Source organism: Saccopteryx leptura, chromosome 3 (genome assembly GCF_036850995.1).
Source record: "Saccopteryx leptura isolate mSacLep1 chromosome 3, mSacLep1_pri_phased_curated, whole genome shotgun sequence".
Lineage (NCBI taxonomy): Eukaryota > Metazoa > Chordata > Mammalia > Chiroptera > Emballonuridae > Saccopteryx > Saccopteryx leptura.
In genome coordinates, this window is record NC_089505.1 from 72,859,251 (window position 1) to 72,968,815 (window position 109,565).

The following is a 109,565-nucleotide window of genomic DNA, read 5'->3' on the forward strand; positions in this document are numbered from 1 at the left end:
TTTCTGTCTGTCTCTCTCTCTTCTCCTTCTGCATTCAAATCTCCATTTGAGCAAATTTGGCCAGGGTGCTGAGGATGGCTCTGTGGCCTCTGCCTCAAGTGCTACAATGGCTCCGGCTGCAAGGGAGCAATGCCCCATATGGACAGAGCATCGCCCCCTGTTGGGTATGGCGGGAGGGGGGGTGATACCAGTCGGTAGCATGCGGGAGTCTGTCCCTCTACCTCCCCACTTCTCACTTCAAAAAAAAAAAAAAAAAAAAGAAAAGAAAAAAGATGCCATATCATGGGACCCAATGCAGAGCTGCAGAACCACAACCTGGAGTGGAGCCCTCATCCCCAAGGGACCTGAAGACTAATCTGTCCCCACCTGTTTCAGATTACATCATTTCAGGAGTTTTAACCCTTTGAGTAGTGAGATTTTTTTTCATGTTCTTTGACCCCTGGTACTGAGTTTTTATATTTTTTCAAAAAATGAAGTTAGTTCCAGTTACAGTTTTATTAACTTAACTCCTGTTTCATTGATAACCAGTTTATCAAACAAGGAGAACACATACTTTTGCCTTTTTTAATGTTGCCTGATACATTTTAAAAATAAAACGATCGTACTCTGGATGGTCAGGAGGCATGCGAACGCTCATTCACATTTGTACTGCTCTAAGGGCTAAGAAAGGACTTTACCTGCGTCCTTCCCCTCAGGCTTGGCAGCTCTGGGTGGAGTGCATTGTTCTAATGAGTTGATCCAGTTGATACCTTTGGTGCGTCCTGAGATTTGCAGGAAGGTTCCTGGGTGCATTTGTTTTGTTGCTTTATTTTGTCTGTTTTGAGAGAGAAACTCTCAGTCCTTGAAGCTGGAAGACCCCTGGTCCCTTCTTTGGTGCATCTTTTGTCTGTGATTTCTTTCAGAACTTGTGGCGCCTTCCACTCGGGACTGTCTTTCGCAGAGTCAGTCTCTGCAAATGTCACCCAAATAAGTTCAATAAAAAAGAAAAAGCTAATAAAAAATTAGATTAAAAGATACATTTTATGATTAAAAGGAGTTGAGAAAAGTACATTCTTTAGAAAAATCTAAGTGACAGAGTATTTGGCCCATATCTTATAATTTTAATAAACCTTTCTAAGTTCAAAGTCATATACAAAGTTTTCCCTGTGATTTCTATTTCTCAGCTATTCCAAAGTATGTATAGCATGTGGTCCGGAGACATTGGTGTCCCAGATAGATGGGAGCGTGATAAACATGTGGAAACACTGGCCCCATTTCAGAACTTCTGAATGGGACTCTTCATTTTTTTTTTTTTTTTTTGTATTTTTCTGAAGCTGGAAATGGGGAGAGACAGTCAGACTCCCGCATGCGCCCCACCAGGATCCACCCGGCACGCCCACCAGGGGGCGATGCTCTGCCCCTCCGGGGCGTCGCTCTGTTGCGACCAGAGCCACTCTAGCGCCTGGGGCAGAGGCCAAGGAGCTATCCCCAGCGCCCAGGCCATCTTTGCTCCAGTGGAGCCTCGGCTGTGGGAGGGGAAGAGAGAGACAGAGAGGAAGGAGAGGGGGAGGGGTGGAGAAGCAGATGGGTGCTTCTCCTGTGTGCCCTGGCCGGGAATCAAACCCGGGACTTCTGCACGCCAGGCCGACGCTCTACCACTGAGCCAACTGTCCAGGGCCGGGACTCTTCATTTTATAGAACTGCAGTTCATTGTTGTGCGTGTTAAAATTGAAGAAGTACTTAGTCTTCCAGTTCAACATGGCCTTTTTACCTGAGCTATAAACACACCTGACCATGAGTAATAAACTCCAACCCTGACAGATCTGAATGCCTGTGTTGATGACTTCGTTTGAAAATTTCATTTTTGTGAGAAGTAAAATCTGTGTGGTGCTTTTTTTGTTTTAATTTTATTTATTTATTTTTTACAGAGACAGAGAGTGAGTCAGAGAGAGGGATAGACAGGGACAGAGAGAGATGAGAAGCATCAATCATTAGTTTTTCATTGCGCGTTGCAACACCTTAGTTGTTCATTGATTGCTCTCTCATATGTGCCTTGACTGCGGGCCTTCAGTAGACCGAGTAACCCCTTGTTGGACCCAGCGACCTTGGATTCAAGCTGGTGGGCTTTTGCTCAAACCGGATGAGCCCGCGCTCAAGCTGGCGACTTCGGGGTCTTGAACCTGGGTCCTCTGCATCCCAGTCCGACGCTCTATCCACTGCGCCACCGCCTGGTCAGGCTGTGGTGCATTTTTGATATGTGTCTTTCCCTTATCACAGTGACAGACAATACCTTAGACTGTTACAGGGTCCAAATGATCTTACTGGATAATTCAGGAGTGTCTCCTTGGTCACAGCCACTTCTAACACTTTTCATTTTGGGTGACATGTACTCTGCCCATGGCCCTTGGTAAATGTGTCTTTTTTCCTTCAGGGATAATTGACCTTCAGGGATGTGGCCGTGGATTTCTCTCAGGAGGAGTGGGAATGCCTGGACCTAGCTCAGTGGAAACTGTACACAGATGTGATGTTGGAGAACTGCAGGAACGTGGTGTCCCTGGGTGAGGATGACTTCCTTCCCGAGCTTATCCTCCCCCTGTAGGGTTTTGTTTCCTTCATTAGGAGAATATCTCAGGGGGACTTCTGCACTGGATAGTAGATTTTTCACATTCTTTCTCTCAAGGAACCAAATTGGGGTTTGCTGCTGATAAAAGGAAAGGTTTTATGATGTACGTGTAATGGGAATCCAATGTCTAAAAACTTTATATATTGTCTAGAATAAATGAGGTGATGTCAGAAACAGTATTTTGGAAATCATTTTCTAAATTATAATGTTCTACCATGTCTACTCATGTGAGCACAAATTGGATTGGAAATTGAAAAATCTCTATCAAAAGTTAGGTTGGGCCCTGGCCGGTTGGCTCAGTGGTAGAGCGTCGGCTGGGTTCGATTTCCGGCCAGGGCACACAGGAGAGGCGTCCATCTGCTTCTGCACCCCTCCCCCTCTCCTTCCTCTCTGTCTCTCTCTTCCCCTCCCGCAGCCGAGGCTCCATTGGAGCAAAAGATGGCCCGGGCTCTGGGGATGGCTCCTTGGCCTCTGCCCCAGGCGCTAGAGTGGCTCCGGTTGCGGCAGAGCGACGCCCCGGAGGGGCAGAGCATCGCCCCCTGGTGGGCGTGCCGGGTGGATCCCGCTCGGGCGCATTCAGGAGTCTGTCTGATTGCCTCCCGGTTTCCAGCTTCAGAAAAATACAAAAAAAAAAAAAAAGTTAGGTTGTATTTTTTTCTGACAAACAGATCTTCGTATTTCTAAGCCAATCCGGGTCATCTATTTGGAACAAATGAAGGAGCGCTGGGATGTGAACAGGACAGACACAGTGTCCTTCCACCCAGGTAGGTGGGATGAGGAGGCACTGCGGAGGGGTCCCCAAACTTTTTACACAGAGGGCCAGTTCACTGTCCTTCAGACCGTTGGAGGGCCGCCACATACAGTGCTCCTCTCACTGACCACCAATGAAAGAGGTGGCCCTTCCGGAAGTGCGGTGGGGGGACGGATAAATGGCCTCAGGGGGCTGCATGTGGCTGCAGTGGAAAGGGCTGTGAGAGGCCCAGGTGTATCCCTGTTGTCATAGAGGTACAGCTGGTCTCCCAACACGTCCCGTGCATGCAGGTGTGTGTTTCTCTGCCTCCCCTCTTCTCACTTCAGAAAAATACAAAAAAAAAAAGGCATCAATTTGTAGATATAGCAACTTAGTTATTAATTGATTGCTTTTTCATATATGCATTGAGGAGAGGTGTTGGGAAAGGCTCCATCTGAGCCAGTGACCCCTTGCTTAAGTCAGCGACCTTGGGCTCAAGCTGGTGACCATGGGGTCATGTATATATTCCCATGCTCAAGCTAGCAAAGACCACGCTCAAGCCAATGATTTTTTTGTTTTAACTTGGGTCCTCAGTGTCCCAGGCTGATATCAATTGTTGAGTTTTGGAATGTAAACAACCAACTTTATAAACTTAGTTTCTTTTTCTCTTATTATTTTTTGTTTGTTTGTTTGTTTTATTGATTTATGAGAGAGGAAAGTAGAGACAGAACAATAACATCTATCTGTTCCTGTGTGTGCCTTGACCAAGGATTGAACCAGCAACCTATGCTGGGATGAAGCTTTCACCAACCAAGCTATCCAGCAAGGGCTGAACTTGTTTCCTGCAGGAGAAATCGAATAACAATCACCTGTGTAGAAATTCTATCTTTTGTCAAAACTTTTGGAGATGGGTCTGACTGAGTAGCTCAGCTGGTTAGATTATTTCCCCCATACACCAAGGTAGTGGATTTGTTGCCTGGTCAGCGCACATATAGAATCAATTTAGATATGCATATGTAAGTGGAACAACAAATCAATGTTTTTCTCTCTGTGTGTCTAGCTCTCTCCCCATATTACTTTTCCATCTCTCTAAAATCAATAAATAAAGCATGACAAGGTTGTTACACAGTGGATAGGGTGTCGACCTAGGATGCTGAGGATCCAGGTTTGAAATCCTGAGGTCGCCAACGGAGCACTGGCTAACCAATGTGACTGGGGTTGCTGGCTTGAGCTGGGATTATAATCATGACCCCATGGATGCTGACTTGAAGCCCAAGCTCACTGGCTTGAGCAAGGTGTCCATCTCAGCTGGGCAAGTCATGTATGAGAAAGCAGTCAATTAACAAGTAAAGTGCTACAACTTCAAGGTAATGCTTCTCATCTCTCTACTTTTCTGTTTCTCTGTCCCTCTCTGTCCCTTTCACACTCTCTCTCTGTTTCTCTTACTAAAAAACATAAATAAATAAATAGTAAGAGAAAACTTTGTGGATGTGTGTTCTTTGTATATAAGTTTCACATTTAAAATATTTTCTGTTTTTTCTTTACAGCCTGTTATCTTTCTGTCCATGATATTTGTCTTTAGTACTGCAGTCTCTGTGGTGTTGGAACAATTACGTTTTCTCTTTAGTTACCACTACAATGAATCCAACAGGTACTGCTATTCTTTTAGCACTCTGTGTCATGCAAAACAGGAAAAGGGTCATCAAGAAGCTGCAAAACAACAAGATCATTGAACACAGTGTTCTTCTCCATTTATTTATTTTTCTTTCTTTCTTTCATTATATCCAGCAATTTTTTATTGATTGTATTGTACAAATCTTTTATCTCCATTAAGTTAACTTCTGAGTGTCTTATAGTTATTTTTTTAGAGAGGTAGACAGATAGGAACAGAGAAGTGAGAAGCATCAACTCATAATTGTATCACTTTAGTGGTTTATTGATTGCCTTTTTGTATGTGCCTTGATCGAGAGGTGGGGGGGAGGGCTCTAGCAGAGTCAGTGACCTCTTTCTCAAGCCAGAGAACCCAGCAGAAGCTGGTGAGCCCGCGCTCAAGGCAGCAATTTTGAGGTTTTGAACCTGGGACTTCATCATCCCAGGCCTATGCTCTATCCTCTGTGCCACCAACAGTCAGCCTAAGTGTCTTATATTGTTTGTTACTGTTGTTAATGCCACCGTATTGTTAATTTGTTTTCAAAGATTATTTGTTGTCCTGGACAGATAGCTCAGTTGTTTTAGAGCAGGCGTCCCCAAACTACGGGCTGTGGGCCACATGCGGCCCCCTGAGGCCATTTATCTGGCCCCCCGCCGCACTTCTGGAAGGGTACCTCTTTCACTGGTGGTCAGTGAGAGGAGCACTGTATGTGGTGGCCCTCCAACGGTCTGAGGGACAGTGAACTGGCCCCCTGTATAAAAAGTTTTGGGACCCCTGTTTTAGAGCATGGTCCCAAAGCTCAGAGTTCACCTGTTTGATCCCCAGTCAAGGAACATACAAGAACAGATTAATGTTCTTCTTTGTCTCTCCCTACCCCTCTCACCAAAATTAATAAAAAATTTTAAAAAAATTTATATTGCCCTGGCAGGATGGCTCAGTTGGTTAGAGCTTTCTTCCCAAAACAAATAGGCTGCGGGTTTGATCCTTGGTCCACGTACATACAGGAACAGATCAATGTTCCTTTCTCTTTCTCTCTCTCTCTCTCTCTCCCTTCTCTCTCCATTTCTCTCTCGCTAATATCAATGAGTAAAATTTTTTTCTTAATTTTTAAATTTTATTTATTTATTTTTTACAGAGACAGAGAGTAAGTCAGAGAGAGGGACAGATAGGGACAGACAGACAGGAACGAAGAGAGATGAGAAGCATCAATCATTAGTTTTTCATTACACGTTGCAACACCTTTCATGGATTGCTTTCTCATATGTGCCTTGACCGTGGGCCTTCAGCAGACTGAGTAACCCCTTGCTCGAGCCAGCGACTTTGGGTTCAAGCTGGTGGGCTTTTGCTCAAACCAGATGAGCCCACGCTCAAGCTGGTGACCTCGGGGTCTCGAACCTGGGTCCTCTGCATCCCAGTCCGACGCTCTATCCACTGCACCACCGCTTGGTCAGGCAATGAGTAAAATTTTTTTAAAAACCATTATTGTTATTGTGTGAAAAGAAAACTATTTTTTTTTATTATTATTTAGTGCGAGGACAGGAGGCAGAGAGACTAACTCTGCATGCACCCTGACTGGTTTCCACCCCAAACTCAGTAGGGCAGTGGTCCCCAATCCCCGGGCTGTGGACCGGTACCGGTCTGCAGAGAAAGAATAAATAACTTACATTATTTCCATTTTATTTATATTTAAGTCTGAATGATGTTTTATTTTTAAAAAATGACCAGATTCCCTCTGTTACAATTGTCTAAGACTTACTCTTGATGCTTGTCTCGTAAGTTTGACAATTATGACAATTATATTTAAAAATACCACAGTTTTTACGCCGGTCGCATAATTTTATTTTGTGCATTTATTCGTCCCACCCTAAAGGCCGGTCCGTGAAAATATTTTCTGACATTAAACCGGTCTGTGGCCCAAAAAAGGTTGTGGACCACTGCACTAAGGCACATTGCTTTTTAGCTCAGCAACCGAGCTCTTCTTTACCACCTGAGGGGAAGGCGGTGCAGCTTCCCTCAGTGCCTGGGGCCAACCTGCTCCAACTGAGCTATGGATGCAGGAGAGGAAGAGAGAGAGATAGGGAGGAACAGAAGCGAGAAGGGGAAGGGTTGAGAAGCAGATTAGTGCTTACTGTATGCCCTTACCGGGAGTCAAACCCAGGACATCCACACGCTGAGTCAAATGACCAGGGCCAAAGAAAAGTGATTTTTATATGTTGGTTTTTTTATTATGCCTTTTCCTTCATTTCTTGGAATTGTGTTTTCTTTAATGTGGATTACTTAAAGTTTTTTTTACAGAGACAGAGCGAGAGTCAGAGAGAGGGATAGATAGGGACAGACAGGAACAGAGAGAGATGAGAAGCATCAATCATCAGTTTTTCATTGTGGCACTTTACTTGCTCATTGATTGCTTTCTCATGCGTGCCTTGACCATGGGGCTACAGCAGACCCAGTAACCCCTTGCTGAAGCCAGCGACCTTGGGTCCAAGCTGGTGAGCTTTGCTCAAACCAGATGAGCCTGTGCTCAAGCTGGCAACCTCGGGGTCTCGAACCTGGGTCCTCCGCATCGCAGTCAGACGCTCTATCCACTGCGCCACCACCCGGTCAGGCGATTACTTAAAGTTTTTTAATATAAGATCTGTCACCTGTCAACAGAGATCATCTTACTTGTGTGTTTTTCAATTTGTATGGCCTTTATATTTTTCCTCGCCTATTTGTCGTGGCTAGGACTAGTAATATGTAAGATCAAAGTGGTAACAGAGAACGACAACCTTACATTTTTCCTGATGACAAGAGGAAGCTTTTCATCTTCTATTATTGATTATGTTGTTCATTAGGGCTTTTTATTTATGATCTTTATTACATTCAGATATTTTTTATGTCTACTTGGTTGGCTAGTTTTATGAAAACAATATCTTTCTTATATTCAGTTTAAGTTTTTTTATTATTTAACAATGCTCATGTGGTTTTCACTCATTCTGTTACTGCGCCCTTAGGTTTTTTTTCCCCATGTGTTGAAACAACCTCCCTTCCAGGAATGTTTCCACTCTTATCATGGTGTATAATTTATATACTCTGACTTTGAATTCAATTTGTTAGTATTTTATTGAAAACTTATGCATCAGTGTTTTTCAAGAATTTTGTTTTGTGGTTTTACTTATTCGTAGTTTCTTTATTGGTTTCCTTTCTTTTTTATTTTAACAGAGAAAAAGAGAGAGGCACAGATAGGAACAGACAGGAAGGGAAAGAGATGAGAAGCATCAATTCTTCTTTGCAGCATCTTGGCTGTTCATTGATTGTTTTCTCATATGTGCCTTGACCAGGAGGCTTCAGCAAAGAGCAAGTGGCCCCTTGCTCAAGCCAGCAACCCTACACTTAAAATGGTGAGCCAGTGTTCAAGCTGAATGAGCCAGTGACCTTGGGGTTTTGAACCAGGGACCTCTACGTCCCTGTCCAACACTCTATCCATTGTGGCACCACCTGGTGAGGCTCTTTGTTTTGTTTTACTTAAGTATTTTGAAAGTTCTTTTATTGTACTAACTTTTGGGCTTTGACTTTTGTTTGTTATTTCCCTGATGTGTAAAGTTGTGTTATTTCATTTCTTTTATTTTTCCTGTAAGAAGTTATCTATATAAAATTTTCTCTTGATGTTAACTACCCTTTGAGTAGCATGAACGTTAATGTACATTCTCATGTCTCCTGACCATTCAGAGTATGATCGTACATGTAAGACAACATTAAAAAAAGGCAAATGTTTCTTTTTCCTGTTTCCATAAATTGATTATCAAACATTCATGATTTTAAGTTAATAAAACTATAACTGGAACTAATTTCATTTTTAAAGAAACAACTCACTCCTTGGGGTCAGGGAGCATAAAAAAACTCACTACTCAGGGTTAATTTCTCTGAATCTCATGATATTTGGCATATTGTGTTATATTTCATTTGTCTCAATTTATTTTATGATTTCCTTTACTTTTTGATCCACTAGTTTATAATATTATTATTATTATTATTATTTTTTTGCATTTTTCTGAAGCTGGAAACAGGGAGAGACAGTCAGACAGACTCCCGCATGTGCCCGACCGGGATCCACCCGGCACGCCCACCAGGGGGTGATGCTCTGTTCACCAGGGGGCGATGCTCTGCCCACCCTGGGCGTCGCCATGTTGCGACCAGAGCCACTCTAGCTCCTGAGGCAGAGGCCACAGAGCCATCCCCAGCGCCCGGGCCATCTTTGCTCCAATGGAGCCTTGGCTGCGGGAGGGGAAGAGAGAGACAGAGAAGAAGGCGCGGCGGAGGGGTGGAGAAGCAAATGGGCGCTTCTCCTGTGTGCCCTGGCCGGGAATCAAACCCGGGTCCTCCGCATGCTAGGCCGACGCTCTACCGCTGAGCCAACCGGCCAGGGCTTAGTTTATAATATTATTTTATAGTGTACTAATATAGGGTGGCCATCGAAAGACTGAATGATATAAAATGAAAATAACTGTTACTTTTTTAAATTTTTTATTATTTTATTTGGAAATACAATGAATAAAATTTTTCAGTATTATATGTGGAAAACAACATCCCTCAGATGACCACCATTTTACTGCTCACAAATACAGGCTTCCCCAAACCCTTCAGTTTTTCAGTGTCCACCCTCTGTTTGTGTCACTTTCATTTTCATGTGCTAATTTTTCATAGTTTCATTGCTCTGTGGTCAGATGATACCTGTCCGATTTGCATCTTACTAAGTTTACTGAGCCTTGTTTAGAGGAATAACCGGTTCTGTACACAGGAGACTATTCTCTGTGATTGAGAACATTGTGTATTCTATCTCAGGCTGGGTGACTCAGTTAGAACATCATCTTCATAGGACAGGTTGTCAGGTTTGATTCTGGTGAGGGCAAATACAGGAATTAACCAATGACTGGAAAAGGAAATCAGCATTTTCTTTGTCTTTTTTCCTTTCTGTAAAATCAAAATATATAAATATTTTTTAAAATTTAAGTTCAGTTATTGATTTTAATAAGACACACCCCAGTATATTTCTGAATGTATCCTGACTGGTGATCTAAATCGCAACTTCTGTGCTCAGGAAGACTTCCACTCCTGCCAGCTGTCCAACCAGGGTGAAATATGTTCTCTTTTCTTTAGAGCTGTTGAACCATCATTTACTTCATGTCTGTCTTTCATACTGCAGTCCCCATGGTCTTTGAACAGTCATCTTTTCAAAAAAATCAACCCCATAGTGCATTCATATTGTCCTGTCATAATTTCAGTGCTCTGTGACCCAGAAAAGAGAAACCAGTTTCTCAGGCAGTGACAAAAGCACCAGATCATTAGACACACAGTACACTCATTTATTTCGCTCCAGAAGAGAAGTGGGAATTGGGGGTTTTCTCACAGTATTGGCATGGTGCATGCAGGAGTATGGTCTGCTGTTGGGGACAGATATCAGCATCTTATCTTTCTTTGTAGATATTCATCTTTTACTGGGGCTGATGTGGTCTGATTGACTCATGGAATCCTCAAAAATGTCTATTGTGTTAGTGATTGTTTCTAAATTTACTTCTCCATTAAGGAGTGAAGTTTTGATACTTCCTATTGAACCATATTGCTGAAGTCCTACACTAAGTACTAATTTTGTCCATTAGAATTTAAGGTACATTTACTTGAGTATGTTATAATTTATTTTGTATCTTTCAGTTATTTCTTCTGAAGGGACCCAGGGTTTGTTGCACAAGATGGGACTGGTAAGATATGGAAGATGTGGCCCAAAAATTAATATTTAATGAAAGATTGGGAATATTAGTTCAAGTGCAAGGTCAGAAGATGTTATGATGCTCATAAGAACAGGAGGAAAATTACTATTAGTAATATTTTTGTTTCCAAAAGAAATCAAAGATAAAAAACACCTGAAAAACTGCCTCTTTAATTGCATTATGTTTGGAGAACAGTGTCCTTTTATTTTTATTTATTTATTATTTTTTTCCTGAAGCCAGAAACGGGGAGAGACAGTCAGACAGACTCCCGCATGCGCCCGACCGGGATCCACCCGGCACGCCCACCAGGGGCGAAGCTCTGCCCACCAGGGGGCGATGCTCTGCCCCTCCGGGGCGTCCCTCTGTTGCAACCAGAGCCACTCGAGCGCCTGGGGCAGAGGCCGAGGAGCCATCCCCAGCGCCCTGGCCATCTTTGCTCCAGTGGAGCCTCAGCTGCGGGAGGGGAAGAAAGAGACAGAGAGGAAGGAGAGGGGGAGGGGTGGAGAAGCAGATGGGTGCTTCTCCTGTGTGCCCTGGCTGGGAATTGAACCCGGGACTTCCGCACGCCAGGTCGACGCTCTACCACTGAGCCAACCGGCCAGGGCCAACAGTGTCCTTTTAAACACAAAGTTGCAAAACAACTTTTTTAACCAAGAAAAACAGAGAGGAAAGAAGAGAGGGACTGATAGGGACAGAAAGATAAAAAGGATAAATACGAGAAGCATCACTTTTTCATTGCACCACCTTAGTTGTTTATTGATTGCTTTATCATCTGTGCCGAAACTTGGGGTGGGGAGGCTACATCCAAGCCAGTGACCCCTTGCTCAAGCCAGCGACCTTGGGCTTCAAGCCAGTGTGACCTTTGGGCTCAAGCCAGCAATCGTGGTGTCATGTCTATGATCTCAGGCTCAAGCTAGTGACCTCACGCTCAAGCTGTTGAGTCTGCACTGAATCCAGATGAGCCCACCCTCAAGCCAGCGATCTTAAGGTTTTGAACCAAGGTGTCCCCTATGTCGCAGTCCAATGGTCTATGCACTGCGCCACCACCTGTTCTGGCTCAAAAAAATTATAAACATACCTATTTTCTGAAAGGAATTTGGTAAAATCTGCAGAGTTAACTAGTCAGTGTTAAAAATAAGTACTCATTTGGACCTTGCAAAATACTGTGTTGGGTTAAGTTTTTATGAAAATCAGAGATTACAAATGAAAACAGGAATTCCAAAGGATATTATTTTGAGAACTATTATTTATTTATTTATTTATTAAATGAGACGTGGGGAGGCAGACAGATTACCACACAAACCCCAACTTGGATCTACCCAGCCATACCTCTGCCAGGTGATGCTGTCTATTAGGGGCTGTTGCTTTGTTGCTCAGCAACCAAGCTATTTTAGCACATGAGGTGAAGCTATGGAGCCATCCTCAGCACCCAGGCAAACCTGCTCCAACAGAGCCATGTCTGGGGGAGGGTAACAGTGATAGAGAGAAGGGAGAGGAGTAGGAGTGGAGAAGCAGATGATCACTTCTGTGTAACCTGAATGGAATCAACCCCGGTCTTCCATCTGCTAGGCTGTTGATCTGCTGCTGAGCTAACCAGCCAGATCTGAGAATCCCTTAAATGAGGATTCATTATGCTTTTTCCTAGAATTTCTCTTAGATCCAAAGTTTATAATTTAATAAACTTGGAATCATCTTTATACAAATATCATGGTTTCATCGAATACTTAATTGGGAAAAACTTTTATGTTTAATGAAATTAAAGGACTTACTAATGTTTTTATGATTACCAGAATACATGTAATGGCAAGAGAAGTTATCGATTTAATGAATATTGGAACAACTTTTACCAGTGCTCAAATCTGGAAAGCTAAAACTATGCCCAGAGAACCATCACAAAAGTAAGAAAGTTTTTGATCAAACCTCAAATCTCAATACACATCAGAATAGTTCTGTTATAGAGAAGACAAACCAATATAGTGAATGTAACAAATCTTTGAGCCAATATTTCAATATTAGTCAATTTGAGAATATTGGTATTGAGAATGAAGCTTACAAACGCTATCAGTGCAGGAAATTCTTTAGTCACTTATCCCATTTAAAGACACATGAAATCCATACTGCAGACAAATATTACAAATGTAAAGAATGTAGCAACACTTTTCATTTCCATTCACACCTTATTAATCATGAAAGAAGTCATACTGGTGAGAAGACATACAAGTTTGTAAAAGATGACAAAGCTATTATTCGCCATTCTGAACTTATTCAACACGAGAGAATTCATATCAAAGAGACTTCTTACATGTATGAAATATGTGGGAAAACCTTTAATTTTTGTTCAGAACTTACTGGTCATGTGAGAATTCATACTAGAGTGAAGCGTTACAAATGTAAAGTCAGTGGCAAAGTATTTAATCAGCAGGTAAAATGTAATATACATGGAAAAACTCATACCTTAGAGAAGCCAAATGTATGTGAAATATGTGGCAAAGCTTTTTGTTATCCCTTAGCCCTTACTGAACATGCAAGAATTCATACTGGAGAGAAGCCTCAAAAATGTGAAATATGTGGGAAAGCCTTCACTAAGTGGTCAACATTTACTCAACATATGAGAATTTATACTGGAGTGAAGCCTTACAAATGTGAAATAGGTAGCAAAGTCTTTAGTAGACAATCAACTCTTAACATGTGAGAATTCATACCAGAGAGAAGCCTAACAAATGTAAAATATGTGGAAAAGCCTTCACTCAGCGATCAGAAGTTACTAAACACAAAGTACTTCACATTAGAGAGGAGCCTTACAAATGTGAAATCTGTGGCAAAGCATTTGATCAGCAGGTAAAATGTACTAAACACGGAAAAAGCATACTTTAGAGAAGCCACATGCATGTGAAATATGTGGCAAAGCTTTTAGTTATCCTTCAGCTGTTACTCGACATGAGAATTCATACCGGAGAGAAGCCTTACAAATGTGAAGTCTGTGGCAAGGCATTTAATCAGCATTCAAATGTTACTGAACATGAGAGAATTCATATCAGAGAGAAGCCTTAGAAACTTATACATGAGTATGCAACATAATTGAATGACAAGATAACCTGGAGATGTTTTCTTCGAACATACGTACCCTGATTTATTGATGTCACCCCATTAAAATTAACAAAAATTTATTTTAAAAAATGGGGGGGAAAACATACAATCTTGTAAAACTTTTATTCTGCATTCATAAGTTAGTCAATACATGAGAATTCATACTAAAGAGGAATGTTAAATGAAGAATGTAGGAAACATATTAGCTTGAACTACAACCTCTATATCAGAGAATGTAACCGGCTAAAATGTTTGTGTTTGTAATACATGGTTGTTGAGGACCGAAAAATTAACAAGGCTTTAAGAGTTTGGATTTCTAGGGGACAAAGTTGTGGGGACCTGGCTTAAGCTGACAGTCTGCGCAACCCCCCACCTTGCTTGCAGAAAGCTGAGCCCTGCCCCACATCTCCATGTTAGCTGTGATGCTCGTCCTGCCCCCCATGTTCTCCAGAAAAGATTGGAAGCAAGTTTCCTCTTTATGTAAAGTTAGGATGTTAAGTACTGGTGGGGGTGTTTTACACTTGTTGGAATTCTTGGGCTGCCTTGGAAACTGTAATCAGAAAACTTACTGATTTGCTAATGTCCCACTTTGTCCTATAAATAAAGGAAGATGCAGTTTTTGGGGCTGCGGCCTGCAGCCATGTTTTTCTTCTAGGGCGGTCTTTTTCTGCCATCAGTAATTTCAGAGCCCTCCGACCCCATCTTTTATTCTTTAATTCTTTAAGTGTATTTTTCTTAATTCCACACCATTTTCACTCGAGAACTGAAGGTACCAGTCGCGCAGGTTCGCGACATGGTGAAAGTTTATTTCAAAATACACGCTTCAGAAGCCAATACAGAATTCCTGCTGACAAAGAGACCATAAAGATACACACACACACACACACACACACACACACACACACACACACACACACACGTGGGAACCTATTGAATTCAAGTCCCATTGGAGGCCCTGGCTGGGGGCTCATTTATCAGAGCATCAGCCAGGAGTACAAATATCCCAGCTATGAGCCCCTTTCAGGACACGTGAGAAGCAACCATCTGCTTCTCTTTCCCTTCTCTCTCTTCTGTTTCTCTTTCCCACTCACAGCAGGTGGCTCAATTGGATCCAGCATTGGACTGAGGTACTGAGAATAGCTTGGTTGATCCAAGATTCATCCCCAGGGGCTAAGGATAGCTCGTTTGGTCAGAGTGTGCGTCCCCAGGCACTGAGGCTAGCTTGGTGGATTTCAGCCCCAGACAGAGTTTACTGGGTGGATCCTGGGAAGAATACATCTAGAAGTCTATCTCCTCTCACTAAAAAAATAAAATCAAAACTGAAATGTCAACAGTTTTCACATATTACTTTAAAATATTATAGATAAGCCAAGATTACAACCTCAGTTAACTTTCCTTTGATTGTGCTTTAGTAAACCATAAGTTGGATATTTTACTTATTTAAAATTAATTTTCTGTTGACAGCATTTGAGATATTATGAGAAAATATATTAAAGTGATTCTATCGCAGTGGTCAGCAAACTCATTAGTCAACAGAGCCAAATATCAACAGTACAACGATTGAAATTTCTTTTGCGAGCCAATTTTTTTTTAATTGGGTACATGTGTATTTTCTTTTTTTTTTTTGGATTTTTCTGAAGTTGGAAATGGGGAGGCAATCAGACAGACTCCCGCATGCGCCCAACCGGGATCCACCCGGCACGCCCACCAGGGGGCGATGCTCTGCCCATGGGGGGGGGTCGCTCTGTTGCAACCACGGCCACTCTAGCACCTGAGGCAGAAGCCACAGAGCCATGCTCAGTGCCCAGGCCAACTTTGCTCCAACGGAGCCTTGGCTGCGGGAGGGGAAGAGAGAGACAGAGAGGAAGGAGGGGGGGAGGGGGGGAGAAGCAGATGGACGCTTCTCCTGTGTGCCCTGGCCGGGAATCGAACCCGGGACTCCTGCACGCCAGGCCAACACTCTACTACTGAGCTAACCGGCCAGGGCCGAGAGCCAAATTTTTTAAACTTAAACTATATAGGTAGGTACATTACTTATTGGGGTAGCGCCGGCACATGGTATTTTGTGGAAGACTCAAGGGGCCAAAAAAGCCGCATGTGGTTCATGAGCCGCGGTTTGCCGACCACTGTACTATCACATCACTTGATGATGTGTTTTTATTCCCTATGTGTGTGGGAAATCATGAGTTGTTGCCTTGGAGTTTTATGACCTCCTTCTACAGTGGTACCTTGACACACAAGCACTTTAAATCACGAACAATTTGAGAGACAAACAGTCACGCGCAGGATTTTTTCTTTAAGTCATGAGCGGATATTTGAATCATGAGTGTTGGGCAAATGAGTTTATAAAATTTGTGTTTTTTTAATTTGCTCACTTTTATTATTAAAAATGGTGCTGGTCTGTGACATTGCTAATTACCTTCCTGCTTGGGAAGGGCCATTGTTATGCTAATGTTTGTTGGAGGAGGGATTTTGTGCCAAAAAGTTTAGAAAAGAACAGGGAGAAGAAGAAGGAGGAGAAGCCAAGATGGTAAGGTGCTGAAGAAGCCAGTTTGTGCATAGAGGAAAAGGTAGAAGGTGTGCAAATGGGGTACCAGAGGTGACTGAGACTGGTGGGGCCTTTGATTCTAGGAAAAACCAGATGTGTCAGTAGCTTTTGGGGCCCTGGATGGAATGGAAGTGTTCTCCTCTGTGTTTTTCTTGCGGCTGGTGCAAGGCTAGAATAAAGGAATGGCCCACCATTTTTTGGCTCCACTGTTTATTGTCTGCCTGAATCCAATGAGAACCTGCAAGTGAATGGCAGCAACAGCGGCTGCGAATACTGGCCATACATCTGGCGTAGTTTGTGGCAGGATTCGGATCAGATCAGTATGGAGCCACTGCCACTCTTGAGCGGCAGGGTAGAGGACTGGTTGTTGTTATGGTTCCCCGTGGCTGTTCTTTTGGGGACCATGGACTGGCTGATTTTTATATTCCTGTGAGAGGAAACCAAGAGGGCTATGGAAGAGGCTGCCCTAAGGCCTGCAAACCGAGGAGCAGAAGGAGTTGTAATGGCTGTGGGAGATAAAGATATGGATCCTGGAACTGGAGCGAACACTGGAGAAGGAGGCCAACCAGGTTCGCCAGTTGTGCCTGGAAATGAAGCAGTCTCTGGACAAGGAATTACGTGTTTGTGAGTTGCAGTTTTCCCTGGAAGTTGTGGAGAGCCAGCCGCCGCAGGAGCCTAAGTTGGAGCCATGCCGGCAGAGTGGCTCTGAGTCGGCGGGAGCAGGCATTTCCAGCTCCTCTTCTGAGGATGAGGAGACTGGGGCTGGAGTTGCCATCCACACTCTGGAAGGTAAAAGCCCAGCAGCAAGGAGTACCTACTAAGCCCCTGGTAGGTTTGCTACAATTATGGGACATAGGGTGGATGGCTCTGGAGCATAGGTGGAAATGTTGGCTGCCATTGCAATGTGCCCCCCCTTGGGGCAATGTCTTAGCTGCCAGGATGGCAGGGATGAGGAGGGAGGCCTGAGGCCCCCATGTGCATGGACTGAGTCTTAGACTGCAACCAGAGGGGCACCAGCTCCCTTGTTTGATGGACATGTGGCTTTTGGACAATGTGAGAGACCCTGATGGGGGCAGGGAGCTCTGGTGAAGGGCACCTTTGTGATTGTTGAAATTGTATGACTTGTGATGTTGCTGTAATTTGTGTGATGTGCCTACTACCTTGCACAGGAATGCCTGTGGTGTGGATTGCAAAGTGAGCAACAGGGGTGGAATGTTGGGCAAATGAGATTATAAAATTTGTGTTTTTTGAGTTTGCTCACTTTTAATGTTAAAAATGGTGCTGGTCTGTGAAATTGCTAATTACCTTCCTGCTTGGGAAGGGCACCTGTTATGTTAATGTCTCCTCCCTTCCACTAGTATCTTCACCTGACCTTGAATATAAATACACCTCATAAAACAGTTTATTTCTTTACATTCTCTCATTATGTATATGTATATGTATTTGTAATTTATAAAGTACATTTTCTTTTTTTTGTGTGTGGCAGAGACAGAGAGAGTCAGGGAGAGGAACAGATAGGGACAGACGGGAAGGGAGAGAGATGAGAAACACCAATTCTTTGTTGCGGTTCCTTAGTTCATTGATTTCTCATATGTGCCTTGACGGGGGCGGGGGCTACAGGACACCAAATGACCCCTTGCTTGAGCCAGCGACCTTGGGCTCAAGCTGGTGAGCTTTGCTTAAACCCGATGAGCCCGTACTCAAACTGGTGACCTCGGGGTTTTGAACCTGGGTCCTCCACGTCCCCGTTCAACACTATTCACTGCGGCACCACCTGGTCAGGCTAAAGTACATTTTCTTATTTAAAAGCATATAAAACAAAAAGTTTGTGTGGTTTCTGGGGCCAGAGCAGATTAATTGCATTCCCATTCACTGAAATGGGGAAATTCTACTTGACACACGAGCAAATTGAGTCACAAGCTCAGCCATGAAATGGATTAAGCTCGTGTGTCAAGGAACCACTGTATAAGGCTGTGGGTGCTTGCCTTGGGTGGCTATTCCCCCAGATCGCTCTCCTACCACCATGAGGTGCAGTTTTCCTTGCTCCCTTACCCTTACTGCGAATAGCAGATTTTCCTTTGTTTACCAGCTCTTTCCCTTTTGTTGTTTATTTGCTCACCTGTTTTTGCAAGCCTCCAACCAATGGGTATGGCCCAACACTCTGACTCTGCAGTTTCTCTACCGTCTGCCCGAATCCAACGTGAAGCAGCCTGGCCTCAGCCAATGGCATTACAGCCATGGAAGAAATTTTATTTAGAGTACACAGAGGAAGAAAAAGTGGACTCAAGCAGTGATGGGATTCAAATAATTTAACAACAGTTTCTCTGCCCTAATAACCATTTTAAGTATAAAAAAATGATATATCAAAAGGTAGTTTATTATTTCATGCATTTGATATGTAAATAAGAACAATAAAAGGTACACACAAAAAAGAACCTGACAAACGACAAAACTTAAGATATTTCCATATTGCTTCTTGATTGGGAAACACCAGCACACTGATAGTATCTCAGGGGAATTTGGGGTGTAACACAAAGCTGAAACAAATGACAGCTTGTCACCCCGTGGTGGTTTGGCTCTTTTTGTCTTTACATTACATATTTATTAACTGAAGTAACAAACACAAGGGAATTAAAGTGTATTTTATCAAAGGAATAATGGGTTTTGTGAAATGAAGAAATATAACAAGCATAGTTCTGTCAATTTGTTTTTTACCTATTGATGGGATGAACATTACTACGGGCCCTTAGAAGAAGCTATTGTGCAAACATTAAAAAAGAGTAAGGAATGTAAATTTGTAATTTCCACAAAAGGCGGCTGCCCAGGTACCAACCTTAGACAGAACCCAGGTTACAAGTGCATTTTAACAACCTGTTAACCAAGGTCAACAAAAAATTAGAAATAGGTTCTGTGAACTGGTGTGAACCGGCTGAATCCCATCACTGGACTCAGGGAACAAGTTTCAGAAGCAAAAGGGTGGTCTTCGGAGCTTAGCGTAGAGGAAGACAAAGATGAGTGGGAGGCACAGACGTGCTCCAGAGAGGAGAGCGCCCGGGATGCATTAGTGAGAGTGGGGAGCAGGGATGGTCAGGGGAGGTGACAGGGTGTTGTGTTGGGTTTGGGTGTTCAGGAGAGCAGCGCCCGTTCTCATTGCTGTGGGAATGTGTGGACGTCTGAGGGAGGACAGACAGGTGAAGACAGGAAAATAATACAGTGTGGTCTCCCTGTAGGAGCTCATTAGTCCTGACTTGTGAGGAAGGACAAGAGAGTGGTCTTTTTGTCACTGGTGAAGACCAAGTTGAAGGAAGCTTTTTCCTCCTCGATTCTTGTTACCTTCTCAAAATAGAATCCAGGTAAGCCACAGGGTGCAGTGTTCAAAGGCATACTTGCGCGAAAGGCAAAAGCATTCAAACTCAGCTAGCCTGAATGCCCCTACTTCTTTGAGTGTTAGAGATGATATACTTTTCAACTGTTAAGTTTCAAGGCTTCCCTTCCCTGATATTTGGACTAATATACAGGGTTTCAAGATCATGTGAGGTTCTGTTGATTTTGTTTGGCAGACTTGAAATTGCCAGCTCCCTTCGTTAATGAGAGGGATAAACCCTAATTTTTTTCACCCTCCCCTTTTCATGCGTTGAGACTTCCATCCGTTAAACGTGATTGTAGGTTGGTCTTAACGTTCTTTAGATGTGAGAAAGACTGACTGCTCACATACATATGTAGAGCCAAACATTGTCAGTACAGCAATACTCACGCGCTGCAGCGTGTGGTATGTGACGGGAAGCGCATTCCAAGTTTTGACAATTGGCTGGTCTGCGGGTTAAAGTTTTTTCATTTCTCCCCACTTGTGCAAGTCTTTCCAGATCTTCATTCAGTAACTTGAACTTATTTACCCACATGTCTGAGGCCTTCAGGTCAGCGGCTTGTAGCTCAAAATCTCTGACAGAGACACCAGGATGTAACTCAGGTCGGCGCTGTCCACTGCACACTCATGTGGATGGGTGATGAACTTAAAAAGACGAGTGCGCTCACAAAATTCTCAAAGCATGTTCTGAATGACTGCAGGAGATAAGATGTGAAGCCCACTAGCTGCTGGAGATCAAGATGTTGAGCAGGGTCACTTGCTGTGTATGCATATTTAAACTCTCCCAGTTTTTTAAAGTCTAGTAAACGACCTGTTTCAATGTCTGCGATGAAGAGTTCCAGCTTGTTTTCAAATGCAAACACTACTTGTTGAAAGGATAAGACTGTATTTCCAACGCCTTGCATTTTCACATTGAGCTGGTTAAGATGTTGTCATGTCCATGAGATAATAGAACTTCAGGAGCCACTCAGTGTTAGTTAACTGAGGATGCTCGACGGTTTTCATTTCAAGAAAAGTCTGGATTTTGCTCAGACAAGCTGTGAAACGGCTGAGCACCTTCCCTCTTGAAAACCAACGCACATTCCTGTGCAGAAGCAGACCAGGATAATCATTCCCAACTTCATCCAGCAGTGTTTTAAACTGGCGATCATTTAAAGCTCGGGCAACAATAAAGTTGACCACCAGAATGACCAGCGACATCACCTCACCAAGCTGCTCACCACACATCTAAGCACAAAGAGCCTCCTGATGTAGGATGCAGTGAAAACTTAGGATGGGTCTCTTTTCATGTTCATCAAGAAGCGCTACAAATCCTCTGTTTTTCCCCACCATGCATGGAGCATCATCAGTACACACTGAAATAAGTTTATCCATCAGTAGATTTTTTTCTTTAGCGAAGTCAGTGAAAGACTTGAATAAATCCTCCCCTCTTGTGGTCTCTTTCATTGGCAAAACAGCAAGACTTTCCTCACGTAGTGTGTCACCCAGAGCATACCTTGCAATCACACTGAACTGGGATAAATGGCTTACGTCTGTTGACTCATCCAAAGCGAGAGAAAAGAATGGTGCTGCATTTATGTCCTTCACTGTGTTGCCTCAATTTGATTTGCCAATCATGATGGTATAATCGTGAACAGTTCTTGCCAACAGAGGCATGTCTTGTATTCGTTTGATTGTCTTTATCTGAAAAGTCATTAAAAAGTTCATTGGCAACATCAAGCATGAATGTTTTGGCATACTCCCCATCTGTGAATGGCTTTCCGTTTCTCACAATTACTAAAGCACCAGCAAAGCTAGCTGAATTCCAGTCACCTTGTTGGGTCCAAACACGGAGTTGCTGCTGACTAGCTTGCATTCTGCACAGCAGCTCTTGACATGCTTTCTTCCTGCTGTCCCCTGCTGGATATTTCTATGCAAATATAGTATGGCGTGTGTCAAAGTGCCGCTTCATATTTGACCATTTCATCGATGCAGTTTTATCATTGCATATTGGACACACTGTAGAACCTGCTCTCTCCACAAAGGCGAATTCCTCTGTCCATTCCTGCTGAAAAGTACAGATACTCCTCATCTTTTTTTCTTTTAGCCATCTTCTTCATCAAAAAGGTTTCTGCAATTAGCTAGCTGACTTCTTTTTTTTTTTTTTTTTTTTAAGCTGGAAACAGGGAGAGACAGACAGACTCCTGCATGCGCCCGACCGGGATCCACCCGGCACGCCCACCAGGGGCGACGCTCTGCCCACCAGGGGGCGATGCTCTGCCCCTCCGGGGCATTGCTCTGCCGAGATCAGAGCCACTCTAGCACCTGGGGCAGAGGCCAAGGAGCCATCCCCAGCGCCTGGGCCATCTTTGCTCCAATGGAGCCCCGGCTGCGGGAGGGGAAGAGAGAGACAGAGAGGAAGGAAGGGAGGGGGGTGGAGAAGCAAATGGGCGCCTCTCCTATGTGCCCTGGCCGGGAATCGAACCCGGGTCCCCCGCACGCCAGGCTGACGCTCCACCGCTGAGCCAACCGGCCAGGGCCGCTAGCTGACTTCTTGATTAAAAGGAGGGAAGTTTACTTCCTGACCTCACAATAACCCTTGTACATTACACATTATCCAATAAAAATGTGGTGTTGTCTAAAATAGCACTTCTTCATCTTATGCCTGTTTGAGAAGATAATTTTTCACATTTGACAGTGAAATGTCATAATACGTTTATAAAGTTACTTAACATGTTTATGTAGATAATTCAGTACATTGCTCACCCAGTATTTTTTTAAACTTGAAACTTGTTTGGGTTCCCACCACCTTTAGGTAGTCACATGGAAAATTAAACGGTCCGCATTTTTCATTGGGATTGTAAACCAAGGGAAGAACAAGTTTGAGATTATTTAAGATGACACTTTTCGAGGGAAGAAATGTTCTATAAAAACGAACCAGGAAATGTTACATTTTTCTCTTTGCAAGGATGTCTTTGTAATGTGTTTCACGGATTAGAATACCCAATACAGATAAGCTGACTTGAATTGTTTAGAGCAATTTTGCCCTGTGTGATATGTGTTATGCACATATTTGCAGTTGGATTTTCTCCAACAGAAAGTGGTTTCACTACTGGCACATTAACAAGCACCAATAGATATTTATTCCAACTTCAAGCACTGTGGTTGAGTAACATCACCTCAATTTTTTATTATCCTTAAAGATAATTGCATTTTCATATTCTTTATTTATAAAGGAACAATGCTGCTGTAAATACAGGTATTTTTAATTTCATTCCACCACCATCAGACGCAGTTCCCTATTTTGTTTAATGAAGGGATATATAAGCTTTCTAATGGTGTCTTCAAAAATTTATAAAATGTAAATACTGATTTCATTGGTCTTTACGATGTGTTTAACTGTGAGGCTATTTAACTGATAGTGTGGATGTGATTTGTCATCCAGTATTCTTAGTCATTGATTTTTGTGTTAAAAATATAGGAAAGAGGGAAACTGCAGCTTTCATTACAGAGTTCTTGACTGGTAAGCTCTCCAAATGATAAGTTAGTCAACTCTTATCATGCTTCTGGATAGTGGATCTTGATTGAGCATTTCTCTCGGGCTTTAATTTGCTAAAGCTGTGCACATATGTAAAAATAATAGATTATTTTAGGGGAGATGTAGGTGTAGAAATATTGCTTATGTTATTTCTTAAGCAGTTATGCTCTTAATGCTTAAAAGAAGGCTAGCATTGTTTGCACAAAAAGTTGGTGATTCCCTCCCCCAAATAGTAATGAAATTACTTCTGTTGAGTAAACTTTTTATGTCATCTTATAATAAAAGCTGAAAAAGTCCCTTTGTTTCTATTTATAAAAAAATGCTTTTCTATATGTACCCTTGATAAGAGATTTTGAAGAAGTCATGTAAGATGATAAAAGCATTTGAATGGTACAGTAGATGTAAAAAAAATCAGTTTAAAAAAAAACATTTGTTTTTACATTAAATGTTTATTTGAAAAAAAAAAAATGTGGTGTTGTCCCAGAGGACAGCTGTGATTGGCTCCAGCCATCCGCAACCATGAACATGAGTGGTAGGAAATGAATGGATTGTAATACATGAGACTTTTATATTTTTAACATTATATTTTTTATTAAAGATTTATCTGTGAGCCAGATGCAGCCATCAAAAGAGCCACCTCTGGCTCACAAGCCGTAGGTTCCTGACCCCTGGTCTAAGATAATTTATAGTAAATTTTTCAGTAGGAATGTGGTTCCCATATTTCCCGGTCGATGAGAAGTGTCCATTTTATAGGTCCCTGGCTGACTGTTCATTTGATTAGAGCGTCTCAAGATATGTCAAGTTGGCTGGATGATCCCCAGTGAGAGCTCATGTAAGAATCAAACACTGAGGGGAGTGGTACATGTACAAAACCGGAAAGCGGGGGATAAATGGTGATGGATGGAGACTTGACTTGCAGTGGTGAACACACAATACAATATACAGATTATGAATTAAGGAATTGTGCACCTGAAACCTATACAATTTCAGTAATCAATGTTACCGAATAAATTCAATAAAATGAAACAAATGCCTGACCAGTTGGTGGCGCAGTGGATAGAGCATCGGACTGAGATGCGGAGGACCCAGGTTCAAGACCCCGAGGTCGCCAGCTTGAGTGCGTGCTCATCTGGTTTGAGCAAAAAGCTCACCAGCTTGTACCCAAGGTCGCTGGCTCTAGCAAGGAGTTACTCAGTCTGCTGAAGGCCCACGGTCAAGGCATATATGAGAAAGCAATCAATGAACAACTAAGGTGTCGCAACGAAAAACTGATGATTGATGCTTCTCATCTCTCTCCGTTCCTGTCCGTCTGTCCCTATCTGTCCCTCTCTCTGACTCTCTGTCCCTGTAAAAAAAAAAAAAATGAAACAAAGGAAAGAAAATCAAAGCTTATAGAAAAAAGTTAATGTAGCCCTGGCTGAGTAGTTCAGTTGGTTGGAGCATTGTACTGAAGTGCAGAGGTTACTGGTTTGATCACCAGTTGGGGCGCATGCAGGATATTCCTGTGTCTCTCTGTTTCTCTCTCTCTCTTTCTCTCTCATCTCCTCGCTCTCTCTTTTGCTCTCTAAAAAATTAATTGATAAACATTAGGAAGAAAAATTAAAAATAAAATAAAATATATTTTATGATCAACAAAAATAGAAAAAAATGCATTCTTTAGAAAAATGTGATAAATATATATATGATGAAGCATAGAAGTAAAATAGGTGACTTTGGATTCTGGGAAAAACAAATCAACCAACGAATGCATAAATTTAGGGAATAGCAGTCAATGTTTCTGTCTCAATAAAGATCAATAAATAAAAAATTTTCAGGTTATATAAACCTCTTTCTGTTCAAAGTCATGTGCAAATTTAACCCTGTGATTTCAATTTCTGTGCTATTTAATTGTATGGCATGTGCCTCTCTATCTCCCTTACTCTCACTTAAAAAAAAAAAAACTAGTGTGCGGAGGACCCGGGTTCGATTCCCGGCCAGGGCACACAGGAGAAGCGCCCATTTGCTTCTCCACCCCTCCGCCGCATGTTCCTCTCTGTCTCTCTCTTCCCCTCCCGCAGCCAAGGCTCCATTGGAGCAAAGATGGCCCGGGCGCTGGGGATGGCTCTGTGGCCTCTGCCCCAGGCGCTAGAGTGGCTCTGGTCGCAATATGGCGACGCCCAGGATGGGCAGAGCATCGCCCCCTGGTGGGAAGAGCGTTGCCCCATGGTGGGCGTGCCGGGTGGATCCCGGTCGGGCGCATGCGGGAGTCTGTCTGACTGTCTCTCCCCGTTTCCAGCTTCAGAAAAATGAAAAATAAATAAATAAATAAAATAAAAAAGTATGTTGTGTGACCTAGAAACATTGGTGTCACTGATAAAGTGGGCGCGTGTTGAACACATGGACCATGGGCCCCATCCGAGAAATTCTCCATGGGAATCTGCATTTTTACATAACTGCAGTTCATTGTTGTCCACGTTAAAATTGGAGAAGTATTTTCACTTCCAACTCACCCTGAGTTTTCTAGCAGAGAAATGAACACAACTCATTGTAAATGATACAATACAACGTTGACAAATCCATATGCCTGTGTTGAAGTCTTAATGTTAAAGCTTTTTTTCCTGCAACGTAAATTCTCTGCAGTGTACTTGTTGACATGTGTCATACTCATTTCTCAGGTTTAGAAAATACTTTAGAGAATATTGCTGAGTCAAAATGACCTTACTGGATAGTTCAGGATACTCTCCTAGGTCAAAACCACTTCTAACACTGTTTTCATGTTGGGTCTCTATTTGAACTCTGCTGGCATCCTTCAGTGAGTGTGTGTGTGCATATGTGCATGTATGGGTGTGTGTTTCAGGCACCATTGACCTTCAGGGATGTAGCTGTAGATTTCTCTCAGGAGGAGTGGGAATGCCTGGACCCAGCTCAGTGTAAACTGTATGCGGATGTCATGTCGGAGAACTACAGAAACTTGGTCTCCCTGGGTGAGGATGACTTCCTTCCTGAGTTTATTGTGCATCTGCATGTTGCTGTGTTCTTTAACATCATTTGTGGGCTTCTGCTTTGGATGGTAGACTATCAGATTTTATTTCTCAAGGACCAAATTGGGAGTTTGCTGCTGAATAAAAAAAGGTTTATAATGTACATCGAATAAGAAGTCAATGTCTGAAAATTTTACATGTTTTCTAAAATAATTAAGGTGTTATCCAAAAACAGTATTTTCAGGGGAAAATTTTCTTAAAGATTTTATTTATTGACTTTAGAGAGAGAGGAGGCAGAAAGGGTGCTTCTCTTATGAGCACCCTTTGACCGGGAAAGCACAGGGTTTCAAACTGGAGACCTCAGCATTCCAGGTTTACATTTTATTTACTGTGCCACCACTGGTCAGGCAGAAGAATCATTTTCTTTTTATTTTTTGTATTTTTCTGAAGTTAGAAATGGGGAGGCAGTCAGACAGACTCCCGCATGCACCCAACCAGGATCCACCCTGCATGCCTGCTGGGAGGCGATGCTCTGCCCATCTGGGGCATTGCTCTGTTGCCTTGGGAGCCATACTAGCACCTGAGGCGGAAGCCATGGAGCCGTCCTCAATGCCTAGGCCAACTTTGCTCCAATGGACCCTTCACTGTGGGAGGGGAAGAGGGAGAGAGAGAGAGGAAGGAGAGGGGAACAGTGGAGAAGCAGTTTGTCGCTTCTCCTCTGTGCCCTGATCGGGAATCAAACCCACGACTTCCACACAGTGGGCCGATGCTCTATCACTGAGCCAATCAGTCAGGGCCTTCATTTTCTAAAATATTATCATATTCTACCATGTCTCCTTACCCAGCATTGACTGGATTAGAAATTGAGCAATCTCTATCAAAATTCATGTTCCTTTTTCTAATAAACAGGGCTTTCTGTCTCTAAGCCAGTCCTGATCACCTTTTTGGAGCAAGTGAAGAAGCGCTAGGATGTGACGAGAAGAAAGACACTATCCTTCCACGCAGGTAGGTGGGATGAGGAGGCAGATGACACAGGTGAGAGATCTAAAGGTCACGGAGGAGGCCAGACCTTACAGTGTGGTTGGGAAGCTGCTGCAGTGGAAAGGGCTGTGAGAGGCCCAGGTGTATCCCTGTTGTCATAGAGGGACACTGGTCTCCAACACGTCCCGTGCTCCTGTGTCCTCTCGGGACTCTGCTTTTGTTCCAGTGACCTCCGTCATCACATTAGCAGTGGGGGCGGGGTCCTCCCCATGGACTGTGAGGGCCGCTGTAGTCTGGCTCCTCTCTCCTTGCTGTGGGGACCTGGGGAAACTTATGCACGTTGCAGGTGAATCGTAATTAGACCATCTTTTTTCTTAAGTGTTGTTTTTGTCTCATGTAAAGAGTTTATGAAGGAAATGGTTGAGATACCGGAATTTACTACATAAATTTCAGGAACAGTATGAACAGTTGCCATATTTTGTGGTTTATAATTTCTAATCCTGTGGAATTTTCCTAAAAGACATGCACTTAGACTCAATTCATTCATCACAGCACAATGCACCTCACCAAAGAGAGAAAATCTAATTTTCTGTTTTACTTCAAAATGTCCTTTGGCTGCCTGACCTGTGGTGGCGCAGTGGAGAAAGCATCTACCTGGAATGATGAGGTTGCCATTTCCAGACCCTGGGCTTGCCCCGTCAAGGCACGTAAGAGAAGTATGTGATACTTCCCATTTCTCCCCACATTCTTTCTCCCTATCTCTTCTCTCTAAAATCAACAAATAAAACCTTTTTAAAATAATTTCCTTTTACTTCATATGAATCAGCAAATAAATTTCTAGTCTGTGTTCCACTATTTCTCTGTGTCATAATAGTTTATTGTTTCTATGTATCTCATAGAGTCCTTCAGGAAGGTACTGCCATAGGTGACCTCAGAGTATTACCAGCAGGTAGAGAAGTGTCTACTGTTACCTGCTGCCGTGAGCCAGCCGCATCGAGTATATTCAGGTCCTGAGCGGGAATGGTACGGAATTGATGAAAATAGACATAAAGAATTAAAGATTATAAAAGATGGTTCTGGGAGGGTTTCACAGCTCCTGCTAGCAGAGAATTACTGCCCTAGTAAAGCTGCAAAACATGGCCGCACCCAGAAAAGCATCCTTTTTTATTTACAGGGCAAAGTGGAAATTAGCATGCAGTTTTCAAGGCAAATCAAGAACTCCATCAAGTGTAGAAAACCCACACCAATACATAAACATACACAAAGAAGCCAGTCTTTTCTTCCGGGGAACATGAGGGGAAGGATGAGCAAATACATGGAGGTGTGGGGAAGGGCTCCAGGCATCCCCAAACTACGGCCCCGCGGGCCGCATGAGGCCCCCTGAGGCCATTTATCTGGCCCCCCGCCTCACTTCCGGAAGGGGCACCTCTATCATTGGTGGTCAGTGAGAGGAGCACTGTATGTGGCGGCCTTCCAACGGTCTGAGGGACAGTGAACTGGCCCTCTGTGTAAAAAGTTTGGGGACCCCTGGTAGCCTTTTACAACTTAGGTGGGGGACTGGGCAGCAGTCAGTTCCCCGCACCTCTGTCCCCAAAATCCAAATGGCAAAATACCCTGTTAGTATTTTGTTACCCAACAACCTGCTTTCGTCATCACTGTCATTCTGTAATTCTCTCATGTCCAGTCCAGAGCTGCCTGGGACTGTGTCTGGTGTGTTTTTACTTTCTGGTTAGATCTTTGTCATAGTTGTGATTTGGGACTCACAAGTGCTGATACATCATGCTGCAATGTTCTCTTCTGAAAAGAAGTGTGTTACAGAATTATTAGGCACTTGATATATAGAAAAATATTTTGTTTCTTCATTGAAGTTTACTTCAGGCAAAAGCAATAATTTGGTTTGTCATTTGCATTCTCATCATATTACTTTTTTTCCCCCCTGAAGTGAGAAGTTCGGGATGGCAGAGAGACAGACTCCTGCATGCACCCGACCAGGATCCACCAGGCATGCCCACCAGGGGCCATTGTTCCGTTGCAACCGGAGCTATTCTAGTGCCTAAGGCAGAGGCCATGGAGGCATCCTCAGCAACTGGGCCAACTTTGCTCAAAAGAAGCCTTGGCAGTGGGAGCAGAGGAGACAGAGAGGAAGGGGAGGGAGAAGGGTGGAGAAGCAGATGGGCGCTTTTCCTGTGTGCCATGGCTGGAAATCGAACCCAGGATCTCCACACACCAGGCCAATGCTCTACCACTGAGCCAACTGGCCAGGGCGTCACCATATTTCTTGATCATGGTGTACTGAATCTGAAATGTTTTATTTCAACATTAGTCTTTCCATATTTTACAACTTTTTAATTTTTTATGTTAGAAACAAATGATTTTTTACCCTTTTTTTTTAAAAAACAACAGTGTAACAACTTAAAAAAATTTTTTTTTATTTATTCATTTTTTTTAGAGAGGAGAGAGAGAGGGAGAGAGAGACAGAGCGAAAGAAGGGGGAGGAGCTGGAAGCATCAACTCCTATATGTGCCTTGACCAGGCAAGCCCAGGGTTTTGAACCAGCGACCTCAGCATTTCCAGGTCGACGATTTATCCACTGCGCCACCACAGGTCAGGCTGATTTTTTATTCTAAGGTGTATTACAGCCTAAATGTTTTCTGTAAGAGTAGCTGAAATAATTTTCTCATGTTATTTAAATATTTCTTTATTGTCTGATCAGGCAGTGACACAGTGGATAGAACATCAGCCTGGGATGTGGAAGACTCAGGTTTGAAACCACATTGCTGCAGGCTTCAGAGCATGGGCTTGAGCATGGGCTCACTGCCAGGAGCGTGAGATCATAGCCATGACCCCAGGGTCGCTGGCTTTAAGCCCAAGTACGCTGGCTTGAAGGAGGGGTCACTGGCTCGGCTGGAGCTCCCGAGTCATCTCACAAAGGAGAAAACAGTCAATGAACAACTAAGATTGCTGCAACTATAGGTTGACGGTTCCCATCTCTCTCCCTTTCTATCTGTCTATGTCTATTTGTGTGTCTGTCTCTCTCTGTCCTTTTAGGTTTTATTAATTTGAGAGAGAGAATAGCAGGGTTTGGGGGAAAAACAGGAAGCATCAACTCATAGGTAGTTGCTTCCTTTATGCGCCTTGAATGGCCAAATGGATTTTGAACTGGTGACCTCAGTATTTCAGGCCGATGATCCATCCACTGTGCCACCACAGGTCAGGCTGTCTCTCTCTCTTCAAAAAGAGAGAGAATAGTAGATGTCCAGAAATTGGCACTACATCATTGAAAATACATTTATTACCTGAAAAAAATTCAAAATAATCATCTTAAAAAAGTTAGGGCCTGACCAGGCAGTGGTGCTGTGGATAGAGCATTTGACTGGGATGTGGAGGACCAAAGTTAGAAACCCCAAAGTCACCGGCTTGAGTGCGGGCTCACCAGCTTGAGGAGGGGTTTGCTGGCTTGGGCGTGGGTTCATAAACATGACCCCATGGTCGCTGACTGGAGCCCAAAGGTCATTAACTTGATGCCAAGGTAGCTGGCTTGAGCAAGGGATCACTTGCTCTTCTGGAGCCCCCTGATCAAGGCACATATGTAAAAGTAATAATGAACAGCTAAGAAGCGCAACAAAGAGTTCATGCTTTTCATCTTTCTCCCTTCAATTCTGTCTATCCCTTTCTGCCCCTCTCTATGTCTCTCCTCTCTGTCACACACACACAAAAAAAGATTCAATTTTCATATGTGCCTTGACCAGGAAAGCCCAGGGTTTCAAATTGGTAACCTCAGTGCTCCAGGTTGATGCTTTATCCACTGCACCACTACAGGTCGGCCGTAGAATAATCAGTTTTGTATAATATCTATCCATCCTACATTTGGATTTTCAAAAATTCCACAGTGTTAATATTATGTATTCCATGTGTATTTAAAAATGAATAGTATGCCCTGGCCGGTTGGCTCAGGGGTAGAGCGTCGGCCCAGCGTGTTGAAGTCCTGGGTTTGATGCCTGGTCAGGGCACACAGGAGAAGCACCCATCTGCTTCTCTATCCTTCCCCTTCTCCTTCCTCTCTGTCTCTCTCTTCCCCTCCCACGGCCAAGGCTCCATTGGAGCAAAGTTGGCCAGGCACTGAGGACGGCTCCATGACCTCTGCCTCAGGCGCTAGAATGGCTTTGGTGGCAACGGAACAACGCCCCAGATGGGCAGAGCATCGTCCCCTGGTGGGCATGCTGGGTGGATCCCAGTCGGGCGCATGTGGGTGTCTGTGTGACTGCCTACCCGCTTCTAACTTCGGAAAAATTAAAAAAAGAAAAGAAAAGAATAGTATGTGTTTTTGTGAGACAGAATTTAATTCACACTAGTGTTCTTTTTCCAATTTTTGAAATCCACAATAGTTTTGACGTGTTTAATAATTTACATCTTTTATAATATTACAGGAAGACATATGTCATAACTTTTCCTGTTAAAATGTTCAGTTCACTCCCTTGTCAATATTTCAGTCCACAAAAAAGGCAGAGAAAGAGAAAGAGAAGCCTCAACTCATTGCTCTGCATAGTGGTGCATTAATCGTTTCTCAAACCTACCTTGCTTGGGGTCAAACTGTCAACCTCAGAAACAAGCCAGTGACTTCATTGTTGAACCAGTGACACCATGGCCAAGCCAGTGATCCCAGGATTGAATTGGTGATGCCATCATTCAGCCCATTACCTTGGGATCACACTTGGGAGCAATTTCAGTTGATGCTATATCCACTGTTCTAGAACCAGTCAAGCAAGAAAATAAACTCTTGACTTTAACATATACTTGGCTGTTCTCCAGCTGTTTTAAATTCAATGAAATTTTCCCATAGCCATGTAATTATTTGCTTGTGAAGATACTTGTAAACGTTGAAGTCACTTTCATCCCCACAGAACTAGTTGCAATATTAGATAATAATGTATAATCTCCATAATCTATTTTCTAAATATTCTGAAAATTATCCCCAACATTGTATTTAAAAAAACAGAAACAAAAAACCTGTGGCTCTGGCCATTTAGCTCAGTTAGCTGAAGCATTGTCCCCATGTGCCTAGTCTGCGGCGCCACTCAGGGAACATAGAAGAGACATCCAAGGAATACATAAATAAGTGAGATAAATTGATGTTCACTCTTTCTTGCTCTCTGTGCTTTCTTCTTTCTCTACAATCAAAGAAAAAGCCTGACCTGTGGTGGCGCAGTGGATAAAGCGTCGACATGGAAATGCTGAGGTTGCCGGTTCGAAACCCTGGGCTTGCCTGGTCAAGGCACATATGGGAGTTGATGCTTCCAGTTCCTCCCCACCTTCTCTCTCTGTCTCTCCTCTCTCTCTCCCCCTTTCTCTCTCCTCTCTAAAATGAATAAATAAAATAAAATAAAAAAGATAAAAAATACATGTTCAGAAAACAAATGCATGGAATGATTTGATAAAATAATTGGATTAAGCTGCTGTTACATCAGGGTCAACCATGGAGATTGAAAATGACAATTAATAGTATAAGGGTAATCGAGTAAGAAATTTATCATAGTTCTACCTTAATTTTCATAACTGGAAAGAATCCTTCCTAGTTTGTATAGCAAGTTTTCTAATTAAAATGGAAATGTTTTAATTCATTGTTCATTGATAAAGAAATATTCAAATTATACTCAGAGAAAACCTACAAATATAATGAATTTGGAAACATTTTAGGCAGGTGATAGGCATAAGCTAAAAGTTGTTTCCAGCACCTGCCAGTTTCAGTTAAAATTATGAAAATAACTTATCCTAACTAATTCATAATAGCTTAGCCACATGCCAGTTTCAGTGAAATGTAAAATATCTAAATGGACATGAATCATAATAGTTTATGTAAGGTTTTTATTTTTATTTTTAGTGTGAGTACAGGAGGCAGAGACAGAGTCCTGCATGCGCCCTGACCCTGATCCACCCAGCAAGCCCTCTAGGGGGCAGTGCTATGCTCATGTGGAAAATGGCTCCATCGCTCAGCAACCGAGCTCTTAGCACCTGAGGCAGAGGCCTTGGAGCGATCCTCAGAGCCCAAGGCTAACTCTCTCCAGTTGAACCATGGCTACAGGAGGGGGAGAGAAAGAAAGAAGTATGGGAGGGGTGGAGGAGCTGATAGGCTCTTCTCCTGTGTACCTTGAATGGAAATCAAACCTGGGACTTCCACATGCCTGGCCAAGGTTCTACCACTGATCCAACCGGCCAGGGCAAGTGATAATATTTTAAACCTTCAAACAATGTGTAGTACTTGAATGCTTTATCCCATGACCACTAGCAGAAACCATAGTTTCTGTTTAACATTTTCATTTCCTGTTTTTTTTTGTTGGAGTCAGAGAGAGGGACAGATAGGGACAGACATGAAGGAGAGACTTGAGAGGCATCAGTTCTTCATTTTAGCACCTTAGTTGTTCATTGATTGCTTTCTCATATGTGCCTTGACTGGGGGGCTACAGCAGACTGAGTGACCCCTTTCTTGAGCCAGTGCCCTTGGGCTCAAGCTGGTGAGCTTTGTTCAAACTGGATGAGCCTGCTCTCAAGCTGGCAACCTCAGGGTCTCTAACCTGGGTCCTCCACACTGCAGTCCGATGCTCTATGCACTGCTCCACCACCTGGTCAGTCCCGTGTATTTTTTAAAAGATTTTTATTGATTTTTATAGAGAGGAGAGAAAAGCAGGGGGAGGAAATGGAAGCATCAACCACAGTTACTTCTCCTATGTGCCTTGACTGGGCCAGCCCAGTGTTTCCAACTGGCGGCCTCAGTATTCCAGGTCAACACTTTATTTAGTGAGTCACCAAAGGCCAGGAATCCTGGGGCTTTTTGTAATATATTTTTATGATTTTCTTTTATACTTTTAAAAAATTTCCATCCCCAAATCTCTCACCATGGCTATCCCTAGCTACTTCTTCATATGTTTCTCCCTCTCTCTGTCTCCGCCACAAAACAAAACAAAGAAACAAAAAACAAATTTTGCAATAAAATTGGGAAAGTTTGGATTCATTATTGATAAAAATTTTGATTATACTCATTAGAGAGAACATACAAATATAATGAATTTGGAAAAACTTTAGGCAGATGTTAGGCATAACCTAAAAGTTTTTTCCAACACCTGCCAGTTTCAGTTAAGATTATGAAAATAACTGACCCTAACAAAATCACAATAGCCTACCTAGCCCAAGCCAGTGTCAGTCAAATGTGAAAATAACTCAGGCATGAATCATAATAGTTTCTGTAAGTTCTAAGCGCAGGCTGAAAGGAACATTTCAAACCAGAGGGCACAAAAGAACCAAGAAACCAAAATGACCTGTGAGAACATCTGCCAGACAGACAGATGGACAAACCTAACCGGATGCCAGCAACCTTTGCAAACCATTTCCCCATATATCCTCTCCCCAGAGGCAGATTATAGTCGGTTATGGCCCTGGATGCAGAAAAAAATATTGAGCCCCTAAAAAAGGGGGGGAATATAAAAATACATGTTAACCATATTTTTAAATAAAAATAATAACATTGCACATATGAAACCAAACTTGGTGTATTAGAAAAAAATGTAAAGTTAGGGTTTTGTGGGACCCTTTGGAAGTTGGGGCCCAGAGCACGCACCTGGTTTGCCTGTCATTAAATCTGTCTCTGGCTCTACCCTACCTCTGCTCAGGGAAGTCGTGGTACTTAGACACAATTTACAACCGATTAAACAAGCCTCAAATATTCATCTTGATCAATTTTGACCCCCACGACTTCTTTCTGGCCCTAATAACGGGATGAAACTTCACTGAGCACCAGAAATTTACACTGGCAGAGACGTTAAAATATAATCAGTTGGACAACGTATTTACTGAGAATGTAACTTGGAATTTTAGTAAAGATACATGTAAGAGAAATCTAAAAAATGTAATGTGTGTGGCAAAGATCTTACGCCACTGAATCCTTGGAAGGTTCTCGTAAATTTTATATTGATAGAAATCATTTAAATTTTAGGAATAATCGCCTTGGCCAGTTGGGTCAGTGGATAGTGTGGCCCAAAGTATGGACGTTCAGGGTTTGATTTTTGGTCAGGGCACACCACAGAGTGAGCATCCACTTCTTTACCCCAAGTCTCTCCCTTCTCTCCCGGTAGCCCTGCCTCAGGCAGTGTCTCAGTTGGTTCCCAAGTGTTCCCGGAAGCTGAGGATAAATTGGTTGGTCTGAGCCCTGGCCGGTTGGCTCAGCGGTAGAGCGTCGGCCTAGCGTGCGGAGGACCCGGGTTCGATTCCCGGCCAGGGCACACAGGAGAAGCGCCCATTTGCTTCTCCACCCCTCCGCCGCGCTTTCCTCTCTGTCTCTCTCTTCCCCTCCCGCAGCCAAGGCTCCATTGGAGCAAGGATGGCCCGGGCGCTGGGGATGGCTCTGTGGCCTCTGCCTCAGGCGCTAGAGTGGCTCTGGTCGCAACATGGCGACGCCCAGGATGGGCAGAGCATCGCCCCCTGGTGGGCAGAGCATCGCCCCTGGTGGGCGTGCCGGGTGGATCTCGGTCGGGCGCATGCGGGAGTCTGTCTGACTGTCTCTCCCTGTTTCCAGCTTCAGAAAAATGAAAGAAAAAAAAAAAAAATTGGTTGGTCTGAGCAGCCAGTCAGCCTCAGGCGCTAAAAATAGCTCAGTTGATTCCAGCACCAGTTGCGGAGGCGGGGTGCAGGTGGATCTCGGTTCCGTGCATGCTAGAATCTATCTATCTCTACTCCTAACACTTAAAAAAAAAAAACAGTGGCAATAATGATGTGAGGAAGTCAAACCAATGAATAGAGAAAGGCTACAAGCAATGGGAGCAGGTGGAGGGGAGCCCAGGCCCAGCCATGCAGCCGCCCCTCGCCATTTCGCTGTGTGGGTAGAGACCCGCCTCTTGTCACGCTCTGCGCACTGAGGAAGCGGTCTGTTTGGCGATAATCCCACTCGATTTTTGAGGCAATGCGCACGCGCACCTTTTTACAGACCCGGAAGCGGCTGTGGAGTCGCGAAGGTCACACGGGTTCCGTGACGTTCTTCCCGGTTTAAACCTGAGGCTCCCCGTCCCAATTCCTGCACGCGGGGCGCCTGAGGGTCGCTGCAGATGCCGAGAGCCCCGCTCCAGAGCCCCCAGCGGTGAGTGCGGAGTCCCAGTTAGAGGCCCCGAGCCTGCCCGCTTCGCTGCCGGTTGGGGGCTCCGCGTCGGTTTCCGGGGAATCTCTGAGGCTGCCCAGCCGGTGTCCCCACATCGCGGAGTGTGGGACCCCCTCTCCGCGGGGTTTCCTGCCTCGGTCCCGAGGGGCCAGCCCCCCCCCCCCGCCCCCCGCGCTGTTTAAAGTCCCGGGAGACGGACGCGGGCGCTGGAGACAGTGTGCGCGCCTCTCTTCCCGGCCTCTCTCGGCCCGTAGAGCCCGGACTGCCCCCCTCCCCCCAGCCGGCCTGGAGACCTGAGGACCCCCTCCTGAGAACCACCCCGTTTAACAAGAGGGCAGAATCCTAGGAAGATCATACTTTTCTTTTTTTAAGTAAAGAGAGGGAGAAGAAAGACACATTCCTGTTCCCGCCCCCACGAGATCCACCCGGCAACCTTCTTTTGGGGCGGACGCTCCAGTAGAGCCTTGTTTAACGCCTGAGTGTGACGCGCTCAACCGGGCTAATCCTCAGAGACAGCGCCGGCCAAGCTAGAACCAATCAGAACCTCTGGTGCCGAAGGGAAGGAGGGGTGAAGGGGGAGAGAAGCAGATGGCTGCTTCTCCTGTGTGCCGTGACGGGGGAATCAAACCGGAGGTCCATATGTGCCAGCTGGAGTTCGGTGCACTGATCCAACCGGCCAAGGCTTGGAACAGCACACTCTCCGTGTGGTGGGGGTGAGGGGCGAGAACGCGGGGTCCCCAGAAGAGCCCCCGGCCCCGCGCGGGGAGGGCTGTGTGGGAGCGGCGACAGCGAAGGAACCCCCGGGACGCGCCGAGCGGGGCTGGGGGGGGTCAGGGGACGGAGAGACACGGGAGGGGAGGAGAGGTCAGTGAGGGGCCATGAAGAGACGGCCACGTGGGGGTGCGGGACCGCGACGGGGAGAGTGACAGTAACCGGGGAAAGGAGCGCGAGGGGAAGAAAGGGGAGAAACCCCGAAGAGGGTGAGGGGCCCGGAGAGAAGGGCGCAGGGAGGGGGCTGGTGAGCAGAAGTGGGGGCGCAGGACGGGGCACGTCAGAAGGAGGGAGTGGCTCAGAGGAGGAGAGCTGGGGGGCGGGCGAGTAGGACAGAAAGGGGGTTTAGAGATGAGGGAGTCGAGGGAGAAACAGCTCGGAGTCAGCCTGCGGGGGTACTGGGTGGAAAGGAAAGACTGACAAGGGCAGCAGGAGACACGGGTAGGGGGGCGGCGTAAAAGACGCGGACATATGTGGAGATGAGAGCACTCACAAAGATTAAGGAGCAACTGAAGATGAAATAGCTTTCAAGGGTTTGCCGGAACAAGTTCAGCGCCTGAATAAAGAGGAGAGAAAGAGCAGGGGTGGCGGGAGGGAAACAAGAAAGGACTACAGTGCAGAGAAGCATAAGGGGAACCAGAACCTCTGAATGGTGAGCCCCTGGGATGTGCATGATTGAGTTGTTATACACGGGCTATGGGTGTATAATCTATTTCACAGTTGCTGAATTATTTTAGTTAAAAGGATTAAAATGAAAATTACTCATTTCTAATGAGAATTACTCAGCAGTTTCTAAGGCTTGGGGACTTTAAGATTATTTGTTTCCAGTTGCAGCCCTTGTAAACTCGAGGGATGAGAATTGTCCTTCAGTCATGGGTCTCATTTTCTGGGATGGTCAGAGGGAGAGGATCCAGGACAAGAAGTGATTGAGTCTGTGAACACGTGACGCTTTTTGGTTGTGTTTATAATTTGAAATTGAATTTATTGGGATGAATTTGGTTTATGTAAGTTTTAGCTTTTTCTTTGTGTGTGTATGTGTGACAGAGACACAGAAAGTGACAGACAGACAGGAAGGGAGAGAGATGAGAAGCATCAATTCTTTGTTGCAGCTCCTTTGTTGTTAACTGATTGCTTTCTCATATGTGCCTTGACCCAGGGGCTTCAACAGAGCAAGTGACCCCTTGCCAAAGCTAGCGACTATGGAGTCATATCCATAATCCCATACTGAAGCAACAGACCACATGCTCAGGCTGGATGAGCCATTGCTCTAGCCAGCGACCACAGAGTTTTGAACCTGAGTCCCCTGCATCCCAGTCCCATGGCCTGTCCACTGCTCAACCACCTGGTCAGGCTTTAAGTTTTAGCTTTTTCAAGTAATATTAAAAGCATTGGGTCTTCTTAGTTTCTGTCCACTGGATTTGCTGTTTTTATTAAATGTCTCACATTTAACTTTTTAAAAACCTTTTTGAGATAAATTTCCTATGTTGAATATCTGCTTTTCTGTAGTCATTACTTTCTGAAATAAGCATTGGTGATATTTCATAACAAGCTCTTAACATTTTTTTTTCCAAATATGAGGTAGTCTCAAATTAAAAAGGGTTGCATAACATTTTCCTTTTAAGTGTATTCGGTCTCGTTACATTTCTGAGCCTGCATCCTACCTACTGTGTATTATGTGTTGGAACAGCTATGGGTACTTAAAGTATCAGGCTGTTTGAGTGTACTTGGTAAAAATGTGTATGATCTTAACAGTCAGAACCTAGTATCATGAATGCATCTAATGTCAGCAGCTTTTTCTTTCTTTCATGTGATTTGTTGAATTAATGACTGTGAGCCAGCGTGGAGCTGTTCCCCTCGAGTCCCTCTTGTCCACTCTGAAAACACTTGAGAGTCGGCCTGGATTGGCCTGAAACTTGGTTCTTAGAGAGCCTGTTCATTCATTGTGCAAGTTGATGAAGATATTTTCATAGTTAACGTTATTCCATGTTCAGCCTCAAACCTGTGTTCATGCTTAATTATTTTTAAAAAGTAGTTCCTGTAAATTTCTGGAAAAGAAGGAGGTATTCTACTCAGGAAGCTGGGCCTAGAACTTCTAGCCCGTTTCTCACCTGGAGGTGTCAGGTGTGCTGGGTCTGATACTCGTCAGCCAGTGCTTCTGAAAACAGCTCTGGGTGAGCAGTGCAGGCACCACAGGGACCTAGATAAAGATGCCTATCAGCCCTGGCCAGATTGTTCAATGGTAGAGTGTCAGCTGGTCCTGTGGAAGTCCTGGGTTCGATTCTTGGCCAGGGCACAATGGAGAATCGACCATCGGCTTCTCCACCCTTCTTCCTCACCTTTCTCTCTGTCTCTCTCTTTCCCTCCTGCAGTCAAGGCCACATTGGAGCAAAGTTGGCCCTGGGCACTGAGAATAGCACCATGGCATCTGCCTCAGGCACTAGAATGACTCCAGTTACAACAGCAATGCCCCAGATGGGCAGAGCATCGCCCCCTGGTGGGCATGCCAGGTGGCTCCCGCTCCAGCACATTCAGGAGTCTGTTTCTCTTCCTCCCTACTTTTCACTTCATAAATAAATAAATAAAATTTTAAAAATGCCATATCATGGGCCTCATGGGCCCCAGTGCAGACCTGCAGAACCACAACCTGGAGTGGAGCCCTTGTCCCCAAGGGACCTGAAGGCTAATCTGTCCCCACCTATTTCAGATTACATCACTTCAGGAGTTTTAACCCTTTGAGTAGTGAGATTTTTTCCAGGCTCACTGATCCCCAGAAGTGAGTTTTTTTGTTTGTTTTTTGGGTTTTTTTTTTGTTTTTCTTCAAAAAATGAAGTTAGTTCCAGTACAGTTTTATTAACTTAAAATCATGTTTGTTTGATAACCAATTTATGGAAACAAGGAGAACACATACATTTGCCTTTTTTAATGTTGCCATATACATTTTAAAAATAAATCGATCATACTCTGGATGGTCAGGAGGCATGCGAACGCACATGCACATTTGTACTGCTCTAAGGGCTAAGAAAGGACTTTACCTGCGTCCTTCCCCTCAGACTTGGCAGCTCTGGGTGGAGTACATTGTTCTGATGAGTTGATACCTTGGTTCATCCTGGGATTTGCAGGAAGGTTCCTGGGTGCATTTGTTTTGCTGCTTTAATTTGTTTGTTTTAAGAGAGAAGAGGGAGAGGACTTAGTTCCTTTTAGAGATTAACCCATGGTACACAGTGTTGGCGTTTTATCTACTCAGGCACTTTATCAGGGCTATGAAGGAAATTTTATTTAAAAGTCATAGAGGTAGAAATGTGCTCAAGGAACAAGTTTCAGAGACAATAGAGGGGCCATCGGAGCTTAGGAGAGACACAGGCAAGGGTGAGTGGGGGACACAGACATGATCCAGAGAGGAGAGGGCGCCCGGGATGCATTAGTGAGAGTGGGGAGCAGGGATGGTCAGGGGAGGTGACAGGGTGTTGTGTTGGGTTTGGGCGTTCAGGAGAGCAGCGCTGTTCTCATTGCTGTGGGAATGTGTGGACGTGTGTGGCAGGAGAGAATGTGAAGACAGGAAAGAAAATACAGTGTGGCTCCCTGTGGCGCTATTGTTTTTACTCTCTTGTGAGGAAGGACAAAAGAGTGGTGGTTTTGTTAATGGCGCAGGCCCAAAATCAAGGGGTGTTGTCCTTCCTGGATTGTTGTCACTCTCATGAGAAAGAACTCAGATGAGAAACAGGGTGCAGTGCCTAAACAAAGCACACGGTTTGTTAAAGCAATATACTTGGCAGAAGGCACAAGCTGGTAAATGCAGCTAGCCTGAGTGCCCCTTCTTGTTGGGGTCTTGGAAAGTATATGCTTTTCAGCTGTAAATTTCAAGGCTCCCCTTCCCTGATACTGGGACTGATATACAGGCTTTCAAGGCCGTGTGAACATCTGGTGGTTTTCTTTGGCAGAAACTGCTGACACTCTCCTTTAGTGCGTGAGATAAACCCTTATTTTTTCACCTTCCCCTTTTCTTGCCTGATCGTTGTCTATTCTGCCTGACATTTTCAGCATTTGCAGGTCTTCTCCCTGTGAGTGTAGTGGGACAGATTAAGGGGCTGTGTGGACACCAGTGGTGGCACATTCTCAAAATACTGAGGACTTCTGAACATATTGTCCCCTGAGAAAACAAGCAGGAGCTGGACCAGGACAGAATGGCTGCTTCTCAGGTAAGCGATGTGTCCTGGTCAGAGGCTGTGTTTGCTTTTCCTTCTAACTTCAGTGGGTTTAGGACCCTCAACCTTTAACTCTCTGCTTCTGTTCTTGCTGATGGAGGTTGCTTCAGTTTCCTTGTTTTTTTCTTTTTCTTATGATTGTCAAGGTCAGCAGCTTGTATACTTCCCTCCTTAGTCCCAGAGCCTTCTGTGTATTTTCCATCCGGGCTCCCTGAGGGCATGAACATTGTGAGCCCAAAAATAATGACCTTCGACCACTGAGACATCTTTGTGACAGATCAACTTTGGAGGGCACCATGTCCATCATCCCTGTGAGGATGGTTAGAGACCCAGGCATCGGTGAAGAAGGGAATGTAGGCTTTAGGTTCACGTGGCTGCAGGTTCAGCTCTGTGGGTCACAAAGAAGGAAATGGAACTTTTACAGGACAGAATAGCTGAGAACCTTCTTACAGAGAAGAGCAGCTAGAAGGGACTTGCTCACTAGATTGGTCAAAAAGACTTGCTATTTAAAAGAACTGTTAGAGAACTGAACGTGTGGGGTGTGTGTGGATGGACATTTGCAGGAAAGTAATGTGTTTTGTGATAATTTCCAAATAATGATTTCTTCATTTATTTATTTTCTGGTAATGTCACAGCAGTGAAGAAGTGTTTTCTCTGTGCCTCATTCACCTGATACATATTGATCCAATCCACGATACTCACATGGCCGAGGTACTACTTCACTGCAGAGTGAATAATTTCCTTTATAAGTAACATGTGTCTAGTAGGGATCTGTGAGGGATGTGTAAAACCCCGTGTCATCTGAAAACTCCTCTCTTCTCCTTGGTTTCTGTTGCTTTGAAAAATGAAAGCTCTACGGTACTTATATTTCCTGGATATTATTATCTTTTGTACACCTGATCTGATATACTTTCAGTACTCAAGTGTCGGTGGGAAAATGGCCTGAGAAGAGAACATTGCCTTCCCTGACCAGGCAGTGGCGCAGTGGATAGAGCGTCGGACTGGGATGTGGAGGAACCAGGTTCGAGACCCCGAGGTCGCCAGCTTGAGCGCAGGCTCAACTGGTTTGAGCAAAGCTCACCAGCTTGGACCCAAGGTCTCTGGCTCAGCAAGGGGTTACTCGGTCTGCTGAAGGCCCACGGTCAAGGCACATATGAGAAAGCAATCAATGAACAACTAAGGTGTCGCAATAAAAAACTGATGACTTATGCTTCTCATCTCTCTCCATTCCTGTCCCTATCTGTCCCTCTCTCTACTCTCTCTCTCTGTCTCTGTAAAACAAACAAACAAAAAAAAGAGGACATTGCCTTTATTTTTTATGTATTTATTTAAATTTTTTTACAGGGACAGTGAGAGAGTCAGAGAGAGGGACATTACTTTTTCGTTGCACGTTGCGACACCTTAGTTGTTCATTGATTGCTTTCTCATGTGCCTTGACCGCGGGTCTTCAGCAGACCGAGTAACCCCTTGCTCGAGCCAGCAACCTTGGGTCCAAGCTGGTGAGCTTTTGCTCAAACCAGATGAGCCCACGCTCAAGCTGGCAACCTCGGGGTCTCAAACCTGGGTCTTTCCGCATCCCAGTCCGATGCTCTATCCACTGCGCCACCGCCTGGTCAGGCAGAACATTGCCTTTAATAGATATCATTTCTGCGGACTTCGGAACACCGGGTCCCTGACATGATTATCTGCATAAGAAGCTTCCGTATTCTGTCAGCAATTTTCTATCACCCCCGAGTACAGGCTTACAATCAAGCTTGCCCTGATGTACTAGAGCAGGGGTAGTCAACCTTTTTATACCTACCGCCCACATTTGTATCTCCTTTAGTAGTAAAATTTTCTAACCGCCCACCAGTTCCATAGTAATGGTGATTTATAAAATAGGGAAGTATCTTTACTTTATAGTGATTTTTTTTTTATTCATTTTTAGAGAGGAGAGAAAGAGACAGAGGGAGAGAGAGGAGAGAGAGACAGAGAGAGAGAAGGGGGGAGGAGCTGGAAGCATCAACTCCCATACGTGCCTTGACCAGGCAAGCCCAGGGTTTCGAACCGGCGACCTCAACATTTCCAGGTCGACGCTTTATCCACTGCACCACCACGGGTCAGGCGGTATCTTTACTTTATAAAATTTATAAAGCAGTTACAGCAAGTTAAAGCATATAATAGTAATTACTTATCAGGTACTTTATGTCGGATTTTTGCTAAGTTTTCAGAATAAATCTTTATAAAACAACTTAGTATAGTTAAATCTATCTTTTTATTTATACTTTGGTTGCTTCGCTACCGCCCACCATGAAAGCTGGAACTCCCACTAGTGGGCAGTAGAGACCAGGTTGACTACCACTGATCTAGAGGATGATTACCTCGTGCGCTGAAGCTTTATGATAAGCAGATAAAATGAATAAATACAGTGAGGACTCACATATCGAGGCTCTCACTCCTTGAGGCTGGAAGACCCCTGGTCCCTTTTTTGCTGTATCCTCTGTCTGATTTTTTTTTCAGATTTTGCGGTGCCTTTCTCTCAGGACTGTCCTTGACAGTCAGTCTCTGCAAATTTCACCCGAATAAGTTCAATAAAAAAGAAATAATAAAAAAAAAGAAAAGGCTAGTAAAAGTAAATTAAGTTAAAACATAAATTTTATGATTAAAAAGAGTTGAGAAAAGCACACTTAAAAAATGTAAGTGACAGAGAGTTTGGCACATATCTTAAAATTTTAATAAAACTTTTTAATATCAAAGTCATATACAAAGTTTTCCCTGCCATTTCTATTTATGAGCTATTCTAAAGTATGGCCCGTGGTCTGCTGGCCCCATTTCAGAACTTCTGAATGGGACTCTGCATTTTTACAGAACTGCAGTTCATTGTTGTGCGTGTTGAAAGTGAAGAAGTTCTTAATCTTCCAATTCAACATGGCCTCTTTACCTGAGCTATAAACACACCTGACCATGAGTGATAAACTCCAACCCTGACAGATTGTATGCCTGTGTTGATGCCTTCATTTGAAAATTTCATTTTTGTGAGAAGTAAAATCTGTGTGGTACATTTTTGATATGTATCATCCCTTTATCACAGTGATAGACAATACCTTAGAGCAGGGGTCCCCAAACTACGGCCCGCGAGGCGCATGCGGCCCCCTGAGGCCATTTATCTGGCCCCCGCCGCACTTCCGGAAGGGGCACCTTTTTCATTGGTGGTCAGTGAGAGGAGCATAGTTCCCATTGAAACACTGGTCAGTTTGTTGATTTAAATTTACTTGTCGTTATTTTAAATATTGAATTTGTTCCCGTTTTGTTTTTTTACTTTAAAATAAGATATGTGCAGTGTACATAGGGATTTGTTCATAGTTTTTTTTATAGTCCGGCCCTCCAATGGTCTGAGGGACAGTGAACTGGCCCCCTGTGTAAAAAGTTTGGGGACCCCTGCCTTAGAGACTGTTACAGGGTCTAAATGATCTTACTGGATAATTCAGGACCATCTCCTGGGTCACAGCCACTTCTAACACTTTTCATTTTGGGTGACATGTACTCTGCCCGTGGCCCTGGGTAAACATGACTTTTTTCCTTTAGGGATTATTGAACTTCAGGGATGTAGCCGTGGATTTCTCTCAGGAGGAGTGGGAATGCCTGGACCCAGCTCAGCGGAAACTGTACACAGATGTGATGTTGGAGAACTGCAGGAACGTGGTCTCCCTGGGTGAGGATGACTTCCTTCGCGAGCTTATCCTTCCCCTGTAGGGTTTTGTTTTCTCCATTAGGAGAACATCTCAGGGGGACTTCTGCACTGGATGGTAGATTTTTCACATTCTTTCTCTCAGGAACCAAATTGGGGTTTGCTGCTGTAAAAGGAAAGGTTTTATGATGTACGTGTAATGGGAATCCAATGTCTAAAAACTTTATATATTATCTAGAATAAATGAGGTGCTGTCAGAAACAATATTTTGGAAAATCATTTTCTTTTTTTTTTTTTTTGTATTTTTCTGAAGCTGGAAACGGGGAGAGACAGTCAGACAGACTCCCACATGCACCTGACCGGGATCCACCCGGCACGCCCACCAGGGGCGATGCTCTGCCCACCAGGGGGCGATGCTCTGCCCCTCCGGGGCATCACTCTGCCGCTACCAAAACCACTCTAGCGCCTGGGGCAGAGGCCAAGAGCCATCCCCAGCGCCCGGGCCATCTTTGCTCCAATGGAGCCTTGGCTGCGGGAGGGGAAGAGAGAGACAGAGAGGAAGGAGTGGGGGGGGGGGTTGGAGAAGCAAATGGGCGCTTCTCCTATGTGCCCTGGCCGGGAATCGAACCCGGGTCCCCCGCATGCCAGGCCGACGCTCTACCGCTGAGCCAACCGGCCAGGGCCGGAAAATCATTTTCTAAATTATAATGTTCTACCATGTCTACTCATGTGAGCACAAATTGGATTGGAAATTGAAAAATCTCTATCAAAAGTTAGGTTGTATTTTTTTTCTGACAAACAGATCTTCCTATTTCTAAACCAATCCGGGTCATCTATTTGGAACAAATGAAGGAGCGCTGGGATGTGAACAGGAAAGACACAGTGTCCTTCCAGCCAGGTAAGTGGGATGAGGAGGCAGATGACACAGGTGAGAGATCTAAAGGTCAGGGAGGAGGCCAGACCTTACAGTGTGGTTGGGAAGCTGCTGCAGTGGAAAGGGCTGTGAGAGGCTCAGGTGTATTCCTGTTGTCATAGAGGGACACTGGTCTCCAACACGCCCCGTGCTCCTGCGTCCTCTCGGGACTCTGCTTTTGGTCCAGTGACCTCCGTCATCACATTAGCAGTGGGGGCGGGGTCCTCCCCATGGACTGTGAGGGCCGCCGTGGTCTGACTCCTCTTCCATTGCTTTGGGGATCTGGAAAAACCCATGCACATTGTATGTTAAGCCTTTTTTATTTTTGTTTTTGTCTCATGTGAAGAGTTTATGAGGGAGATGGTTGACATCCTGGAATTTATTGCAGAAATCCCAGGCACATGAGTGATGGGTGTCATGTTTTCTGGTTTATAATTTCTAATTCTGTGTTGGTTTCCAACAAGTCCCTCTCACGTTTAGTTAAGACTCGGTGAATTCATCACAGTACAATGCACCTTCTCAAAGTGAGAAACATCTAATTTTTGTTTTACTTCAAAATGTCCTTTTAGTTCATATAAAGTAACAAAGAAGTTTCTACTCTGTTTTTCACAGTTCCTCTGTATCAGAATAGTTTAATGTCTTTCTATGTATCTCATAGAGTCCTTCAATAAGGTACTGCCATAGGCGACCTTAGAGTATTGCTCAGCAGGGAGGAGAGTGTCCGCTGTTACCTGCTTTCGTCATCACTGTCATTCTGTAATCTCTACTGTCTAGTCCAGAGCTGCCCGGGACTGTCCTGTGTGTTTTCACTTTCTGATTAAATCTTTGTCATAGTTTTTCTTAGCATTCACAAGTGCTAATACAACATACTGGAATGTTCTTTTTTGGTAAGAAGTGGGTTACAGAATTATCAAGCACATGATATGAAGGAAAATGTTTTGTTTTTTGAATTGAAGTTTCCTTCCACCCTGGCCGGATAAGTCTTTCAGTTGGAGCGTCATTATAGAGTTGAGGCTGCTGGTTTGATTCCCTTGTCTGGGTACATTCAGGGTCAGCTCAAAAAATACATCAGGCAAAAGCAATAATTCGATTTTTTTTCATTTTAGAATTTTATTTATTGACTTTAGGGAAAGAAAAGAGAGATAGAAAGGTGGGGGGAAGGAAGGAACAGGAAGTATCAACTCTTAGTTGCTTCTGTATGTGCCTTGATCCGACAAGACGAGGTTCGAAACCCCCAGCTTGCCCAGTCAAGGTCCATAGGAGAGCAACCAGTGATCAACTGGGGTGAAGCAACTGTGAGTTGATGCTTCTTGCGTGTGCTCTCTCTCTCTCTCTCTCTCTCTCTGGCTCCAAAAATATATAATAATAAATATTTAAAAAGTAGAATTATATGTGAGTTATTTTTGAATGATTTGAATACGTTTTCCATGAAATTTCTTTCCTGTGTAGTACATGTCCTTTTGCATAATATTTGCTGTTTTGGGGGCCCACTCACACTTAGAATCTATGGTTATTTACAAGGATTCCTTTCAATACTACTTGTATGTGATATTTAGCATTCTGGGGGTAAATTTTCTGTTTATCCTTTCCATTTTCTTTGTTTTTATTCAATATTATTTTGTGTTAGTTTCTAGTGTACAGCATAGTGGTTACACCATCAATATACTGTATTTCCCCATGTATAAGGTATACCTTTTTTTTCAAATAATTTGGGGCCTAAAACCTGGGTGCATCTTATACAGTGATTGTAGATTTTTTTGTGTATTTTTCCGAAGTTGGAAACGGGGAGGCAGTCAGACAGACTCCCGCATGCGCCCGACTGGGATCCACCCGGCATGCCCACCAGGGGGCGATGCTCTGCCCATCTTGGGGTGTCACTGTGCCGCAATCAGAGCCATTCTAGCACCTGAGGCAGAGGCCACAGAGCCATCCTCAGCGCCCGGGCAAACTTTGCTCCAATGGAGAGTTGGCTGCGGGAGGGCAAGAGAGAGACAGAGAGGAAGAAGAGGGGGAGGGGTGGAGAAGCAAAAGGGCGCTTCTCCTGTGTGTCCTGTGTGTCCTGGCTGGAAATTGAACCCGGGACTCCTGCATGCCAGGCTGAGGCTCTACCACTGAGCCAACTCGCCAGGGCCATAGATTTTTTTTTTTTTTTTTTTTTTTTTTAATTCATTCATTTTAGAGAGAGAGAGACAGACAGACAGAAAGGAGGAGCAGGAAGCATCAACTCCCATATGTGTCTTGACCAGGCAAGCCCAGGGTTTCGAACTGGCAACCTCAGTGTTTCCAGGTCGACACTTTATCCACTGCGCCACCACAGGTCAGGCACAGGGCCATAGATTTTTTAAGAAGTGTGGCATTTTAAATGCCATAGATGGAACTGAGACCAAGGTGATATATGAAGACAATGGTTCGTCATCAGACAGATGAGGACAAGCTAATGGATGGGAGTTTTGACACTGGTGAGGAGTTGCATGAATTTTATGATGAATAAAACTTGAGTTCAATAACTATATATTTTATTTTTCTTCAAATTTTAGACCCCCGAATTAAGGTGCATCTTATACATGGGAGCATCTTATATGTGGGGGAATATGGTAGGTTGATTTTAGAGAGGAAAGGAGAGAGACAGGAGCATTGGTCTGTTCCTGTATGTGCCCTGACCAGGGGTCGGACTGGCAACCTTGTGCTTCTGGACAATTCTCCAACCCTGTGATATTTGCAGTAAGGAACTGGTACCGTACATAGTTCATACAAGATTATTTACTCTACAGTGTGTCCGTGAAGTCACAGTGCATTTTTGACCGGTCACAGGAAAGCAACAAAAGACACAGAAATGTGCCTGACCAGGCGGTGGCACAATAGATAAAGTGTCAGACTGGGATGCTGAGGACCCAGGTTCGAGACTCCGATGTTGCCGGCTTGAGCGCGGGCTCATCTGGTTTGAGCAAAAGCTCACCAGCTTGGACCCAAGGTCGCTGGCTCGAGCAAGGGGTTACTCGGTCTGCTGAAGGCCCACAGTCAAGGCACATATGAGAAAGCAATCAATGAACAACTAAAGTGTCGCAATGTGCAACGAAAAACTAATGATTGGTGCTTCTCATCGAAAAAGTAAAGATTGATGCTTCTCATCTCTTCGTTCCTGTCTGTCTGTCCCTGTCTATCCCTCTCTCTGACTCTCTGTCTCTGTAAAAAAAAAAAAAAAGAGAGAGAGACACAGAAATGTGAAATCTGCACTAAATAAAAGGAAAACCCTCCCAGTTTCTGTAGGATGATGTGGCAGCATGTGTGCATGCTCAGATGATGACGTAACACCGCGTATACAGCGGAGCAGCCCACAGCCATGCCAGTCAAGATGTGGACGGTACAGAGGAAAGTTCAGTATGTTCTGTGGCTCGTTAAATTCGAATCCGTGACCAAAATGCAACGGGAATATCGGCACGTTTATAACGAAGCGCCACCACATAGGAATAACATTACTTGGTGGGATAAGCAGTTGAAGGAAACCGGCAGTTTGGTGGAGAAACCCCGTTCTGGTAGGCCATCAGTCAGTGACGAGTCTGTAGAGGCTATACAGGATAGCTACCTAAGGAGCCCTAAAAAATCTGTGCATGAGCCCACATTGAACTGCACTGAATAGTTATGAAACTGGGAGAGTTTTCCTTTTTATTTGGTGCAGCTTTCACATTTCTATCGTCTTTTGTTGCTTTCCTGTAACCGGTCAAAAGTGCACCATGACTTTACACACTGTATTTCTTAGGCTGTACTTGACATCCCATGACTATAGTACATGCCAGTGTGTATTTCTCAGTGGCTTCACCTTTACCGGCCAGTCCTTCAGCCCCTCCCTCTGGCCACCATTAGTCTGTTCTCTGTGCCTGTGAGTGTGTTTCTGGTTTGTTGGTTGGTTTGGTATTATTCTCTAGATACCACATATGAGTGAGATCATATGGTTTGTGTCTTTCTCTGACTAATTCACTTAGCAGAACACACTCTAGGTACATCCTTGTCACGAATGGTAAGATTTAGTTCCTTTTCATGGCCATTTATTATTCATAATCTTTATTTTTTGTGTGTGTGATAGAGACAGAGGCTGAGACAGACAGATAGGAAGGGTGAGATCATTTTTTTTTCTTATTTATTATTATTATTTATTATTCACTGTTTTGATTTTTTTTAATTCTTTTTAAAAGAGACCCTATTAAATTTCTTGCAATACTAGTTTGGTGCTAGTTAACTCCTTTAGCTTTTCTTTTATGGGAAACTACCTCTTTATTTTAAATTATTTGCTGGGTAAAGTAATCTTGGTTGTAGTTCTTTATTTTCCATCACATTGACAACATTGTTGACAATATCTTCTGGCCTGTAAGGTTTCTGATGAAAAATCAGATGGAAGTTCTATGTGAACTCTTTTGTTGGTAAGTTACTGCTTTTCTCTTTGTAATTGATATGTTTTAGAGAAAGAGAGGAAAGGATAGAGAGAAGAGAAGGAGAGAGAGAAGATAACATTCATTTATTGTCGCTGCTCCTATGGGCACTGACTGGGGATCCATCTGCAACCTTGGTGTTTCCAGACAATGCTCCACCCTTCTGAGCTAGTTGGCCAGGGCTCAGCTACTTTTCTCTTCCTACATTTAGGATTCTCTTGGTTTGTAACGTTTGCCATTTCAATTATTATGTTTAGCCTGACCCGTGGTGGCACAGTGGATAAAGTGTCAACCTGGAATGCTGAGGTTGCCCATTCGATACTTTGGGCATGCCTGGTTAAGGCACTTATGGAAGTTGATGCTTTCTGTTCCTTAACCCTTTTCTCTGTCTCTCTCTTCTTTAAAATAAAGTGTTTAAAATATTTTTTTTTAAATTAGCATGACCCAGGCAGTGGTGCAGTGGATAGAGCATCAGGCTGGAATGCAGAGGACCCAAGTTTGAAACCCAGATGTCGCTGGCTTGAGCTTGGGCTCATCTGATTTGAGCAAGGCTCACCAGCTTGAGCTGAAGGTCGCTGGCTGAGCAAGGAGTCACTCGCTCTACTGTAGCCCCCCGGGTTAAGGCACATATGAAAAAGTAATCAGTGAACAACTAAAGTGCTGCAACAAAGAATTAATACCTCTCATCAATCTCCCTTCATGTCTTCTGTCCCTATTTGTCCCTCTCTCTGTCTCTGTCAAAGAAAAAAAAATTTTTAATTATATTTATTGTTGTGGGCCTCTGTCAGTTGATTTGGTTTAGTAGACTTTGAATGTCCTGGACTTCTTTATATATTTCCTTCACCAGGTCAGGGAAGTTTTCCATGATTATTATTTTTATTCCTTTTTTGTTTTTTTTTTGTGACAGAGACAGGTAGTGACATACAGACAGGAAGGGAGAGAGATGAAAACCATCAATTCATTGCGTCTCCTTAGTTATTCATTGATTGCTTTCTCATATGTGCCTTGACCGAGGGGGCTGCACCAGTGCAAGTGACCCCTTGCTTAAGCCAGTGACCCAGCGATCAAACTAGTGAGCTGGTGCTCAAGCCGGCGACCTTGGGGTTTTGATCCTGGGTCCTCCACATCCCAGTCTGATGCTGTATCCACTGCGCCATCACCTGCTCAGACAGACTGCCGCGTGCCCCCAACCCGGATCCACCTGGCATGCCCACTAGGGTGCGATGCTCCGCCCATCTGGGGTGTTGCTCCTTTGCAACTGGAGCCATTCTAGCGCCTGAGGCGGAGGCCATGGAGCCATCCTCGGTGCCTGGGCCAACTTTGCTCCCATGGAGTCTTGGCTGCAGTAGGGGAAGAGAGAGACAGAGAGAAGTGTGGAGAAGCAGATGGACGCTTCTCCTGTGTGTCCTGGCCAGGAATCGAACCCGAGACTTCCACATTCCGGGCCAATGCTCTACCGCTGAGCCAACCTGCCAGGGCCTATGCATAACATCTTAACTAGCAATTCCTCCAACAAAGGGTAAGAGGAAAGGAATATAGATTACCTTTAGTAACTTAATCAAACAAAGGGATATGGGGGAGGGCTATGAGGACTTTTGTCAGAGTATAGCCTGTCCCCCACCGTTTCTTTGTCTACTCGTGTTGGCAGCCTCTCAGTGTTTGTTTCTGTGTATTAGGAAAGTGACTCTGTCTCCCAGGCTTGACAGAGTGTCCTAATGTAGTAGGTGTTCTGTGGGGTCCAGTGGCAGTCTCCCCAGTCACCCAGGATGGGCACTCATGCTGTGCCCCTTGTGTGGTCTGTGCACACCCTTCTTTTACAGTTGGGCCTTGCTTTCTGTTGGCACATCAGTGAAGAGGATGTACCCCCAGGACACTGACTGAAAGGACTGACTCTCTTTGACCACCAACCGCTGTGGAGAGTCACCAGTGAAGGCGCCCACCCCACAGAGCAGGGATGAGGACAGCAGCGCTCTGGTGCCCGCTGAGTCAGCCCCTTGAGTGTGTGGCTTGTAGAAGGGGTTGGTGGTGGTGTTCTGAGGTGTTTTGATGCTGTCCACTGGATGAGCTGCTCTGGGGGCTTCCAGAAGGTGCAGGCCGAGATCAGTCACCACCTGTGTTTTGCTGGGGACACCTGGCACAAGGTACCTAGTAGACTGACTGAACATGGCTGCCCACTGATAGTGTGGGAGGACCTGTCTTTGCCATGACAAGTTATTTTTTTATGCTCTTATGGTAGTTGATGTCTGGGACTCATTATATTTTGATTACAATATGTCCTCTTCACATTTTCATATTCATGTTACTTAAAATTCAATGATCTGCTTGAATTTGTCTATGTCCAAATATTGGAATTTTAAATTATTAAATTTTCATGGATACTGTTGACTTCTTTTTATTAATCTGGTTTTTACGGTGCCCAGTTAATGTACAAGGTAGTCGATTTAGTGGTGTCCCATGAGTCCTTTAGGCTGTCTTCACTTTTCCACATTTTTCCTGGATTCCCTGTATTGAAATTTTAACTAAAGTATACAGGTTTATGTATTCTTTCTTCAGCTTGGTCACGTTTCATTGATGATGCTACTGTAGTATTGTAATTTTTTTTTTTTTTTTTGTATTTTTCTGAAGCTGGAAACAGGAAGAGACAGTCAGACAGACTCCCGCATGCGCCCGACCGGGACCTACCCGGCACGCCCACCAGGGGGCGACGCTCTGCCCTTCCGGGGCGTCGCTCTGCCACGACCAGAGCCACTCTAGCGCCTGGGGTAGAGACCAAGGAGCCATCCCCAGCGCCCGGGCCATCTCTGCTCCAATGGAGCCTTGGCTGCGGGAGGGGAAGAGAGAGACAGAGAGGAAGTAGGGGCGGGGGGCGCTGGAGAAGCAAATGGGCGCTTCTCCTATGTGCCCTGGCCGGGAATCGAACCCGGGTCCCCCACACGCCAGGCCGACGCTCTACCGCTGAGCCAACTGGCCAGGGCCAATATTGTAATTTTAAGCTTCCTTTTAATTTGGTTTATTTTATACTTCCTTTGTTCATGCATTCGCGTTTTGGTCATGCACAGTTTTCCAGATGTTATGTAGTTGTCAGTTTTGTCTACTTTCCCATTTTAAAATGAATGTTTTTAATTCTTTTTTAGTCAATTAATAAATGTTTTTATTTTTTATTTATTTACTTTGTTAAGTGAGAAGCAAAGAGGCAGAGAGACAGACTCGGACAGGCGCCCGGACTGGGATCCACTTGCTAGCCCCCTAAAAGACGGGCAATGTTCTCCCCGTCTGAGGCCGTTACTCCATTACTCGGCAAGTGCTGTCTTTCAGTGTCTGAAGCAAGGCCATGGAGCCTTCCTCAGGGCCTAGGGCCAACTTGCTTGAACCATTTGAGCCATGGCTGCGGCAGGAGAAGAGAAAGAGAGCAGTGGGGAGGGGTAGAAAAGCAGGTGGTTGCTTCTCTTGTGTGCCCTGACTAGGGATCAAATCTGAGACTTCCCCACACCAGGCTGATGCTCTACTGCTGAGCCAACCAATCAGGGCCAATTAATGTGTTTTTAGTAATATAATGCCAAAATCTGGAGATTTGTTTTTTGTTCTTCAGATTGTTTTCCTGTTTCTCTGTATGTCTTCATGTCAAGTCAAGGTTTAGAATTATAAGCAACTGGGCTTTATGAACTTGTTTTTTATAGGAGAAAACTAATAATAACCAGCTGTGGGAGAAATTCTAGTTTCTGTTATAATTTTTGAGGATTGGCCTTGCCGTGTTGCTCAGTTGGTTAGAGCAGTCCTGCCACCCCAGGTTATGGGTTTGTTCTCTGGTCAGGACACGTATAACAATCAGCTAAAGCTCTCTCTGACTCTCTCTCTGTCTCTGTTAAAAAAAAAAAAAGCCTGACCAGGCGATAGCGCAGTGCATAGAGCATCGGACTGGGATGCAGAGGACCCAGGTTCGAGACCCCGAGGTTGCCAGCTTGAGCGCTGGCTCATCTGGTTTGAGCAAAAAGCTCACCAGCTTGAGCCCAAGGTCCCTGGCTCCAGCAAGGGGTTACTCGGTCTGCTGAAGGCCCGCGGTCAAGGCACATATGAGAGAGCAATCAATGAACAACTAAGGTGTTGCAACGCGCAATGAAAAACTAATGATTGATGCTTCTCATCTCTCTCCGTTCCTGTCTGTCTGTCCCTGTCTATCCCTCTCTCTGACTCTCTCTCTGTCTCTGTAAAAAAAACAAACAAAAAAAACCACAAAAGGATGAATAACTAAGTGGAACAACTAATCTTTGTTTTTCTCTCTCACATTCTCTCTGTCTCTCTCTCTCTCTAAAATCAGTAAATAAAAACTAAAAAATACTTTTGTATATGACTGTTCTTTATTCTTTTGTGTGTGTGAGCTCTAAGTTTAAAATCTTTTCTGTCTTTTCCTTAGAGCCTGTGGTATCTTTATCCATATTTGTCTTTACTACGGCAGTCTCTGTGGTGTTGGAACAGTTATGCACCTTGTGACCTCTGTACCCACTACAATGCATCCACCCTGTGCTGCCGTGTGAGCGCTCTGTGTCAGGCAAAACAGCGAGATCATTGAACCCACATTCCCTCATCTCGTCATCTCTGTCTCTCCTGAAATGAACCTGGGAGTCGGGCTTTTATAATATTACCACCGTGTGCCCGCTTGTTTGAGCAGGCATTGTGGGTAAATGTCAGCACTTTTTGTCTGTCTTTGATGTGACAAAGTTAACATTTCTAAGGCTTGCTTTGAATTCTTTTACTTAATTTTTTTATTTAAATTTTTAAAACTTATTCTTTTTAGAGAGGAGACGGAGGGAGGGAGGGGGAGAGAGAGAAAGAGAGAGAAATAGGGGAGGAACAGGAAGCATCAACTGCCATGTGTGCCTTGACCAGGCAAGCCCAGGGTTTTGAATTGGCAACCTCAGCGTTCCAGATCAATGCTTTATCCACTGTGCCAGCACAGGTCAGGCCTTGCTTTGAACTCTTCACTTTCTGTCAATCTCCTCAAAAATGTAATTGGGTCAATACTTTCTAGTAAGATCATTGACCTGAGTGTCTTACTGTGAAAATTATGTTGTCTCTTTCAGCTGTGTCATCTGAAGACAACCAGACCTTGTTCCAAAAGCCAGAAATAGAAGATTTATCCTCTGAAAAAATGCTGGTAAGCTATGGGAGGTGTGGCTTTGATAATGTATACTTAATGAAAGCCTTGGTGTTTTGGGAAGAATGACGAGAAGAAAGGACATTAATATGCACAGAGCCAACCTGGTGCAATTATTCATTATAAAACCTTTGTTACTTTAAAGAGGTCAAAGACATTACACATTTGGGAAAACTCTCTTTAAGTCAGTTTCATTTGTAGATCCATGTTTTTGTAAATGTGATGAAGGAAAACAATTATTTTTTTTAGTAAAGGAGAGAGAAAGGGGGACAAACAAGAGAAAGAGACATGAGAAGCATCAGCTCATAGTTGCAGTACATGAGTTTTGCATTAATTGCTTTCTCATATATTTCTTTTTTTTTTTTTTTTCTTTCATTTTTCTGAAGCTGGAAACAGGGAGAGACAGACAGACCCCCGCATGAGCCCGACCGGGATCCACCCGGCACGCCCACCAGGGGCGACGCTCTGCCCACCAGGGGGCGATGCTCTGCCCATCCTGGGCGTCGCCATGTTGTGACCAGAGCCACTCTAGCGCCTGAGGCAGAGGCCACAGAGCCATCCCCAGCGCCCGGGCCATCTTTGCTCCAATGGAGCCTTGGCTGCGGGAGGGGAAGAGAGAGACAGAGAGGAAAGCGCGGCGGAGGGGTGGAGAAGCAAATGGGCGCTTCTCCTGTGTGCCCTGGCCGGGAATCGAACCCGGGTCCTCCGCACGCTAGGCCGACGCTCTACCGCTGAGCCAACCGGCCAGGGCCCATATATTTCTTGACTGGAAGCTCCAGCCTATCCAGTGACCCCTTGCTCAAGTCTTCAACCTTGCACTCAAGCCAGCAATCATGGGGTTATGTCTGTGATCCCACACTCAAGCTCGCAACCCTGTGCTTGAGCCCCAGATGAACCCGCACTCCAGCCAGCAGTTTCAGCTTTTTGAACCTGGATCCTCAGTGTTCCAGGCTGAAGCTCTATCCCCTGTGACACCACCTGGCCAGGCTGAAAACAATTTTTTTTTCTTCTTTTTTCTTTCACTATATCTCTCATTTCATCATCATTTACAAACAAATTATTTTATTCTTTATTTTTTCCTTTTTGTATTTTTCTGAAGCTGCAAATGGTGAGACAGTCAGACTCCTGCATGTGCCCAACCGGGATCCACCCAGTATGCCCACCAGGGGGCGATGCTCTGCCCATCCGGGGCATTGCTCTGCTGCAACCAGAGCCATTCTAGTGCCTGAGGCAGAGGCCACAGAGCCATCCTCAGCGCCTGGGCCAACTTTGCTCCAATGGAGCCTTGGCTATGGGAGGGGAAGAGAGAGACAGAGAGGAAGGAGAGGGGGAGGGGTGGAGAAGCAGATGGGCGCTTCTCCTGTGTGCCTTGGCCGGGAATCAAACCCAGGACTCCCGCACACCAGGCCGACGCTCTACCACTGAGCCAACCGGCCAGAGCCATGAAAACAATTTTTTAATGTTATATAATATTGAAAAGAAAATCTGGAAAATTGAAGAACTCACATAATTCTTTGTGTGAATAACCATTTGAATTATTAAAATCTTTGGGGAGACCCTGGCTGTGTTGCTTACTTGGGTAGAGCATTGTTCTGACACTATAAGATGATTGGGTTGACCCTGGTCTGGGCACATACAAGAATCAATCAATAAATGCATAAATAAGTAGATGACCAAATCTTTCTTTCTCTTTCTTCTCAGTTCTAAAATCAATGAATAAAAATAAATTTAAATTTTTTAAAGAAAAATGTAAGAGGGAATTAAATTTTTAATAAAATTTCTAAAATTTTTAATTTAATTTTATTTTTTTACAGAGACAGAGAGTGAGTCAGAGAGGAATAGACAGGGACAGACAGACAGGAATGGAGAGATGAGAAGCATCAATCATCAGTTTTTCATTGCGCATTGCAACACCTTAGTTGTTCATTGATTGCTTTCTCATATGTGCCTTGACTGCGGGCCTTCAGCAGACCAAGTAACCCCTTGCTGGAGCTAGCGACCTTGGGTTCAAGATGGTGGGCTTCTGCTCAAACCAGATGAGCCCATGCTCAAGCTGGCAACCTCAGGGTCTCGAACCTGGGTCCTCTGCATCCCAGTCCGACGCTCTATCCACTGCACCACTGCCTGGTCAGGCGAAAAATTTAGAAATTTTATATTGCACATATAAACTTTATTTTTTATTTTATTTTTTTGAGAGAGAGGAAGTCAGAGTGAAGGGAAGAGAGAGATGAGAAATACCAACTGATAGTTGCGTTACTTTAGTTGTTTATTGATTGTTTCTCACATGTGCCTTGACCTGGGGCCTCAAGCCAGCATCCTTAATCTTCATGCCAGCTACCTTTTGGCCTTAAGCTAGCAACATTGGAATTGTGTTGATGATTCCATGTACAAGTCAGCAACCCTATGCTGCAGCTGGTGGCCCACATTCAAGGTGACGAGCCAGTACTCCCAAGTCAGTGACCTCAGGGTTTCAAACTGGTGCCCTCAGCGTCCCAGATCATCATTCTATCTCCTGTGTTAGCACCGGTCAGGCTGTACGTACAAAGTTTAAATGTGATCAATTTGTCAATTTCTTTAAGAGCATCATTATTCATCCCCCGAGAAATAATGTTTTCTTTTATTCCAATGTCCACAATTTTCATAAACGTGGGAGCATTTTTTTATACAGCCATCATGGTTTACTAGGTATCATAGAGTAGTTATGTAAGAATAACTGTATATGTTTAATGAATTTTATCTGTCACATCATCTGGCCTGTGGTGGTGCAGTAGATAAATCGTTGACCTAGAACAGTAAGGTCACCGATTCAAAACCCTGGGCTTGCCCAGTCAAGGCACTTATGACAAGCAAGCAATGAATAACTAAAATTAAACAGCTATGTATTGATACTTCTTGCTCCCTCTGTCCTCTCTCTGTAAAATCAATAAATCTAAAAAAAGAACGCAAATTTATCTGTCACTGAAAACCTTTCTATCTTCAATGATTACCAGAGTACAGATAACGGAGACAGAACATATCAGTGGAAAAAACATTGGGAAAACTTTAACCAAGAGTCAAATCCTAATGAAGATCAGAGAACTGAGATTCCAGAGAACCGTGAAAAAGATGGAAAAGTTTTTGGCCATATTTTAAGTCATACTGTTCATCATGACGTGCCTATTGTGAAGGAGACAAAGAAACAAGGTAAATGTGTCAAATATTTTAAGCCATCTTTAAATCATACTGAACAAGAAAATAGTCCTACTGGGGAGGAAGCTTACAAATGTAATCTGCATTGGCCTGACCTGTGGTGGCACAGTGGCAAGCATCGACCTGGAACACTGAGGTTGCTGGTTCGAATCCCTGGGCTTACCTTGTCAAGGCACATACTGGAAGCAACTACTATGAGTAGATTCTTCCTGCTTCTCCTCCCTTTTTCTCACCTTTTTCTCTCTTCCCTCTCTGAAAAATCAGTAAGTAAAAGAGAAAATTTTAAAACAAAAATGTAATCCACATTGGAGAGTATTTAGTAAAATATATAGTCTAACTAGACTTAGAAAACCCATACTAGACAAAACCCTTACACCTGTAAAAAATGTGTTAAAACATTTAGTTTGTTTTTCAGGTCTTAGTCAGCATCAGAAGAGTCACACTGAAGAGAAGCCTTACAAATGTAAAACGTGTGGGAAACAGTTTAAGTGGCCTTCAGGTCTTGTGGAACATGAGAAAATTCATACTGGGGAGAGACCTTACAAATGTGGAGAATGTGGCAAAGCCTTTTATTGCTCCTCAAAACTTGTTAAACATCAGGTCACTCATAGCGGAGAGAGAACTTACAGATGTAAGGAGTGTGGGAAAGGCTTTCCTTTTCAGTCATTCCTTACTGAACATGAAATGAGTCATTCTGGAGAGAAGCCTTACAAATGTGGAAAATGTGGCAAAACTTTTTATTACCGTTCGAGTCTCACGCAACATGAGAAAAATCATAGTGAAGAAAAGCCTTACACATGTCCAATATGTGGCAAAGCCTTTAAATGGCGTTCTGTTCTTACTGACCATGAGAATATTCATACTGGGAAGAAGCCTTACAAGTGTAGCGAGTGTGGCAAAGCATTTAAGCAGTCCTCAACATTTACTTTACATCGAAGAACTCACACTGGGGAGAAACCTTATAAATGTGGAGAATGTGGCAAAGCCTTTAATAGCTCCTCAAAACTTACTCAGCATCAGATCACTCATAGTGTAGAGAAACGTTACAGTTGTAAGGAGTGTGGGAAGGCCTTTTCTTTGCGTTCATACCTTACTCAACATCAAATGATTCATTCTGGAGAGAAGCCTTACAAATGTGAAGAAGATGACAAAACTTTTGATGGCTGTTCAAGTCTTACACAAAATGAGAAAAGTCATACTGAAGAAAAGCCTTACATATGTCAAGTGTGTGGCAAAGCCTTTAAAAGGCGTTCATATCTTACTAAACATGAGAGAAGAATTCATACCGGGGAGAAACCTTTCCAATGCATTGAGTGTGGGAAAGCTTTCTATGAGCAAACAGAACTGACTCATCATCACAGAATTCACACTGGAGAGAAGCCTTATGAATGTGGAAAATGTGGCAAAGCCTTTAAAACTTCTTCACATTGTACCGTACATGAGAGAGTTCACAGTGGAGAGAGACCTTACAAATGTGGAGAATGTGGCAAAACCTTTAAATCTTCTTCCCACTGTACTGCGCATGAGAGAATCCACAGTGGAGAGAGACCTTACAAATGTGGAGAATGTGGTAGAGCCTTTCTGCAGAACTCAGAACTTACTAAACATTACAGGATTCATACTGGAGAGAAGCCTTATAAATGTGGTTTATGTGACAAAGCTTTTAGATGTTCCTCATACCTTACTGACCATCAGAAAATTCATACTGGAGCCTGACCTGGCGGTACTACATGGATAAAATGTCAGACTGGGACACAGAGGAGCCAGAATTCAAACCCCAAGTCGCTGGCTATAGAAAGGGTTACTCATTTTGCTATAGCCCCTCCCCCCCCATCAAGGCACATATGAGAAAGCAATCAATGAACAACTAAGGTGCCACAATGAAGAATGGATACTTCGCATCTTTCTCCCTTCCTGTCTGTCTGTCCCTGTCTGTCCCTCTCTCTGACTCTCTCTCTGTCTCTGTCAAAAAAAAAAAACCCAAACTCATACTGGATATAAACCTTAGAAATGTATAGTTGACGTTACTGTTTTTATTACATGTGTGTCTGTGTGAAATCATGAAGTTGAATGTTGCTTTTTAAAATAAATATGAGCAGCCCTGGCCAGTGGGCTCAGTGGTAGAGCGTCGGCCAGGTGTCCCAGCCAGGGCACACAAGAGAAGCGCCCATGTACTTCCCCACCCTTCCCTCTCTCCTTTCTCTCTGTCTCTCTTCCCCTCCTGCAGCCAAGCCTTCATTGGAGCAAAGCTGGCCCGGGCTCTGAGGATGGCTCCATGGCCTCTGCCTCAGGCACTAGAATGGCTCTAATTGCAACAGAGCAACAGCCCAAATGGGCAGAGCATCACCCCCTAGTGGGCATGCCGGGTGGATCCCGGTCAGGCGCATGTGGGAATCTGTCTCTCTGCCTCCCCACTTCTCACTTCAGAAAAATACAAAAAAAAAAATCTATGAGCTCTTGTATATCATACCAACTTTTCCATGAAAGACTGAGGTCATTGCAAATCACAATGTATGAAGAAAATCCAGCTGGAGGTACTGTTCTTTGTTGACTTAGAAATTTGTTTTTTGTCACTATAAAGGGCATATTTGTTATTTTGATTAACGTGAGACAGGAACATTGTGAGTTTTAAGTACTTTTCTTAGATGCTCTTTAAGGAATATATGGTGGCAGATTATTAAAAATTCTAAAGTATCATTATAGTTGCCATAGATTGGGTGAACATTAATTGATGTGGTTGAAATAAAGTGAGGGGTATCTCAGAAAGTATAGACAAATCATCTCTAAATATATAAAATTATTTTACTTTTATGTAATATTTGCTTTTTAAATTGTTCATCTCCATTCTGGAAATCGAAACCACACCTCAAATCTTTATATCATAACAACAGGAATACACTCAATGTTTGTAGTGGGTAGTTTTTAATAAATATTTAGTGTTTATTATATTTTATCTAGAGTATGTATAAATTTACTATTGTTTTCATTAATAACCGAGTGCCCTGCCTGACCAGGCGGTGGCACAGTGGATAGAGCGTCAGACTGGGATGCGGAAGACCCAGGTTCGAGACCCCGAGGTCGCCAGCTTGAGCACAAGCTCATCTGGGTTGAGCAAAAAAAAAAAAAAAGCTCACCAGCTCAGACCTAAGGTCGCTCGCTGAGCAGGGGTCACTTGGTCTGCTGAAGGCCCTTGGTCAAGGCACATATGAGAAAGCAATCAATGAACAACTAAGGTGTCGCAACAAGAAACTCATGATTGATGCTTCTCATCTCCGTTCCTGTCTGTTCTTATCTATCCCTCTCTCTGACTCTCTCTGTCCCTGTAAAAAAAAAATAATAAAAAATAATAAAAATTAAAAAAAAAAATAATAACTGAGTGCCCTTATGCTCTGAACTTTGAAGAAAGGTTTAATAATTTTATTCCATGATGAGATCAAAGAAGATGTAATTTCAGGGCTATATACTTGTAATTTGCACATGAATTATCGTCTCTGCACTCTACCCCATGACGTTTAGAAGAGTATAATAACAATACTGTAGCCTGACATGTGGAGGCTCAGTGGATAAAACATCGGTCTGAAACTGTGAGGTTGCTGGTTCGAAACTCTGGGCCTGCCTTTTTAAGGCACATATGGGAGTTGACGCTTCCTGCTCCTCCCTCATTCTTTCTCCTCTTTCTAAAAATGACTAAAAAAAAACAAAAAAAAACCGCAATACAATAGCAGTGCAAGTTCAGACTGTACCCTAAAACTGGCCCACCATTCAATAGTATACACCCTAGGATTATATTTCTTTATATCCTTATTCTGAAATTCAAGCTTTGGCATGTTCCTTGATGTACCTGAAGTGAAAATAGTAGTAAACATAGGAACATTAGGAAGTCAAAATTTTACAAGGAGACAAAAAGTGTTTGTTTTGAGCTTGGTGAAATAACAGGTGACCAATATAAAATGATAATACTTTTTGTTTGTTTGATAAATGAAAGGTGTTAAACATTCACTTCCCAAACATTTTGTCATTAATTTGCAGTTATGGCCATTCAGTGGAAAGGGTGGAACACCATCCAGAGCTTGATTTTTATAATGGAAATGATGAGATGATCGGAAATCTCTAACCTGTTAAGAAATTTCCTTGTAAGATAAAGCTTTTTAGAGAGAGCAGGGTGGACTGACGCAGTGAAATACATGGCTTGAGCGACTGGGCAAGTTGAGGGATTTCATGTGTTGCTGTAGCCGGCTATATAACCTTGTACTGCTCTGATAATAGTACTAAGGGTGGCAGAAGAGATTGCCAGCCCTGTCGTTCTAAGAAAGATGGTGAGAACTAACAGTTGCTACAGCTTGTATTCAGAATGTTCCAGAAACACAATGGTTTTTAGGTCCCGTCCCAGCTAAGAATAGAACAGACTAACCACAAGAAGGTGGCTAATGCATATTGACTTCCACTTGTGGACTTGAATTAATATGTAACTTGTAGACAAACATTATGTTTGTATAAGAATTCTAGGAACTAGGCCCGGGGTCGTAGAGCACCGACCTGGCATATGGACATCCTGGTTGGATTACTGGTTAGGACACACAGAGAATTGACCATTTGCTTCTCTCGGCCCCCCCCCCCCTCTCAGTCTCTGTTTTCTCTTCCCCCACCTCCTGCAGCCATGGGTGATTGGTTGAAGTACATCGTCCTGGGCACAGGGATGGCTTATTAGTGCCTCTGCCTCGGGTGCTAAAAATAGCTGGATTATGAGCATGAGCCCAGATGGGCAGAGCATCAGCCTCAAACGGGTTGCCAGATGGATCCTTTTGGGGTACATGCTGGAGTATGTCTATCTCCACTCCTCTAACTTGGAAAAGAAATAAACAAATTCTAGGGACTAATTTATTTATTTATTTATTTATTTTCATTTTTCTGAAGCTGGAAACAGGGAGAGACAGTCAGACAGACTCCCGCATGCGCCCGACCGGGATCCACCCGGCACGCCCACCATGGGGCAACGCTCTGCCCATCCTGGGCATCGCCATGTTGTGACCAGAGCCACTCTAGCGCCTGGGGCAGAGGCCAAGGAGCCATCCCCAGCGCCCGGGCCATCTTTGCTCCAATGGAGCCTTGGCTGCGGGAGGGGAAGAGAGAGACATAGAGGAAGGCGTGGCGGAGGGGTGGTGAAGCAAATGGGCGCTTCTCCTGTGTGCCCTGGCCGGGAATCGAACCCGGGTCCTCCGCAGGCTAGGCCGAAGGGACTAATTTTGAGAGAAGCAGACTCCAACCCTCAGGCATTTCAGCTCTGGGAGATTTGCTGACCTTAAACTGGAAAACCAGGCTGATGCACATCAGACCATCGCTTAACCAGTTGTGAGATTCTTACTGGAATATTGGAATGGATTGAGCTGGTTTGCACATGGAGAACTTGTCAACCCTTTCCCCTTGATTTCTTTGTTCTGCTTTCCCTCTTCCTCGTAAAAACTTTGCCTGAGCCTTGGCCAGCTAGCTCAGTGGTTGGCCCAGCATGTGGAAGTCCTGGGTTTGATTCCTGGCCAGGGCACACAGAAGCAGCGCCCATCTACTTCCCCACCCTTCCCCCTCTCCCTCTCTATCTCTCTCTTCCCCTCCTGCAGCCAAGGCTCCAGTGGAGCAAAGTTGGCCCAGGCGCTGAGGATGGCACCATGGCCTCCGCCTCAGGTGCTACAATGGTTCCAGTTTTAACAGAGCAACGCCCCCTAGTGGGCATGCTGGGTGGATCCAGTCGGGCGCATGTGGGAGTCTGTGACTGCCTCCCCATTTCTCACTAAGGAAAATACAAAACAAAACACACACACACACACATATATAAAAGAAAAACAACTTTGCCTGACCTGCAATATTAAGATGGGCTTTGGGGCAAAATCCCTCATTTTCGCAGGTGGACAGCACTTAAACTGTCTTTTTTCCCCCCAGCACTTTTCTCAGAAGTGTTGACTTTCTAAGTGGCAGGCAGCCAAACCTGTGTTCTGTCACATTAGTGCACTTACAAGGCTGGCGTGGGTGAGGGTACCCGTGTATCGTTTGAACTTGCCAGTGGTTTCAAAGGAGGAGCCACTCAGACTGTTACCACTTTGCTTAGAGGGCAGACTAGGGAGAAGATACAATGAAACCTAAATGATATGAATACTCAAACATTAACAAATGAAACCAGACTCTTTAATAAGACTTTAAATGTCTGCTCTCAAAACTGCTGATTTTTTTAGTTGGGAAAGATCCAATTTTCTTCCTATTAATACTTTACTTTTTTTTTTTTTTTTTTTTTTTTTTTCCTGAAGCTGGAAACGGGGAGAGACAGTCAGACAGACTCCTGCATGCGCCCAACCGGGATCCACCCGGCACGCCCACCAGGGGCAATGCTCTTCCCACCAGGGGGCGATGCTCTGCCCCTCCGGGGCGTCGCTCTGTCGCGACCAGAGCCACTCTAGCGCCTGGGGCAGAGGCCAAGGAGCCATCCCCAGCGCCCAGGCCATCTATGCTCCAATGGAGCCTTGGCTGCGGGAGGGGAAGAGAGAGACAGAGAGGAAGGGGGGGTGGGGGTGGAGAAGCAAATGGGCGCTTCCCCTATGTGCCCTGGCCGGGAATCGAACCCCTCTCCCTCTCTACCGCTGAGCCAACCGGCCAGGGCCTTTTTTTTTTTTTTTTTTTTTTTTTACAGAGACAGAGGGACAGACAGGGACAGAGAGATGAGAAGCATCAATCATTAGTTTTTCATTGCGCGTTTCAACACCTTAATTGTTCATTGATTGCTTTCTCATATGTGCCTTGACTGCGGGTTCGAGTAACCCCTCGCTCAAGCTGGTGACCTCGGGGTCTCGAACCTGGGTCTTCTGCATCCCAGTCCGACGCTCTATCCACTGCGCCACCACCCAGTCAGGCAATACTTTACTATTTTGTTGAATATTACATTCCTTTTCCTGATGCACGCTTGGGTTTCATTTTAGGAAGTGGTTGTTGAAAATACTTGTAAACTACTTTATCTCCACTTTAGGACAATTTTATACTAGTATAAGGAAAATTAATGCTTTGTCATGTTTATTAAATAAGTATTACTGAACAGTTTTATTTAAAGCAAATTTCTAAAGGATATGAAAACATTCAATTTTATATTACATAGCAAGCAATATGTTTATAGTAGTTCATTTTTAACTGTATTAATACTTCATTATTTAATGTATTTTTCCTTAGCATTTTTTTCTTCCTCACACATTATGTTTCATTTTTATTTTTCTCATTAAACACACCAAGAGATACATACATGAATGGATTGTGCTGAGACTTGTGACATGAAAATGTACATAAGATGATGACAAGGACAAAGTAAGTGCTGTATGTTTATGAAGAAAGTTTTTTAAGGACTTTGGTTCAATGAAAGAACAGGAATGACACAGGTTGTGAATGGAAGTCTTTTTTGTGTGTGAGTTGACTATGGTCAGGTGCTTGAAAACCAAGTATTTTGAGGTCAACAAGCATACAATAAAGTAAATGGAAATAGAATAATTTAAAAAAATAGAGAGTTCCTAAGATTGCAGCCGACTTTTGTGAGAAGGAGACAATCTTCATTGCCAAATGTGTGGGATTGTTTTGCCACTTCTTAGTGACAGGTGTTTTTATTCAGAGCCAGAGGACCTGACAGGAAATATGAGACATGTGGTACTGTTTACCATGGCTACTGACACCTAATGTTCTCCACCCAGACTTTCTTCCCATCCCAAAATAATAGGTTTCTTTCATCCGTGGGCTTAATTTTTATGTAAATTGTTTTAGATCACACTACAGTAAGAGTAATACTGATGCTCTATGTATAATAAATGATTGAATATTGAAATCTCTGAAGTAAGAACTGTTGATATTCTCCTTCTACAGATGAAATAACTTGTAATAAAATCAAGTATTAAAAACTCTTTCCTGGCCTGACCTCTGCTGGCGGGGTGGATAAAGTGTTAACCTGCAATGCTAAAGTCACTGGTTCAAAACCCTAGGCTTCGCCAAGGCATATATGGAAGTAGTTGCTTCCTGCTCTTCCCCACCTCTCTCTCTCCCCTCCCCTCTTTCTCTCTCTCTAAAATGAATAGTAGTAGTAGTAGTAGTAGTAATAAAAACAATTACACCACCAGAAGTGACTGCATCAGTTTTCGAATCCAAGTTGCCTGGGTATGAAAACAAGCTTCATTCCCTGGCCAGGAAATTCGGTTGCTTTGTGCATCAGCCTGATATGCTGAAGTTGTGAGTTTGATCCCAGGACTGGGCACATACAGGAACAGTAGTTTCTGTCTCCTGCTCTCTCCTGCTTTCTCCCTTCCTCTCTCTAAAATCATAAACATTAAAAAACAAAAACCTTCTTAACCATGTTCAGGAAATAAATGCATGGAATCATTTGATAAAAGGAGTGGATTAAGCTTTCAGGTACATCATGGTTAACTGTAGAGATTAAAGCTGGGGATACGTAAGTGTAATCAAGTTAAGAAATCTGTTGGCCTGACTGACCTCTGGTGGTGCAGTGGATAAAGCCACAACCCTGATTACTGAGGTCACCGGTTCAAAACCCTGGGTTCAAGCCTGACCAGGCGGTGGCGCAGTGGATAGAGCTTCGGACTGGGATGCAGAGGACCCAGGTTCGAGACCCCGAGGTCGCCAGCTTGAGCGAGGGCTCATCTGGTTTGAGCAAAAGTCTACCAGCTTGAACCCAAGGTCACTGGGTCCAACAAGGGGTTACTCGGTTTGCTGAAGGCCCGCGGTCAAGGCACATATGAGAAAGCAATCAATGAACAACTAAGGTGTTGCAAGCGCAATGAAAAACTAATAATTGATGCTTCTCATCTCTCTCCGTTCCTGTCTGTCTGTCCCTGTCTATCCCTTGCTCTGACTCACTCTCTGTCTCTGTAATAAATAAATAAATAAATAAAAATAAAAAATAAAAAAAGGAAAAAACAAACAAACAAAAAAAAACCCCTGGGTTCGTCTGCTCAAGGCACATATGGGAGTTGATGCTTTCTGCTCCTCCCCCCTTCTTTCTCCCCTCTCTAAAATGAATAAATAAAAATCTTAAAAAAATAGAAAACCTATCATCCCTGGAGAGCTCGGTTGGAGCATCATCCTGAAGCAGACAGGTTCTGAGTTCCATCTCTGTCAGGGAGCATGCAGGAGCAGATCAATGTTCCTGTCTCTCTTCTCTCCCTTCCTCTCTATCTAAAATTAATAAAAAACCAAACAAAAATTTGAGAAATCTCTCAAAATGATTCGTTTTTTATTTTTTGACAGAGAGAGGGACAGGGACAGATAGGGACAGACAGGAGGAGAGAGAGATAAGCATCAATTCTTTGTTGTGACCCCTTAGCTGTTCATTGATTGCTTTCTCATATGTGCCTTGACCAAGGGGCTACAGCAGAGCGAGTGACCTCTTGCACATGTCAGCGACCTTGGGCTCAAGTTAGTGAGCCCCTGCTCAAACCGAATGAGCCCACACTCAAGCTGACAACGTGGAGGGGTTAGAGGTTTGAACCTGGGTCCTCCGCGTCCCCATCCGACACTTTATCCACTGGCCACCGCCTGGTCAGGTGGATCCTTATATTTTGTAGCTTAAAAGAAAACTTTTTAAATTGACTTGAAAGAGAGGCAGTAAGATAGACAAGAACATCGATCTGTTCCTGTATGTGCTCTGACCTGGAATCGAATCTGCAACCTCAAAGCTTACTGATGAAGCTCTAACCAACCGAGATATCCAGCCAGGGCATGGAAGGAATTTTTCTTACTCTGAAAATAAAATTTTTCAATAGAAAGAGGAAAGTTTTGAACTATTGTTCATCGATAAACAAATATCACAGTTATACCCATTACAGAAAACCTACAAATATAATGAATTTGGAAGAACTTTAGTCGGTATGAATGTTCACTGAGCATCAAATAGTTTACTGGCAGGTATCTTAAAGTATACTGAGTTGAGCAATGGATTTAACAGAGTGAAACGTTAATAAACTTCTGTCATACATACGTCTCAGAGGACTCTTGAAAGTATGACCTGTGTGGCAGAGATCCAAAATTGAACCCTTGGACGGTCATCATAATATGAAATGTGGAAAGAAATATTTCAATTGTAGGAATAACGATGTTGGTAAGTCAAACGAATGCACAAGTAAAGCTATACCCAATGAGATCAGATGAAGGGGACCTCAGGCCCGCCCCTGCACCCGCTTCTCTTCATTCGGTTGTCTGGGCACAGACTCGCCTCTGATCACACCGGGTGCATTCTGGATGCGCTGTCAGGCTTTCAAAGGAATGCGCATGCGCAACTTCTTACAGAGCCTGCGGCTCTTGGGTCGGGAAGAGCAGAGATTCTGGTGACTGTCTTCCCGGTTTAAACTTGACCCTCCCCGTCCCCATTCCTGCATGCGGGGAGCCTGAGGGTCGCTGCGGACGCCGAGAGCCCCGCTCCCGAGCCCCCAGCGGTGAGTGCGGAGTCCCGGTGAGAGGCCCCGAGCCTGCCCGCTTCGCTGCCGGGTGGGGGCTCCGCGTCGGTTTCCAGGGAAACTCTGAGGCCACCGCGGGGCGTGGGGCCCCCTCGCCGCGGGGCTTCCTGCCTCGGTCCCGAGGGGGCAGCCCCCCCCACACACACACACACCCGCGCTGTTTAAAGTCCCGGGAGACGGACGCGGGCGCTGGAGACTGACAGTGTGCGCCCCTCCCCCCGCCCGGCCTCTCTCGGCCCGTGGAGCCCGGACTGCCCCCCCCCCCGCCCCGGGGACCTGCGGACCCCCTCCTGAGACCCCACCATTTAATAAGAGGCCCGGGTGCAGGAAGAGCACACTCTCCATGGGGTGGGGATTCGGGGCGAGAACGCGGGGTCCCCAGAAGAGCCCCCGGCCCCGCGCGGGGAGGGCTGTGTGGGAGCGGCGACAGCGAAGGGGCCCCGGGGACGCGCAGAGCGGGGCTGGGAGGGGTCAGGGGACGGAGAGAGACACGGGAGGGGAGGAGAGGGCAGTGAGGGGCCATGAAGAGACGGTAACGTGGGGGTGCGGGGGGACGGGACCGCGACGGGGAGAGTGACAGTAACCGGGGAGAGGAGCGCGAGGGGAAGAAAGGGGAGAAACCCCGAGGAGAGGGAGGGGCCCGGAGAGAAGGGCGCAGGGAGGGGGCTGGTGAGCAGAAGTGGGGGCGCAGGACGGGGCACTTCAGAACATAACCTGTGTCTCCCCCCCCCCCCCCCCCCCGAGTTGGACAGCTGCTCTGTGTGGAGCATCTTTGTTTTAATTAAATGCTCCAAGTGGTTCTAAAGTGAGCCTAGGCATTAGCAGGAAGGTTCCTGGATGGATTATTATTTTTTCTTTTTGCTTTGTTTCTTCTTTTTTCAATTGATTTGGGGGGGGAGGTAAGAATTTAGTTGTTTCATTTAGTTGTGTTGTCATTGATTGAATATGGCATACTGGGTTGGCCACTTACCCGCTGGGGCAGGGCCAGGTAAGAAATTTTATTTAGAATAGAGACAAGCAAAGGTGAGTGGGGGGCACAGACATGCTCCAGAGAGGAGAGCACCCGGGATGCATTAGTGAGAGTGGGGAGCAGGGATGGTCAGGGGAGGTGACAGGGTGTTGTGTTGGGTTTGGGCGTTCAGGAGAGCAGCGCTGTTCTCATTGCTGTGGGAATGTGTGAATGTCTGTGGGAGGAGAGCACGTGAAGACAAGAAAGAAAATACAGTGTGGTGTTTCTATAGGAGTTCATTTTTCCTGACTCTTCTTTGAAGAAGGACAGGAGGCTGGTCTTTTGTTACAGGAGAAAGCCCAAGTCCAAGAAGGCCTTTTCCTTCTTGATTCTTATCACCCTTGTGAGAAAGAATTCAGGGGAGAGACAGGGTGCGAAGTTAAAGCAAAGCAAGCCGTTTACTAAGTGAAGCTATGCACAGGGCACAAACGGGCAGACTCACCTATCCTGAGTGCCCCTACTTGTTGGGGTCTTGGAGATTATATGCTTTTCAGCTATAAATTTCAAGGTTTCCCTTCCCTGATATTGGGATTAATATACGGGGTTTCTTTTTTTTTGCATTTTTCTGAAGCTGGAAACAGGGAGAGACAGTCAGACAGACTCCCGCATGCGCCCGACCCTGACCGGGATCCACCCGGCACGCCCACCATGGGGCGATGCTCTGCCCATCCTGGGCATCGCCATGTTGCGACCAGAGCCACTTTAGTGCCTGAGGCAGAGGCCACAGAGCCATCCCCAGCGCCCGGGCCATCTTTGCTCCAATGGAGCCTTGGCTGCGGGAGGGGAAGAGAGAGACAGAGAGGAAGGCGCGGTGGAGGGGTGGAGAAGCAAATGGGCGCTTCTCCTGTGTGCCCTGGCTGGGAATCGAACCCGGGTCTATACGGGGTTTCAAGGTCGTGTGAACATTTGGTGATTTTGTTCGGCAGACCTTAAACTACTGACTCCCTTGTTTCGTGTGTATGATAAACCCCCTTGTCTTCCCCCTTTGCTTTTCCTGCTCTGATAGCTGTCTGTCCTACCTAACGCTCCCCTCTCAAGTAATACTATCCTAATGCTTTTGGGGTGCTGAAAGTCAACAGTCAGTCTTCCATATCTACTTCCTGCCGAGTGAGAACATGGAGCTGGTTACCTGTCGGGGTAGGTAAGGGTTAGGGTTCCATGTAGAATTCATCAGTAGCCTGATCTAGAGGTTTGAGAGCCGTGTTTACACATCCTGGTCAGATGGCCGTTTGTAGGTGAATTGTTTCCATCCTGGATGATGCAAAATGGACAAAGTTATTGATAATACAAGGTACAAAAAGAAGGAGGAAAAAAACAGGAAAATCAGGGGACCTAGAAAGGGCAGTAGCCAAGTGCTCCACAACCAGATGCTGGACCAGGAGGAACTCTACCCCTGTTTATCCCAAACCTGGAGTTGCCTGGCCTTGTCTAAAAAATATGGTCCTGTTGCCCTGGCCGGTTTCCTCAATAGATGAGCATTGGCCCAGCCTATGGATGTCCTGGGTTCAATTCCCAGTAAGGGCACACCATGAGAAGTGACCAACTGCTTCTCTCCCTCTCCCCCTTCGCCACTCTTTCCCTCCCACAGCCACTGGCCCAGTTTGTTCGAGCATTGTCCCCAGGTGCTGAGGGTAGCTCGGTTGGTTTGAGCATCAACCCCAGATGGGGCTTGCCGGGTAGATTCCTGTTGGGGCTTTTATGGGAGTCTGTCTCACTATCTCTCCTCCTCTCACTAAAAATTAAAAAAAGGTAAAAAATATAGTCCTGAAATTGGGCCTGTTTGGTTGACCCAAAAACAGCATTCTTCTTGAAGCGTGGCACAGACACCTTCTTCGGCAGCAGCTAATGTGTCGAAAACTCATGTAATTTGGACAGTAAGAGTCACTAAGGAGTTGATTTGAGTTTGGAGGGTAGAAGGAGAGGCTGCAATATGGGTGTTAAGCTGAGCCATCTCAGAGGGGAGATGGACAAAGATATTTTCTGTTGAGACTACACCAGTGTTCCTGGTGTTGGCTCCTGCTAATCCGAACAAGGTGTTGATTCCTACTAGAATGGGGATTAGGGGCCCTCTTTTAGAGATCCTGTGAGTGGTGCTTTAGGAGATGCATATAGAAGCTATAGCTTTAGCAATACATACAGTGGGTAACATATATCCTAAGGTGCAAAGTCCTGTCCAGTTAGTGAGTCGGCATTGATAAGCAGAGTCCCCACAGGTAGAATGTCCCTTCGGAGGCGGTAGGCCTTCTGACATGTGATATACACTGAATTGGGTTTCACCAAGGTGGGTGCCGCCATGGGTGTTCCTAGAGTTGTATTTCCGGAAGTATGTACTGGTGACAGTTGCTGTAGTTATGGGTTAAAACAAGGGGTGTTGTGGGAAATGTTGTTAATTTTGTCTTCCCAAAACATAATGTGTCAGGTGGCATCAATAAAATTATTTTCTTGGGAAGTGTTATAAATGAGGGAACAATTGTCTGTTACTATGCATCCCCTGTAGGACTTGGCCAGTAAAGCTAGGTGGTAGCAATCTAGGGATCTTCCCCAAAAGAATCCTCCACTGCAGTTCTGTCTTTGAAAAATAGATATATTTGGTAGAGGACTGAGGTGAGAGGTTTGTATGGGAGGGACTGTCAAGGGAGAGAGAGTTCAGTTGTCAATATGTATTTGAACAGTGAAGTTGCAAGATGTATTACTTAAAGATCCTGTTGGGTATCCCTGGTCGAACTTGGAGGAATAGAAACAGGGAGACCTGATTTTTGAGTTTGACCCCAGTATAGATTGGCCCTACAGTGGGGTGAGTGAGGCCCTTTTTGGCACTCGATACATGTAGATATCGATACCCAGAAGGAGTTGAATAGTACATGAACCCCTGGGTTTCGACCCAGAGCTGGCCGTTCCTCTCCGAACTGGCCTCGAATTTGTTAGCATATCCAACAAGAGTGACTGAAAATAGTAAATAGTATTGGCTAGCAAGGCAACTGTAGCCTGTGGGGGCTTAATATTGGGAGAAGTATGGATTAGGAGTGCGGGTTTGAGACAGAGTAATAGGGAAAGTATAAAGATTTTGATTAGGAGTCCCATCATTGTTTGGATTTAAGGTTTACAAGAAATAATTCCACCCAGAAGGGAGCAAACAAGCCCTCATGCATTGATCTGGTATAAAGAGAATCCAAAGAAGGGCAACAACCAGAACAAAGGTGATTTTCAAGCCTAATTAGCAATCTATTTTTATTTTTTATTATTTATTATAATAATAATAATTATTATTATTATTTTATAGAGAGACAGGAACATCAAGCTGCTCCTGTGTGTGCCCTGACCAGGAAATCAAACTGGCAACCTTTGTGCTCCAGAGCGACGCTCCAACCAACTGAGCTATCTGGCCAGGGCTTAATTTTTATTAATTTTTAGAGAGATAGAGAGAGAGGAAGCATTCATTTGTTGTTCCACTCAGCCATGCATTCTTTGATTGCTTCCTGTGTGTGCCCTGATGAGGAATTGAACCTGTGACCTTGTCATTTTGGAATGACACTCTTAACCGACTGGGCTAACTGGCCAGGGCCAAATTATTTTTTTTAAAGATTTTATGTCTTGATTTTTTAGAGAGAGAGAAGAAGCATCAGCTCATAATTGCTTCACTTTAGTTGTTCTCTGATTGTTTCTCCTATGTGCCTTAACCAGGCAAGGCCAGGGTTTTGAACCAGTGACCTCAGTGTTCCAGGTTGCCGCTCTGTCCACCGCACCACCAGAGGTGTGGCTTTTCTGGTATTTTTAGAGAGTAGCCACAGGTCTTCTATGGGTTCACAGGTTCAGTTATTGTCCTTTGATTTGCTTGTTTTTTGTTCAGTTGAATGATAAGGCTTCACTCCCGACTGATGGGTCCAACTGGCTATTCCCAGAACTTTAATTGCTGTGGGAGTAAAGTATGCCTGTGTGAGGTCTCTTCCAACTGGGGGTGAGTTGGGAAGCTGGGGATTCCTCCTTCCAGGTTTTTATTAAAACCTGGTATCCAGTTTCATATGAAGAGGTTGTGGTTGGAGGAAGCATATTTACTTTAATTTCTTGACTATTCTTTTGGAAGTTTGCTAAAAAGGTGATATATATTTAATGGCATGATTATTATATATATATAATATAATATAAAAATATATTATATTGCCTGACTGGGCTGTGGCGCAGTGGATAGAGCATCGAACTGGGATGCAGAGGACTCAGTTTCGAGACCCCAAGGTCACCAGCTTGAGCGCGGGCTCATCTGGTTTGAGCAAAAGCCCACCGGCTTGAACCCAGGGTCACTGGCTCCAGCAGGAGGCTGCTCGGTCTGCTGAGGGCCTGCGGTCAGGGCATATATGAGAGAGCAATCGATGAACAACTAAGGTGTTGCAACGCGCAAAGAGAAACTGATGATTGATGCTTCTCGTCTCTCTCCGTTCCCGTCCGTCTGTCCCTGTCTATCCCTCTCTCTGACTCACTCTCTGTCTCTGTAAAAAAAAAAAGTAAAAAAATATTATATTATATATAATTATATATAATCATGCCATTGACCTCCTCATCAAATAGGAAGTCTGTGTAAAGAAAAGCCCTTCCATATAAAGTTTCAAATGGGCTTAGACCTAACAATGGAGTTGGGCTTACTCATATTCTTAGTAGAGTAATGGGCAGTAATAGGAGCCAGTTCTTATGAGATTCTGGGCATAATTTAGTCAATGTTTTCTTGAGATCTGGTTTGAGCTCTTGACTTTCCGTGATGACAGGTCTCCAGGACAAGTGAAGATGCCATTTGATGCCTAAGGCCTTATTAACCCTTTAAGTTATTTATGAAGTAAAGGCAGAACCATTATCACTTTGTAAAGACCAAGGGAGTTCAAATCCTCAAATTAGTTCTTTTTTGTTTTTTTTGGTATTTTTCTGAAGTGAGAAGCAGGCAGGCAGAGACACCCCCGCATGCGCCCAACTGGGATCCACCGGCACGCCCACTAGGGGGTGATGCTCTGCCCATCTGGGCTGTTGCTCTGTTGCAACCGGAGCCATTCTAGCACCTGAGGTGGAGGCCATGGAGCCATCCTCAGTGCTCGGGCCAACTTTGCTCCAATGGAGACTTGGCTGCGGGAGGGGAAGAGAGAGACAGAGAGGAAGGAGAGGGGGAGGGGTGGAGAAGCAGATGGGCGCTTCTCCTGTGTGCCCTGGCTGGGAATTGAACCCAGGACATCCACATGCCAGGCTGATACTCTACCACTGAGCCAACTGGCCAGGGCTGGAATGAATTCTTTTAATATTTTTACTAACTTTTTTTGACAGAGACAGAGAGAGAGAGAGGGATAAATAGGGACAGAGAGACAGGAAGGGAGAGAGATGAAAAGCATCAGTTCTTTGTTTCAGCTCCTTAGTTGTTCAGTGATTGCTTTCTCATATGTGCCTTGATGGGGGGGGGGGCTACAGCAGAGCAAGTGACCCCTTGCTCAAGCCAGTGACCATGGGGTCACGTCTGTGATCCTACACTCAAGCTGGTGAGTCTATGCTCAAGCTGGCGACCTCGGGGTCTCGAACCTGGGCCCTCCATGTCCCAGTTTGACACTCTATCCACTGTGCCATCATCTGGTCAGGCAATATTTTAACTAATTTTTAAAACTTTTTTTGAGAGAGAATGATAGGGACAGACAGAAGGAAGGGAGACAGATGAGAAGCATAAACTTGTCAATGAGGCACTTTAGTTTTCATTGATTGCCTTCTCATACATGCCTTGACTGGGGGCTACAGCTGAGCCAGTGACCCCTCACACAAGCCAGCAACTTTGGGCTCAAGCTTGTGACCATGGGGTCATGTCTGTGGTTCTATGCTCAAGCTGGCGACCCTGCACTCAAGCTGGCTACCTCAGGGTTTTGAACCTGGGTCCTCAGCTTCCCAGATTGCTGCTCTATCCACTGTACCACCACCTGGCCAGGCCAAATTTATTCCAGTTCTTAAGGCTGCATCCCAGTGGTATATCTTGTGGTATTGAACCTCGATTTCCCATTAAAAGAGAATGGAGGAGAGCATGGGAGAGTTTGGTCATCCCGTGTTTCTCTTTTCATGTCTTATATACCTTCTGGAGAGAGCGGCCACTCTCAGCTACGGTTTTTCAGAACTAGCTAGCCTTCCTGTGTAACCCTAACCCTAGCCCAGCACCCTGTGGGTTCCCCTTACATCTCTGTTCTTCCAATGGAAGTCTGCGTCCTGACTTCCATCTCCTGCTTTTCCTCAGAGGGCCTTGAAGTGGAATTTTCACTCCTTCAGGATGCACCCCAATCTCGAGTAAATGACAGCTTCCCCAATAATTAATTCCTGTTTCCTGCCAGATATCTTATTGAAGTAAAAATTGTAATAATTGCATTCCTACCAATCAGTGCAAAGAGGAAACTGCCGGATTTTCTGTACAGTGTCTCTGATCGTGTCTGGATGGTTGCGCTCCAGTGTTGATGTCCGCTAGAATGTCTAAAAGCCTCCCATCTCCTCGCATATTCTCAATCCCCTGGGTCTGGTGGTGCATACACAGTAAGTGTCTGAACAGTGTTGGCAGTGCTGCCTGTGTCTCTACCCATCAGGGCAGGGTCCCAGTATGTCCCAGGTTTTGGTAAGACCTTTCAGGGCCAAGCCAGCACCTTCTAGTGTGCTATCAGCTTTCTCAAGATACATAACAAATTGTTGATGAGTCTGAGAATTTGACATTAAGGCTCTAAGGAAATTTCATGAAGAAAGTCCCCGTATCCCATTTTTACCATAATTGGTGAGGGACTATCTTCCCTTTTTTTTTTTTTTTTTTGTATCTTTCTGAAGTGATAAGTGGGGAGGCAGAGAGACAGACTCCCGCATGCGCCCAACCAGGATCCAGTAGCTGATTTTTGGCTTAAACTTATCTTTACTGGAAGTCATGTGACACAGACAGTGTTCTGCTTGTGAGCAGGGCTGCCAGAGTCCATTTACCTTCTGGTCACTCGGTACTCTCTCGTGTGGCTCGGTTTCTCTCCTGAACGTGTGGGACACCCAGGAGGGCTCAGTCCTGTGTGTGGCCCGTGGTGAGCTAAAGCAATTAATTATGAGTGAAACAAAGGTCCCTATGAGGCCCCTATGCTTCTTGGGAATAATCAAAGATGTCTCTGCTAAGTTCTCTTGTGAAAATGTCCAGAGCCTGAACCAGAGGGAGAAAGTGCCTCTTCAATCTTTGGAACTCAGGCGAACTTGAGCATTCATTATAAATTATTATTTTTTCTGTTGGTGAACACAATCCTGCATGCAAAGACCAATTAAATTGCTATAATTCACCTCCCTGGTGGTTCATTTAAAAGCAACAAAACACAAGGTAATCAACAGTTCAAATGCTTTAGAAATGTTTACCTGAAGCCTGTGTACTCTTTTATTTTTCTGAAGCTGGAAACGGGGAGAGACAGTCAGACAGACTCCCGCATGCGCCCGACCGGGATCCACCCGGCACGCCTACCAGGGGGCGACGCTCTGCCCACCAGGGGGCGATACTCTGCCCCTCCGGGGGGCTGCTCTGTTGCGACCAGAGCCACTCTAGCGCCCGGGGCAGAGGCCAAGGAGCCATCCCCAGCGCCCGGGCCATCTTTGCTCCAGTGGAGCCTTGGCTGTGGGAGGGGAAGAGAGAGACAGAGAGGAAGGAGGGAGGGGGTGGTGGAGAAGCAAATGGACGCTTCTCCTATGTGCCCTGGCCGGGAATCGAACCCGGGTCCCCCGCACACCAGGGCAACGCTCTACCGCTGAGCCAACTGGCCAGGGCCTGAAGCCTGTGTACTCTTATTAATCAGTGTCACCCTAGTAAATTTAATTTTCTAAATAAAATTATTTAAAAATGCTATAATAGGGGAAGAAAAGCAACAAACAGAAGGAGAAAAGTTCCTGGAAGGGATTAAACTCACTGTGATCCAAGGCCCAGAATAAGAAAGATGTCAGTGTCCTGACCTGTGGTGGCGCAGTGGATAAAAGCATTGACTTGGAATGCTGAGGTCGCCAGTTCAAAACCCTGGGCTTGCCTGGTCAAGGCATATATGGGAGTTGATGCTTCCTGCTTCTTCCCCCTTCTCTCTCTTTCTCTCTCTGTCGGTCTCTGTTTCTCTTTCTCCTCACTAAAATAAATAAAAATTTTAAAAATTAAGATAAAAAGAAAAATGTCAGTGGAGAAGGCCCAAGTCCGAGGGCTTCTTCATCCTCAATTTTTTTCATACTCACAAGAAAAAACTCAGGCAGAGACAGTGCAGCACTCACGCCAAGCTATACACTTGACACAAGGCACAAACGGGCAAACGCTGCTAGCCTGAGTGCCTGCCTTTGGGGGTGTTAGAGATAATATGTTTTGCAGCTGTAAATTTCAAGGCTCCCCTTCCCTGATACTGGGACTAATATATAAGGATTTTAGGTCATGTGAACATCTGGTGATTTTCTTTGCAGACCTTAAACCGCTGACTCTCTCCTTTTGTGGGTGAGACAAACACCATTTATTCACCCACCCCTTTTCCTGCCTTGATCACTGTTCTACCGAACATTTTCAGCATTTCCAGATCCTTCTGTCTGTGAGTGTGGTGGAAGCTGATTAAGTGGCTGTGTGGACACCTGTGGTGGCACATTCTCCAAATGCAGACTTGACTCCTCAACATCTGTCGCCTGAGAGAACAAGCAGGAACTGGACCAGGACAGAATGGCTGCTTCTCAGGTAAGCGATGTGTCCTGGGCAGAGGCTGTGTTTGCTTTTCCTCCTAACTTCAGTGGATTTAGTATCTGCAACCTTTAATTCTCTATTTCTGAAGTCCCTGCTTAGTGAGGTTGCTCCCATTTCCTTATTTTTTTCTTTTTCTTATCATTGTCAAGATCAGCATCTTGTATACTTCCCTCCTTTGTACCTGAACCTTCTGTGCATTCTCCATCCGGGCTCCCTGAGGGCACGAACAATTTCAGCCAGGCAATAATGATCTTCAGTCAGTGGTGGAATTCAAATAATTTGACAACTGGTTCTCTGCCCTAATGACCATTTTAAGTATAAAAAAAGATATAACAGAAGGTAGTTTATTTTTTCATTCATTTAATACTTAAGTAATAACAATAAAAGAGGTACACAAAATGAGATTATGGTATAAGAAAGAGTTTTAAAATATTAATGAAAAAATATTAATACCTGACATGCCTGATCAGGTGGTGGCGCAGTGGATAGAGCATCGGACTGGGATGCGGAGGAACCAGGTTCGAGACCCCGAGGTTGCCAGCTTGAGCACAGGCTCATCTGGTTTGAGCAAAGCTCACCAGCTTGGACCCAAGGTCGCTGGCTCGAACAAGGGGTTACTCGGTCTGCTGAAGGCCCGCGGTCAAGGCACATATGAGAAAGCAATCAATGAGTAACTAAGGTTTCGCAACAAAAAACTGATGATTGATGCTTCTCATCTCTCCATTTCTGTCTGTCTGTCCCTATCTATCCCTCTCTCTGACTCTCTCTCTGTCTCTGTAAAAAAAAAAAAATCCTGACAAAAAAACAATACAAGTTGTCACCTCCGGGTTGTTTGACACTTTTTCTCTACATGTTGTATATTTGTTTTCAGAAGTAACAAACATGAGGGAACTAAAGTTTTTGGAAATGAATAAATACTACAGGCATAGTTCCGTCAATTTTTTTTCACCTATGGATGGAATGAACATTACTACCAGTGTTTAGAATACACTGTTGCACAAAAGAATGTTAAAAAAGAGTAAGGTATGTAAATTTGTGATTTCCACATTGGGCGGCTGCCAGGTGCCCACTTTAGAGAGAACCCTGATGACAGGTGCCATTTTAACAACCAGTTTGCCAAACTCAACAAAAAATTAAGTATCAGTTCTGCCAAACTTGTGTGAATGGGCTGAATCCCACCGCGGCCTTCAACTACTGGAAACATCCCCTTTGTGACAGCCTGGGAGGGCACCGTGTCCACCATCCATGTGGGGATGGTCAGAGGCTCAGGCATCAGTGAAGAAGGGAGTGTAGGCTCTAGGTTCATGTGGCTGCAGCGTCAGCTCTGTGGGTCAGGATTAAGGAACTGCACCTTCTCCAGGTCAGAAAATCTGAGGAAGTTCTGACAGAGAAGAGCAGCTAGAAGAGATGTACTCACTAGATCGCTGAGAAAGACTTCTTGTTTAAAGGGAGTGTTAAAGAACAGAACGTGGGGGCCCTGGCCAGTTGGCTCAGTGGTAGAGCGTCGGCCTGGCGTGCAGAAGTCCCAGGTTCGATTCCCGGCCAGGGCACACAGGAGAAGCGCCCATCTGCTTCTCCACCCCTCCCCCTCTCCCTCCTCTCTGTCTCTCTCTTCCCCTCCCGCAGCCGAGGCTCTACTGGAGCAAAGATGGCCCGGGCGCTGGGGATGGCGCCTTGGCCTCTGCCCCAGGCGCTAGAGTGGCTCTGGTCGGGGCAGAGCGATGCCCGGGAGGGGCAGAGCCTCGCCCCCTGGTGGGCAGAGCATCGCCCCTGGTAGGCGTGCCAGGTGGATCCTGGTTGGGCGCATGCGGGAGTCTGTCTGTCTATCCCCGTTTCCAGCTTCAGAAAAATACAAAAAATAAAATAAAATAAAATAAAAATAAAAATAAAAAAGTTATAGAATTATTATTATCATCATTTTTTTATGTTTTTTTCTTTCAGATTTTTTTCACTTATTGATTTTGGAGAGAGGAGAAAGAGACAGAGAGAAGCATTGGGGGGAGGATCAAGAAGCATCAACTTGTAGTAGTTGCTTGTTGTATGTGCCTTCACTGGGCAAATCCAAGGTTTTGAACTGGTGACCTTACCATACTAGATCGATGCTTTATCTGCTGCGCCACCACAGGTCAGGTTTATTATTATTTTAAATTTTTTTTTTGGTGACAGACAGAGTCAGACAGAGGGACAGATAGGGACAGACAGACCGGAAGGGAGAGAGATGAGAAGCATCAATTCTTTATTGCGGTTCCTTAGTTGTTCATTGATTGATTTCTCATATGTGCCTTGATGGGGGGTGGGGGGGACTATAGCAGACCGAGTGACCCCTTGCTCGACCCAGCAACCTTGGGCTCAAGCTGGTGAGCCTTGCTCAAACCAGATGAGCCTGTGCTCAAGCTGGCGACCTTGGGGTCTTGAACCTTGGTCTTCCGCGTCCCAGTCCAATGCTCTATCCACTGCGCCACCGCCTGGAAAGGCTGCGTATGCATAAAATGTTAATGTAACTTGAGCTATGTTTTCTTCTTATTTGCTTAAGATGTTTGTGTTTATCTTCTCAGTTCCAGAAACTGCTATGAACATTCATGAAGTTTCTTTATGTGTATTGGCCTGTATGGTTTTTGAAAAATTGTAGGTCAAGTTTGGAGAAAACAGGATTTACACTTTATTGTATGTTTTATAAAATATTCACATAACAGAGAAAGCATCTTGTTCTAAGGTTACTTACAGTAAATTTTCAAATAAGATTGTGGTTCATATGTTTTCTGTTGCATAGGTCCCTAGCTGGATGTTCAGTTGGTTAGAGCATCTCAAGATATGCCAAGGTTGCAGGTTGATCCACATTCAGAGCACGTGTAAGAATCAACCAGTGAGGGGGCTGGGGCAGGAAGAAAAGGGGAAAGGGGGATGAACAGTGATGGAGGGAGACTTGGCTGGGATGGTGAACACACAGTACAGTGTCCTGATGATGTGTGATAGAATTGTACACCTGAGACTTCTATAATTTCAGTCATCAATGTCATCCCTATAAACTCGATAGAGGAAAATCAGGCCCTGGCCGGTTGGCTCAGTGGTAGAGCGTCGGCCTGGCGTGCAGCAGTCCCGGGTTCGATTCCCGGCCAGGGCACATAGGAGAAGCGCCCATTTGCTTCTCCACCCCTCCCCCTCTCCTTCCTCTCTGTCTCTCTCTTCCCCTCCCACAGCCGAGGCTCCATTGGAGCAAAAAGATGGCCCGGGCGCTGGGGATGGCTCCTTGGCCTCTGCCCCAGGCACTAGAGTGGCTCTGGTCGCGACAGAGCAACGCCCCGGATGGGCAGAGCATCGCCCCCTGGTGGGCGTGCCAGGTGGATCCCAGTCGGGCGCATGTGGGAGTCTGTCTGACTGCCTCCCCGTTTCCAGCTTCAGAAAAATGCAAAAAAAAAAAAGATACATTTAATGATTTAAAAAAGAAGTTGCTACTTCTCATTTCTCTCCCTGACTCTCTTGCTCTATCTCTCTCTCAAAAAAAAAGAGAATTGAAAAAGTTCATTCTTTAGATAAATGCCAGCGATAAAGTATTACATATGTAACCAAAGAATTGAGTAAAATACTTGACTCTGGATCCAAGAAAAAATATCAACCAATGAGTGCATGAATTTGGGGAACAGCAAATCGATGTTTCTCTTTTTGTCTTTATAAATCAGTAAATAAAAAATTTAACAATTCCATTAACCTTTTTTAGTTCAAATCCTGTACAAATTTTTCCTGAGATTTCTATTTCTGTGCTATTCAAAGGGATGGCGCGTGGTCCGGAGACATTTGTGTCACTGGTTAAATGGGAGCTTGTTAAACATGTGGAAACACAGGCCTCATCCCAGAACTTCTCCATGGTAATCTGCGTTTTCACAAAACTGCAGTTCATTGTTGTCCACATTAAAATTGGAGAAGTACTTACACTTCCAGTGCACCCTGACTTTTCTAGCTGAGGAATGAACACAACTGATCGTGAATAATATAAATACAACACCGACAAACTGATGTGCCTGTCAGGTTGATGCCTTAATTTAAATATTTATTTTTCTGGAAAGTAAAGTCTGTGCAGTGCATTTCTGGACACGTGTCATCCTCGTTACTCAGTGTTAGCAAATACGTTAGAGGATATTATTGAGTCAAAATGATCTTACTGGATAATTCAGGATACTGTCCGGGGACCCAGCCTCTTCTAATACTGATTTCCTGTTGGGTGGCATATGAACTCTGTGGTCCTGGGTGAAGGTCTCTTTTTTTTTTTTGTCTCCCAGAAATCATTGACCTTCAGGGATGTGGCCGTAGATTTATCTCGGGAGGAGTGGGAATGCCTGGACCCAGCTCAGCGGAAACTGTACACGGATGTGATGTTGGAGAACTACAGGAACCTGGTCTCCCTGGGTGAGGATGACTTCCTTCCAGAGCTTATCCTCCACCCACAGGGTTTTGTGTCCTTCATTAGGAGAATGTCTCCTGGGGGCTTCTGCATTGGATGGTAGAATTTTCATGCTTTGTTCTTTTAATTTTTTTTAAAATTCATTTTAGAGAGAGGGGACAGAGACAGAGAGAGAAGGGGGGGGACCAGGAAGCATCAACTCCCATATGTGCCTTGACCAGGCATGCCCAGGGTTTTGAACCGGTGACCTCAGTGTTCCAGGTCAATGCTTTAACCACTGCACCACCACCAGTTAGGGAGACTTTCAGATTCTTGATCTCAAAGAACAAACGGTTTGCTGTAGGAGAAAAGAAAGGTTTCGTAATGTATATGAAATAGGAAGTCACTGTCTAAAAACTTGACTGGTGTCTAGAATAATTAAAGTACTATCAGAAAACAGTGTTTTGGAAAACCATTTTCCAAAATAAAATGCTCTACCATGTCTACTCACCTGAGCATAAACTAGGTTGAAAATTAGAAAATTTCAAGCAAAACTCATACTTTTTTTTTTTCCTAAGCAAGGGGTAGGGGTGAGAGATGAGAAGCATCTACTTGTATTTGTGGCACTTCTGTTGCTCATTGATTGCTTCTCGTATGTGCCTTTACCAAGTGGCTCCAGCAAAGCCAGTGACCTTGGGATCATGTTGATGATCCTGTGCTCAAGCCAGTGACCCTGTGCTCAGGCTGAAGAGCCTGCACTTAAACTGGTGACCTCAGGGTTTCAGACTGGGATCTCAGCATCCCAGGTTGATGCCCTATCCACTGCTCCACCACCTGTCAGATTCATGGTCCTTTTTCTAATAAACAGGGCTTTCTGTGTCTAAGCCAGTCCTGGTCATGTACTTGGAGCAAGTGAAGGAGCGCTGGGATGTGACGGGAAGAAAGACACTACCCTTCCAGCCAGGTAGGTGGGATGAGGAGGCTGATGACACAAGTGAGAGATCTAAAGGTCACGGAGGAGGCCAGACCTTACAGTGTGGTTGGGAAGCTGCTGCAGTGGAAAGGGCTGTGAGAGGCCCAGGTGTATCCCTGTTGTCATAGAGGGACAGCTGGTCTCCAACACGTCCCGTGCTCCTGTGTCCTCTCGAGACTGTGCTTTTGCTCCAGTGACCTCCGTCATCACATTAGCAGTGGGGGCAGGGTCCTCCCCATGGACTGTGAGGGCCGTCGTTGTCTGGCTCCTCTTGCATCACTTTGGGGACCTGGGAAATCCTGTGCATGTTATATCTTAACCCTTTTACTTTTTAAGGTATATATATTTGTTTGTTTTTTAGAGAGAGTGGAAAAAGAGGTGGAGTTTAGTAATGGGAAGTATCAACTCGTAGCAGTTGCTTCCTGTATGTGCCTCAACCAGGCAAGCCCAGGGTTTAGAATCAGCAACCTCAGCATTCTAGGCCGACAGTTGATACACTGAGACAACACAGGTCTTAAGGGTTTTGGGGTTTTATTGTCTCATATTAAGGGTTTATGAAGAAAATGGTTGAAATTCTGAAATTTCTTGCAGAAATCCCAAGAGCATTGTGGATGGGTACCATTTTTTCTAGTTTATAATTTCTGATCCTATTGAGGCTTCAAACAAGTCCCTAAAGACTAAGTGATTTCATCACAGCACAATGCACCGCCCCATAGTGAGAAAATCCTCTGTCAGAACTTATTTGTTTGTTTGTTTGTTTATTTATTTATTTGAGAAGGAGTCCGAGAGAGAGAGAGAGAGAGAGAGAGAGAGAGAGAGAGATAGGGATAGACAGGCAGGAAAGGAGAGAGATGAGAAGCATCAATTCTTTGTTGTAGCACCTTAGTTGTTCATTGATTGCTTTCTTGTATGTGCCTTGACTGAAGGGTCTCCACCTGAGCCAGTGACGCTTTGCTCAAGCTAGCGACCTTGGGCTTCAACCAGCGACCTTTGGGCTCAAGCCTGCGACCCATGGGGTCATGTCGATGATCCCACATTCAAGTTGACAACCCCACGTTCAAGCTAACGAGCCTTTGCTCAAGCCAGCAACCTGGGGGTCTTGAACCTGTGTCCTCAGCGTCCCAGGCTAATGCTGTATCCACTGTACCCCTGCCTGATCTGGCCATAAATTTTTTAATTTAAAGATTTTATTTGTTGATTTTAGAGAGAGAGAGAAAGGGGGGAATAGTAGCAGGAAGCCTCAACTTGTAGTAGTTGCTTCTTGTGTATTCCTTTACCGGGCAAGCTAGGGGTTTGGACTCAGTACTCCGGCATCCAGGTGGATACTTTATCTATTGCCCCACCATAGGTCAGGCGATCTCAGAGTAGTTTAAGGTATCTATACTGCTCACAAAAGGTAGGGTATATTTTAATGCTTCATATTCATTTTGAAATATCCCCTAATTTTTGTGAGCAGTATATTTACCTCATAGAGTTCAATAATATATTACTGCCATAGGCGACCTCAGAGTATTGCCCAGCAGGTAGGAAAGCGTCCACTGTTACCTGCTTTTGTCATCACTGTCCTTCTGTAATTCTCTCCTGTCCAGCCCAGAGCTGCCCGGGACTGTGTCCTATGTGGTTTCACTTTCTAATTAGATCTTTGTCATAGTTGTGGTTTGGCATTCGCAAGTGCTGATATAACGTGCTGGAATGTTCTCCTGTGGTAGTAAGTGTGATACAGCATTATTAGGCACTTCATATTTATGAAAATGTTTCGTTTTTCAATTGAAGTTTACTTCTGACAAAAGTGGTGATTAGGTTTTTCACTTGCCTTCTCGGCATGGTCCTTCATCATGTTGTACTTAATCTGAAATGTTTCATTCCAGGATTAGTCTTGCCTGATCTGTGGTGGCGCAGTAGATAAAGCGTCAACCTGAAACACTGAGGATAGCAGTTCAAAACCCTGGGCTTGCCTGGTCAAGGCACATATGGGAGTTGATGCTTCCTGATCCTTCCCCTTTCTCTTTTTTTCTCTCTCCCCTTTCTAAAATGAAGAAATAAAGTCTTTCAACAAAAATTAGTCTTTCTCTCCATATTTTACAGCTTTCTAATAGTCTCAATTAGAAGTGAAGAGTTTTTTTTTCTGTGAGGTAAATTACAGCCTACATGTTTTATGTAAGAGTAGCTGAACTATATTAAACCTGAAAAAATTTCTCATGTCATTTAAATGATTCTTTACTAAAATTATATTTTAGGGCTATTTTTGAATGATTTGAATACATTTTCTATGTAATTTTCCTGCTGTATATCACATACCCTGATGTAAAATATTTTCTGTGGGTATACGCACAGTCAGAACTTATAGTTATATGAAAGGATTCATTTTTTTTTTTAAGATTTTGTTTATTGAATTTTCAGAGAGAGGAGGCAGGGGGGAGCAAGAAGTATCAACTCATAGTTGCTTCACTTTAGTTGTTCATTGGTTGCTTGTCATATGTGCCTTGACCAGGCAAGCCCAGGGATTCCAACCAGTGACCTCAGCGTTCCAGGTCTCTGCTGTATCCACTGCGCCACCACAGGCCAGGCTAAAAGTATTCTTTATCAATAATACTTGTATGTAGTATTCAGAATTCTGGGGATCAAATTTCTGTTTATGTTTTGCATATTATTTTTTTTATTAATTCAGTATTGTTTTGTATTTTCAGCTGTACAGGATATTGGTTAGATTATTATATACTTTACAAAGTCTTTTTTTTTAGGCAAGATAGAGAGAGGGACAGAGAGAGACACAGGTAGGGACAGACAGACAGGAATCGAGAGAGATGAGAAACATCAATTCTTCGTTGCAGCTTCTTAATTGTTCATTGATTGATTTCTCATATATGCCTTGACTGGGGGACTCCAGCTGAGCCAGGGACCTCTTGCTCAAGCCAGTGACCCCACGCTCAAGCTGGTGAGCCTGTGCTCAACCCGAATAAGCCCATACTAAAGCCAGCGATCTCTGGGTCTTCTGCATCCCAGGCCAACGCTTTATCTACTGAACCACTATCTGGTTAGGCAACAAAGTCTTAAACTGTCCCCCTGATAGTTCCAGTACCTAACTGGTACCATACGCAGTTCATACAAGATTATTTACTCTATTTCTTAGGCTGTACTTGACATCCCATGACTATAGTACATGCCAGTGTGTATTTCTCCGTGGCTTCACCTTTACCGGCCAGTCCTTCAGCCCCTCCCTCTGGCCACCATTAGTCTGTTCTCTGTGCCTGTGAGTGTGTTTCTGGTTTGTTGGTTGGTTTGATATTATTCTGTAGATGTCACATGTAAGTGAGATTATGTGGTGTATGTCTTTCTCTGATCGACTTACTTAGCAGAACATAGCCTTGGTGCATCCTTGTCCCAAATGATAAAATTTTGTTCTTTTTCATGGCCATTTACTATTCATATTCTTTTTTTTTTTTTTTTCTTTTTTAAGTGAGAGGAAGTAAGATAGAGACAGACTCCCACATGAGCCCTAACTGGGATCAACCCGGCAACCTTCTTGGGGCCTATACTCCAACCTGTCGACCTATCAACTTATTGAGCTACTGGCTGTGGGAGGGGAAGAGGGGAAAAGGGGGAGAGGGAGGGGAGAGATGTGGGCTGACCTGGGATCGAACCTGGGATTTCCATACACCCGCTCGTTGCTCTGTCTACTGAGCCAGCCGGCCACAGCCTCTATTCATATTCTTGATTTTTTTTCTCCCTCTTTTTAAAGGAGACCCTGTAAAATTTTTTACAGTACCGGTTTGTGATAATGATTCCTTTAGCTTCTTTTGGTATGGGAAACTGTTCATCTGTTTTCCGATTCTACATGATAACTTTGCGGGGTGGAGTAATCTTTGTTGTAGGTCCTTGCTTTTCATCACTTTGAATACATTGTGCCAATCCCTTCTGTCCTGGAAAGTTTCTGTTGAGAAATCAGCTGACAGTTTTATGGGAGCTTTTTGTAGGCAACTAACTGCTTTTCTCTGTCTCTTTCTGTCTTTCTCTTTTTTTTTTTTTTTTTTTTACTTGATTTTAGAGAGAGGTGAGAGAGAGAGAAAGGCAGGCAGGAACAGGAAGCATCAACTCATAGTAGTTGAGTTTTGTATGCGCCTTGACCAGGCAAGCCCGGGGATTTCTAACCTGTAACCTCAGCGTTCCAGGTTGACGCTTTATTTATTGCGCCACCACTGGTCAGGCTCTTTTTTTAAAATTGATTTATTCCAGAGAAACAGAGGAAAGGGTAAAGAGAGAGAGGGAGAAAGGGGAAAAATGTATTTGTTGTTCTACTTAGTTGTGCATTCAGTGGTCGCTTCTCAGATGGGCATTTACTGGGGATCCATCCTGCGACCTTGGTGTTTCCGGACAGTGTTCTAACCATGAGCTGGCCGCCCAGGGCTGAGCTACCTTTCTCTTGCTGCATTTTGGATTCTCTTTGTCTTTAACTTTTGCCACTTTAATTATTATGTATGTTGACAAGGTCCTTTTTTGGTTCATCTGGTTTGGGAGTCTCTCAGCTTCCTGGGCTTTTTTGTGTAATTCCTTCACCAGGTTAGGGAAGTTTTTCACTGCTATTATTATTTCCTCCCTTTTAAAGATTTTATCTATTGATTTCACAGAGAAAGGAGGGGGGTTAGACCAAGAAGTATCAACCCATAGCTGTTTCACCCCAGTTGTTCATTGATTGGTTGTCATATGTGCCTTGACCGGACAAGCCTGGGGTTTCGAAATGGTGACCTCAGCATTCCAGGTCCACATTCTGTGCACTGTGCCACAAAAGGCCAGGCTCATTACTATTTTTTTTTTACAAAGGTGTTTAGTTTTCTGGTTTCTCTTCGTTTTGGTGCCTCCTAGATGTTAATATTCTTTCACTTGAAGTGTGCCAGAGGCACCTTATTCTACTCCCGTGTTTTTGGATTCTTTTTCCTTTTTGCTGACCCGATTGGGTGTTTTTTGCTTCCTTATATTCCACATCGCTGGTTTGGTTCTTGGCTTCATCTCCTCTACTGTATCTGCTTATTATACTTCATTTTGATTAGTGTATTCTTCATTTCTGACTTTTTTTTATGGTGCTAAGGTTCATGCTAAGTGTATAAACATCCTCATAACTAGTTTTTTCCTTTATTCTTTTTTTAGCGAGAGATAGACAGGAAGGGAGAGAGATGAGAAGCATTAACTCAAAGTTGTGGCTCCTTAGTTGCTCGTTGATTGCTTTCTCATATGTGCCTTGACCAGGGGTCTCCAGCTGAGCCAGCAATCCCTTGCTTAAGCCAGCGACCTTGGGTTTCAGTCCCGTGACCTTTGGGCTAAAGCCAGCAATCCTGGGGTCATGTGTATGATCCCATGCCCAAGCTGCTGAGCCTGCGTGCAGGCCAGTGACCTCGGGGTTTCGAACCTGAGTTTTGAGTGTTCCAGGTTGACACTGTCCCAACCTGCGCCACCACCTGGTCAGGCTCATACATGTGTTTTAAACTGTGCATTTAGTAGATTATCTCCATTTTATTGAGGTCCTTTTTTGAAGTCTTGTTCTTTTCTTTTATTTGGGACAAGTGTTTTTGTCATTTTGGCAGCCTCCCTGTGTTAGGCAGCCTTCTATGTGTTAGGCAGAGCTGCTATGTCTCCAAGCTTACAGAGTGTCCTAATGTAGTAGGTGTTCTGTCGGGTCCATTGGCAGTCTCCCCAGTCACCCAGGATGGGCACTCATAGTGTGCCCCTTGTGTGGTCTGTGCATACCCTCCTCTTATAGTTGGTCCTTGCTCTCTCTTGGCATGTGAGTGGAGACGATGAATCTCCTGGACATTGAGCTGAAAGGACTGACTGTCTATGACACTGAGCCCTGTGGCAGTCACCAGCAAAAGCACCCACCCCGCAGAGCAGGGATGAGGACAGCAGCGCTCTGTTGCCCGCTGAGTCAGCCCCTTGAGTGTGTGGCTTGTGGAGGTGGTTGTTGGTGGTGCTTTGCTATGGTTTGATGCTGTCCCCTGGGTGTGCTGGCTCTGAGGCTCCCGGGAGATGCAGGCCAAGATCAGTTGCCACCTGTGTTTTACTGGGGCCTCCTGGCATAAGCTATAATGTGAACTGCAGGTCGCTCCCCACTGATAAGCTTAGAGGGCTGTCTTTTCCATGACAACTTATTTTTTTATGCTCTTACAATAGTTGCTGTGTGCTACTCATGATATTTTGATTGTAATATGTCCTGTTGACATTTTTACATTCATCCTTCTTAAAAATTCAGTAATGTGCTTGAATATGGGTGTCTCTTTCTTTGTCCAGGTGATGGAATCTTCTTTTTTGTAAATTTTATTTATTTATTTTTAGAGAGAGAAGGTGAGGGGAAGAGGAGCAAGCATCAACTTGTTTCCTCCCTCATGTGCCTGCACTGGGCAATCTCAGGGCCTTGAACCAGTGACCTCAGCATTCCAAGTTGACATTCCATCCAGTGCGCCACCACAGGTCAGGCTAGAGTCTTAAACTATTAATTTTTCTTTCTTCCTTTTTTCTTTTTTAAGTGAGAAGAAAGGAGATAGTGAGACATACTCCCCCATGTGCCCTGACAGGGATCCACCTGGCAACCCACCCCTGTCTGTGACCAATGCTCAAATCACCGGAACTATTTTAGTGCCTGAGGCCAGCGCTCGTACCAGCTGAGCTATCCTTAGCACCCGGCACTGATGCTCAAACCAGTTAAGCCACTGGCTGCGGGAGGAGCAGAGGGAGAGAAGGGGAAGAGAAAGGAGAAGAGAAGCAGGTGATTGCTTCTCTTATGTACCCTCTCCAGGAATTAAACCCTGGACATTCACATGCTGGGCTAATATTCTATCCACTGAGCCAACTGGCTAGGGTCTTAATTTTTAATATAAGCTATTTACTTCTTTTCACGGTCCTATTGTGGTGGAGTCTACTAACTGGGCAAAGTGGTTGGTTTAATTGTGAACCATGAGTCCTTTCGGCTATCTGTACTTTTCCACATTTTTCTTGGCTTCCTTGTATTGAAATTTTTAATGAGCTATGTACAAGCTTATTCTTTCTCAGCTTAATAACATCTTTCTTTGATGATGCTACTGTATTTTTAAATTTGGATATTGTGATTTTTCAGCTTTTCGATATTGTTTCGTTTATTTTAGTTTCTTTGTTTATGCACTTTCATTATGGTAATGTACTGTTTTTCGGATATTATATAGTTGTCACTTTGGTCTACTTTTTCATTTTAAGATGATTATTTTGAAACCTTTTTTAGCCTGACCAGGTAGTGGCGCAGTGGATAGAACATCGACCTAGGATGCTCAGGTCCCAGGTTCGAAACCCTGAGGTCGCTGGGTGGAGTGTGGGCTCACCAGCATGAGCACGGGGTTGAGCGTGGGATCAGAGACATGACCCCATCATTGCTGGCTGATAGCCCAAGGCTGTTGGTTTGAGCAGGGCCACTGGCTTGGCCGAAGCTCCCCGGTCAAGGCACGTATGAGAGAGCAGTTGATGAACAACTAAAATGACGCAAGTGTGAGTTGATGCTTCTCATCTCTCTCCCTTCCTGTCTGTCTGTCCCTGTCAGTTTGTCTCTCATTAAAAAAAGGGAAGAAATCTTTTTCAGGTAATTAATGTATTTCCATTAATGTAATGCCAATTTCTGGAGATTTATTTTTTTTACTGATTGGACCATGTTTTTCTGTTTCTCTCTATGTCTTCTTATAAGTTGTTGAGGTTCAGAATTCTAAACAACCAGGTTTTATGAACTTGCTTTCTACAGGCGAAAACAAGTAACAGTCACCTATGGTAGAAATTCTAATCTCTGTCAAAACTTTTGGGGATGGGTGTAGCTGGGTACACCCATACTCAGTTTGTTAGCACATTGTCCCGATACACCAAGGATTTACGTTTGTTTCCTGGTTAGGACACATACAAGAATCAACTAAGGGATATATAAGTGGAACAACTAAACATTTCTCACTCTCTCTTTCTCTCTCTCTCTCTCTCTCTTGCACTCTCGCACTCTCTTGCACTCTCTAAAATCAATAAATAAAAACTAAAAGAATACTATTGGGGATGTGTGTTTTTTAACCTTTTGCGTTTGTAAGCTCCAAGTTTAAAATCTTTTCTGTTTTTTCTGAGAGCCTATAGTATCTTTCTATCCACAATATTTGTGTTTACTACTGCAGTCTCTGTGGTGTTGGAACAATTACTCACCTTGTGATCTCTGTAGCCAATACAGTGCACCACCGTGTACTGCTGTTTGAGCGCTCTGTGTCAGGCAAAACAGCGAGATCATTGAACCCACATTCCCTCATCTCGTCATCTATCTCTTCTGAGAAGAATCTGGGAGTCTTAGCGTTTCTTATAATAATATTGCCACTGTGTGCCAGGTTGTTTGAGCAGGAATTGTGGGCAAAGGTCAACACTTTTTGTTTCTCTTTGATACGACTTTCCTCAGTGTTACCTTTCTTGGTCTTGCTTTGAACTCTTAACTTGCTTTTGGAGTACTCAGAAATGTAATTTGGATAGTGCCCTCTGGTAAGATCATTCTCCTGAGTGCCGTACTGTGAAAATTATATTGTCTCTTTCAGCTCTGTCACTTAAAGACAACCAGACCTTGTTCCGAAAGCCAGAAATAGAAGATTTATCCTCTAAAATAATGCTGGTAAGCTATGGAAGGTGTGGCTTTGATAATGTACACTTAATGAAAGCCTTCCTGTTTTGGGAAGAGTGACGAGAAGAAAGAACATTAATATGCACAGAGCCAACCTGGTGAAATTATTCATGATAAAATCTTTGTTACTGGCCCTGGCCAGCTGGCTTAGTGGTAGAGTGTCGGCCTGGGATGTGGAAGTCCTGGGTTTGATTCCTGACTAGGGCACACAGGAATGGCATCCATCTGCTTCTCCACCCCTCCCCCTCGCCTTTCTCTCTATCATTCTTTTCCCCTCCTGCAGACTAGGCTCCATTGGAGCAAAGTTGGCCCGGGCACTGAGGATGGCTTCATGGCCTCCACCTCAGGCGCTAGAATGGCTCCAGTTGCAATGGAGCAATGTCCCAAATGGGCAGAGCATCACCCCTTAGTGGGCTTGCTGGGTGGGTCCCAGTCGGGTGCATGCGGGAGCCTGTCTCTCTGCCTCCGTTTCTCATTTCAGAAAAATACAAAAAAAAAAAAGAAAAAAATCTTTGTTACTTTAAAGAGGTCAAAGACATTACACATTTGAGAAAACTCTAAGTCATTTTTTTCTTTTTTCTTTTTAATTCATTGAGAGGAGGGGAGGCAGAGAAACAGACTGCCTCATGCGCCTTGACCAGGATCCATCCGGCATGCCCACTAGGAGGCAATGCTCCGTCCATCTGGGATCACTGCTCTGTTGCAACCAGAGCCATTTTTTAGCACCTGAGGGAGAGGCCATGGAGCCATCCTCAGCACCCGGGTCTGACTCCCTCCAATGGAGCCATGGCTGCAGTAGGGGAAGAGAGAGACAGAGAGGAAGGAGAGGAGGAGGGGTGGAGAAGCAGATGGGCACTTCTGTGTGTGCTGATTGGGAATCAAACCCAGGACATCCACACACTGGGCTGACACTCAACCGGTCAGGGCCTTTAAGCCAGTTTCACTTGTAGATCAATGTGTTTATAAATGTGAAGACTGGCCTGACCAGGCAGTGGCACAGTGGATAGAGCGTCAGACTGGGATGCAGAAGACTCTGGTTCGAGACCCCAAGATCGCCAGCTTGAGGGTGGGCTCATCTGGTTTGAGCAAAAATTCACCAGCTTGGACCCAAGGTCGCTGGCTCAAGCAAGGGGTTACTTGGTCTCCTGAAGGCCTATGGTCAAGGCACATATGAGAAAGCAATCAATGAACAACTAAGGTGTCGCAATGCGCAATGAAAAACTAATGATTGATGCTTCTCATCTCTCCGTTCCTGTCTGTCTGTCCCTGTCTATCCCTCACTCTGACTCTCTCTCTGTCTCTGTAAAAAAAAAAAAAAAAAAAAAAAGAAAGTTCACCAGCTTGGACCCAAGGTTGCTGGCTCAAGCAAGGGGTTACTCAGTCTGCTGAAGGCCTACAGTCAAGGCACATGTGAGAAAGCAATCAATGAACAACTAAGGTGTCTCAACAAAAAACTGATGATTGATGCTTCTCATCTCTCTCCATTCCTGTTTGTCCCTATCTATTTCTTTCTCTGACTCTCTCTCTGTCTCTGTAAAAAAAAAAAAATGTGAAGACTGAAACAATTTTTATTTTAGAAAGAGAGAGTGAGAAACAGACAGGAAGGAAAGAGATGAGAAGCATCAACTCATAGTTGTAGTCCCTAGTTGTTCATTGATTGCTTCTCATACATGCCTTGACCAGAGGGCTCCAGCTGAGCCAGCGACCTTTGGGCTCAAGCCAGCAACCATGGCAACATGTCTATGATCCCACATTTAAGCTGGTAAGCCTGCGCTCAAGCCAGCGACCTCGGTGTTTTGAACCTGAGTCCTCTGCCTCCCAGACCAATGCTCTATCCACTGTTCCACCACCTGTCAGACTGAAAACAATTTTTTAATGTTATATATTCTTGGAAAAAGATCTAGAAAATTGAAGAAATCACATAATCCCTTGTATGAATAATCGTTGGAATTGTTAAAATGTAAGATGAAACTCTGTGTTACTGAGTTGGGTAGAGATTTGTCCTGACACTACAAGGTTGCTTTGTTGACCCTAGTCAGGGCATATACAAGAATCAACCAATGAATGCTTGAATAAGTAGAAAAACAAATTGATGTTTTTCTTTGTCTTTCTCTTTTTTTCCCTCTGTGTCTAAAATCATCAAATACAAGTTTTTTTTCTTTTTTCTTTTTTTGTGACAGAGATAGAGACAGAGAGAGGAACAGGGAGGGACAAACAGACAGGGAGGGAGAGAGATGAGAAGCATCAATTCTTTGTTGAGGCACCTTAGTTTCATTGATTACTTTCTCATATGTGCCCTGACTGGGGGGCTACAGCAGACAGAGTGACCCCTTGCTCGAGCCAGAGACCTTGGGTTCAAGCTGGTGACCTTGGGATTTTGATCCTGGGTCCTCCGCATCCCAGTCAGATGCTATATCTACTGTGCCATCACCTGGTCAGGCAAGTTTTTTATTTCTTTAAGAAAAAAGCCTGACTAGGCGGTGGCGCAGTGGATAGAGCATCAGACTGGGATGCAGAGGACCCAGGTTCGAGACCGTAAGGTCGCCAGCTTGAGCGCAGGCTCATCTGGTTTGAGCAAAGCTCACCAGCTTGGACCCAAGGTCGCTGGCTCAAGCAAGGGGTTACTTGGTCTGCTGTAGCCCCACGGTCAAGGCACATATGAGAAAGCAATCAATGAACAACTAAGGTGTCGCAACAAAAAAATGATGATTGATGCTTCTCGTCTCTCTCCATTCCTGTCTGTCTGTCCCTATCTATCCCTCTCTCTGACTCTCTCTCTGTCTCTGTAAAAAAAAAAAAAAAAAAAAAAAACTCCAAAAAAAAAGAAAAAAAAAAAGGAGTGTGGGAATTTTTCAATCAATTCTAAAATTTAGAGATTTTATATTGAACATAAAAAGTTTAACTTTGATCAGTTTGGCAATTCTGTTAACAGGGTGTCATTCTTTTTCCACTGAGAGATAATATTTTCTCTTATTCCACTGTCCATAATTTTTATAAACTTGGGTCCATTTTTTTATACCAACAGCATGGCTTAATAGGTATCACAGAATAGTTATTGGGAATAATGTACATGTATAATGAAATTTATCTGTCACTTAAGGTCTTTCTACCTTCAATCATTTGCAGAATACAGACAATGGAGACAGAAATTATCAGTGGAAAGAACACTGGAAAAACTTTAACCAAGAGTTAAATCCTAATGAAGATCAGCAAACTCAGCTTCCAGAGATCCGTTATAAAGATGGAAAAGTCTTTGACCAAGTGTTAAATCACAGGACACATCAGGATATTCATACTGTGGAAAAGACAAACAAACGAGGTAAATATGTTAAATCGTTTAAGCCATCTTTATATCATACTGAACAAGAGAACATTCATACTGGGAAGGAAGCTTACAAGTGTAATCCAGGTGGGAGAGCCGTCAGTCAAGTAGTCAATCTAAGTAAACTTAAGAAAATCCATACTAAACAAAAACCTTACAAATGCACAAAATCAGGCAAAATATATAATTGCTCTTCCGATCTTAGTCAACATCAGATGAGTCAGACTGAAGAGAAGCCTTACAAATGTAAAGCATGTGGCAGAGAGTTTAAGTGGCATTCCTGGCTTATTCTACACGAGAAAATTCACACTGGTGAGAGACCTTATAAGTGTAGAGAATGTGATAAAGCCTTTAATTGCTCCTCAAACCTTATTATACACCAGCTCACTCATAGTGGAGAGAAACCTTACAGATGTAAGGAGTGTGGCAAAGCCTTTTCTTTGCATTCATATCTTAAGAAACATCAAATAACTCATTCTCAAGAAAAGCCTTACAAATGTGGAGAATGTGACAAAACTTTTTATTACCGTTCGAGTCTTATGCAACATGAGAGAAGTCATAGTGAAGAAAAGCCTTACGTGTGTAAAGCATGTGGCAAAGCCTTCAAATGGCGTTCAGCTTTTACTGACCATGAGAATATTCATTCTGGGAAGAAGCCTTACAAATGTAGTGAGTGTGGCAAAGCCTTTAATAGCTCCTCAAGCCTTATTAAGCATCAGATCATTCACAGTGGAGAGAAACCTCACAGATGTGAAGAGTGTGGTAAAGCTTTCTCTTTGCATTCATACCTTACTCAGCATCAGATAACTCATTCTCGAGAGAAGCCTTACAGTTGTGGACAATGTGGTAAATCCTTTAAACACTCTTCAACAGTTACTCAGCATCAGAGAATTCACACGGGAGAGAAACCATGCAAATGTGGAGAATGTGGCAAAGCCTTTAATAGCACCTCAAACCTTACTCAGCATCAGATCACTCATAGTGGAGAGAAACCTTACAGATGTAAGGAGTGTGGAAAAACCTTTTCTTTGCATTCATATCTTTGTAAGCATCAAATAACTCATTCTAGAGAGAAGCCTTACAAATGTGGAGAATGTGACAAAACTTTTTATTACCGTTGTCATCTTACACAACATGAGAGAAGTCATAGTGAAGAAAAACCTTACGTGTGTAAAGCATGTGGCAAAGCCTTCAAATGGCGTTCATATCTTACTAAACATGAGAGAAGAATTCATACCGGGGAGAAACCTTACAAATGCAGAGAGTGTGGGAAATGTTTTTATGCGCAAACAGAACTGACTCAACATCACAGAGTTCACACTGGAGAGAAGCCTTATGAATGCGGAAAATGTGGCAAAACCTTTAAAACCTCTTCACATTGTACCGTACATGAGAGAATTCACAGTGGAGAGAGACCTTACAAATGTGAAGAATGTGGCAGAGCATTTACCCAGAGCTCAAAACTCACTAAACATCAAAGAATTCATACTGGAGAGAAGCCTTATAAATGTGGTGTATGTGCCAAAGCCTTTAGTTGTTCCTCAAACCTTACTGTACATCAGAAAATTCATACTAGAGAGACACCTTAGAAATGTAGAGAATGTGGCAAAGATTTTAACCTATGCTCAAAAGTTGCTGAACAGCCCGACCTGTGGTGCCGCAGTGCATGAGGCATCCACCTGGAATGCTGAGGTCACAGGTTCAAAATGCCAGGCTTGTTTGGTCAAGGCACATACAAAAAACAACTAAAACCAGCTGATGTTTGCCACTCCTTCCTCCTTTTTCTCTCTCTCTTGTCTAAAATAATAATAATAATAATAATATAGTGACCAGTGATGGCACAGTGGATAAAGTGTCGGCCTGGGACACTAAGGTCCCAGGTTCAAAACCCCAAGGTCGCCAGGGCGAGCTGAGGCTCACTAGGTTGGGTGTGGGGTTGCTGGCTTGAGCATGGGATCATCAGCCTGACGCCATGGTCTCTGGCTTGAGCAAGGGGTCACTGGCTCAGCCTGAGACCCTCGGTCAAGGCACATATGAGAGGCAATCAATGAACAACTAAAGTGCTGCTACTATGAGTTGATGCTTCTCATCTTCTTCTCTTCCTGTCTGTCTGTCTCTCTCACTAAAAAACAAAAACAAAAAACAAATACTTGCTGAATATTGAAGGATTCATGATAGAGAGATACAGTAACATGTAAATACTCTCACAAAACATTTATCCATTGTTCAGGCTTCATTGAGCATCAGAGATTTAAGCCCACTCGACACCAGAATTCATGCTCGACAGAAACAATACAAATGTAAAGATGTGAAAAGACTTTATTCAGCATTTACAGCTTATTTGACAAATGAGAATTTGTATCAGAGAGAAACCTCAAAACTGAAGAATGTGGGAAACTGTATGTGACAGTTACAGTAGAGATGACCTGAGGGTTTTGGAGAGTTTAGCTAAGCTGCTTCATGATATTGCCGCCGTGGCGTTTGTTTTCTGGAGCGAGCCGCCTGACCGGCCCCTGCCCTCTCCCACAGTGCGTGCCCTAGGCAAGAGCGCACAGACTCACAGCTAATGTCAGCTTCTCACGTTAGGCTTTGGCAGCCCCTGGGGGTCACTTTCTCCCTTGCACCTCACGGGGTTCACTATATGTGGCCCTTCGAGAAGCTCTCAACATAGCCCAGGGAAGCCTTGCTCTGTTTGGTTCATTTTGAACAATATAAACTTAGCTCGAGATTCCTGAAGGACTCAGCAAGTGGACACTAATAAATTCACATGTCCTGAGTCCTACTATTTTTAATTTTTTTTAGAAGATTTTATTTATTTTATACAGAGAGGACAGAGAGAGAAGGTGGGTGGAAGAAAAGAAAGCATCAACTCATAGTATTGCTTCTTGTATGTGCCTCGACTGGGCAAGCTTGAGGTTTCAAACCAGCAACCTCAGCGTTCCAGGCTGCAGATTTTTCCACTGTGCCAGCACGGGTCGTGCAATTTCTTTTCTTTTTTCCAGAAATTAAAAATTATGTCTGGCCCTGGCCGGTTGGCTCAGTGGTAGAGCGTCGGCCTAGCGTGCGGAGGACCCGGGTTCGATTCCCGGCCAGGGCACACAGGAGAAGCGCCTATTTGCTTCTCCACCCCTCCGCCGTGCTTTCCTCTCTGTCTCTCTCTTCCCCTCCCGCAGCCAAGGCTCCATTGGAGCAAAGATGGCCCGGGGGCTGGGGATGGCTCTGTGGCCTCTGCCTCAGGCGCTAGAGTGGCTCTGGTCGCAACATGGCGACGCCCAGGATGGGCAGAGCATCGCCCCCTGGTGGGCAGAGCATCGCCCCTGGTGGGCGTGCCGGGTGGATCCCGGTCGGGCGCATGCGGGAGTCTGTCTGACTGTCTCTCCCTGTTTCCAGCTTCAGAAAAATGAAAAAAAAAAAAAAAAAGAAAAAATTATGTCTGACCTGTGATGGCACAGTGGATAAAGCTTTGAACTAGAATGCTAAGGTTGCCAGTTCAAAACCCCAGGCTTGCCTGGTCCTGGGTCATAGAAGCAACTATATATTGATGCTTACGACTCATTCCCCTCCTTCTCTCTACTCTCTCTAAAATCAATCAATAAAATTTTTTTTAAAAAATTAAAAATTATGGCCCTGGCCAGTTGGTTCAGTGTTAGAGCATCGGCCTGGTGTGTGGAATTCCCAGGTTCGATTCCCGGCCAGGGCACACAGGAGAAGTGCCCATCTGCTTCTCCACCCTTCTCCCTCTCCTTCCATGGCTTCTGCCTTAGGCGCTAGAATGGCTCAGGTTGCTACGGAGCAACGGCCCAGATGAGCAGAGCATCGCCCGCTGGTGGGCATGCTGGGTGGATCCCAGTCGAGCACATGCTGGAGTCTCTCTGCCTACCTGCTTCTCACTTCAGGGAGAAAAAAAAAGAAAATTATGTTGTTTTATTGTTACAGATCTTCAAAATCCAGGTCACTTTTCATCTGTGGTGACTGTTATATCCTTGCCTGGAAGCACCAAGAGAGATGACCCTGCCTCTCTTAAATAACTACATGACCTCAGGATACTAATAGTATATCACATATGATGTTTATATTAGCAATAAATCTGATGAGGCAAATAACAACATATATAAAAATAAGTATTTAGAACAGATTAGGTACATCAAAAAGTAAATAATTATTATTGCCATTTTTTATTTTTTTTTATTTTTTATTTATTCATTTTAGAGAAGGGAGGGGGGGGGAGAAAGAGAGAGAGAGAGACAAGAGAGGAGCAGAAAGCATCAACTCCCATATGTGCCTTGACCAGGCAAGTCCAGGGCTTTGAACCGGCAACCTCAGTGTTTTCAGGTTGACACTTTACCCACTGCGCCACCACAGGTCAGGCTATTATTGCCATTTTGTTCTCAGACATGCTCACAGGGAAATAAATATCTGAGTTCATTCTTTTTTTATTTTAGTGAGGTGGGGGGACAGACAGACAGGAAGGGAGAGAGATGAGAAGCATCATCTCATCGTTGTGGCAACTTAGTTGTTCATTGGTTGCTTTCTCATATGTGCCTTGACCAGGGGACTTCAGTTGAGCCAGTGACCCCTTGCTCAAGACAGCGACCTTGGGCTCAAGGCTGCGATCTTTGGGCTCAAGCCCCAACCTCTGGGTTTTAAACCTGGGTCCTCAGTATCCCAGGCCTACACTCTATCCATCCACTGCACCACTGCTGGGTCAGGCTTTTTTTTTTTTTTTAAGATTTTATTTATTTATTTTTAGAAAGAAGAGAGAGAAAGAGGGAGAGGAACAGGAAGCTATAACTCGCAGTTGTTGCTTCTCATTTGTGCCTTGACCAGGTGGGGCCAGGGTCTCAAACTGGTGACCACAGTACTCCATGTCAGTGTTTCATTCACTGCACCCCCACAGGTCAGGCCAACTTATTGGCTGAGTTTAGAGAGACAGAGATGAAAGGAGAGAGCATGAGAGAGGGAAACATTCACTTGTTTTTCTATTTAGCTGTGCACTCATTGGTTGCTTCCCACGTGTGCCCTGACTGGTGATTGAACCCGCAGTCTTGTTGTTTCTGGATGACACTCTGACTAACTGGCCAGGACTAGGAGTTCATTTTGAGAACATTTCCAAATAGACAACAACTTTTCGAATGTGTGCAAATTTCATGGTACCATTAGGTTTTAAATGGATTTGAATGCCAATTTTTACCCTGCTCCCCAATTTTCCCCATCTAACAACATCAGTTTGGCCCTGGCCAGTTAGCTCAGTTGGAGAGCAACTTCCCAAAATAAAAAGGTTGAGATTGGAGCCCCTGTCAGGGCACATACAGGAAGCAAGTGGTGAATGCACAACTGAGTGGAAAAACAAATGAATACTTCTCTCTCTCTTTCTTACCTTCTCTGTCTCTCCAAAATGCATCAATAAAAAACTATTAGTTTGTTCTTTGTATTTATGTTTGTTTCTGTTTTCTTTTTCTATTTATTTTGTTCTTTAGATTCCACATTGAGATCACTTGCTATTTGTCTATGTTGCCAGTGGCAACAATTTTTTATGGCTGAGTGCTGAGACCAGCTCGGCAATGGGTGTGCACGAGAGGAAGGCGCTGCAGGACTTAGGAAAAACCACACATAAAGAAAAGGTGGGGTACAGGAGACTCTCAACTTCTTGGACTGAGAGCCCAGATCTCTCCAGCCTCATCATATTTATTTGTTTCTTTAGTCAGTAAGCAAGTTAGCAGAGCATAGCTCAGGAACAGAGAAGGATGTTTAACTAAAACCTTGCAGGTATGCAGGAAATGGCTATAGGGATCAGAAGCTTCCATTAAACAGTCTTATCAGTGCTTGCCAGGGCAGCGTTCTGCCTCCGCAGGACTTGGCGTTTCAAAGTTTGCACCGAAGACTTGTGACAGGACAGCTTTCTAATCTCCAACAATCCTCTTACTGATGAGTAACATTCCATTGTACATATGTATGAAACCTTTTTATCCAATCATCTATTGATGGGCCCTTAGGATACTTTCCATATCTTGGCTATTATTAAGGTGACCAACTTTTTTACGATGAAAAGGAGGACAAAAATAAATTGAAGAAAACAATATTGTAAATAAAAGAAACATTTTATTCATTGCAACAATAATACACTATAATATGATAAATGCATTATAAAAACATTTGTAATATTTTATATTGTAATTATGCTTACATGTCTATTAGTTTTAAATAATAATTGTAAGAAAAAAGTATTCATTTAGATACAAATACATCACATCACATGCAATGGATCAACTGCATCGATCGAATATGGACATTTACAGATTAGTCTTCCAATATCAAAAAGGAGGACATGTAGGAGGACACTTTTCGAGGAAGGATGGAACTTACAAAAGAAGTACTGTCCTCCCTAAAGGAGGACAATTGGTCACCTTCCTATTATAGATAATGATGCAATGGGAACAGTGTACCTATATCTATTCCAATTAATGTTTTGAACTTTATATGATAAATACTTAGAAGTGGAATTGCTGGATCATTAGCAAGTTCTATTTTTAATTTTTTTATTTTATTTTTTTACAGATACAGAGAGAGAGATAGACAGGAACAGACAGACAGGAACGGAGAGAGATGAGAAGCATGAATCATCAATTTTTCTTTGTGACACCTTAGTTGTTCATTGATTGCTTTCTCATATGTGCCTTGACCGCGGGTCTTCAGCAGACCAAGCAACCCCCTGCTCGATCCAGCGACCTCGGGGTCTCTAACCTGGGTCCTTCCGCATCCCAGTCCGACGCTCTATCCACTGCGCCACTGCCTGGTCAGGCAATTTTTTTTTTTTTTTGTGCATTTTTCTGAAGCTGGAAACAGGGAGAGACAGTCAGACAGACTCCCGCATGCGCCCGACCGGGATCCACCCGGCACGCCCACCAGGGGCGATGCTCTGCCCACCAGGGGGCGATGCTCTGCCCATCCTGGGCGTCGCCATGTTGCGACCAGAGCCACTCTAGCGCCTGGGGCAGAGGCCAAGGAGCCATCCCCAGCGCCTGGACCATCTTTGCTCCAATGGAGCCTTGGCTGCGGGAGGGGAAGAGAGAGACAGAGAGGAAGGCGCGGCGGAGGGGTGGAGAAGCAAATGGGCACTTCTCCTGTGTGCCCTGGCCAGGAATCAAACCTGGGTCCTCCGTATGCTAGGCCGACGCTCTACCACTGAGCCAACCGGCCAGGGCCTTGGTCAGGCTATTTTTAATTTTTTTTTTTTAAGATTTCTTTTTTTTTTTTAATTTTTAAAAAAATTCATTTTAGAGAGGAGAGAGAAAGGAAGAGAGAGAGACAGAGAGGGAGAGAGAGAGGAGAGACAGAGAAAGAAGGTGGGGAGGAGCTAGAAGCATCAACTCCCATATGTGCCTTGACCAGGCAAGCCCAGGGTTTCGAACCGGCAACCTCAGCATTTCCAGGTTGACTCTTTATCCACTGCGCCACCACAGGTCAGGCTATTTTTAATTTTTTGATGAACCTCTATACTGCTTCCCATAGTGGAAGCACATATATATTTTTTTAGGTTTTATTTATTCATTTTACAGAGAGAGGAAGGGGGAGGAACAAGAAGTTTCAACTCATAGTTGCTTCACTTTAGTTGTTCACTGGTTGTGGTATGTGCCTTGACCAGGCAAACCCAAGGTTTCAAACCGGCGACCTCAGCATTCCAGGTCAATGCTTTATCCACTGAACCACCATGGGTCAGGCAGAAGCATATACATATTTAAAGGTTATGTATATTCTCCTGGTAGGTAGAGTGTTCTTATGAAGCTGGACCTTAGCCTCACTCAGTATTAGGAATTTTACATTGTATAGAAATTTTACATTCATAATAAAAATGAAAGACTTATTTTTCCAAATTAGACATTTCACAAAAGCCTCAAAAACGTATGCCTTAAAGATGTAAAAATGTTTGAATGTATGTAATTGAATATAACTTTTTAAATATTCCTAAATTCACAGTAGGAAGTGAGACAAAAGTATTTTTCAAGTATTACTTTAAATCAGAATACTTATTATACAGAATTATCCAAATGTTAAAAACTGAGATAAGTATACTTTTTTTGTGTGTGCTTCAAAATATCAAGGGGATAGATGTTTCCATACATATAATTACTTAGCATGTTTTCTATATTGCCTGTATTTGAGATATTTTAGAAGAAAATATTAATTTGATTCTACTCATGTCAGTTGATACTACTATGTTTTTATTCCTGGTGTTTGTGTGAAATTATGAGGTTGAATGTTGCTTCTTTTTTTTTTTTTTTTTTTTTTTAAATTTATTTTTATTTATTCATTTTAGAGAGGAGAGGGAGAGACAGAGAGAGACAGAGAGAGAAGGGGGGGAGGAACTGGAAGCATCAACTCCCATATGTGCCTTGACCAGGCAAGCCCAGGGTTTTGAACCGGCGACCTCAGCATTTCCAGGTCGACGCTTTATCCACTGCGCCACCACAGGTCAGGCCTGAATGTTGCTTCTTTAAATCTCTGTGAGGTCTTGTATATTTGATGGGTTTCACTCATACCAACTTTTCCATGGAAGACTGAGGTGTTGCAGATCACAACGTATGAGGAAAATCTAATTCAAGATGCTGTTTGTTCTTGACTTAGTAATTTGTTTTTTTGTCACCATGAAGGGCATCTTTGTTATTTTGATTAACGTGATACAGGAAAATAGTGAATTTTAACTACTTTCCTCAGATACTCTTTTTTTTTTTTTTTTTCATTTTTCCGAAGCTGGAAACGGGGAGGCAATCAGACAGACTCCCGCATGCTCCCGACCGGGATCCACCCGGCATGCCCACCAGGGGGCGATGTTCTGCCCCTCTGGGGCGTCCAGAGCCATTCCAGTGCCTGAGGCAGAGGCCACAGAGCCATCCCCAGCGCCCGGGCCATCTTTGCTCCAATGGAGCCTCAGCTGCGGGAGGGGAAGAGAGAGACAGAGAGGAAGGAGAGGGGGAGGGGTGGTTCCCCTGTGTGCCCTGGCCGGGAATCGAACCCGGGACTCCTGCAAGCCAGGCCGATGCTCTACCGCCGAGCCAACCGGCCAGGGCCCTCAGATACTCTTTAAGGAAAATACGGTGGCAGATTATTAAAAATCCTAAGGATCATCATCGTACCCATAGATTGAAGTGATGAACATTAGTTGATGTGGTTGAAATAAAAAAGTGATCAGAGCCTGACCAGGCAGTGGTGCAGTGGATAGAGCGTCGGACTGCAATGCGGAGGACCAGGTTCAAGACCTCGAGGTCGCCACCTTGAGCACAGGCTCATCTGGTTTGAGCAAAGCTCACCTGGACCCAGGGTCGCTGGCTGGAGCAAGGGGTTGCTCGGTCTGCTGAAGGCCCATGGTCAAGGCACATATGAGAAAGCAATCAATGAACAACGAAGGTGTCACAATGCGCAACGAAAGACTGATGATTGATACTTCTCATCTCTCTCCGTTCCTGTCTGTCTGTCCCTGTATATCCCACTCTCTGACTCTCGTCTCTGAAAAAAAAAAAAAGTGATCAGAAGTATCTGAGAAAGTATACAAAAATCATTTCTAAATGCATAAAAGTACCTTTATGTATTATGTGCTTCCTAAATTGTTAGCCTCCATTCTGGAAATCCCAGAAAGCACAGCTCCCAGATCATCATATCAGAAGAACAGGGCCAGACCTGTGGTTGCACAGTGTATAAAGCATCAGTCAGGAATGCCGAAGTTACAAGTTTAAAACCCTGGGCTTGCTCAGTCAAGGCACATATGAGAAAGCAAGCAATGAACAAGGAAGGTGCCGCAACTATGAGATGATGCTTTTCATCTCTGTCCCTTCCTGTCTATCTGTCTCTCCTGCAGCAATGGCTCAGTTGGTTCCAGCAATTTTTCCTCTGCACTGAGGATGACTCTATGACCATGGCCTCCCCTCAGGTGCTAAAAATAGCTCAGTTCCCAAGTAACAGAACAGTGCCCCAGATGGGTAGAACGTGGCCTCATAGGGGGCTTGCCAGGTGGATTCCAGTTGGGGACATGCGGGAGTCTCTCTGCCTCCACTCCTCTCAGTTAATTTTATTTATTTATTTATTCATTCATTCATTTGTTTTGTTTTGTTTTTTACAGGGACAGAGTCAGAATCAGAGAGAGGGGTAGATAGAGTCAGACAGGCAGGAACAGAGAGAGATGAGAAGCATCAATCATTAGTTTTTAGTTGTGACACCTTAGTTGCTTTCTCATATGTGCCTTGACCGCGGGCCCTCAGCAGACCAAGTAACCCCTTGCTTGAGCCAGCGACCTTAGGTCCAAGCTGGTGAGCTTTTTGCTTAAGCCAAATGAGCCCGTGCTCAAACTGGCGACCTTGGGGTCTTGAAACTGGGTCCTTCACATCCCAGTTCGATGCTCTATCCACTGTGCCACTACCTGGTCAGGCCATTTATTTGTTTTAGTGAGGGGAGAAAAAAGGGGGGGAGGAGCAGGAAGCACCAATTCCCATATATGCCTTGACCAGGTAAGTCCGGGGTTTTAGACTGACCTCTGCCTTCCAGGTCAATGCTTTATCCACTGTACCACCACACGTCGGGCTCCTCTCACTTAATTAAAAAAGGAATATACATCCTGGCTATCAGCCACACAAATTAACACTTGGAAAGGTGTTTACTTAAAAGATCATGGTTGGGAGCCTGACCAGGCGGTGGCACAGTGGATAGAGTGTTGAACTGGGATGTGGAAATTCCAGTTTGAACATGGGCTCATCTGGTTTGAGCAAGGCTCACCAGCTTGAGCCCAAGGTCACTGGCTTGAGCAAGGGGTCACTCGGTCTGCTGTAGCCCCCCCTCCCCTGGTCAAGGCATATGTGAGAAAGCAATAAATTAACAACTAAAGTGCTGCAAGGAAGAATTGATGCTTCTCATCTCTCTCCTGTCTATTTGTTCCTATCTGTCTCTCTCTGTCTCTGTCACACACAAAAAAAGAAGGAAAAAATAAAAAGATCAGTGGTTGGGAAAGGTGAGTGACACTGTACAAAAGCAGCGAATGTGGCAAAGCCACTATTTTGAGTTAAGGTATTATACAACAGAGACTCCACAGTGAAGAGAAATTATGTAAATGTATGCAGGAGAGACTTTCCAGTGCTTAATTAGACATCAGAGTATACACTTTTGAGGGAAACCACATATAATTTATGTGCACATCAATACTTTTACTTGAATTTCAAAAAGGGTACATTTTATTGGAGAACAAACTGACAAATGTCATGAATGTCAAGGCTTTTCTGTGCTTTTGAAGTAATTACAATTTTTTTTTTTTGTATTTTTTTGAAGCTGGAAACGGGGAGAGACAGTCAGACAAACTCCCGCATGCGCCCGACCGGGATCCACCCGGCACGCCCACCAGGGGGCGATGCTCTGCCCCTCCGGGGCGTCGCTCTGCCACAAGCGACCAGAGCCACTCTAGCGCCTGGGGCAGAGGCCAAGGAGCCATCCCCCGCGCCCGGGGCCATCTCTGCTCCAATGGAGCCCTGGCTGCGGGAGGGGAAGAGAGAGACAGAGACGAAGGAGGGGGGGGATGGAGAAGCAAATGGGCGCTTCTCCTGTGTGCCCTGGCCGGGAATCGAACCCGGGTCCCCCACACGCCAGGCCGACGCCCTGGAGGAGCAGAGCATCGCCCCCTGGTGGGCAGAGCGTCGCCCCCTGGTGGGCGTGCAGGGTGGATCCCGGTCGGGCACATGCGGGAGTCTGTCTGACTGTCTCTCCCCGTTTCCGGCTTCAGAAAAATACAGAAAAAAAAAAGTTTAAAAAAATGTTTGTAGAGTGTTTAATACTTTTCGTTTATCAAACAAAAAATTACCATTTTATATTAGTCACCAAAATCATTTTTTTATTTTTTCCTTTTTTAGCGAGGGAGAGATAAAGATAGACATAAAAGGGAGAGAGATGAGAAGCCTCAACTTATAGTTGTGGCACCTTAATTGTTCATGGATTGCTTTCTCATATGTGCCTTGACCAGGGGTCTCTGGCTGAGCCAATGACCCCTTTCTCAAGCCAGCGACCATAGTGTCATTCTACAATCCACACTCAACCTGGAGACAAGCTGGTGAGCCCCCACTCAAGCCAGCGCCCCAGGCCAATGCTCTATTTACTGCACCACCATCTGGTCAGTCAATATAAAATTTTGATTTCCTAATTTTCCCATGTGTTTACTTCTATTTTCACTTCATGTACATCAAGGAACATGGCAAGATTTGTTTTTGGGTCCTGAACAGATGTGGCACACTGGGGAGAGTGTTGACCTGGGACACTAAGGTCCTCAGCTTGAGTGTGGGTCATCATGATTCCACTGGGCTTGAGCCCAGTGTTGTTGGTTTGAACAAGTGGTTATTGATTTGGCTAGAACCCCCCGGGGACAAGGCATGTATGAGAAGCAATCAACGAACAACTAAAGTGACACAAATACAAGTTGAAGCTTCTCATCTCTCTTCTCACTCTCTCTTTCTTCCTGGCATTCTTTCCCTCAAAAACAAAACCAAATAAACAAACAAACAAAAAACTTGTATTTGGGTACAAATAAAAACACAAAGAAATATAATCCTGCTTGTCCAGGAGGTGGTGCAGTGGATAGCATGTTGGACTGGAATGCGGAGGACCCAGGTTCAAAACCCCGAGGTTGCCAGCTTGAGCGAGGGCTCATCTCGTTTGAGCAAACCTCACCAGCTTGAGGCCAAGGTCACTGGCTTGAGCAAGGGGTCATTCACTCTGCTCTAGCCCCCCAGTCAAGGTACATATGAGAAAGCAATCAATGAAAAACTAAGATACCGCAACAAAGAATTAGTTCTCCTTATCTCTCTCCCTTCCTGTCTGTCTGTCCCTATCTGTCCCTCTCTGTCTCTGTCACAACAAACAAACAAATAAATAAAAAAAATCCGGCCCTGGCCGGTGACTCAGTGGATAGAGCATCAGCCCAGTGTATGGACGTCCCAGGTTCAATTTCCAGTCAGGGCACACAGAAGAAGCAACCATCTGCTTCTCCCCCACTCCCTCTCCTTCTTTCCCTCTTTCCCTCCCACAGCCAGTGGCTTGATTGGTTCGAGCATCAACCCTGGGTGCTGAGGATTGCTTACATATGGGCTGAACATATCATTCTCAGATGCTAAAAATAGCTCAGTACTCGAGCATCAGTCCCAGATGGGGTTGCCAGGTGTATCCCAGTCAGGGTGCATGCAGGACTCTGTCTCACTGTCTCCCCTCCTCTCACCTAAAAAAAGAAAGAGAAAAAGAAAGAAAGAGAGAAAGAAAGAGAGAAAGAAAGAAAGAAAGAAAGAAAGAAAGAAAGAAAGAAAGAAGAAAGAAAGAAAGGAAGGAAGGAAGGAAGGAAAGAAAGAAAGATAATCAGTCCCAGATGGGGTTGCCAGGTGTATCCCAGTC

General features: G+C 44.4%; 1 protein-coding gene and 2 pseudogenes across 6 annotated transcripts; all 3 read left to right on the forward strand.

Annotated features, from left to right (window-relative positions):
• The first annotated feature begins 10,725 nt into the window (after positions 1–10,725).
• LOC136397129 (zinc finger protein 678-like) lies at positions 10,726–17,270 on the forward strand (annotated as a pseudogene).
• An 18,893-nt stretch (positions 17,271–36,163) lies between these two features.
• On the forward strand, positions 36,164–60,652 carry LOC136399249 (zinc finger protein 345-like). Of its 6 annotated transcripts, none has more exons than XM_066374253.1 (7): positions 36,164–36,305; positions 41,133–41,290; positions 44,861–44,987; positions 45,766–45,861; positions 55,379–55,452; positions 58,443–58,635; positions 59,045–60,652. In XM_066374253.1, the coding sequence occupies exons 2-7, from the start codon at positions 41,276–41,278 to the stop codon at positions 60,355–60,357; spliced, it is 1,818 nt and encodes a 605-aa protein (XP_066230350.1). In that variant the 5' UTR covers positions 36,164–36,305; positions 41,133–41,275; the 3' UTR covers positions 60,358–60,652. The 6 variants fall into 6 exon arrangements, with proteins under 6 accessions (XP_066230350.1, XP_066230352.1, XP_066230353.1 ...); XM_066374255.1 differs by having other exon boundaries at positions 59,057–60,652; XM_066374256.1 differs by lacking the exon at positions 41,133–41,290.
• Positions 60,653–68,965: 8,313 nt separating this feature from the next.
• On the forward strand, positions 68,966–97,828 carry LOC136397131 (zinc finger protein 726-like; annotated as a pseudogene).
• The last annotated feature ends 11,737 nt before the right edge of the window (positions 97,829–109,565 follow it).

Coding starts and splice junctions, on each gene's coding strand:
- LOC136399249 (XM_066374253.1), top strand. Junction 44,988..45,765: donor CAGGAACGTGGTCTCCCTGG/GTGAGGATGACT, acceptor TCTGACAAACAG/ATCTTCCTATTTCTAAACCA. Junction 45,862..55,378: donor CACAGTGTCCTTCCAGCCAG/GTAAGTGGGATG, acceptor TGTCTCTTTCAG/CTGTGTCATCTGAAGACAAC.